The 127,302-nt window shown below is 44.6% G+C and overlaps 3 protein-coding genes across 13 annotated transcripts; 1 reads left to right on the top strand and 2 right to left on the bottom strand.

The window, feature by feature from the left end:
- Nucleotides 1-25,808: 25,808 nt before the first annotated feature.
- Nucleotides 25,809-39,921, top strand: LOC142081401 (solute carrier family 22 member 2-like). The gene is made up of 11 exons (XM_075148130.1): nt 25,809-26,219; nt 27,735-27,838; nt 31,136-31,290; nt 32,113-32,281; nt 33,133-33,247; nt 33,799-33,905; nt 34,072-34,286; nt 36,202-36,310; nt 37,166-37,278; nt 38,249-38,348; nt 39,729-39,921. Exons 1-11 carry the CDS (start codon nt 25,809-25,811, stop codon nt 39,793-39,795), a joined length of 1,665 nt encoding a protein of 554 aa, XP_075004231.1. The 3' UTR covers nt 39,796-39,921.
- Nucleotides 39,922-47,452: 7,531 nt separating this feature from the next.
- LOC142080586 (solute carrier family 22 member 2-like) lies at nt 47,453-61,340 on the bottom strand. 5 transcript variants are annotated; one of them, XM_075146275.1, is made up of 12 exons: nt 59,072-59,482; nt 56,748-56,851; nt 55,494-55,648; nt 53,163-53,331; nt 51,534-51,648; nt 51,321-51,427; nt 50,990-51,204; nt 50,463-50,571; nt 49,299-49,411; nt 48,114-48,213; nt 48,030-48,031; nt 47,453-47,606 (listed from the first exon to the last, which is right to left on the bottom strand). In XM_075146275.1, exons 1-12 carry the CDS (start codon nt 59,480-59,482, stop codon nt 47,542-47,544), a joined length of 1,665 nt encoding a protein of 554 aa, XP_075002376.1. In that variant the 3' UTR covers nt 47,453-47,541. The 5 variants fall into 5 exon arrangements, with proteins under 5 accessions (XP_075002376.1, XP_075002372.1, XP_075002374.1 ...); XM_075146271.1 differs by adding an exon at nt 60,216-61,340 and having other exon boundaries at nt 47,453-48,213; nt 59,072-59,435; XM_075146272.1 differs by lacking the exons at nt 47,453-47,606; nt 48,030-48,031; nt 48,114-48,213 and adding exons at nt 48,378-48,471; nt 60,216-61,340 and having other exon boundaries at nt 59,072-59,435.
- IGF2R (insulin like growth factor 2 receptor) lies at nt 60,267-125,591 on the bottom strand. Of its 7 annotated transcripts, none has more exons than XM_075146264.1 (50): nt 125,336-125,591; nt 114,764-114,897; nt 107,005-107,129; nt 105,228-105,326; nt 104,681-104,810; nt 103,472-103,592; nt 101,496-101,610; nt 99,793-99,955; nt 99,464-99,644; nt 98,085-98,188; nt 97,514-97,678; nt 97,065-97,205; nt 96,529-96,675; nt 95,481-95,612; nt 94,934-95,081; nt 93,595-93,772; nt 92,908-93,023; nt 92,341-92,503; nt 91,313-91,492; nt 90,171-90,272; nt 89,324-89,425; nt 88,481-88,655; nt 86,967-87,134; nt 86,258-86,401; nt 85,398-85,576; nt 84,948-85,035; nt 83,249-83,455; nt 82,740-82,870; nt 81,930-82,027; nt 80,939-81,075; nt 80,133-80,323; nt 79,345-79,471; nt 78,843-78,965; nt 77,548-77,810; nt 75,668-75,880; nt 74,589-74,738; nt 73,296-73,457; nt 72,568-72,775; nt 72,017-72,163; nt 71,302-71,536; nt 70,169-70,305; nt 69,427-69,541; nt 68,342-68,488; nt 66,726-66,910; nt 66,096-66,282; nt 64,832-64,996; nt 64,140-64,209; nt 63,377-63,701; nt 61,563-61,683; nt 60,267-60,354 (listed from the first exon to the last, which is right to left on the bottom strand). In XM_075146264.1, exons 1-49 carry the CDS (start codon nt 125,572-125,574, stop codon nt 61,595-61,597), a joined length of 7,551 nt encoding a protein of 2,516 aa, XP_075002365.1. In that variant the 5' UTR covers nt 125,575-125,591; the 3' UTR covers nt 60,267-60,354; nt 61,563-61,594. The 7 variants fall into 7 exon arrangements, 6 of the variants coding, with proteins under 6 accessions (XP_075002365.1, XP_075002367.1, XP_075002371.1 ...); XM_075146266.1 differs by having other exon boundaries at nt 61,563-61,668; XM_075146270.1 differs by lacking the exon at nt 125,336-125,591 and adding an exon at nt 125,007-125,041.
- Between the last annotated feature and the right edge of the window lie 1,711 nt (nt 125,592-127,302).

Raw genomic sequence — 127,302 nt, 5'->3', positions numbered from 1 at the left:
TCCATGGCCACTCTATTCTCTTGTGAGAAGGAGCACAGGGACAGCACCTATCAAAGATGTCTCCTGCAGTCCCTTGTCTCTGGTTACCTACAGCTTTGACCATGGTTGTCTGTGGTACAATTTCTAAAACAGTTAGATCCAGACCCAGGAAGGCTTTGATTACTCTACAGACTATCTGATATGGACTTTGTAACAGACATGAAGACTGGTCTTGTGGTGTAAGCTCGGCAAAGACGCGCGTTGCTAGGTAGATGTGCTGCTATGCTTGCATCAGAAGATGCTTTTGAGGGAATCTTGTTTGACTCTGGTTATGCTGTTTTGCAGTAATCAAGCTCAGAGGCCACAAACACATCACCTTTGGGTCCAGTTCTGTGTCTGAGGAGATGGGGCACTGTCCGATGGCTGGTTTCAAACAAGAGAAGCTCTTTTATCCCAACAGGGCTAATTGGGGGGTCAATCATGCGGAGATGTCAAAGGTGAGATCATTTATCCTGACAGCTTCCAGCGACTGGGGAGGAGACTGTCTCTGTAGGGACCACCACAAAGACAAACAAATGGGGACAGAGCCTGATACTCGGCCTGTGCGCTGCTCTCACAGCTCTGCTCGAGGCTGTATTACACCTCTACTGCTCCTCGAGCCTTACCCCAATAAAAAATGTTGGTTTTATCCCTGTTGGGTCTTAGCTCAATTCTGAATCACAAGGGTTAGTCCCCTGTAAGCCACATACCAGCACATACTGTGCTCAGCATTTTACCTGTTTCAGAAATCCATTGGTGCAACCACTGCCACCTCTTAACTAATCAGTGGAGCTAGACCTGATTTGCTTGAGTGAGAATTCAGTCCACTATTGCAACATTGCTTCTGGAGCTACTTCCTTTCCCAAAAGAAAGCATGGTCTAGTAGCTGGTTGTCAAAGTTTCACATATCTCATCCATTATGCTCTTGTCATGCACAGCATGTGTGTCGCAGTCTGCCAGACCCAAAGCCAGAAAACCTAGCAGCTGAGAGAGATCAGCGCTAAAGTCACAGCAGCAGACGTCTGGGAGTCTTCCTAACATTTCCTGCAGTTACACCGCTGGTCATACACACAAAGATTCATTCAGAAAAATCAGTTCAACTGCCTGGCATAGGTGATGTCAAAGTGACCTTTGTTCCTCAGTGTTCACCCGAGTTTTCATTTCTCTGACCAAAAATGGCTTATCAATATTTGCCACCACATCAGCATGCTGCAAGACTCCAGTTTATCAAAGAAATCTAAAATACCCCAGTGACAGACACATGAGAGTGTGCATTAGTGCATTTATTCTACAGCAAGCAACTCCCAGCTTCCCTGAGGTTTTCCTGGAACTTCAGCTCTGCGTACTGCCAGAGCTGAACATGTCTAAGGACAGGAAGATGGTGGGTTTGTATACAAAGCCTGCAACTGTAACCTCTTGAAAGAATGCCTTTAAATCTTTGAGGACAGATCTCAGGGTCAAACCAGCATTTTAAACATTTTATCCTATACATACAATAAAAAATTATGCTCTCTGATACTAGGAGAAAAGCAAGGGAAGAAAAAGACAGAGAAGATGTTGACTGATGAAGAAGACAGAAACAGTAAAAATAGATGCGGAGAAGAGAACAGAAAGAAGGAGGGGGAAGAATAGGAAGGCAGCAAGCCAAGGAAAAAGTAGAGGCAGAAGTGGTGATGAAAGGCAAGCAGAGGAGAAAGATGTAGAAGTACAACTAAATTACAATTATGAGCATCTTCGGTTGGAGCTCTGTTTAGAAGCCCAAATGTCACAGCTATTTTGGAAGCAGTATGAAAACTATGTAGTGTAGACGGGAAAGCATATACACTCCCTGTACACTCATGACACTAGACTACTGTTTATACATGTCTGGGTGACAGCATGAGACATTTGGATCAATAGTTGTTCTGACTGAATCCTGGAAAGTTACAACTTTACTGTAACACCCTGGATAACGTTTGCCAGTGCTTCACAGAAACACTTAAAAACCTCAAAGTCCTTCTGTGGGACACTATAAGCAGTGGGGCAATGACAGCCAGTCTGCAGACACCTGAGGGCACCACCCTACATAACAGCACCATTTCCACGATAAAGTTATGCAGAGAAGCATGATCTAGGTTTATGATCTCCTACAGACACATGCTTCTTGCTAAATAAAAGAGGGCCTGTGAACAAGCTTGGGCAGCAATCATCCACCCTGCCTGTTACCTCACTGCTTGATGCTGCTTCATATTGCACCAAATATTCATCCCCCAGACAAATCTGCTATAGACTAGATAGCCCTAAGCAGCAGGGGTGCAAACTAGTCAGCATCACACCATCCTAGGGCCAGGAGACTGCCTACACGAGTCTTTTCTTAGCTCTCCATGCCAGGAGAAGGGGCAGGGATCTCCACAGCCCTGCATTTGGAGGTTATCTGTTCCTCCGCTACCTGGGGACTCCACAGCAGAGACTGCCACAAGGAACCGGGCGGTAGTAGCTCAAAGTACATTGCATAGATCTTAATGGCAAAGCTTGGTTCACAGCAGAAGACGGCAGAGCCCTTCGTCATTCTTCACCGCTCACTTCACCTTTCATGCACCTTCCAGTGGCATCCAGCGGGTTTGGCTCTCCCGTGCAAAAGTCATTGCTCTTCCATGCTGCAGTGCGGAAGCCTGACGCCAGCCCCAGAAACACCACACGTTCATAGAGCTCATGTTGTTACAACATATCTCGTTAAGAAGCCAGTCTGGAAAGGACATAGGAGCTCAGTTTTGGAGATTAAATAAATAGTGGATTGTTTGAGGTCAGAGCGAGACGTCTTCATGGGGCAATTAGAGATGTTTACACTCCCGTCTCCCACACACAGTACAATCACATTCCACGTCAGGACACTAAATTACATGCAGCTTTTTCTCTGACAGTTCTTGTACTTTGGGTTTTGTTGCTGTTGTTGGTTTTTTCCCTTCACTTTATTAATCCTTCTTCTTCCTCCCACCGCCCGCTTTCATCTTCTTCTTTTATGTCCCTCTTCTTCTTCTTCCAGATTTCCTCTTTTTCTTTCTAAAAGGTGGCAACTCTACTCAGTGGAGCATGTCCTTTCCCAGGCCTTCAGATCAACGCAGTGAGCTGCAGGCTAACTTTGAGACATGGGAAAGTCAATTCCAATCAACAGGGTTTCCACCTTTTGGCAATCCATGAAAGCAATGCACAATGCATTATATTCCCCTCCTTCACTATTTCCGTGGCCTTTAGGCTATTTTTACCATCTTGGTTCCAAGAACAAATATAAATGAATGTAGTTCTAGGAACTGTAGAGTACAACAACCAGGGAGATCTGTGCTCATCACTAGGACAGCAGCTGAAACAGCAGAGGAAAATGGGGACACAGGAAGAGAAGGGAAAATCCAAACAAGGAACAAAAAAAGCAGAGAGTGAAAGGAAAAGCAAAACAGGATCAAAGAGGCTCCTCACAAGAGAGAAAAAGAAATAAGCCAAACCAGACCAGTAGTGACCACACCTGAGACAGCCCATAGCTCTGTCATTTTGAGCACATGCAGGTAAGAAATTTAGAGTAGGGGAGGAAGCCATCCTCCACCCGCAGCCCATGCTCATTCTCACACCCTTAGCTTTTCCTCCTGCTGCCCTGGTGCAGAGGGTGGGAGGCACACGGGGTTTAGGTGCTCGCAGCCCCTGGGGCTCCCGCAGGCTCACCCCCACTACAGCCAGCAGCAAGAGCTCCCTCCCCGCTGCCCTCTTCCCCACGCCTCTCCTAGCACGCGCTCTTTCTGGAGCAGAAGCATCCTCTGCCGCAAGGCAAATGGGATCCTGGTGGGTCTGCGTTTTCTTAACAGCAGTGCTGTTTCGCCACCATGGTGCTTCCATGCTGTTCCTCTTTGCCTGTTGGAGGTGATCAGGTGCCACACATTTGGGTGCCTGTGGATAGCCAGTGTCTGTTCCCCACTGACTTTAATCTACTTAGGGAAAGCAGCAGAAACCTGTGGCTCTCCAAGCACGACTGGGAACACCGGTTCATCAGGATTTCAGCTCAGTATGAGACAGATGGAGGAACCGAAAGAGCTCACCAGCTTCTCCAAGGCCAGCTGAAGGAAGGACAGCCAGAGGAAAAGGGGTTCCTCACACACATTTTTGTAGTCCATATGTGGCTTCCCTCATCCTTTTCTTCTTCACCCGGTCACTCTGGAGGCCAGTGGAGAGGCTGCACCGGGCTCTGCTTTCCTGTTCAGATAAATATGCCATAATCCCACAGCACGTTTGTCAGGTGCCTTGCTAATGACTTCGAATAACTGAGCATTTCGGCCACGAGATAAGACAAGCCAAGTTCGTCAAAGGCTATTTTACACAATGGAACGAACAAGGGATATTTCCAGAGATGGGTGTAAAGGCCTCATAAAACGAAAACATCCCCCCCATGTTATCAGGCAGCTGTGAATCACAAGCTTGCTTTCCCTCTCCACTGCACCTGCCTCAAGTCCTGCCTGGAAAGACGGGGGAAATCACATCAGTTTTGTTTGTGATTTCTCATGGTTGCACATCCCTCTCCCGTGACTCAGTTTCCATCAAGTTTGGAAGCAAACATTTCTAAATACTAAGAAAAGGGCTTTGCGTGAAATCTTCCAGCCCCATTTTGTGAGAATAAAGGTGAAACATTTTAACCATATCAAGGATGGTATCAGTGCAATGAAGACTTCAGAGGGTGCCACTCACTAGCTGCCTGCTTCCCTAGCTGTTTCTGAAGTGAGACTTTCATTAAAAAAAGAAAAAAATCCACAAAAACCCTTGCAGAGTTTCTAAAATTAGTCTTTTTTACCTAATTTCATACCATTTCTCAGTTTGCTGTTATATCAAATATTCCCAGCAAGCCTTTTTTGTTGCCTTTCTATTGCATCATTTCTATTCCTGAGAACTCTTAGGACCTTTGAAGACCACTAAGCTGGTCGGTGTAACAAAAATGCTAGCATTCATACATATGAGAAGAAGGTAATAGAGCGATTCTCCTAGACCACTACTGTCCACCTTATGGACAGCTTTGTGTACAAGCAGCATGATTCAGTATAGAAGACAATTCAGGTTCAAAATACCCCATCAGCCTGAATAGCTAGCTGATCAAACTCCACATGGGAGAATTAATATACAACTCATATTTATGTGAAAAATTATTTAGTTTCAACAAATTCCTGTTTCTGGCTTTCCAAGATAATAACAATTTTTTCTTTTTTTTTTACCACCACTGAAAAAGAACTGAGATACAGCTCTGCAGAAAATAAAAAAGGCTGCAGGAGCAGGATAAATTCAGAGCAGCAGCAGAGACCCAGCACACTCCAAATGCACCAGCAAAACTTTGAGTCATCCTGGAAGGATGGATGGGAACTTGTAATTCCTCAGCGCCTTTCTCTAATCCCCCTGTAGTTGTTTTTGGAAGCTCTTAGTGGTGACAATCTATTTATAGTTGACTCTGGTTTTGTAGGTTATCTCTGCTATAACATTGTGTCCTTTGTCCTAACTGCACAATACCAACCCAAAGGAATTTGTTACAGCTGGGTCCTCACCTCTTGCTTGATTAGCATGCTTTATTAATAGGAAAAGGGACCAGGCCACTTTCATCAGGCCACTTAGCTGGGTGTACATGCTCGCTGTTCACAATCCAGCACCTAGCACACTACTTAAAATGGGCATTTTTGGATATGTGGACCTACCACGGGGTACTTCAATTGCTCAGTACTTTCAGTTGTTTTAACGCTTACTTGCTTTTAAATGTCAGTATATTTATTACACAGGATTTGTTATATTTTCCCTTCCCTAGCAAATGTTCCTGAGTGTATTTAAGAAAAAAAAATACAAAGATGTACATATCTGATGTGGAGACGCAAAGCAAGAATAATTCAACAAACATTCGAAAATCAAGGAATTGTTTACATTGGTCTGAGATCCCGAAATCCTGAGCAACCAGATGAGCTGAAACAAAGCCCCGTTCAAGCTGAGTGTTTCTGAAAAGGTTGCATCATTCGTATACATTTTCCCACGAAACAATCCTGCAGTGACTGGATGGAAAGTCTAACACCTGCATCTTGGGAAGCTGGACCAGACAAAATAATGCAGATGGCAGAGGGAGTCCCTGAGATGGTTGCTGTATTTCTAGGCTGAGCTTTCAGTCATTAGGGTCTACAGACCAAACTCATACCTTAACAGAGGATCCTATGTAAGGGGAGTGCAGTGATCAGAAAACTCGGACAGGTGGACCCTGGCAGTGTCACCATGATGCAAAGGATGGCAGCAGGTGGAAAGCCCTGGACACCAGGAACTGGAAGGCATTGTCTGCAAAAGACAGTTCTTCCTACCGTGAGGTTGCTCCCCTGGCAGCCGGTCTCAGCAGAAGGTGTGCAACCCTTGTCTCAGCCCTTGTAGCCGTGCAGCAGCCAACAGCTGGGGCTACGGAATGATGAAGGGACATCATCAGCCACAGACAAGGGATGGGACCACAGCTCCCCCCGCAACTCCGTGCTGGCCAGCTGCAGTGGAATAGGGAATTGGAGAGGTCTTGGAAAGGCCGGAGCAGTGCCATCCACTGCCATGGTGGGTGGCCTTCCCCACCATCAGTCCTTCCAGTCCCACCTATCTGCTCCTCCGCACTGAGATGAGGAGTCGGGGAATCGACCAGTTTCAGTGAACAAGCAGTTACTGGACTAACTGCCAGCTCCTTGAACTTAGGCTTAGGAGACTAATCCAAAGATGAGCTTTATGAAAACGTTATTTAGAGTATTAGTTCATACGGTATTTTTAGCAAAATGATAGCTGAAGAAAAGCAAAAGGGATTTACTTTGGGGTTGTTTAATAAATGAAAACAGCAACGTTACCATATCATTGCCATATATGCATCAGCACAGCTGCTGGCACCATCCTGACCCCTCAAATAACTACCCCCCTCCAGCACTGTGTACAACAACAAACCACGCCTGGGCCAGCGGAGCCAAGGAGATGTTTATGCTCCTGCACAGTGAGAAGGCACGAGCATGGACCTCATCTCCTCATCTTCGGCAGGGCTGCGGGCCTCACCGCCTTCCCACAGGGGTGAGGGGGAGTGGAGCCCATCCCAGCCCCGCTGCCCCTCCATCACAGGCTGGCATAGCAGGGGTGCAAGGTGATTATCATTGTTTAACCCCGGCCGGCTTAGTTGCCGGCTGGGGTTAAACCACAACAGTGATGCACATGCGGAGTGGTTTGTACACTGGAGGAAGGCTGTCTGTCTCACACCTCATGTTTTGCAGGTCCTGGCTTTCACATTCCCGGCCCTCATCCCAGCTTGGTAGGGACTTAAAGGCATCTTCATCAACCTCCGTCTTCTCCACGATCATTTTCCAAAGCGATGGCTGACAATTTTGTACCAGATAGGGTACAACTATTACGGGAAAAACTCTCTTTCTCTCTCTTGTCCTTTCTTTCAGCAATATGATTAAAATGGTAATTTTTTCTGAAGTACCAGGAACACCTCATTCACATTTTTCCTGGTAACACCTTTTGGTCAGAGAGGTGGCACTAGCTAAGCAATATGTCAGCTTTCAGCAAGGAAGCCTCTTGTTTATCTTCTGGAAGTCCATGGTCTTCCCAGCTAATCCTTGGCTGATTTTTCTATATCCAGGGAAGTTTCTCCCTTGGTTCCCATCCCATTATGCTTTATTCTCATTTTATTCTGCTCCACCTCAATTTTCCCTCCTCTGGAGATGAACCTTTTAGGCAATTCCAGTCTTCTTCTGGACAAATCAATAAACTTGAAAAACACTGTGTACAATATGAAAAATCCCTCCTCCTGTTACTCTCCTGTTCCATAAAGCCATCAGTCCAGGAGGAAACATTGGCCTTGTGACCTACATAAGGAGGACCTTGCAACCACAGTCACAGCTGTGATCCCTGATAGTTCATACTGTGCCAAGATTTTTTTAGAGATTCATTGACTCACGCCCTGTCCAGCCTTCTGTGTACAAAGGCTGCACGTTTTTTGCCGGGAGGGGATTAAAGCATGTTCTTAAGAAGCATGTTTTAAGAGGCAATGGGCACAAACTGAAACACAGGAGGTTCCCTCTGAACATCAGGAAACACTTTTTTACTGTGAGGGTGACAGAGCACTGGCACAGGTTGCCCAGAGAGGTTATGGAGTCTCCATCCTTGGAGATATTCAAAAGCCATCTGGGCATGGTCCTGGGCAACCAGCTCCAGGTGGCCCTGCTTGAGTAGAGGGTTTGGACTAGATGACCTCCAGAGGTCCCTTCCAAACTCAACCATTCTGTGACGATTCTGTATTTCCTTTTCCCTGCAAAGCTCCAAGCAACCACAACCTACCTTGCCTGTGCTATGCCATTCCCCTCACTGCTGCTGTGAAACAAATTCAAGCTGAATTTGTGTAACTTCAGCTCTGCTTTCTTATACCTTTATCAGAAAATACCGTGTGTGTGTGTGTGCAAAAAAATACTAGTGCCAAATAACAAAATTATTCCTGTCAGTTGCATGTTGTGGTGGTATCAAGTCAGTTTTGTTCTCCAGGCCTTGGGTCTAATCCCCACACTGCCCTAGAGATGGTTACACTAGCAATACCTGAGCTAGGCGAACCCCCGCTCACCTCCAGGCTGTCACAGCTAGCTTGCTCTGCTCACCTCCAGGCATGCAGGCAGAAGGCCAACCCTGACCTGTACCTACACAAACAAAATAACTGCATGAGAAATTATTAGGTAAAAACATGAGAAATGGCAGAAAAGAGAAGCATTAAGTATACGATGAAAGGGAAGCAGTAGCTTAAAGGAATCGCTGACCCCAGTAGAAAGTATGGAGGCTGTCATACCACAGATACCAGATACCGCTGTAAAACCAGCAAAACTGGGGGCAGGGGGTTACAAGCAAACGGGGCAGTCTGTTTGGGAGGGGATGAGGATGGTAATGGGAAAGAGCTTGGGAGGAGAACGGCGTTGTCTGCTGCTGGTTTGCTCTGGTGTGGGCTGGCTGGCTGGCTCCGCGCACCCTCACCAGGTCTCCTCGGTTTCTTCTTGTCCCAGGCTGGTATTTGCTACTGCTTCTGCCTCTCTCCCTGCCTGCAGGCAGGTTTGGCCATCAGATGCCTTGCTGAGAGCAAAAGGCAGCTTGTGGAGCAAAGATTCGTTTGAAACACCATTAACCCATGTGAGCTGGGCAAACGGAAAGGTGTGCAAAGCAGGCACAGAGGGAAAGGAGAGGGAACAGGTTAGCTGGTGCAATGACCATGCAGGACCAGGTCCCCATAGGAGAGCTGCTGAGCTCCTCTGGTGGCCCCACAGCTCTGCTGGCCCCGAGGAGACATGGAAGAGCTGGGACCAGTCAGGGGGCAGGGGAGAAAGTGGTGGCCATTGCAGACAACTGGCCGTACCTGGCTCTGCATTCAGCATCGCTTCCACCACCTGCTGTGAGTCCGCACGAGTGAGCGAGGGCAGAGGCACCACTGTGACACCTACCCCAGAGCCACGGCAGCCACAGAGGGCTCCATCCTCACCAACACAGCTCAGGCTGGCATCCGGAGGTCCTTTTCCCTGCTGCTGCAGCCTTGAACTCCTCCCATGCTTTGCAGATGTAGAAAAGCCATAGAGAAGCTGAGTGAGGTTTGGAGCCACCTCTGAAGGCTCCCAGCAGAAGAAGGGCCTGGGTTAGATCCTGACCAAAGGGCTGGAGAGGAGAAGGGCTTCCTGGTTGGCTAAGGAGGCAGGAAACATCCTTGTCCCTCGATCCTCCCTGGGGACAGCTCAGCAGGCAGCTCTGACTGCCAGTGTTGTGGTGTCCAGCCATGACCACAGGGTAGCAAAAGTCTGTCTTCACCAAAGTCATGTGTGGAGAAGAATTAAGAGGTGGCCTAATGAGTACCAGTTGATTCAAGAGCAGAAACAGGTGAAGGGAATTGTGAGCAGACATGTGATCGTTGCCGGAAGGAAGATATAAGAGAGGCAATGGAGAGAGAGATGGGAGGGCTGACCTGTTATGATAAAGGCTGTGTGTGTATGCATGCTGCAACAAATGGTGCCTGAACGGGACTGAAAGAAGAAAACCTGAAGAAAGAAGGTCTTGGAGAAAGGAAATATCCAGTGGCAAGCCCCGCTGAACTGCAAAAGCTGTTGAAAAGAAACAGGAAAAAAGCCATTGAAAGGAAATGGGATAGAAGCTGTTGAAAGGAAACAGAAAAAAAGCCGTTGAGAGGAAATAGGATAAAAGAAAAAAGCCGTTGAAAGGAAATGGATACAGAGGTGAGCAGCTGTGGGGAAGTTATATGAACTTTATACATTAGTCATGGGGCAGTCGGCATCTCAGTAGAAGAACTGCAGAAGAGGAAGACTTTGCAATTAGAAGTTCTAGAAGGAATATTGTGTGTATGCAGCTCTGCAGAAGTTGTGTCCTGCAGAGCAGGTGTTGCAAAACATGACTGATTCAGCAATTCTGGAGGGAAAATCAAAAGATAAGAAAGATTCATTTGAACTTGTGCCAACGGCGGATGAAGCTTTACAGCGACAGAGGCTAAAGATGAACTTGTTCTAGTGAATGTAATGGAGCAATTCTGGAGGGAAAATCAAAAGATAAGAAAGGTTCATTTGAACTTGCGCGAACGGTGGATGCTAAAGCACCATTTGTTCCCGCCCTCCCCCCCCAAGAAGATCTGCTGCGGGGATTCGTACCCACACACACACATATCAGTGATGTTCTAGAGGAAAGTGAACTGTGTGATGGAGAATAGGAAAAAGAATTAGAAATGTTAATAGGAAAAAGAATTAGAAATGTTAAGTTTGTGTAAGGAGGTATGCAAATCAATAAAAGAATATGGGTTATGCAGAATAGGAAAAAGAATTAGATTAAGGAGGTACGCAAATCAATAAAAGAATATGGGTCACAGGTTTCATTTGAATATGAACTTGTTCTAGTGAACGTAATGGACAATTTGGCAATTGAGAACAAAAAAGGGGGAGATGTGGAGAAGAATTCTGGAATCGGGAGTTTCGGAGAGGACTTTGGTAATGCTACAAAATCATAAACAAAAAAGGGGGAGATGTGGAGAAGAATTAAGAGGTGGCCTAATGAGTACCAGCTGATTCAAGAACAGAAACAGGTGAAGGGAATTGTGAGCAGACATGTGATCGTTGCTGGAAGGAAGATATAAGAGAGGCAATGGAGAGAGAGATGGGAGGGCTGACCTGTTATGATAAAGGCTGTGCATGTGTGCCACAACAGCTGTGAGTGTCCATAGGGTCTCCCCAGCGCTGTCACTACAGCCAGTATTTTGGAAGAAGCTGGCCTCCCATGCAGGGAAAAATGACATCAGAGACGTGGCAGGGAAGCTGCTGTCCCAGATAGCACCCAACATCTTACTGCCTGCTGCTGCGGTGTCTGTGACATGGTGGCTGAGATCAGGCATGCAGCTGATGCTCTGTCGGTGGAAGTGGGTTTCCCTTTACCACTCAGTTTTCTCAGAGGAATAAACTAACATTCTGTGTGTATGTGTATACGTGTGTGTGCTCACGCGCCTTTGGCCGAGGCTGGGTGAGGTTCGGTGGTGCCACAGTGTTGGCTGGCGGTGGCCAGGCTGGGCCATGGCCAGGTGGCCCAGGCTGCTCCTGATGGGCAGCCGAGGTGATGGTTTGTGCACAGAGGCCTGATGCAAGGCGAGGTCTGAGGCAAAGGTCCCTGGCTAAAAAAACTCGATCATGAGGAGTGTTTGCAGAAGAAGCAGGAATGCAAGGCACCGAGCTTGAATGGGGACACGACACATGGGCAGCGTGACCCCAGGATCAAGGAGCAAAATGAGGACACGCAGTGATGGCCGGAAAGCCCTGCGGGGGGTCCTGCCCATCAGCCCAACTGGCACCAAGTCACGTCTTTTTAACAGCAAAACCTTCACCACATCACACTCTGAGCTCACAGGCAGCTGCGAGGGTGAGAGCAGGGGTTTGCATCACCGGGTGTTACCGCGGTGCTGTGGGTACCACCTGGGCACAGGCTCCTGCCGGCCACCATGCCGTGGGAGCAGGCAGGTCTCATCCCCAGGAGGGGACCAAAAGCGGTTGCAGGAGTGAGGGGAAGCACAACTGCTCATCCAGTGGCTGTCACTCTCAGGTACGGATTAGCAATGCTGAAAATCAGCACCATTGACTGTTAATGCAGAACTAATGCTGCCACCATCTCCATAGGGCGTCCATGGGGACGTGGCATTCCCACGCCCTCGCGCTCAGCCTGCGTCACCGATCACTCCCGGCGCCTGCTTAGAAAACCTTGGCTCGTTTCTTTGGAGCTTCTGAAATTTTTCAGATGTTTTTCAGCTTCTCACTTGCTATGCAGCAGTTTTATTTAGCAGACATAGAGGCTATTTTTTTAAGATTATTTTTCCATAGAGTTCACTGTGCCTGGAAACCCCAAGATAACCATAGCACAGACAGAAGTTTAAACAAAGTTCTTGCATGCTATCATCTGACTTACTTAACAGCTTTTCTCTTAACTGTTGCCACCTGTAATTATCTAAGAGCATATGCAAGTGTTACAGGATGTTCTTGATAAGATCAGAGTTTGGGAGTCTGCAGTGTATTTTTTCCCTGCTTAGTAACTGTCAGATTTGTTTTGCATTGGGCACGGCTTTGTGGTCTTTTGGCAGCACGGATCAGCCCAGCAGAGCACCTGTGTGTGAACCACCACAGAATACATCTGCTCCGGGACCAGCCTGGAAAGGAGTCTCTGCTGAGGTCTAACATACCCAGCCGGACCTACCCTGCCCAAACTCATTGAAGCAGATGCTCTCTCCTGCTTGGTATGGTCCTCAATAGCTGTATTTCTATCTGCTATCCCCCTTGTGCCTGTGGAGTTCAAGAAAACCATGTTTCTCAAGAAGTGAAGCCACACATATCCCAGACACCAGATGTACCTGATGCACAGGAGTGTCCATGCACTACCGGGAGCAATGGCAGGCGCAGAGGCTCCGGTCAGTGTGGCTGTAAGGCTCCTACTGCTGGATTAAAAATGATGCAAAACACTGAGCTGGCATAAAATTGCTCAGCTGATTATGGTTTGTCCAGAAAGTATCGAAGAGACCTTCTGGCAGTATCTGTGCTGGCTGAGGTCCCTCACTGTCTGCTGGCTTGGATATCACCTGTCATCCTGCGGCTGGCCTTGAAACCGATGTAAAAGCATAAAGTTGGCATAGACCCTATGTCATGTGCACTAATTCAACAGAAACATGTGTTTGCCTGCAGGCACTTCAGGTCAGCTCTGTGTGCTGTGTGACCTGGGAACCAGCACTGGTGTTACTGGTGTGGGACAATTCTGCTGCAGGTCACAGCGGAGACGTACCCTGAAATCAGGTGGAAAAGCTGAGACCTCATCTTCTGCTGTAACCAGGCAGATGCAGGTAAACATTAATGGTGCTGTGATAACACATACTTTATCGCACGTATGATTAAGAATAGTCACTCACCTGGATACTCCCCACAGGTATGACTAACCATCCTGCTCACCCACGTCCATTTTTAGTGCCTCATGGAGATATATTTAATGCTGATTTAGGCTCACAATTTCCTGGTACACTCATAGTCCACTTACTCCTGTATTTATGGGAGCAGCCCAATAATTTAGAAGTTATTGAATCATAGAATCATAGAATCATTAAGGTTGGAAAGGACCTTTAAGATCATCAAGTCCAACCGTCAACCAACACCACCACGCCTACTAAACCATGTCCCTAAGCGCCTCATCTACATGTCTTTTAAATACTTCCAGGGATGGTGACTCAACCATCAACTTCCCTGGGCAGCCTGTTCCAAGGCCTGACCACTCTTTCAGGTAAGAAATTTTTCCTAATGCCCAATCTAAACCTCCCTTGGCACAACTTGAGGCCATTTCCTCTCATCCTATCACCAGTTACTTGGCAGAAGAGACCGACCCCTACCTCACTACAACCTCCTTTCAGGTAGTTGTAGAGCACGATGAGGTCTCCCCTCAGCCTCCTCTTCTCCAGGCTAAACAACCCCAGTTCCCTCAGCCGCTCCTCATAAGACTTGTGCTCCAGGCCCTTCACCAGCTTTTGGGAACCTCTTGTACTGAATGGACAGCTTGCTCCATAGGAGAGTCAGGACATACATTTTACAAGGTCACTCAGTCCAAAATACCTCCCTGGAGAACAGCCTTTTACTGTAAAGGTAAAGCTGCCCGTGCTGCCGGCTCTGCCGCCTCAGTCTCGGGAAATCAGAGTGGGACCAGTGCTGTTTGCACGGCTGGCTATGCAGGTTGTGTGGGGCGGCTGTTTGTCCATCACCTGCTGAGTGACGCAAGACCCTCCTTGCACACACACAGCCCCCACGTGCACACACACGGGGACATGCTGCTGTTCCCGTACTTGAATTTGTGGCTCCTTCTGTGAATGCTTCCTGCACTTTGTCCTTGTTTTTATCTTTATTTGACTTAGAGGCTGAGCTTCCACAGTCACTTAATTAACATGCTGGACTCAATGCCTTACTTTCAGTCCAGTGAGAAGGGCTCTTCCACAGGGAGCTCCCCTGCCTTCACTTAGCCAATTCCTCCCAACTCGAGAGTGGACCTGCTCCAGCCCGACAGTGTCCCCGCGCTGGATTTATGGTTCATCCGTACAAAGTGCCAAGTCAAACGATTTCGTTCCATCCACTCCCTTAGCTGTAAAGTGGCTAGGCTTCCCCATGGCTATTTCACTTCAAAAACTGCTTGTTCAAGTGGTGACCAACCCTACGGATGCTCAAGGATAACACCATGATCTCACTGAAGCGTGTGGGCAACAACTTCTCACCTACCACTGCCCCAAACACGATATCTAATGGTAACCATCACTGTCTCGTTGCTTCTTCCACCACCAATATCCACCCACTGCCTCATTTCTTACACTGGAGGCAGTTATCAAGGCACCTACTGCAGCGGGGGGGAGCACTGAAGACTGCTGGGCAGCACAGCAGGACAATTAGCCACCGCAGGGGAAGGCTCAACCAGAAAACATTGGTCTCTATTTCCTAAGTCCTATTCCACATGGTATATGTTTGGCTTCAACCTTGCCTGCTAGGTAGTTTCCTTGCCCTTGAATCTAACTCCCCTTACTTCTGTGACCAGCCTTTTTTAGTCTAGTTAGTCCCGCTGAAATTTCAGCAGCCCTGGGGATGAAGTGAGGTAGGGCTCTCTGCATTCATGATGGGTCTCTAGTGTTCAGCCCCAATTCTCTACCAAAGGCCATCTGCTTGTCATGAATGTTGGGTCTTAACGTTGGGTCCATGAATGTTTGGACTTAAACTACTGATGCCTTCTTGCCATTGCTCCTTGGCAGCTTGCTTTATCCTTGCAGACCCTGAGAGATAGTGTTTCCATTATCTCATTTGTAGCTGCAACTGGATTTGTGCCATCAATATGTTCCGTTATCTCCCAGAATTGTAGACAGATGCCCCACTGTTCATAAAATCAAATTACAAGATATCAAAACCCCAAGTGAAGATATGGAAATAAAACTTAAGAGTGGGAGCTCTCAGCTTTTCCAGAAGGGAAGACTTAAGAGCACCTAGCACGGCAAGTACTGTTGGATACCTCCTCCTTTACCGGGGCAGCACCTCGCTTGCACCTGTATGGTGTCAGAGGCAGCAGAGGTGAACACGGAAGCTCACAGACAAATGTGCCATTTCTCAGCTACAGAAGGGCTGGTTTTACAATCATTTTGAACAGAAGCAATAGCTTCATCCCCCGCTGAGCAGAAAGGCCTTTTAGAAGCATAAATATCAGAGCTAATAACGGTTGCATAAACAAACACTGACAAACTGCATCACAGCTGTGTGCATTACTTAACTCCCCAAAGATTCAAGCTTGCAGAATATATTTGAACTCCTTTTGCATCTGGAAAAAATATACTCAAACTCAGAAGCAAAAAGTCTTTCACTAAATTTTTTGCACTGATCAATCCCCAATTACCATTTTTCTAGGTCAGTTTTAACTGCTTCACTGCTTTTTTTGATAAGTGCCATGTGTCTGATTCCAGGCCTTCCATCATGTGAAAAGCAATTTATAACCATGCCAGAAGAGATGGGTGTGTTTACTCATTTCACAGAAGTGCTAAAATGGTGCTTTAACTGAGGACCGTACAGAAAATCCAAGAATAATCTGCATAATGACACTGAAGCTGAAGTCTTCTGGCATAGTGTAGGTGGGGGATTCTGTAATTGCCTGTCTCTCGTTAGACTGCATTCACACCAGCGATCCGAACAGCTGCATGGTGATACACAAGGAGCAGGGCAGAAATTCAGAAAATCAGGTCTCATAATGTTATACCACTTTTTACTCTATTAGGGCTGGCTTGAGACAACCCAGTGCTCCAGATAACGGTATTTTACTGCCTCAAGGATCGAATGGGATTTCAGCAAGGGTTAGGCCAAGGACAGAGGCTGCAGGAGGAGCCAGGGGGATCTGCGGCAGGTTGAGGCAGGACACAGTTGAATGAGAGGTGAGTTTGGGGTCTTCCAAGAGGACCAATTGGTCTTGAAGGACAAGAGCAGTCTCTCCCCATGCCCTCCTGTTCCTCTCCATCTTCCTGGGGTCAGGACACTTTGCCCCAGCGCAGTCTTGTCTGAAGAGACAGAGGGTCACCCTCTCCTCCACGCAGCCACGCGTCCCTCAGAGAAGCACGCCCTTCTCCCCCTCTCAGTGGGACCCCGCTGGATAGGTGCTGTCCCCACTGTGTAGAGGTGGAGAAAGGCACAGGCCAGGGCAGAGCTCCAGAAAGCAGGGATTTGGGGCCCCCTGATGCTGGAAATAGTGATGGGATTTGCTGCTCCCTTGTCACCTTCGCTCTCCTCCCAGGCTGCCCAGGGCAGCAGCGCTGGGAGCAGAGCCCCACAGAGGTGGGAAGGGGGCATCCCCCTCTCTGATCCCTGCAGGCAGGGCAGCCTCACTCCCTGCCACCACTTTTGCCCCTGCTCTGAGCTGGGGTGAGGTGCCAGGGATGGCTGCATGCCTCACATCATGCTGTGCAGCTATGATACCCTGTCTCAGCACAGCATTAAGTACGTTATTAATATGTGCAATCTAGAATTAATTAAGCAATCACACCCCCAAGACCTTACTGCAAAATTAAATGATTGCAGTTAACTATGTATTAAAGTCTTGCTGAACAGGGCCAGTTCTCAGCCTTTGTAGAAACGTCAATGTCTCTTGGCTGTCCTGACAGCAAACCGGCTTGCTACTTGCCAGTTTGCTTTTTCCTATGTTTTTTCCTCTTCCCTTTCAAAATCACAGGCTTCCTTTAAGCTGTGCTTCACGTGAAGCCTACTTAACGCCCCTCTTCCCTCTTATTCAAGACAGCTCCCACTCCTGCAGGGCTGCCAGTTCAAAAGGAGCATATATACGTGGGAGCAAAGGAGTAAACGATGTGTTTAAACCACGCCAGAAGTGACTATGCCCAGGCTGAGAACGGTGAAATAGATATCGCCTCAGCCCTGGCCAGGTAACTATGGGTGCAGTTACCCAGTACGTTAGCGAAACCTGTCTTCGCCACCAGCAGAAACACATGTTATGCCGCAGCCTCAGTCCCCAGGTTCACTCCATCCTCACTTGTCTATCAAGTCCCTTGTGTAGGATCTAGCCTTGTAATACCTGTACTGTTTGCACTGCTCGTCTCATATCAAGTCCTGCTACCCTTACAGCAGGTATCAGCAGTTCACCTACGCAATAGAAATAACAAGCCTAGGACTTCGACTGCAGGTCCTGGGGATGGGGCTTGTTCTTTCCAGCCATACATGGCTGCTCACCAGGAAGCTGAAGCCCTGGGACCCGTGTGCTTCCCAGTCACATCGGTGGCTGTGGCGGCAGGCTGGGTTGAGACAGGAGGGTAACTGCGGGGGGCCTGTGCTGTGCCTGTGCTGTCCTGCCCCAGAGCTGGCAGGGCTGCTCTGGCCAGGTCCAGCCTCAGCTCTGCTGCTGGGTGTAGTCACCCCCTCCAGGCAGCTCTGGGAGGAGTGTTGTGAACTGGATGGGTGGGGTGGGCTCGGGGGAAAAACTCTGATCAGCATTTAACAAAACCCGTGTGTTCCTCCTGAAGTGCCTAGCACACCCTCCGGGCACCCTGCTGTGCCGGTAGTTACAGGGCTGCCTGGACTCCTTTGCTCTCCTTGGTAACCTGTTATCGCTGACCCCTTTGATAAGAGCGGCTATGCAAATATCAGGTGCATTGTGGGGTGACCTTGCCGTCTCCTTGGGAAGTCAGAGCAAAGCCGCAGGACCCTGGGGACCATGGCACAGGTTCACAACGAGCCAAGCTGCCCCAGGGCCAATTTCCTTTCCCTAGGCAGCTCGAGCATCCCTCGCCCTGCCTAAGCAGCTCCTCACACAGCACTCAGGCAGCTCATGGATCCAAGTACCAGCGGCTCAGCAGCGCTCCCAACCTTGGCAAAAGCCATGCCACCTCATGGCGGCAGAAATGAAACGTTCAGAGAACAAACTCCAGCAACGCATCATGCTCTGTGCACGGCAAAAGCCGGGGAGTGAGGACTGTGCACTGAATTGCCTTTGTCATCAAGGGAGATATTACTAGGTTGCACAATACTAAGTGGTAATTAGTGTTCAATGAGGAAATAAGCTCAAGCTGTGACTTTTGGATCTAGACGCAAATAATCAAAAACTAGAGGGTTTTGCCAAATATAGTGTGATTATCATCTAAGAAAAATGTGTTAGTAGTATGTGAGCCAACCATAAAGTACACTTTGTTTCTCTCAGTTATAAAATACATTCTCATGGTGCAAATAAATACCAAGTGCAAACACATGTTGTTTAAAATAACTTGAGCAGCCTAAAAACAAGGTGTGTAGGCTCCCTCTACAGTCAGCTCTTAAATATCTAGCCCTCAGTGCTGATCTGAAGAGCTGAGATCCCATGACGCAAAGCACTGGTGAATCACAGTGGACTCTTTGGCAGTCCAAATTTGCTTAAGCATTTTTTGACAGGCACCTTTCTCCCAGCAGGATTCATGCGAGATCGGGTGTTGTCTGGCCACTCGCAGCCAACCCCATCATGTGCTCAGCACTTTATGCCCTGGTTAGTTTGCAGAAATGTCCCCATGTGTCAACACCTCGTCCAGATTAGCTGTGTACTGCGTGATGCTCCAATTGCTATTAAAAGCTCTGGGTGCACAGATCTGCTACTAACCACCGCTGTAGGCTCCCGCTATACATCTGGATATATATCTGGAGACACCTGTCCTTCTCTGTTGACTGGACAGGCCTGGACAACAGGCATGGACAACTAGCTCAGTCTAGATGCTCAGCTTTTACATGGCTGACATTAGCTCAGGTGAAGCCATACCAAAAGCTACAAGGTCGCCCTGTCACTACAAGGAGGGCATCCTGCTTCTTCCCTCTCCTTTCCAGCTTCCCTCTCCCAGCAGCTCCCAGCCATGTGGTCCTGTCCCTTCCCTTGTGCTTCTTCCCCGTCCCTTCACCAAGCCCCCACAACTGACTACTGCAGCATAAATCTACCCAGATATTTGCTGGGATCAGCCTCTGCCTACTTAGCAAGTTGACTTAATTCATGGAGTATAGGACCAACAAGTGCCAGAATGGGCTGTAAGAAAGGGGTTGGGGAGCGGGACCTTCACACCAAGAAATCGGACTGGCTCATCCTGCACCCTAATACACAGGCAGTGAACCCCAGTGAGAGCACAACTCTGTTTGGATATTTCCAGTGATTCTCCACTGCATTCCTCTGAACGTAGTATGTCCTGCTCAGGTCCATGGTAGCACATGATTATGGCAGACAGCATCGTGCCCAAAGCTCCCTGTTAAACATCTATGCTCTTCTTATACTCACAGGAAACAGAGCTGTGATAAGGTCCATACGCATAGGTAAGCACCTAACCAAAATCATTACTAAATGGTGTGGATGAAAGAATGACTCACTAGAAGGAATTTGATGCAGAAATGTTTACTCATGCAGGCAGGCTTGTAGGAGAACAGCTCAGGAGGCACCTGAATGGAAATGTCTGTCTGAGGCACCTCTAATAAATCATTTTGTCTTAAACTCTCAAAGACCTGAAAACCAGTATCTCTGAAGAGTTAGCCTGTTAGATCTCTCTGCCTCAGTTTCTCAGTCTTCAGGAGTGTTTTCATTAAAAGATGCTTTCAGATCTTTGAATCAGGATTATTATTTGACAGCAAAGAGTTATCATTATCAATATGCATTGTTTTCATGGATGGATTAGACCTGTCTTGTATCTGTAATTTTTTTCAGCAGTGTTTTAGGCTTCGCTTTGTTCACATTTCACCCAACCCTGCGAGCATACATCTAAAGCTCAGGAAGGTCAGAGTACGGGAATGCTCACCCCAGCTTTTGAAAGGCTGACATATTTTAAAGCAGGCATGGTAATGCTTCACTACTGTAAACTGAAGGGATTACCGATTATATGCAGTAAATCTGTCACAGCTGACACTGTTTCATGAACTTGCCACTGCAGGGCAATATGGGTCTTCTGCCAGAGGCACAGATGCCCTCTGCTAACAGAGGAGCTCTGGCTTCATTTACTTTGCTCCTCTGGCTGCCTTACACATTATACGCTGATTGATGTCGTGCTGCATCTGTGCTAATAAATAAAATGGGCAGGTTCATTTTTTATTGCTGGAGGCATGGGGCATGGCATGGCTTACATCTGTATACACCACCCCCAGTCAGGGTGATCTTTTCCCTTCTGCCTACCAGAAACAGCCTGCCCGGCGTCACCACCCCAAACACGCCTGGGCATTGGGAGGACTGTGCTAACGGGAATCAGGCAAAACAGTACTAGGGAGGGTGGTAAAGATTAAGTAGGGTGGATATGGGACAGTGCTTGAGCCCATACACAGTCCCATTTAGTTTCTCAGTACAGATGTCACCCTGGCAAGCTGTCCTGCTGCCTCCCTTCACGTGCGCTCAGATCCACCAGCAGAACTGCATGCATGCTTACTCCCTGCTCTGTCCCCAGCGAAATGGAAAGACACCCTGCTACAAAACATCTTAAAGAGATCACACAAACACACGCAGGTGTGTCCAGGTGACAAGAGTCACACACCCTCATGTTGGTGGGACTTCACATGCCCTTACATTGGTTTTGCCCACAGAGTTCCCCTAAGATGTCGCCATACACAGGAGGGAGTCTTGTCAGGATATTCGAGGGCAGCTCAGATGTCAATAACAAAAACTTCTGGATGTCATGCAAGATCTAAAGCTACTCAGTGGTCACTTCCACTGTAGGACAGTACTTTGCTTACTGGCAATACAAGAGAATACCCAAGTGACACTGCAGGTTTTCCAAGAAAAAGAACATCAATTTACCTTAAAAGTGGAGCTACAACCTTCTGCAGCATAACTGCAATAACTGCATTGGTCTTCCTTCTTGCTCTCCCCAGCATGAAACTACACTAGGCAGAACCAGGAAAGGGAGTAAAGCACATTTCCAGGATGCTTTATGCACTTCTTGTTGCCTTTAATTTGGTTTTGGCTGACCCAGGTTTTAGCTGTTAACAAATGCATCAGATATGTGCACTGCTGAGCAGTCTGTGTGCAGGTGGCCGCAAGGTTTAAAAGCTGCTAGCGCAGTGAGGTCTAGAGCATTAAGGGGGGGAATAGCCCATTCTCTCCTGATGTAAAACCGACCTGAACAGAGATAGGTAAAGAGTTTAGTTGTAAACGGTCAAAGGCCTGGTCTTTTCTTAGCTGTGAAAGATATTTATTGCCAAGTAGCAGTCCCATTTGTGATTCACGACAGTTCCTAGGTATGCAGGTCATTGTGACTCAACAGGGCTTATTATTAACAGCCCTTTAAAATACCACATTACTTATCACCTCTGTTTTCCTCCCAAAAGTTCATCGTTTAGTTTTGTGCTTCATAAAACTCAGAGAGGTCACCGAGTGCTCCTCCGGGGGGAAATTAACTCAGTGAGAGCAGCCTGCTCAGGGATTCCCTTCAGAAGCACTAAACAAGCTACGTAGTCATTTCAGTCTGGCTTAGAAAGAGGGGTAATAAAACCTGTCTGCAGAAAATTTGCAGGCAGAGATCTTTGCCCATAGATGTTTTTTTGTCCAAATCCACACTTTTGATGTTCAGCTGCACTGAACCTCTTCCAGTCCTCCATCGTTGCTTACATTATTTGACACAAGCTAATTGTTTACAGGGCAGGCAAACGGGGACCTTGTGCAATCTAAGGGAACACGACATAACTCATCCCCCTCAGTAGAAAACGCTGAGGATATCTCCATTGCTTAAGCACACATTTACACATTAACATTGTCTGATAAATTCACATGAAATAGCTGTAAATTGTTCCTGATTCGGGTTTACGGCAGCCTCTGCCCGCCACCTCCCCAGGGTGCAGGGCAGGAGGCAGAAGGCAGGGTGGGCACACGAGGGCTGATGACGGGTCTCGGGGCCACTCTCAGCTCCTCGGGTGCAGGGCAGCTGCGTGTGAACCCCTACAAGTTCGGACTGGGCACCTCTGACTCAGAAGTGCCAACTCACACTGCGGCGGCTGGCCTGCTTCTTATTTGGGGCACAACATTATTCTTTAGCTATTAGGTGCCTAGAAGAAATCTGCCCTGTTGTGTCTTCTCTGCGTTGTCTTCTTCTACATCCCCAAAGCAGCATGCAAGTAGTCATCTATATCCAGTGTAATTTTGAGTATGAATTTCTTCAGTTGTATATACATGAAGGAGAGGACAACATTGCTGTCATAATATTTATGGCCTCTGAAAATACTGGACAAAGGAATTATCACCTACTGTGGTGGCGCATTCCCCCACCCCGCTCTCTCCTGGGCCGCTCCATGGTCTCAGAAACTCCCATTAAATCTTGGCCTTGGTGTAATGAGTCAGGCGGTGAGGTGTCCCTTGACCGTATCAGGAACTCTTGCATAGCTGAGGTTGGGGAACGTACTGACCCTACCAGGATCTCCTGCTGCCTGCCCAAGTGGGGGACGAGAGTGGGGATAATTCGTCATCCCCTGATACCCTTATCTGAGTCGTAGCTCAAGTGGAAGGATACCGTTGTTACTGAAACCTTGAGAATTTTCACGGATGATGAAAGCCAATCGTCTTGCAACCCTATAAACAGCGGTTCTAAGTGAGGCCCTTTGAGCCCTCCCGGACCGCAGCGGGCTGCGCCCAGTATCTCCCTCTCAGAGCTCGCAGAGTCTCGAGTTTGCAATATTCAGAGGACCGTCGCTGACAATGGGATTTGGGCTGAAACACTCCTCGAGGCTCAACCCCTCGCCCTTTGAGAAATGCCAAGACATTTGACATGAATATTTCACTGTACTCAAGGGGAATTTTTAACAGGTATATTTATCTATCTTTGTGTCTGTGTGCATGTGTGTGTGAATTGATGGAGGTACACCCTAACAAGTATAGTATAAATACTACCGTCTCAAATCTGTAATTAAGTCACTGTCGTGATTGTAGTAGACTCTACTAACTTACTTTGTAAATGTTAAATTAGTCAATGATTAAGTGCTGCTGAAATCTTATGATCTATCTTAAAACTGTGAATGAACCTTAGACTGCTGCTAAACACATATAATCCCTTCGACATAAACTGTTGACCAAGTCTGGGACTAGGAGTGGACCCAGCCGCACCTAGACTCCATCAGGAGTTTAGAAAGCAAGGGGGTCTTCTCTGAATCTCGTGACTCAACAGGAGGGTCTCCCTTATCCTTTTTCATCCTCGGTCTCTGTATAAATCATTCTAGCTCAATTCTAACTCGATTTTCCTTTGTATACTTCACCCATGTAGTAAGTGATAGAGAGAACCTTGCCATTGAACTCTGTTAAGTTGTGCTTTTATAAATTTCTGTTAAAATCACTTTCTGCTAATACCTTTGACAGTGATTCTTTAAGTGGCCTCTAAATCACTCATTTGCGACAAATTGGCGTAGTCGGCAGGATGGCAAGTAGTATCACTGATTACTTATGAAAGCATGGAATAAGTCCGAGTCCCAGATTCTCAGAAGAATGGGCTCGTGATAACTGGCATGAATGGAAAGCTAATGGTGGAAGAAGCTAAAGGTAGCCAGGGGCCATATAAAAGACGGAAAAGGAAAAGGAATTATTTGCAAAATGTTAGGCATCTGCCTCAAAGCCGTTCGTCAGTTTAGGAAGAATAGCAATAAAAGGGAACTGGACCAAAAGGAAGAGATAGAAGGCAGAAAGGCAGCTGAATTAATACTATCCTTGAAAATTGAGCAGCCGCAGAAACAGGAAGAAAAGGAGAAATCACAAAAGTTGGAAGAAAAGATCAAGATGATGCTCGTGCATGCCCCACACCCACCTAACCCCATGCAGATTAGGAAATTAATAGTGTCCCCAGAGGATTGGGATAGTAATATTTGGGGTGATCCTGATGACTATGATGAGGGAAATGATGGCCCCTTGTTCCCCTCAGATTCCTCTGAATATGAGGTTACACCCATCATTAAAGCAGAATACATTTTAACTCCAATTGGCCCTTGACAACAATTGGTAAAATTTCTAATAGATACAGGAGCACAAATTTCAATACTAACACAACAGGTTGCCAAGGAGCTGGGTGTACGACCTGGACGACAAGGAGTTAAAATCACTGGAGTGAACGGAGCAAGTGTTACGTGCCGAACTGCAAAATGTAAAACTGTACCAATATATAGATGATATTCTAATTGGAGGAGATTCCCCTGAAGAGGTAGGGGAAGCAGCAACAGCAGTATGGCAAGCGCTATATAAAACAGAAGTTGAAATCCCACCTGAGAAATGCCAGGGAAGAAGTAAATAAGTAAAATTTTTAGGTACTTGGTGGACTGCAGGTAGTGCAACAATTCCACCAGACACCCTAAGTATGCTTTGGTATGCACCATATTCCCAGTCATTGCGCTGGAATTCAATGGCAACGGAACTGTCCTCTATCCGTCAGAACAGAGCATGGGCCCAACAAAATGAGAACAAATGGCAAACTATTGATGTTGACACATGTGTTGTACAGGAACAAGAGGGATTTATTTGTGACAGTAATACTGTTAAAGCCCAAGACATTTGTCCTGACACTGAACAAAATGTTTGTCAATTTGAAATACAGCCTGATAAAACCCCTGAAACTGTACTTATATATGTTGGAAATGTGTTTGTATGAGAACTCCTTGTGATTCTGTACTTACAGACACCACCACTGTGGAAACATACAATCACTCAAATATCTGTATTTGTAATTTTACCAAAATTATGGAATGTGACTTTAATGTGACTTCAGCCTAAAAGAAATCTGCCCTGTTGTGTCTTCTCTGCGTTGTCTTCTTCTACACCCCCAAAGCAGCATGCAAGTGGTCATCTATATCCAGTGTAATTTTGAGTATGAATTTCTTCAGTTGTATTTACACGAGGGAGAGGACAACATTGCTTTCATAATATTTATGGCCTCTGAAAATACTGGGCAAAGGAATTATCGCCTACCCCATACTGTGCACTGACAGACTCTCAGTGACAGACCGAAAGGGCCACAACCTAAGACATCAGCTCTTGTATTTCAAGCGTGTCATATACGAAACAAAATAACAACAGAGGCCAAGACAAGAGAGCCAAAGTTTGCTTAGAAATGGCACTGAAGAAACAAAGGTTGTGATGCATGGCTTGACAATTGACAAAGTTAATTAATTATTTGTTTGTGAGTTTTGAGCAAACACTTCTGCTGTTACTTAAGCATGCAGTGAAGGGCAAAGCCCTGGAAAGCAGCTTGAGTTAGGTATCTTAATGAGTTGCAACATACAAAGATGCCAACCCTGGATGACATTTTAGAGCAGATCGGAGAATTTGACTTCTTTCAGAAACGAACCCTCTTCGTCTTATGCCTGCTTTCTGCTACCTTCGCTCCCATTTACGTGGGGATTTTTTTCCTGGGATTCACCCCCGAGCACCATTGCCGCAGCCCCGGGGCGGCTGAGCTGAGCCAGCGGTGTGGCTGGAGCCTGGAGGAGCAGCTGAATCACACGGTTCCCGAGTGGGGAGGCCATGGGGCCGGTTTCGGCAGCCGCTGCAGGAGGTACGAGGTGGACTGGAACGCGACGGGCGTCAGCTGCACCGACCCCCTCGGCAGCCTCGTGGGCAACCGGAGCGCCGTCCCCCTCGGTCCCTGCCGGGACGGCTGGGTCTACGACTTCCCGGGGACCTCTCTCGTGACTGAGGTAAGACACAGTTTGTCTAGCAAAATCACTCTTGCCTGCACACCTTGAAGCTAGAAGATGCTGGATTGGTAAAGTTTGCTTTTGGTACACAGCCTGAGCCTGATTGCTAAGAAATAGTGAATATCAGGACTTGCTAGAGACTTAGAGCAAAGATTTATATGGATAAATAATGGGAAATGATTGCTTTTCCTGGGAGGATAATACTGCAAGCTTGTAATCAATCAGACAATGGCTATTGTCATAATTCAGTATTTCAGTCACCAAATTGAGGGTAGCACCCTGTAGCCCAAACTGAGGAATTGCACATTTGGGTGATAATCCAAAGAGATACTCATGTACAATGAACAAGAAGTAGAAGATGGGGCTAAATTTGTCAGAGAATGAGTTAGCAACAAGTGTTCTTTTCTTCTAACTTACACTATCTAAAACAGATAGTTTAGAAACTGAAAAACTGTGCAAACCAGTACTAACAGTCTAAAAGCCATGTAGAGACCTGAAGCATGGGAAGGACCTCAAGAGAGATCTCTTCTACTTCTCCTCCAATCCCAAATCTGTATTAACTATACCTAAACCATGCCTAGCAGATGTTTCTGTAACCTGTTCTTAAAAAACTGCGATGCTGGATGCTTCACAGCTTCCTCAGGCAGGGTATTCATATTCCCTTGCTTCGCTATCATCACCGTTACAAAGCAACTCCACCTCTCTTTCCCTTGGGACAGATGGGTTGGGGCAGAGAAGAGCACTCCCAGCCGTCCCCCACGTCAGTCAAGCCAGGGAAACCGATCTGAGCTGTCTGGTACGGCCCCAGCAAGCTTGTCCGGGTTAGAAAGAGATTGAATAAGCAAAGACATTCATGCTTCTTTCTGGGCTGAAGTCTAGTTACACCTGAATGAATATTTCCAGCTGTGAAGAAGTTAACACCAGTTTGCCCTTCTCCCCTCGCCGGGTGCAGGTTGGTAACCTGTTAATTGTAAATCAAAAGCAAGTTACAGAGTGCCGGTTCACTGCAGAGAAAAGTCAACCAAATCCTGGGTATTTTGCCAGTACTAATGAGGAGCAGGACAGCCACCTCTGGGCTCCCCTCTGGCAGGGCTCATGGCAGCTCCGCCACCTCTCACGCCCGGCACCGCTTTCACGCAGCAAGATAATACACGGGTAGAGACAGGCCTTGGCATCTGGGAAGGAAAAGATGCTCCAAGTGTCCTCCAAATTTCAAGCAGATGGGTGGAGAGGAGAGGGTAAGATTTTTCTGAACTTTTTAGTTTGTTCGTTCAACGTTTCTCTCCTTTTCTCACTCTCCTTACATGTCATTCTGCAATCATTTTCCAGGGTGTAACTTTTCCACAAGGTTTGGGAAAATCCAGACAAGATGTATTGCAGATGTCAGTTTAAGAGATTAGAGGGTTTCTTTTCTGGAGCCTGTTTTCTAGTTGTGTGTCATTGGTTTCCTGCCTCCTCGAACAGCCGTGGTTTGTGTTGAATGTTCCCGTGCTTCTTCTGTGGTTGCCCTTGCAGTTTAACCTGGTGTGTGAGGACTCCTGGAAGCTGGACCTCTTCCAGTCATGTGTGAACGTTGGGTTTTTTATTGGCTCCATGAGCATTGGCTACCTAGCAGACAGGTATGTAGTGTGTAGACAGGTGTGAGATGAACTGTTTCCTTTGGCTATCTGCTTTCTGCATGTCGCTGAACAACATTCACGATTCAAAGAGGAAATGAGTGCAATTAAAACTTGATTCAAAAGGCCCATGTGTCACTTACAAAGGGGTGGATGGTGGTTCCTAAGCCCCTGCTTTCAAAGGCTGTTGTGACCCAGGAATCCATGGAAATGCCATGGTTTGCTTCACTTTTACAGTCTCTCAGTGGCTCTGTGGGGAATTTGAACATTCACAAGTGAAGAGACTTTGTTTTCTTCTACAGTGGCAAACTGCAATGCGAGCTCAGAGTTTGGGATGAAATTTTAACTCACGCACGAAGGACCATTTGCCTATCTTTGTGATAAATTTGTTTTGCATTAATTTTAACAGTATCCAGATGGCCATAAATCAGTTTCAAAATAGGAGAGTTTTTCTCAGATAAAGAAATAGAAGAAGTTGCTCCTTCCTAAATTTTCGTTGTCCCCCTTTTTCTCAGTTGGCTCTGTATGTAGGCAGATCTAGACCTTATTATCCCTTATCTCCTCTCCTCCATCACAAATGTCATTGTGTCATATATCTGCCCAGTGGATTTTTTTTTAAGTTAGACTCTGAACAAATTTAATGCTTTGTAGCTGACCTTCTGGTGCATGTTTACCAAATTTTTCAGTAAAATGGCAAGAGAGGCTGAGACTGGAATTTGAAGAAGTGAAGGTAACACGGGGTGAACAATCCTTATGTGGAGTCAGTCTGTCTTGGAGAAATGTTCTTTTCTTTGTATTCTCGGAACATAGGAGAGCACAGTGATCAATAGCCTTTTCCTCCCATGCTGATCAAGCTCCAGAATCATCTCTGTCAGACAGATATTGCCACCATTCCCTTCTTTCTCTTTTCCCCTCCTCCAAGGGGGAAGGTCTACGGGAAGGGGCACAGACATTCCCCATAGTACTTCTGCAGTGTCACAAAATAAGGATGGGACTGTGTTTGTCTCGCTGGTCCCTGCACTCATGTTTCATTGCAGGCAAACACACCATCAGTTAGGTTGTGCACACCACCTTTGTGGGGAAAGTCGCTACCACAGACCTAGCTAACCCCAGCTTGTCCCTCCACACGGACAAACCTGCTTGTGAAGAAGCTCACCTGTGCATGGATTAGACAGACTGGTTTCCAGTCCTCAGTAAACCATTATCTTACTGCCAGTGAACCAGACTATGGGTTTTTTAAGCTTTCTGCTTAAACGGATTTTTCACCAGAAGATAGTGATTTATCAAAGTAACTCTTTCTGGCCACATCTTCTGTGCAGCTGTACCTTTGGCAAAAAGTTCTCTCAGGCGAAAGACATCAAATGGCTACAAGAGTACCGCAAAGATCCCACATCCAGTCTTCAGTCCCGGACTGGAATCCCCTGTCTGATTTGAAGGACAAAGGTCGACACGCTTACGCCAATTTTTGCTTTTCTTCACATGCATTTTGAAAGATCTTGGTTTCTTTTTTGCATTGGAAACATATGTCAGCCCCCCATCCTCTCTTTCCCTTAAATCCAAATTCTTGTTTTCTGGCTAATCTTCTAGTGAATTTGAAAGTATTCCGTCCTTTTTCCCAAAACTGGCGCTCAGATAATGATGCACAGCTTATGGGATCAAAGGAGGGGATATGTAGCAGCCGCTCATCCAGGCATGACAGGACATGAAACAGCAGTGAGCAGATCCCATGACCATCAGAGGCACCACTCTTCAGATCACCTTTTCAGCACAGAGGTGGATTAAGCAATCATGTTCACTAGCAAAGGCATTCCTTGGCAGCATATGGCTGTGTGAGCCAATAGAAACCAGAGCTCCCAAACCCACAGCCATTTATCTGAAATGCTCTCTTTCTGTGTCAAAATACTGAAGGATCTTTTTACCAAGGCTTATTATCAAGCAAAAGTATGAAAAGACATGAGGGAGTAGGATATCATTGTTGCTAAGATAAAGCACATGCATGTCATAGCGTCGAGGGGTTTTCTACTGCCATCCTGCCCCAGTCCACTGCGGCCCCTGCACTGCAAGCACCCACCAGCAATACAAAATCCCATACCCTGAGAGCGTTGTGCTTAGGGCAAAAAGAAACCCAGAAGTCTCAAATTTAGTAGAGGGAATGTGAAAAAGGCCCATGAATTCTGTGTTTCCTGGATTTGAGATATCCATCCTCTTCTCGTCAGACAGCCTGAGTGCAGCCAGAGTTAGTTTTCCCCTGCATGAGATTGCTGCAACGCGCTGTACTGGGGACAACTCCTGCAAACGTTTCAGGCGCTTCAGGGGAGGTTTCATAAGCTCTTTCCAAATGTGCTTCTCTCTGACGGATTAGATCTACTCATTTACTTGATTGGTCTCTGGGCACACATCCAGGCAGTGACTTTGACATTCAAGGGTCATAGGTGTCTTGGAAATGGCACCCCTGTGTCCCAAGAGAGCTCCCGAGGTCAGCGCTAACACACAGCACTTGCACCTCTGCCACTCAGAGCTGAGGCACTGGGCACTGGCCTTCGCAGGAGAGGACTTCTCTCATGGTCTGATGAGGCTCTCTTGGGCTGGCCTTTAAGGCAAGTCAAAAATGTCTCTATGTCAGGCTCATGACAGGAGGAAAGTTTGAGCGATGGGATCTGCTGATGTTATTGTGGAGAACAGAAGACATTTATTTTGGCTGGCATTTATTATCATGTTATTTTTGTTAGTGGACATTGACTAATTTAACGGGTTTTATAAATCATACTTCTAACTGACTATATATCTCTGTCAGCTAGAAAACAAATGCCTTTCCAGTGTTCCAGTAAGCTTGTTTCTTTTGGAAACAATTTATTTCTAACCATCACTGAGTAATGGTGATACAGGGGATGACAAATAACAGGTACGTGCAAGACCCTCTTCAAGAAGCGTTCAATAGTCAGCCAAGGTTGATGAGAAAATAGGTAACGATCACAGTTATCGAACGAGATCCCCATTAAAAAGCTATTGCAGCTCTGAAAGATGGGCTGAAGAGCCACACTAGAGCGTTTCTTGAACTCATTAGGTAAGTCATTATTCAGAAGTGAACAATGACCTGAAAACACAGGACAGGGGAGTCCCCTGAGCTTCCACCAAGGTGAAAAATGCTGAGAAGGGAAGAGCAGATGCAGACTCCTACCCAAAATGAACAGAGAAGAGGGGGACAGGGATCATCTCCAGCCTCTTCAAACCCTTTGGCTTGCCACCCTACCCTGCTGGCAGCTGAACCTCTTTCTTCTCTTTTCTTCTTTCCCTCCGCAGGTTTGGTCGCAAACTCTGCCTCCTGGTCACAATCCTCGTCAATGCGGCCTCGGGGGTTCTCATGGCTTTTGCGCCAAGCTACACCTGGACAGCGATCTTCCGCCTGATACAGGGGCTGGTCAGCAAGGGGGGCTGGCTGACAGGCTACGTCCTCAGTTACGGCAGCTTGCAATTACACTTTCTGGGCAGAAATCCCCTGTTTAGCAGCTGACCCCCATTGGTGCCATCTGATTTTTAAGGAACTATGTGTAATAAGAGCAGACAGTGCTATTTACTGCCAAACTGCAGCTCTTTACTTGAATGCAGATGTTTATGACCCAAGCTTGCACCAGCTCGTAGACATAAATGGAATAACTAGGAGGCAGCTCTGAAAACTAGGGAGCGTTCATACCGGGAGAGGCACATTCCAAAACGAAGGATGAGGTCTAGAGACAAGAACTAATGGAAAACACTGTGAAGCTGTGACACTTTTCCAGGAAAGGCAGCAAGTGGTGCTGTGAGAGATAACACTTGTGTTTCACAGCCTTGGTGCCAAAACGATTTTTGCTGTGCTGTTTCACATGCTTGGCGGGGGGGGGTAGGCTCTGTTCCCAAGCCGTACGGGAAGAGGGAGATGGAGGCAAGAAAGTGCCAGCTGCCTATTTTATTTTCCCATTTAGTTCTTAGCTGGAAGGAGTGGGAGGAAGAAAGCAGCCTCTGCCCCGTGCTGATGGAAGAGGGCCTGACACCCTGGAAGGCAGGGGCAAAGTCCCCAGCTGACCGGCGGAGGAGGAAGAGTCAGGACTTGCCCTGTGCTCTACACCAGGGACCCAGACCTGCTCTGCTTTCCCATCCAAACCCACGCCCGCACACCACGCCGCAAGGGCATGGCTAGGCACAGGGGCACCGCGTGGTTTTAGCTGGCAGGAGCTTTGGAGTCCCCCCGGCTCTCCAAACCAATTTATTTTCTCTGTGCCTCATGCAACTTGTCCTTGCAGTTGCAGAATTTGTTGGCTCAAACTACCGGAGGGCAGTGGGCATCACTTACCAGATGGCCTTCACCGTGGGACTCCTCATCCTCACCGCCCTGGCTTACGCGCTTCCGCACTGGAGGTGGCTCCAGCTCGCGGTCACACTGCCCAATTTCTTCTTCCTGCTCTACTATTGGTAAGTGCCCGCTGTTACAGCTCCCAGCAACCCCGAGCCGAAAACAGGGGACTGTAACTGGGAGTGAGGCTTCTCTGTAGGGATCGGCCATAGCGCTACACGTAGGATTCCTAAGACAACATCGGATCAGATCTGGCATTTCTCTGTCGTTCTGTTCCCCCTGCCCAGGGCGTTAGCCTGAATCACCTAAGAGCAAGGGCCTACTTGCAACATGTCATAACGCTTCTGTGTTTGGAGTCCTTGCCGCCCATCACAAACTAATAAGTCGTTATTTCTTGAACAGTACTTGAGCTACTGTGAGAAGTGAGTTTTTCTAATAATTGGTTAAAATTGCTTTTTTTTTTTTAATGCAATCAACAGACTTTGTTGACTATTTGCGAAAAAATTAAGTGACTATTTGCGAAAAAATTAAGTGAAAATGCTCCTTAGAAAATTCCATAACTAGATCAGGGAACAGATTTGGGAGAGGTTTTTTGGTCTTTTGAGGTTTTTTTTTGAAAGTTTATTTTTAACACGGAGAAGCTGAAGGATCAGGTTTACAGCTGTTCTTTTTTATATCCACAGACTATTAGCCATGTCAACAGAATTTATCTCAGACTAATGTTTCCAAACTATAATAAACTGGTTTTAGCGTTAAAAAAAAAAAAAACAGGCTATGTTGCCATTCAAGTGGAGCACAAATCATAGTGCAATCACTGACAGACACAGCTACCACTGAGTTCAATACCGCACATGGATATTTAATACACTGTAGGATCTTAGCCTGAGAAACTCAGTTCCATTTTCTTTTTTTGTATACCAGTAATGTGCATTTTCCTTCCCTGTAGCTGTCACACTTATATGTGTTGCAGGTGTCTGCCTGAGTCTCCCAGGTGGCTCATAGCTCAAAAGCAAAATGACAAAGCTATGGAAGTTATTAAGCACATCGCCAAGGGAAATAAGAAGAAGCTACCTCTCTCTTTTCAGGTGACTGCACTGCATTTGCTGCATATATGCAAACCTCGAGGCAAATAATGTTATGAGTTTAGGATTGTTTTGGGTTTAGAGTAGGGAGCAGCTTGGCGACCAAAAGCACTGCAGTTCCCTAAAGCAAAGGTAAGTGAGTTTTCTTCTCTTTGACTGCCTAGAACCCTCACAGAGCATATTTGGGAAAAGAGGCTTGCAAAAATAGCCAGCAGACAAGAAAAATTCTTCCTTTAAGTAGTATCAATCAACAGTAAACTTGCCAAATCTCATGACTTAAAATTCCAGAACGTCCTTATTCATTACTTTTTTAAATGATGCTTCATGCCATGCAACAGCCTCATACACATGGCTACACAGATATGAAGACTGTCTATATAAATTTTCATATTTCTTTTCCCCAAAACACTCTGGAAAAGTTATTTTGCCCTCAGTTATTTAACTGGCAAATGGAAACCCACATCCTCCCATTAATCCAGAGGCAAATATTCATTGCAGTGCTCCACCCTCTCCCCTGCCCACTGTAATCTCTTGTCCTGTCCTTGTGCTCCCAGAATCTCAACTCCGAAGATGAAGATGGAGAAAAGCTGAAACCCTCATTTCTAGACCTGGTCAGGACACCTCAGATTAGAAAACACACGTTCATTTTGATGTACAGTTGGTAAGGGAAGGCTTTTGCAGCCCAAATGGAGGTGTGTGATTTGGTGCCCTAAATCATCATCATTGATTTAAGCCTGTTTTGCTCCCGACCAGCTGCAAATCTCAGCTCTTTGCGTAAACTCTCTCCCAAAGGGTTTGGCTTCATTTGCACCCTGTTCTCTGCCCAGGTTCACGAGCTCCGTCCTCTACCAGGGGCTCATCATGCACATGGGAGTAGCCGCTGGGAACATGTATCTGGATTTCCTCTATTCTGCTCTCGTCGAGTTCCCAGCCGCCTTCATCCTCATGCTAACACTGGATCGCATTGGCCGTCGCTACCCCTGGGCTGCTGCAAACGTGATGGCAGGTGGTGCTTGCCTCGTTACAGCATTAGTCCCAGACAGTGAGTCATGCAAACCTCCTCCGTCCATAAATTCTCTCCCTGTCTCTTGGTTATTGCCCTGGAAAATGGAAAACAATCCTTGCTAACCTGTCCCATGTCAGTATTGTGATCCAGTGAAGACCAATACCATAAAAGCTAATGTATGTCCCACCATCAGCATTTATACCAGCTAATGAGAGGCTGGAGAAATGGGGTGAATTAAATTTCCAAAATGGCATCAAATCAGTTGGCAAGTCTGCAGGTGCTAGATCATGAAGCATGCCCTGATAAGTTCATGATTTTTGTCTGACCTAAAATTTGGATTTGAATGCACAATTCAGGGTTTTCATCCAAAAATCCCCATGTTTTCTGTTTCTAAAAAGGGAAAATGTATGGGCACACGCACACAAACACCATCTGGATACAGTAAGTGCTTTCTGCCATCAACAGTGCTGCTGCCATGAATGTAGGATGTTGAGCAACCATGGTGACAGGCACTTGGCTTTTGTTTAGCTAAGTGTTCGCTCCCAGGCCATAGTCTCAAAGTAATGTGTCCCTTAAGGGCCACCGAATGAGACATCTTTCCTTTTTATTTATGGAGTACAACTAGACTGAAACCACAGACATAACAGTGCCAAACAACTATCAGTTCATGGGGGGACAAGGACAAAACCACAAAATGTTATGGAAAATTGTCATAGGCAAAAAACCCAAAGCGTCCAGACAATGGAAACTCATTTTAACAAGCAACTGGGGAGTGCAGGGGCTATGCGAGGGACCACTGGGCTTTGCTGGGGGAGCGCAGGGGTGGGAGTCCCATGGCCCCGCAGCTGCTGCCGGTGCCAGGGCATGGGGAGCAGCACTGCCCGGGTGAGCGCCTTGCACCGGGGACAGGTGAAGACGCTGCTGCCAGCCCAGCTCAGCCCATGGTTTAACGCCCTGCCGGGCTTGGCGGCAGCACCTGCCAGCAGAGACCCCCGCTTGCCTGTGTCGGCACCGCCAGCCTCGAGCGGAGCCACCTTCAAAGCCCGTAGCCCAAAGTCCGACCCTCCAGAAAAGGGTTGTTTTTCACCCAGGCCGGCTCTGTGGGGGCGGTGGGGTGGGCAGAGCCCCGGCCGGGAGGCAGGGATGGCCCCAGACTCCCACGGCTGCACTTGCTGCAAACCACATGCAGCGGTGACTGGTGTCTCAGGTCTGGAGAGGCTCTGCCAGCCGAGCTCACCGGCAGCTGTGGATCAGTAAAATACCGCCCTGAGCTTGACGAGTCCCTCAGCTGGCTAAATGAGGGAGAAACTCAATGCTCCAAGTGTGCTAATAGCTGAAACATCTGAAGCCATGATCCAAGGTCATTTTGGGATCTAAAAGCCCACATGGCACACAGAGCTGTCCTGGACTGACTCTATGCGCAGGGCTGGGATATTCATTTATTGGCAGCAGAGATCTGTAGCTCCAGGTATGAAAGCAATTGTAGAGCATACACTGAGAGACAGGGAGGCAACACAGACTTGTCCCAGCCTGAAAGCCATCAGAAGCCTCTGTGCAAAAGTACAGAGTATCTTGCTGATAAGCAGATTTCAACTACCACAGAATGCAGCTGCTCTCTGTTTAGTTTTATTGCAAGCAAGAAATGGTGTCTTGCATAAGCTTTCGTTAACGCACTGAATAACCCAAACTACTTTGTATCACTGATTTCTCCTCTCTGTGACAGCAACCTAGCAAAGTCTCAAGTCTTAGTTATTTGCTTGAATCACAAGAGAATTGCATTATAAATTCTTTATTGAGTGAAACAGAACACCATCACATGCTGTCCTCTTGATCTTTCATGACAGCAAACTTACTGTTTCGTTAAATTAAATCTTTAATGCTGTGTTATGTTAAGAGCAGAAAAAACCCGTGGTTTTGTATTCCAACCTTAATGTGCACAATGTCTTTCCAGCTCTTTATTGGCTTAAAATGACTGCAGCTTGCTTGGGCAGGATGGGAATTACCATGTGCTATGAAATTATTTGTGTGGTAAATCCTGAGCTGTATCCAACATTTCTCAGGTAAGTGCACCATCTTCTGTTATCTGGTAAAAGCACAGGGTGTCTCTCTAGGAGAGACTGCGAGAGGCCGACTCAAGGCTGTGGATGCAGCTGAGGAGCCTGTGGTTCATGCACTGCCCTGGAAAAGGAGTTTGCAAACCTGGCAAAGGTGGAGAAGAGCTGCTGGGTGGTGCAGCAGAAACCCACAGCCTTCCCTGGCCAAAGCCCCTTTCCCGCTTCTGAGCCCAGAACAGAGGCAGCAGGTTTCTGAGGGGATGTGAGCAACTGAGGGGCTCTGAGCCACCTGATCTAGTTGAAGATGTCGCTGCCCATGGCAGGGGGGTTGGACTAGATGACCTTTAAAGGTCCCTTCCAATCCAAACTATTCTATGATCCTGTGATTCTGTGTGTAAGAAACTTTCCCAGACACCCTCCAGGCTCCCCTTCCAGTGCAGTTCAGTGAACCAGGAGAAGTCAAGTGCTCATTAACATCTCTCCTCCACTATAGGGCTAATCTTAATGTCTTGCCTTGTCTAACTCTCTCCCTCCTCACCCATTTCGTCTTGTGGTATTTCTCCATGGGAGACTGCTCTGCCGGTGCTCTCTTTTGGTTATGTTCACCACGATAGGGGCCAGGCCTTTCTAAGTCCCTTCCAAAGCCCCGGGGTGTTAGCTGTCTTTTCCTCCCTGAGGCTCATGGCACATCCCTCCTCCCATCAGCTGCAAATCCCCCGGGCAGGGTGCTGACCCGGCAGCAGGGGATGGGTCCTGCCAGGGCGCTGGGGTGCAGAGCTGGACGAGGCACCCCCAGGCAGAGCCGGTGACATGTGTGTGCGCACGCGTGTGCACGCGTGTCTGCATGCGCGTGCTTTGCAGGAACCTGGGAGTCCTCGTCTGCTCGTCCATGTGCGACCTCGGCGGGATCATAACGCCCTTCCTTGTGTACAGACTAGCGGAGCTCTGGCACGAACTGCCCCTGGTCATCTTTGGTAAGAGAGCTGCGAGACGGGTCGGTTGGCCACAGCCTAGATTAATGAGTTTGGTGATCTATTTCCCGCCTTTAAAAAAAATGTGGAGAGATGTGTATACACGTGTGTACACATGTAAGATACAGCTTGGTAAGTCTGTTTCTTCTGGGTGTTTGGAAGTTGTCACCCCTTAGCCCTTTCTGCAGTGAAGGGGACCCCATGTTTTTGGGACAGCTTTGACTTCCTCCTCTGAGCCCTTCCCAAGGGAGGAAGGTCTTTGGGTTCTGCCTCTCTCACCTGCAGCGTGGTTACAGGACCGAGGTCTGAGCAGGATGGCCTTTTGTCTCCCCACACAAAAGTCACACTCCACCTCTTGCTGGTACCTCAGGGGGCCCAAACTGTCGAGGATCCCATGGCAATTTAGGATGGCAAAGCAACATGTCAGCCCTAATGTTAAGGCTGCTACCCTAAAAAAAGGGCAGCCTTGAATGTCTGCTGCTGCACGTATTCAAATTGGTGTGCCTGCATGCACAGGCACAAGACTGCCCTGAGTATGGTCATAGCAGGGTCTAAAACTAATCAGAAGGTGAAATTGGCCAGGTGGGCTGGTAGCAACCTTTCGTGTATGTCCTAATCTAGCCAAAAGTGGGGATGACAGCTACCTAGTGCCACCCCAATCCCATGCCAGCTGGACAACCAGAGCCAAAACCTGTTTCCTTTGCATTGTGTGCACAAAGCAAGGGAGCCAGGCCACCTCTGTGCCTATGGGCCAGGATAGCTTCCCAGGCCTCATATGAACCTCAGAAACGTCAGCAATTATTCTGAAAAATGAGAATCACGTAGAAAAAAAGACAAGTGCTATTATCAGTTTGAAGAGTCCTTATTCAATCTTTGGGGCAGCTGTGTCTCAATGAGAATTAATTAGTAACTTGGAATTAAACTCAGGCATGACCATTGCATTGCCTTTGTGATCCTTGTTCTATGTTTGCAGCTGTGATTGGTTTAATCGATGGCGGCTTGGTTTTGCTCCTACCTGAGATGAAGGGAAAGGCTCTGCCTGAGACCATTGAAGATGCTGAAAACCTGCACAGGTATGGCATTAAGCATCCTCTTCTTCACATCTGCAAAATCTGCTAAAAAAAAAACATTTATTGTACATCTCCAAGGATCTGTTGGGTTTTGCTGTAGACGTATAAATACAGTGGATGGCTGGTGGGTAACTCATCCGCAGTAGCAATATCAGGCTCTGGGCTCTCCTGTATGATCTGACCAGAATCTGCTAACACCTTACGCGGGAGGCAGACAGTAAGAGAAAGTGTGGAGGGCGGTTTCACGGGCCATCTGAAAAGCATCCATCTCGGCTTCGGTCGCTCCTTAGGCAGCGCGTACAGCCACTCTGCCTTGGGAGGCATCTGTCAGCACAGGGAAACGCGTCCTCCCTGCCACAGCTGACCGCTGCTGGCAGCCGAAGGTGGCTTTTGAGCAGGAGGGCACCTTGGCACGCAGCAGGAGCTTTCAGCAGCTCATTCAGCCATCCTACCTGTCCAGGGAAGGTGACACAGAGGGGCGAAGGCACGGCTCCTCGGGGTAAGGCGAACAGGTCGATGGCATGGAAACCCTACTTGAGCTGGCTGTTGTACCTGTGCTAAGTAAAGCCAGGGAACACAACACTTGATCACACCATCCTCCCAAAAACTTAGCAGTCCCATCTAAGTGCCTGTGGCTGCCAGCTGCACCCCACATGTGCCCAGGGGTGCTCGCCACCGCGGTCTCACCTCCCGTACGCAGCTGTGCCAGTGGGGGAACCGCTGATGTCCCCAGAGATGCTCACATCCGATGGGGACAAAGCTGGCTGAGGTGTGGTTTTAAATTTGGGGAGCAATGCAGGGAATGTCCTGTGGTTTCAATGCTTTCTCCTTCTGGAATGACTCAGAGTTGCTGGAGCAGCTCCCAGGGTGAGGGTAGAGCTCCACAGGCACTGAAGAAGCGGCTCGGATTTACTGAAGCTGATGTGGAGCCAAAAGACACTTGGCCTGGTAAAAAATTGGGCGTGGGAGGAGAAGGACCCAGCCTGGCCAGAAAGGAATGGCAACGTAGCACAGGGTAGAGCATGGGGAAGTTGCCTCTAGGAAAACTTAGGAAGTCCATACATGCAACCACACACATATTACTTTAGAAACCACCTAGAATAACAGTTTTTACAGTAGGAAATGCCACAGTTAAAGTTACTAATGCTACCATTGTGATAGAATTTCCAGACAGCAGCGCAGCTGCAACAAGGCCACAGAAAGTCTCCACTTTACTCCTTATTCTGCTGCTCTTCAAAATAATCTAACCTCATTTGAAAAATTGCCAGGGATGAGACATCCATTAAACCTAGTTTTCAATGAATGTAAGCATATGGATTATTTGGTGGATCATGCTGTTAGCCACCAGAAGCATCACCTGACTTTTCCCCTTTCCTTCCACAGGCAGGAGAGAAGCAAAGAAAAAACGATTTATCTCCACGTTCTGACTTCCGAAGCTGCCCCCAAGTAAGAATCATAGAATCGTTTAGGTTGGAAAAGACCTTTAAGATCATCGAGTCCAACCGTTAACCTAACACTGCCAAGTCCACCACTAAACCATGTCCCTAAGCACCACATCTATGCACCTTTTAAGTACCTCCAGGGATGGTGACTCCACCACTTCCCTGGGCAGCCTGTTCCAATGCTTGACAACCCTTTTGGTGAAGAAATTTTTCCTAATATCCAATCTAAACCTCCCCTGGTGCAACTTGAGGCCATTTCCCCTTGTCCTATTACTTCTTACCTGGGAGAAGAGATTGACACCCACCTCACTACAACCTCCTTTCAGGTAGTTGTAGAGCACGATAAGGTCTCCCCTGAGTCTCCTTTTCTCCAGGGTAAACAACCCCAGTTCCCTCAGCCACTCCTCATAAGACTTGTGCTCTAGACCCTTCACCAGCTTCGTTGCCCTTCTCTGGATGCACTCCAGCACCTCAAGGACCCGTTTTGCTCCGGATCTGCCTTTATTGGGGCAGCGAGGCAGAAGGGGGATGGCAGAGCAGCCAAAGCAAGCCCAGCCCTCAACCCCACGTGCAGGGGACGAGCCAGGCCAACACGGTGATCTTTCCCCATTGCACTCTCCCAGCTGCTCGCAGTCTGCGGCTTGGGGACTTCCCGAGCCAGAGGTCATCTGCCCACATTTCTGCTTCAGTCCCTCGTGGATGGTCTTTCCACAAATTTTTCTATTTGCCTTCTGAACACATTCATGTTTCTAGCATCCCAGGGCATCTGGCAGCAGCAACTCGTACGAGTGGGAAATTCATGAAGGAACACTTTCTTCTGCTTGTTATAAAACTAAAAATCTCTTCGGGCTGCACACTCACAGCTCATTTCTGCAGTGAGCAGGAGTGCATTCTTGAGCCAAACTCACCTCCTCCAAGCTACACCTGATTCTGCATGAAAGCAAGCATGTAGACAGTAACTGATTTACTGTCACAATTCCCCCTGCACCCGTTAAAAACTTGGTACAGGTCTATGGCTCCTGATACCCAGCAGGTTGGTTTTGGGAGTCAGCTCCTGCTGCCCATCCGCAAGTGCTGCCACTGCAGAGCCCACTTCAGGAGGTTGGGACATCCAGAAGCCCCCTTCCCTCCCAGTTTACTGCTCTTCTTCCAGAGAAATAAGTACAAAAATAAGTACTTCTAAGCCCAGACTGGCTTTTAAGCAATCCCAGAATTTGATTGGATATTAGGCAAGCTGGAAAATGAAAAGGAAGGTGAGGAGGAGTTGGAGGCAACGAAGCCTCATGACATGGGGGGCCGCGTGCAACTACAACATCGTTAGGGATCAGTGACGGGGCAGGGGGAGAAAGCCCCATCACGGACACCCACTGGGAGCAGCACGAACAATAACAGGACACTGCATATTAAAGCATATTCATGTTTGTGTTCACACATTTGTTTTCCTAATGCCATGAGTTTGGTTTTTTGCATGGCCAAATTCCAGAACAGCTCTAAGGATTGGGGGGGTGGGGGCAGTAAGAGGAGCCAAAAAAAGGATATGGCTTTCTAAGTAGATCTCCCTCAATAACATGCTGGAAAAATCACTGCTTTAGTGCTTTTGAAGGTTGAAGGGTCCTCTCCACAGCACCCAGGAAACACTTAAAATGTGATTCACATCATATTCATCAACTTGTGTGTATTCTCTGGATTTGGGTTTGTCTCCTGACCAGTCCCACTTCCGGGAAAAGGCCCAATTTTCTTCATATTTTAAAACATTTCCAGAATGTAAGATGACACAGTGCCATACAGTAGGGATGGGATTGGAGCAAGTTGCAAATAAAATCTAGCGCATGCATTGTTTTGATCACACAATAAACAGGGGAGCTAGAAACCACATGAGCTTTTTACTGGCCTGTAGGATGTGTTTTCTGCCAATGCATGAACACATGCACACAAGAACACCTTGACAAAACAACCATGTTAAGATTACAGCTTGCAGACAATAAGCCTTAATAAGTCTCTGATACACCACAGAGTCTGTGGCCACGTTTGATGCGATAAAATTAGTACTGGAGTCTCCAAATAGCAGCTATGCTGGCGTGGTGGTGTTTGGATGTCGGTGCTGACAGCACAGCAGAGGACAAGAACAGTGTATAGAAAGTGCCGCCCTGGACTACATCTACAGCCAGGCTGTCCATCAGATGATGCCAGGGAGAACACCAGAAACTTTGTAAAAGTAAACAGCAATTCTTTCCAAAACCCAGTTACTGAACGTTGGTGGGTACCCTGAAACATGGAGTTTTTACGTTCTCTTTAGGCACAGTCCTTATGCTGCGGTTTTAAGTAGTTGGCGGGGGACAGGATCTTCTTAAAAGGCCAGTCTCACTTTCATTAACCTGAACGCAGCCATGTTCAGGTGCCCCCTGGGTTGCCTGAGCCAGCCAATGGTTAAGCCCTGAAGTGCTCCTTCCCAAGCTCCAGGGACAGCCCTGCCACTGAGCAGGTTACACTTCAGCAACCCCAAGAACAGACAAGCGTCAGCTGCTATTAATGGAAAGGGAAACTGGCAAACTGTTGTTTTATCTAAGGCAGGATGTTAGACAGCTTGTCCCATACCCTGGAGGAGGTCCACTCTACCACGCACCCAGGACACAAAAGCTCTCTGAACTTAAAAGCAACCATGTGCATCTGGACCAGGTTTGACATGTTTCATTGACTTCCCAACTCCAGGAAGTAATACATGAATTGATAAGGTCACCAGCAAGGAAATCAATGAAGCACATTTGCCCCTGTGCTCATTAAAGTGCCACCAGAAGCAAATGCCGATATAACTTATAGAATCATAGAATGGGTTGGGTTGGAAGGGACCTTAAAGATAACCGAGTTCCAACCCCCCTGCCAGGCAGGGACACCTTCGACTAGACGAGGCTGCTCAAAGCCCAGTCCAACCTGGCCTTGAAGACTTCCAGGGATGGGGCATCCACAACTTTTCTCTGGGCAACCTGTTCCAGTGCCTCACCACCCTCATAGTGAAGAATTTCTTCCTTGTATCTAGTCTAAATCTACCCTCTTTCAGTTTAAAGCCATTACTCCTTGTCCTATCACTACATGCCCTTGTAAAAAGTCCCTCTCCAGCTTTCTTGTAGGCTCCTTTCAGGTACTGGAAGGCTGCTATAAGGTCTTCTCAAAGCCTTGTCTTCTCCAGGCTGAACAACCCCAACCCTCTCAGCCTGTCTTCAATAGGAGAGGTGCTCCAGCCCTCTGATCATCTTTGTGGCCCTCCTCTGGACTCGCTCCAACAGGTCCATGTCCTTCCTATGTTGGGGGCCCTAGAGCTGAACACAGTACTCCAGGTGGGGGCTCACGAGAGCAGAGCAGAGGGGGAGAATCACCTCCCTTGACCTGCTGGCCACACTTCTGATGCAGCCCACGATACAGTTGGCTTTCTGGTCTGCAAGCACACATTGCCGGCTCATGTTGCGCTTCTCCTCGGGGCTGCTTTCAATCCATTCTCTGCCCAGCCTGTATTTGTGCTTGCGATTGCCCCAACCCATGTGCAGGACCCTGCACTTGGCCTTGTTGAACTTCATGAGGTTGACACAGGCCCACCCCTCAAGTCTGTCAAGGTCCCTCTGGATGGCATCCCTTCCCTCCAGCATGTCGACCGCACCACACAGCTTGGTGTGGTCAGCCAACTGGCTGAGGGTGCACTCAATCCCACTGTCCACGTCGCCAACAAACATGTTAAACAGCGCCGGTCCCAACACCGACCCCTGAGGAATGCCACTCGTCACTGGTCTCCACTTGGACATCGAGCCATTGACCACAACTCTTTGAGTGACACCATCCAGCCAATTCCTTATCCACCAAGTGGTCCATTCGTCAAATCCATGTCTCCCCAATTTAGAGACAAGGATGTCGTGCGGGACAGTGTCAAATGTTTTGCACAAGTCCAGGTAGATGACATCAGTTGCTCCGCCCTTATCCACCAATGCTGTAACCCCATCATAGAAGGCCACCAAAATTGTCAGGCATGATTTGTCCTTAGTGAAGTCGTGTTGGCTGTCACCAATCACCTCCTTATTTTCCTTAGCATAGTTTCCAGGAGGATCTGCTCCATGATCTTCCCAGGCACAGAGGTGAGACTGACTGGCCTGTAGTTCCCCAGGTCTTCCTTTTTACCCTTTTTAAAAATGGGGGTTATGTTTTCTCTTTTCCAGTCAGTGGGAACTTCACCAGACTGCCACGACTTCTCAAACTCGATGGATAGTGACTTAGCAACATCATCCGCCAGTTCCCTCTGGACCTGCGGGTGCATTTCATCAGGTCCCATGGACTTGTGCACCTTCAGGTTCCTTAGATGGTCTCGAACCTGATCTTCTCCTACAGTGGGCGATTCTTCATCCTCCAGTCCCTGCCTTTGCCTTCTGCAACGTGGTTGGTGAGGCCTGAGCACTTGCCAGTGAAGACTGAGGCAAAAAAGTCATTGAGTACCTCAGCCTTCTCCATATCCCAGGTAACCAGCTCTCCCATTTCGTTCCGGAGAGGGCTCACATTTTCCCTAGTCTTCCTTTTATCACCGATGTACCTGTAGAAGCTTTTCTTGTTGCCCTTGATGTCCCTGGCCAGATTTAATTCTATCAGGGCTTTAGCTTTCCTAATGCGATCCCTGGCTGCTCGGACAATTTCTCTGTATTCCTCCCAGGCTACCTGTCCTTGCTTCCACCCTCTGGAGGCTTCCTTTTTGTGTTTGAGTGTGTCCAGGACCTCCTTGTTCATCCATGCAGGCCTCCTGGCATTTTTGCCTGACTTTCTCTTTGTTGGGATGCATCGCTCCTGAGCTTGGAGGAGGTGATCCTTGAATATTAACCAGCTTTCTTGGGGCCCTCTTTCCTCCAGGGCTTTGTCCCATGGCACTCTACCAAGCAGATCCCTGAAGAGGCCAAAGTCCGCTCTCCTGAAGTCCAGGGTAGTGAGCTTGCTTTGCACCCTCCTCAGTGTCCTAAGGACCTTGAACTCCACAATTTCATGGTCACTGCAGCCAAGGCTGCCCTTGAGCTTCACATTCCCCATCAGCCCCTCCTTGTTGGCGAGAACATGGTGCAGCATAGCATCTCTCCTCATTGGCTCCTCTACCACTGGGAGAAGGAAGTTATCATCGACGCATTCCAGGAATCTCCCGGGTTGCTTATGCCCTGCCATGTTGACCCTCCAACAGGTATCGGGGTGGTTGAAGACCCCCATGAGGACCAGGGCTTGTAAATGTGAGGCTGCTCCTATCTGTCTATAGAGGGCCTCATCCGCTCGGTCTTCCTGGTCGGGTGGCCTGCAGCAGACCCCCACTATAATGTCACCTGTCCCTGCCCTCTCTTTAATCCTGACCCATAAGCTTTCAGCCGGCTCCTCATCCATCCCCAGGCAGAGCTCCATGCACTCCAGCTGGTCATTGACACAGAGGGTGACATCCCCTCCTCCTCTCCCCTGCCTGTCCTTCCTAAAGAGCCTGTATCCTTCCATTCCAACACTCCAATCGTAGGAGCCATCCTACCACGTCTCTGTGATGCCAATAAGATCGCAGCCCCTCAGGCATGCGCACGTCTCTAACTCTTCTTGTTTATTCCCCATGCTACATGCGTTTGCGTAGAGGCGTTTAAGTTGGGCCCCCGATGAAGCTGTCTTACTGGCTGGAGTGGCTGGAATTCCTTTGTGCTGCTCTTCAGGTGGTCTCCTGCTGACCTGCGATCCTTCTTCAGGCTCTGGGCATCTATTGCTGGCATTGGCATCAAACTGGTAGGAGTGGGATGGATTGAGGTTCCCCTCCCCCCGCAACTTTAGTTTAAAGTCCTCTTCGCCAGCTTGGCAAGCCTAACTTGTAGGTGACCGCGAAGCAAAGGCAGGCCAGAGCCTGCCACCTCTGCAGCTCCGTGGCAGTAGCAGCGCTTATGGAAAAAATGCCAGTGTGATGGGTAAGGGTCTTGAGAGTCACCTTTTGTAGCTACTCATTTATTCATCCCAATATTTGCTTTGCTTGACTTCTTTGCCTCCTCCCCCATTTTCTTTCTGCACAGGGTTTTCAACAGGTTTCGAATCAATGAACTATAATAAAGACAGCTGTTCTGCCAGATTTCTTTTGTTGCAGAGCAGAGACATCTCTGCAATCACAGCAGGACACCAGCTCCACTGGTCACATAATTACATCCCCACTGTCCCTCTTGCCTGTCTCAGGACCAGATCGTTCCTCTCTGACCCTGAAGCAAATATTAGTTTTGCAACTGTTTGGGCCAAAGTCACGTCACTCCGGATTTGTCCTTGCCTTCTCAGAGCAACCTCGTCATAGCCCTGCTTCGCTGAGCAACATGCTTCCCTGCCCGTGAGGCCCTCAGCAACACTGAACATTAACTGGGGCTCAGGCCAGGCAAAAGCAAGGGCAAGATCACCGTACTGCCACACCGGGAAGCAATCCTGGAGGAATAGGATACTGCTTGCGAGAGTCCAGCAACACTTTGCTCAGCTGGAAGCTCTCTCCCTGCAGACGATCGTTAAATAGCAGCAGTATCTTGTGCCCTGCATACAGCATCCTTGTTGGAAACCAGTGTTCCCCAACAGTGCTAGGGAACAACGAGACAGAAACAGTGAAGGGGAGCCACAGTACCGTTGTGCCTGGTTTCCTCTGCAACCGGAAGACTGTTACAGTTGCTAAGTGGGAAGGACTAGGAAAATTGTGAAAGGGGCTGGATATTTCTTGGCAGACCCAGCATTGCCCCAATGGTCCCGAGGCACAGGACTCCTGGCCAAATCCCAGCTCAGAGTCCTGCAGGTCCCTAAGCCTGAGCCCAGCTCACTCCAAAGGGATGCCCCTGCAGGGCTGCCCCCTCCAAACACGTAGAGATACAGCTCTGTCCCGGCCCCGGCCCCATCCTAAGTCTCCAGTAGAGCAGGACTCTCATAGGCTTTCAGTCCCCTGGCAGCTGTAATGCTTTTCCCACCCTGACTGGAGTCTCAACAATTTTAATAAAATTCTGCATGTCTGTGCATGCACACATTTATAATGCTAGGGAGGCTTAGGAAAACAGTTTTGTACAAAAAAAAAGTATAGATTATCCACTATGAAGATGATACTAAGACAAGAAAGTTTAGTGGTTACACATTGAAAACTGAGCAAGGCTATTACTTTATGAAGGACTGTGAGTCTTTCTTCCATGCACCCCTTTTCATGCTCTGGAGTTGCCACATGCCCATCTTTGTGAGTTTGAGAATAGTCAATAAAATCCCCAATGAGGGCTGCTGTACAGGCACATGGACACACATGAACACTGTAACAGGTAAGGGCTAGCAAAAAAAAAAAAATCTGTGCAAATCTGTTGCAAGTTTTACCAAGACTGTATGAGGTTTGTAGTCATCTCAGCTCCATAACAGAAGTAAACCTCTGTTATATTATGCTGCCCCTTCATAAGGCAAAACAACAAAGTCAGACTTCATGGAAGCTTATAAAGTTTTGTTGGGTTGGACCCCACCATCCCCAAGTTAAGATCTGCCCCCATGTTGGGGTCCACAGGTATGAAAAGTTCCCAGCTCTGAAACATATTTATATTATAGCGTACAGAGAGGGAAGCAGCTATGCAGTAATAGGGACAATCCCATCAGCAACCCCCAAACATTGTAAATAAAGGATAGGCAGACAAAAAAAAGAGGCAAGACAGGAGAGAGTATTTATTCCAATTTGCCTTTCCATGCTAGTGCCTTAAGCAGGCTACCCAGAAAGTGTTATGCCTTCTTCAGTCATGTGCTACTTCTGACGTTTGGACGTGGAGATAGATCTTTTTGGCCTTTGGAACACTGCCTGCAAGAATAACAAGACATGAGCAGCAAACCAGGAATGAAGGTGTTCAGTGAGCACCTAACTTCAAGTTCCTCACTTGCCCTGCCTCTTCCCAGAGAAAATGAGCAGCTAGTCCTCAAATCCTCCAGATTTGCTCTGGCTCCTCAGTAGATACTGGTGCTTCACTCAGCGCATGAGTAGCTGCTATCAAGAATGCCCTGTTTCTGTTCCACAAGATCAGTTAGGTTTTTAAAGCACAAATAACATTTATAATAGTGTTGCAGCAGGTTTTAGAGACTAGCGCAGCTATTCACAGGCCAATAAAGACCTGTGCCGCTTGTTTTCAGATGCCTAGGTAGACAAGTGGTAAAAAGAAAATCTGTCCAGCTAGAGTCTGGGAATTAACTAGCAACTTCTTGGAAGCATAGGAGACAGCCAAGCAACGCCTGGGCTTCCCCAAGGAGCTGTGGGCAGGGATTTTGCACAATTTCAAGTGAAAGCTGCTAAGAGTTCATCATCCTGACTCACCCGTGAAAGTTTTCAACATCTTCAACAGTCTCAGGCAAAACCCTTCCTTTAGTTTCAGGCAGAAGCAACACCAATCCACCCGCAATCAAACCAAGAACAGCTTCAAATCGAACAGATTCACAAAGAGCTTGTTAGCATATACCAATTTCCAGCATATACACCACTTTCTACTGCCTAGCACAAAGGACTCATAAATGGCATTTTATTTTTTCTTCATACAAGATGTGCACGTCAAGGCTCTATATGCAAAACGGGCATGCTACCTCTGGAGTATGTGGCATCCACATGGAGACAGCAATAAGCCGAGTTCAGTTGTGATTTATGCACTGAACTATGGCATCTCAGGCTGGACAGACAACTGTAAAGAGGAAAGAACCCTTTCTAGTCTGAGTGTATGCCAGGAAATTGATTCAATTTTTCTGCTATTTACATAACAAGATTTAGAAAATACATACACAATGTGTTATCTCTTACAAAATGCGATTAACTTCTCCACTGATAATTTCTTTTATGCACTTTGTACATGTTTGGTGTCTATATTTTAAATCTACCAAGCACCCTCCTAAACGTACTGTCTGTTGAAAACTGCAATTTGCCATTCAAGACATTCTTCTGTAAATAGTGTGCTGATCTAAAGATTCAGAAAAGTTTTGCAGACCCTGATCTGAGAGTTCAGGTCACTAGTCTGCAAACACTCGTCTTGCATTTATTTACCAACCTCTTTCCAAATATCTGGAGAACAGCCAGTTAACAGACTGTCAGAAAAGCTGAAGTGTAACAGCCACGCTTGTACTCCATTAAATAGGCAATTATGTGAAATTCTAGGTTTTGGCTCCTGGACTGAGATAATATACCTCATACCAATATACAAGCAGTAATTGATCAGATTTGAATTCATCAAAATATTAATCTCATCAAAACATTAGAACATTTCTCAGCGCTCTGCCGTCTGTCGAACCTGCTTCCTTTAAATGCAAGGAACAATAATAAGGGGAAAGAAAACATGAATGCATAAACAGGCTCCAGGTTGTTATGAAGTGAGGGCTATGGCTTTTGTAGATGGGAAGGGGCTTCTGCTGAATTTGGGGCAACTGCCTTAGCTGCTTTTCTCTCCCTTTGAAACTTGGGCCCGCTTTGAAACTTGGGGCCCAGGAGCAGCTGGCAAGGAGGTAAGGGGGCACTTACTGAAGACTATCAGCGGCAGATCGTGCCAGACTTCCACCAGTCTGTAGACAATGAATGGGACGATGACTCCACCAATATCGCACAAGGAGGAGCAGACCATCACCCCGAGGTTCCTGGTTCAACAGCAAAGGGATCATGTTAGGGTGGAAGGGCACGGATCACGGTTGTGACCATTGCACGGGGCATGCAGCTCAGCAGACCACAAAATGACAAAATAGTTTGCAAAGCCCTAGTTTTCCACCGGTGGGCACATCCGGAAGTTATTTAGACCTAAGTATTGCAAGAATAAAAAGCTAGCAAATAGGAACAGGAGAGTATATCTGCATTTTCACAGGTGTAAGCGAATTCCCAAGGCTAAAGATATAAGAGAATCAGAGGGGAGTCTGAGGGGAGTCTCCGGATACAGGTAAAAATGTAAAACATCTTAGGTGACTTAGAGCAAGGGGTGGCAAACAATCCTTCTGTTTGCTATACACCATTAATAAAATTTAAAACTCCACTGCATTCATTATGGATAGAGAAATAAGATTAATAGAGTCTCATGATTTCATATGTTGTGTAGCTTCATATAATCACTGTGTCTCCAATGAAGAAAGGAGGAGTAAGATTCATCTGGTCAGTGCAGACACCTTCTCTGCAGGCAATGGCCTACAGTCAGTGGGTAGAAAGAGGAAATTTTGAAAAAGAATTAACTCCCAAGCTTTAGATTTCTGCAGGACGCATATCTACTACTGAGCTATTCATCCTGCAGCCCACTTACAAATAGGGCAAAAATCCGGTACTCAGGCGAAGGGCTTGAGTTAACACACATTCTCCAAAGCAAACTCCACTCTGCACAGATCCACTTAGATGTTATTTTGATTCAAACCAAGGTACAAACCCAAGCACCTTGTGGGACTTCAGAACCCTCATCAACCCTGGTTGTCTCCACTTTTCCCTATATTTCAGTCACATGAGTTTTCATCTGCCTTAAAGTACATTTGTTGTCTTCATGAATCTACTTTTTAAAGCATTTTACTTATGCTCCCCTTACTTTATGTTCAGTTACCTGTGTAGTTCTGAAGCATCTAAGGATAACTTAGTTTAGCATAAAACGTAACATACGCATTGGCCTCAACTATTTGTTTCCAGGCCAAATGCCAACAGGGAGGAGGATGCACCTACCTGATGTATGTTGGATACAGTTCAGTGTTTACAAAGCAAACCATTTCAAAAGCCATTGTGATTCCCATTCTCCCGATGCAAGCAGCAATCACTTTTAGCCAATGTATGTCTGCAGTGAAAATGCATTCAACACATTTAAAAGTATCCCAGCGATTTAGCAGGAGTCAGTTAATACACCAATGTTATTCTAGGGGGGACCTCTGATCCCATGTCACTTGATGTTTTTAAGGGGCCTTGTTTCACCTGTGTGAATGAGGGAACGGGAACAGCCAGCACCGCATGAGCTGCGGCACAGGGGACCCAGGTGGTTTGAGATTTATTATTAGCAGTCCTACAAATCAACCCCATTTCACTTCTGCAGCACGAGGAGTGCTACTAAAAGTCAGGGAGGCAGCACCCGATGGCAGGCGTGGGTTTGCGGACCTTGGGGGCTGGACCTTGGGAAAAGGGAGGGAGAGGTGGGTGCTGTTCCCTGGGGGCAACGCCAGGGTGGGAAGTCACCATGTAGCCTCAGGCGGGTGACTCACCCTCTGGGATCATGGCTGTGACAAGGCAGGCAGCCCCAGCCACCAGGTTTGCTGCAGCCCAGGGGTAGCGCCGCCCAACGCGGTCGATGGTGACGATGATGATGAAGGCGGCTGGGAACTCAACAAGTGCAGAATAGAGGAAATCCAGATACACGTTCCCAGCAGCTACTCCCATGTGCATGATGAGCCCCTGGTAGAGGACAGAGCTCGTGAACCTGAGCAGAGAAGAGCATCCCAGCTTCATTAGTCAGTTGGAGGACCGTGGTCTGTGTCCTGCTGGACCCTTTGTAACCAGAGCTTCAAAAACAGCTCTCCAACGTTATCTTCTTACCAGTTGTACATCAAAATGAATGTGTTTTTTCTCATCTGTGGTGTCCTGACAAGGTCAATAAGTGAAGGACTCTGCTTTCCGCCATCTTCCTCTTCAAATTTAATATCCTGCGGAAGCACCAGTACAAAGCACAGTAAGTTTCTACTGGGAGGAACTGATGGAAGGGACTGTCATGAATGCTTGCTTACATGCATAAGCAAACCCTGAGCTTACCTCAAAATGGGAAGGCATCTTTTTCCGGTTTTTTTTAGCCATATCACTGACAATTTTCATAGCTTTGTCATTTTTTCCTTGAGAGATCAGCCACCTGGGAGACTCTGGGAGGCACCTACAATGCGAGTGGATGCTATTATATACCAGAACATAAGGCTCACACAGTGCTCCCATGTATGGAGACTGTGGAAAGAGGGTTTTGGCTGAATGGAGGCAGGTGGTTTTTTTTCTTTGTTTGTTTAAGTTTTTTGGGAGGGGGGTTGTGGTTCCCCCCCCATCAGGAAAAGTAGTATATCCCGCTGCCAAAATGGGAAGAGGAGCAGTTGTGGTAGTGGCTTTAGTCAGAGATGAGTTTACTAAAGATAAATCAGGGAAGGGCTTTGAGCAAGAGTAGTGCTATCATTTTATTCAGCCTGTTCACCACAAACTGGCTCCTCTTAGGGAGTCATTTTCCAGTTGTGCCATCACAGGTTAAGAAGAAGTAAACAAGCTAGAATTGGCTTACCAATTCATAAATATGGAAAAAGGAAGACAACGAATCTATTTCTAACCTCTTGACCTATCCAGACAATTTCTCAAATCAAAGCACTCAAACTGAAAAACATCAATCAAAAAGAAAGTAAGGAATCCAAATTAAAGGTGAACCACGTGCCTTCTTTTGGTTGGACCACAAAAAGCTGCAACTTTTTTTCCTTAAAGGAACATGTAAATAACCTGTTACAGTTATGTTAGCATCCAACAATCTCTCAATAACCATCTTTTCAGTGCAGGCATTATTATTATATTATGTCAAGGCATTTCTTTTCCTTTGTAAAATTGTCCTGGCTTCGGCTGGGATAGAGTTAAATTTCTTCCCAGTGCTGTGTTTTGGATTTAGTATAAGAAGGATGTTGATAACACACTGATGTTGTAGTTGTTGCGAAGCAGTGCTTACACTAGTCAAGGACTTTTCAGCTTCCCATGCTCTGCCAGGTGCACAAGAAACTGAGAGGGAGCATAGCCAGGACAGCTGACCCAACTGGCCAACGGGGTATTCCATACCATATGATGCCATGCTCAGTATTTAAATAGGAGGCGTGGTCCGGGAAGTAGCAATCGCTGCTTGGTTATCGGTCAGCGGGTGGTGAGCAATTGCATTGTGCATCACTCATTCTGTATATTCTACCATTATTATTGTTACTATCCGTTCCTTTTCTGTTCTATGAAACTGTCTTTATCTCAATCCATGAATTTTACTTCTTTTTTTTTTTTATTCTCTCCCCCATCCCACTGCAGAGGGGTGGGGAGCGAGCGAGCAGCTGTGTGGTGTTTGGCTGCCTGCCAGGTTAAACCACAACAGAAATCCGTAATGAAGATAATATAGGGTATTAAATCACTCTCCCTCAGTGTTTTTCAAAGTAGTCTTTCTTTTAAAGAGAAGTCAGGTGCGGCGCACAGGCTAAGATGCAATGAAGTCTCAGTTGCCGAGGGGTCCTATTTCCCTCTCCTTTTTGCTGTGTACTTCCTCTTTGCACGAAGAGGCACACACAACTGAAAAGCAGTGCCAAATCTCCCTTAGTATCAAGCCCTGGGAGGCAGAAGCCACAGCCTTTTCAGTCGTAGGCAGAGGTACAAGGAAAGCCTGTTTACCAGTAGTAGAGCAGGAAGAAGCAGCTTGGCAGGGTGACAGTGAGCTGCAGCCACCGCCAGTGAGGGATGGCGTAAGCGATGGCATCAAAGACCAGGAGCCCAACGGAGAAGGCCGTCTGGTAGAGGATGCCCACTGTCCTCCGGTACTTCGGACTGACAACTTCCGTCACTGCAAACACGCACAGAGACAGGTGAATGACAGCTCAGCCATGACCGCTCGGCGCAGCAATAACTTGCTCTGTGGGGACGCTGGAAGACCAACGCTGCGTTAACGCCCTGAAGAAACCATCTTGGTAATCCTGGGCTTCCTGGCATAAAGCTTCCGGGCAAAAATCCCCTCACAGAGGGGAGGTTTGGTTTTCTGTCACCCAAAATCTCCACAGAGGAGAAAACACTGCTCCTGCTCTTACACTGGTCTAAGGCATCCAGTACTGTCCTCTGTCGTGGAAATCTCTGAGTAAATCAAACATTCCTCAAAGGGCACGGATGGATTTTGTTCTAAAATCTAACACCAACTACATAATGTCTCCAACCCAATAACAAAACCTCATATTTTGTTTTCTAAGTGCAGCCTTTCAGCCTGCATCTAACTCCAAGTATCTAAGAAATGCTTGTACCACAGGGCGGCATACAGCTCCCTGGTCAGGATGGCTTCATGACTCATCTGTACTTTGCAACTGCACATCACAGGATAGACCCGCAGGTTAAGTCTGGTTGATATAGAGCTAAAAGTAACTATTCCAGCAGGCAGGCACCAGCACACTCAAAATTTTGCATCTGGTTGTGTGATTCCAAGAAAGCAAACCGATTAGAAAAAGATCAGAAAGCGGTTATTTAGCAGCTGAAGGAAGTGCTGTGTTTTGGAGCCACGGATTAGCTAATACAGCTTGGCCAAATGATGCACAGAGCAAAGACATCTCCTCAGGCTCCGTGGGACTGAGCCAAAAGCAGCTGAAGGGGAGACAAGTGTCCCAGGAGAGCATGACAACAAGGTTGCTCTGTCCTTGTACCCTTCCCTGGGCATTCAGCATTGGCCACCCTTAAGGAAAGGATACAAGTTTAAAGGGGCTTTGGGGCTGATTCTAGGTGACTTCTCTCTCATGAGAGAGTTTCAAGGAGAATCCAGAAGAAACAAGGTGTAACTGAGGGAAAATATCAGGATAGGGCAAATCATTTTCCTGATAGGAATTTTATGCTCTAAAATGGCATAAAGTTCCCCAGAAGAGGTGATGAAGATTTCATTTGTGCCAGGAAAAGATTTAAAAGGCCAAGCAAGCATCTAGAACATGCACAGGAAGGAACAATCATGTCTTGGCAGAAGATGGTCTGGAATGTGGACTAGATGTTTTTATTTTATTTATATCAGACATCTGGATAACTGCATTAGCAAAATGTCCCCGCTAAAAGACAACAGAAGTTTAGGGTGTTGACATTTACATTTTTTCCACTATCACAGTGAACTGGATCACTCAGAGCTATTTGGTAGAGCCACCTGACATCCTAATCCAGATAAGGTTCTACTGGGCAGCCTTTAAAATATTTAATTTGCTGCTTTGGTGATTGCTTGGTGTTGGGTATTTTTGACAAGAGCCCGAACTCCACACCAGAGAAGTCAGAGAAGTCCCAGGCAGCTCTACCATGCACCAGAAAGTGGTCCTGAGCTGGCCCCAACCCTGCGGCCAGGCAGCCGTGCTTCCCCGCCGGACACGATCGGTGCGAGGCGCTGGGAGAGGCATCAGCACGGCCTGGCTCCTCGCATGGCTTTGCAATCCCCCGGGTTGGCCTCCACTCAGAGATACCCAAACAGCTTCTCTTTTTCTCAGCAAGCACATGCTGTTCTTCGGTTATTTTTAGGCTGTAAAGCCTCTGTTTGCCCGTTAATGCTCTTTGTGTCATAAAAATGCCTCCAATTTTCCCCACCCTCTGCCTGCTTCTTTAATGGCCTCCTCTGTCATCACCCCATCTGCGACTGGGCTGCAGCGGCTGCGGTCTGCCCCAGGGCCGTTGCCTTCCCCAGCCGGTGCCGGAGGGGAGGGAGAGGAGCCCGGCGGCTCAGATCTGCAAAGGGGAGCTGCGCCACAGGGGAAAGCCTATCCTGAGGCAACAGCCCTAACATACCACCGCTTGCTTGAGCTTTGAAGGCACTGTTGCTTCTCCCTAATGACAGGGCTTGAAAAAATCCTGAGAAGTCAAGGAAGGAGAAAACTCCTTGATAAAACACCATGGGAGGCATTTTTTTAAATGGCTTTTGTTTGGGGTGTTTTGGTTGTTATTTTTTTTTCCTTCATCTTCCACAGCCAGTGTTGCTCCTGGGAAAAGGTCTGAACTCACCCAGGATGTAGCCTGCGGTCCAGCAGCCCTTGCTGACCAGCCCTTGCAAGAACCGGAGGATGACTATCCACAGGTAGGTGGGCACGAAGACCAGAAGGATTCCACAGACAACGTTTGCAAGAATTGTATTTAAGAGGCAAAATTTACGGCCAAACCTGGATTGGAAGATAACATGTTCAAAGCAAAACACTAGTCATGAAAACAGAGGCTTTTTAAACTAGTGAGAGCTTTGTGCATTTTTGGGGAAAAAAGAAAAAAATCCAACTTTGCTGTACAAGGGATAGATACATGCTGACTTTTATTCTTAGCCCATTACTCACTGAAAAATGACTGTGCCAATCGCTCTGCAATTCCACAAAGGCTTTCAGGAAAAAGAAAAATTTCCCAAGTTAAAGAACAATAGTCCCGTATTTACATATATTTGGACTGTGACTGTTATCCCTGAATTTCAGAACAGGAAGCTTAGTAATCTTGTTTTTTATAATGGCGGTGAAAAATCAGTATGGGTTAATACTATCATTCTGATATGTCTGCGTGAACCAGATTTTTAACAGATTTATATACCACAATCTTAATCTCCAAAAATCTAATATGTATGGATCTTGTTGTGAGGGGGCTGCATTTCACAGCTGGAGCAACTCAGAGTCTGCTGTACTAACAGTCCTAGGCAGGAGGGGAACATGGGGGAAAAAGGGCCTTCAAATACTGGCATTTTTTTCTTTTTAACCCCAGCCGCCTGGCTAGGGCAGCTGTCTCTGCTGGCTCTGAACAGGGAGCTGAAGATGCCAGGACACAGGGATTTCTGCTTTTTCACAGTGACTGCTGCTGTACCTATCTGGCAATCTCTACTTCTACCATTTCAAAGTTTCTCCAAAGGAAGCAAGATGTTTCCAAGCTGCAGCCTCACAGAGTGTGAGGGATCAAGCGGGGGTTCCAAACCAGCGTTTCCTGGCTTCGATAACACCCCAGGGCTCTGGTGTGGCACGATAGGGAGTTTGAGGTGTACAGTCCTAAAATAGTCCTCGCGGGCTCTGCAGGACTCGCTGAGCAGGAGGTTCGTGCAAACCACCAGGTATGACCCGAGAGACAGAGTACGCGCTCCTCATACCACGACTGAGCATCCAGGTGGTTGACCTTGTTTTGAGAAGAGCAGAAATGATAGCAGTTGCACAATCTTTCTCTGCCTTTATCTAAGCTTAGCTGCTGAACACCGATACGGGAGGTCAGAGGGTTTTACTGTCAGCCCACACATACCTGTCTGCTATGTAGCCAATGTTTATGGAGCCAATAAAAAACCCAGCATTCACAGAAGACTGAAAGAGGTCCAGCTTCCAGGAGTCCTCACACACCAGGTTAAACTAAAGGAGCAACCACAGTTAGAAGCAAGAGAGTGAAACAAGGAGCTGGCTCACATCCACAAGTTTCCTTTGCTTCAGTTAAAGATTTACATTTTTTTCTGGGTCAACGACCATTTTATCAGCACCCAGAAACCCTACTGACTTAATTAAGTGTCCAACACTAAAAACAGGATCAAGCCCTTGAGCAGCTTCCTGTTTTTCCCATTCATGTCTCATCTCTCGATACTGGAAAGAACATGAGTGAGTTATTACCTGTCACGATCAGGACCCTAATTTATGTTAGGCCTTGTTAATCAAATCAGCATGGACCTGATGATCACCCTGGGCTTTTCAAACAGCTTTTTTTGTGGCTGATGGCGAACACTTCTAAGCAGTTCTGGTTGCCTCCAACCCTCTCATGCCACAGCAGTCCCTGCAGACCCCTCAGGACTAAGGGCAATGCCTTCACTAAAGGTATCCTAGATGTTTTCAGAAGCCTGCCTGTGGAGCACCAGCTCCTGAAGGAGGGTGGGAGGAGGTATCTGCATCTGCCCCCGAGGCCACACCATTTTCTCTCTGCTCTGGCCTTTTGCTCAACTAAATTGTCCTACAGCCTAACGTGTCTGGAGACCAGGTATTTTGTATCCAGGGCCAAGCTTTATACCACATGGGTACGCACATATATTTGCCATCTGGCCTTAGTTCTCTTATCTTACTTAAGTAGATATACATAAAAGCTACTGGAGAATAAGTTATTTCAAAAAGCTGTCCTAACACGACTGAGAATCCCTTCCCATCCTACTGGTAGCTGGGTTTATTTAAAGCTATGCATCTTTAATGAACATAAAACCAGATACTCCTTCTGATGCTCTGTGGGGCTTCCCATGAGAATATTCCTCCATGTGTAAATTTTTCCTTCGAGCAAAGTAACATGCTTTACTCTGCGCTATTCTTTCCCTTGCTTAGCTGCCAGAGCAAGGGACAACATAACAGAGCCGAGAGCGTTCCCAGAAACAGTCACATCCAGAAGCAAAACACGTTGCCAAAATGCAGAGGGAGGCGTGTGACGTTTCTGGTTATCCTGTGAGGGAATAACCAAGGCCCCGCGGGCCTGGCCTTGCACCCCCTTCAGAAGAAAAGGGAAGACGACTGATGTGAGAGCGTGACTGCACGAATCCACACAGACTGCAAGTTTTCAGCTTCCCACAATCTGAAGAGGTCACGGTGGGGGTGTCTGGACCACAGCATCTGCTCTCAAGCGTTTTGCAGCGAGGTGTGCCTGCTGCGCTGCGGCTTTGTAGAAGTCCCGGGTCAGCCTCCGTTTGAGGTGTCTCACTTCCTCACTTTAATATCCACAGTCCATACTTTGCTGAAAAAAGTACATTTACAGTACACCACCTAAAATCTAGCTCCAAACTATAAATGCTGAAGTTGCTGGAGCACAGAATTTACCTGCTCCTGTGTTTGTGTAAGGTACATGGGGGAAAGAATCCTGACTTCCACCATCTCTAAAAATGTGGTGGAACTTCCTATCACAAAATCAAGTTTGTCATCCCAGATACCGATTTGTTTTTAAAGTTAAAGCACCTAAAACCCTAAAGTACCTGAAGTAGCTTAAATACCATTTTCAGTTTATTCACACGTCTTCTGAGAACACAAAACAGCCGTCGGATTTTCTGCAATTTATTCCTGAATTAAGCTGTTTAATTGTAGCAGGTGATTACCTTTCCCCCACCCATAGTCATTCAATCATATTTGAAACAAACTTTAAAAGACTTTCTTTATTAAAAAAAGAAAAGAAATCAAGACCTTCACACCTGGGCACGGATCCCAGGAAGATCGGGAGGTCTGTGCACTTGGGGATCGGCTGGTTTTGTTTGTAGTGCTGCGAGCCGCTCATCCCTCGCAGGCACTGTTTACACACCTCCACCAATCGGACCCCTCATGTGACGGAGCTTCATTCAGAACCGGACTTTATCTACCTAGGGATTTATTTGCTGAAATACGCTTTGCTCCCCAGCTGGAGATATAAGCCTCCCGAGAAGCCAAGGCAACACTTCACAGCAAGGACAGAGGGAAGACAACTTGCAAAGCGCCCTGCGCAAGTTCGCGGCAGGACGATTCCCCTCGTCCAGGTAAACAGGCATCATTTTAACACAGCCTAGGCTACACCAACCCTCTCCCCTGTCCCTCAGCTTGCCTGTAACTGAGGGGGCAAGGGAAGGGAGTATGTGTTTTTACCTCGGTCACGAGAGAGGTCCCCGAGGAGTCGTAGACCCAGCCATCCCGGCAGGGACCGAGGGGGACGGCGCTCTGGTTGCCCACGAGGCTGCCGAGGGGGTCGGTGCAGCTGACGCCCGTCGCGTTCCAGTCCACCTCGTACCTCCTGCAGCGGCTGCCGAAACCAGCCCTGCGGCCGCCCCACTCGGGAACCGTGTGATTCAGCTGCTCCTCCAGGCTCCAGCCACACCGCTGGCTCAGCTCAGCCGCCCCGGGGCTGAAGCAGCGATGCTCGGGGATGAACCCGAAGAAGACGACACCCACATACACCGGGGTGAAGGCAGCAGAAAGCAAACACAGGACAAAGAAGGTTTGCTTCTGGAACCTGTCAAATTCTCCAACATTCTCCAAAATGTCATCTAGGGTTGGCATTTTGGCATCAAAACCACCCCAAAAACCTCATCTAGGTCGTCTCTGCAGCACTGATATATTTAGTTGGCAGCAAAGCTATTTAAGTAACAAAGACATTTGACCAAAAGTCAGGACTAACTCCATAAATTATTAAACTACATGTTGCAAGCTTTATTTTTTAGGTTTCATTTGAAATCAGACCTTAATTCACCCAGGGAGAATTTGCATTTAACCCCTAATCAGAGCACATATGTTCCTTTTCTCCAGAAAAGCTGGTAACAGCCACAGCACTTCAGTTTTTTTTTTTATTAGCCAAACCAGCTCCTCAAAGAAGAGGCATTTTAAGGAGCAAGCGCAGTTGGAAAATTCCACCAACATGCAAGCAAATGGCAAGTTTAGCAGTTGCTGGGCACCACATGTGAACAAGGCTTATCAACCAGGTTCTATAAGGAATAGGTAAGTACACTGTGAAACAGAATTGTCTCTACATTGAGCCATGTAACAGCAAAGGAACAGCTTTCCCCGCAAACTCCAGTATTGTGTATGATTCACCCCTGCAGCTACCCTCACTCTCCACACTCCTCCATTTCCAAGGAAAACCTCTCCCACCTACATCAGGAAACACAATTTTCACCTGACCATATTTTTGCAGCGATACAAAAGATAAAAAGCATTCACTAAGGAATTACGCACTGAGAATAGCTTTGGGAAGGCATAATATAAAATGCTTATGGCCAAAACAGCTATTTCTTACCATAGAAGACCTGTAAGACTTTTGGTAGAATTCATTGTGGGGCACCCCGAAAATAAATCCAGTTGTATCAGGCTCCAATGATACTTCATGCTGTCTACGGATAGACACTTGCTACTCCAATACCTTTTGCTGACAACAGCTGCTTCCATCGGAAAGAAAAGCATAAGTGAAGGTAATATTTTGAAGATGGAAAAAAGTGAAAAATGATCTGGAAAGTGACTTGCACAGTTTAGGCAACCAGGCAAAAAGGGGAAAAAAAAAAAAAAACCACCAAAGACCTCCTCTCAAAACTCTCCAAAAAATAAACCAGCTTAGAAGTCCATTCTGGCCCGGGGACAGAAACAGAACCAGTTCTTCATCTGGTCTCGCTGCCCGTCAGCCATCAGAGCAACAGTGGCCTAACCAGCTGTGTAAGCTGCTTTGTGGACCAGCACTCTAAGATCATTCCCTGCACCACACAGAAGTGCCCCCTCCTCTCCTCCGGCAGGAAAAGCAAGGTAACAAGAACTCCTCTCCCGCAGCCACTTGCAGCTGTGTTACCCCAAGCCCAGCACAGCACCACCCCACACCAGACTTTGGCCTCCGTGGTTGCAGGGGCTCCGTGTGGAGCTGGGGAGGGGGACGGGGACGCACAAGAGCACAGCAGCTGCCACGCTCGCAGCCTGCCCCCGCAGCCTCCCTCAGCAGGAGGATGTGCGCGGTCAGCTGAGGCCAAGGGAACTGAAATCAAAGCCTGCCTGGGAAGTGGGTGAAGTTTATCGCCATTAGGCTGCATCTTAAAAAACACACCCAAAAAACCTCACATTGCTTCTTTCCTAGCGGTTTCGTTTAACCAGGTGGTAATGGTGTGCGTAAGTTCCACGTGAACTAAAAAAGTTAGATTCAGACTGGGCCTTTTTTCCTGATTTCCCACCGCCCTCTCTGCGGTCCAGACAGGGGTTGGGTGGCTGTCTTAGAGGCTCACTTCCCAGGGAGTCGTGCTGTTGACTGGCAGGGTTTCTGCTCCTGGCCCAGCCATTTGTACATACTTGTCTGGTCCCCACTATTCTCATAACACCTCCCTCCCTATGGTTAAGCAGGGTATTCTACCGGAAATTTCGTCTGGTGAAGCAGGTCATGCATCCAGTTCTGAACAAGATAAGATTCAGTCAGCCTACCTACAAATGCGTAGAAAGCAGCAGGCAATAGTACCAAGATTAGGCACTGAAGTCACTCACTGCTGTCATATTAGAAATGTATCATTGATATTGTTCAGATAAGCACCCCCAGGCAGAGTACCTCTGTTCTACCTAAGCCTCGTTATGCACAGCCACAACAGAGAGACCATGCGGTGTTATGCCTTAATACCTGGAAAGTCATTTCACGCAGCAGTTCACGGATCAAACAACTCCAAGATGCCAGCCTTGAAGACTTGTGGAAAGGAAGCAGCATTCTTCAACATCCATTGAGAGAACTGCTGCAATGGTAACTGACAGTATTAAAAATACACTGTCAAGCCTCTCATTCCCCCAAATTAACCTAATGCTAAATACAAAAAATGCTGCTTTTGTTTTAAGTATGACAAGATGCAGCTTTAGCCGAACTGATTTACAGCTTCACTGGTAACAATACAAGAGGAAGAACATGTAAGTCTGATAAAAGAAAGAATACACCACTAGGGCTTACCTATATATTCTGATCTTTGTCATCAAACATCAGTTCTCGTTTTGAGTAATGTGATTAAGATATTAGCTATCACAGCAAAAAAGGATATCACCAGGTTGATGAGCAGCATTACAGACTAGTGCAAGAAAGATCCCAGACTTGAGATGTGGGATTTGGAATACCCACTTAATATCTTTTATTGAAATTGCTGAATACTTTATATTACACTATTTTGATTCAAAATGGATTTTTTATAAAAAGAAACCATTGTTGAAACTGAGTAAGCCAGCCAAAAGGAACAATGAAAAGTTTCAAAAAATTCTGTCTGATGCGTGTACTTGTATGATGCTTTGAAACCCTATCATTGCCCATAATTTAATTTAGGAAACACCTGGAGAAGAGCAAGACTGCTAGAGGAAATTTGACTTGCATTCATTGCCAGCAACATTTCAAATCAATGACCAGGGCCAGGACTGCAGCATAAGAGCTAGAACTTAGGCTATCAGAAAACATTGGCCCAATTTTTTTTTCTTGTAATTAATACCAGAGAGAGGTATTGTGCCGACTAGGGCTCCTCTAGTTGTTGGGCTTTTCTTGGTGATGACAAACTGGGCAGTGCAGATTGTATTATAGGAATTCTGCCTCTATGTCCTTGAAAACTCTGGTTCTCTGTGCAGTTGGCCTAGTCCAGCCATAATCTAGGAAAAAAAAAAATCTTTGGGTGCTTGTCAGCTGCTTAGGCAAATACTGATGAAGTCAGTCATATGACCAGTACGAAAAAAAAAAAATATCATGCAAAGAACAGCAACCATTTCAGGCTAAAGCTATGCAGAGTTGTACCTTTCAGTCAATACCTTTGAACCAATGATCTGTTTAAATTAGAATGGATATTCAAATTTACAGGATAAATTAGACCAGTTCCAAAATTTACATCAAATCATCCCAACACACAAGTTATATTTTTCCTTGTCTTACGATGGGTGAACCCATAGAATAATACCCTGCCGGCAGGAAGAACATGTTGCTATTAAGCAAACCTGAGTAGTGAGGATCAATAAATACAAGGAGTTAAAATGCTAGTAGTCAGATAACTTGAGTCTCAGGAGCCAGGGGCTTCATTGAGCCTTAATCCTTTCCTTTCAAAGGTTTCTCTTTTTTAAGCAAGCATTTAACATCTATGCTGAGGCTTTAAAAAAAAAAAGTGTCCTGGCTAGAGAGAGTCAACTAACTCAGCCAACTGGATGTTAGAAATCCAGTCATTACTGAACAGATCATTGTAAACAACCAAGAAATCTTTCTCTTCTTCCCTTTTCAATGGTTTCTTGTTAAAGGCAAAATTCAGAAAAATCTTTCAGGCTGAAGTCCTCATATTTGGTTGGAAATGTTGTCCCGTTATATATAATCTCTCTATATATATTTGATTAGGCACAAGAAGGGTTATTAAACATTCAACAAGTCCTCATCACTATCATCATGAAACGATACTGTATTTGTAGAGTTCTGTGCCTGCTGCTGACCTGGCTTGGCTTTTGCTTTACTTTCCCTTCCCCCATTCAGCAAATAAGCTTTGTCATCACTTCCAAGACTGGGTGGCTTCTTTTGTGGATGCTTGCTCTTGTCTAGTCCTCTTCCTGTTTGAATCTTTACATCTGGAATCGTTAACACTTCATCCTCACTGTCCAGGTCATCCACATGGAGAGAGGTAAAGGCTTCAGATGTAACAGACTTGGTAGTAACGTGACCATTCTCCTGCCCTCCTTTTGCTGTTCTTTGACTTGGTGCTGCAATTTCCTCCATAAGCCACTCTGTTTCATTCTCATTAGCTTCTTCTTCACTGTTTATCTGCAAGAAGAAAAATGCAAGAGGAGACTGCATATACCACTCTAGACTCTGCCACATGCTGATCTCCCCAGCCATGGGGAGACCCCACAGCACACATGGCCTTGGGTTTAACTCCATCATAAGATAGTAATACTGCAACAGCATGATGTTACTCTCGCTTTTCACTACGTCTGAAACAGACTTCTTTCTCTTCCTGTACATTTATGTGTTATTTGGCTATTTATGGACTGCTCTTCATTTTGTCAACTCTATCTTCCTTTCCCATTTCACAATATAAATGTAGATAGCTCAGCTATGTGGCTTTCCTGAAGCCATACAGTATGGTTTCCATGCACTGGATGAACTAGGAATTAAGGGGGTTTATTTATTTATTAATAAAAGCTTCATATTAAGAAAACTTGACAAGAAACAAAACCTTCGACTTTGCCACTGTATTACCTTTGTGTATTTGTAGGAAACACCAGATGTTCTTCTGCAGCAGTTCGTTATCTTGTTTATTACGATTTCCCTAAAGAAGGGGAAGAATACTGCATTAGAGAGACTGTATCCCCCTTATTAGTCCTCACTTTTCTTCACTGGCTTTTCACCATCAACATAAAGCAATTCACCAAGCAAGCTGCAAGCTATCGCATAGTGACACTTGACCCTGAACCACTCTAACTAACAAAATTCAGTCCATGATGACCTACATCTTCCCCCTTACCACAGCTTCAAGGTGACTGTTCTGAAACACCTCTGGCTTTATGTCTAAGGGGCAAAAACCCAAACTTTTCTGGAAAGCAGAGAGTCAGCAGGACTTGCACTTGTTCCTTGCTGCTGTTGTATGGTTCCAGCTTGACGCCATAAAAGGAGAGGGCTATCAAATACTAACAATATTGTCACACTGTTTTATCCTCCTTAACTAGCAGTTGTCCACAACAGAGACTGGCTCAATTCAGTTGTGTACTCCAGCCCTCTTTACATGGACCTTCAGCCAGTAATGGGGAATTCGGAAAAAAACCCAGCCGTTTGACAGTTGATGCTGCCAACACAAAAACAGAACTTAAATCTCTAGAGTTCACTACTTCCCTTTCACTGAGGAAACCAAGTCCTACCAAAGAAACTTCTAAAGCCTCCCAGTCATTTCTTACCTCCTCTCTTTTTTGTAGAACAGCAAGATTATTAGGCATGCAGTGAGAACAACCAGGAGGACACTCAGCACAGCACCAACAGCCTGACTTCTCCTTGAAAGTCCTTTATGTACTTGGGCCTCCTGATCAGTCTGGTGCTCATGGCTTCCTGGATCATTGGTTGATCTAATAACATAAATTGGGAAGAAAAGGGTGAGTAAGATCTATTGAGCAGTTGCAGCAAACTGGATTAGAAACAGCAGATTCAAAGAAATTAAACACACCACACCATCCTGTCAGTTCTACCTAACAGCTATAATGAACTGAATATAGGGGATTTCATTCTAAGAAAAAATTACTGAAAAAATAAAAATGTATAAACTGTGCCTACATCCTGGTATGCTTTCCAGCAGTGCATAAAACTGGTTACAGTCAAGTCTGAAGTGCATGATTAGGCACTCTAGAGTTTACAGAGCAACAGCTATCCACATAAAGCTGCTATTTTAGAACCAAACCTGCACCTGAGTAAGCTGCAAAAGCTACAGCAATTATTTACCTTCCAGCTGACTATGGCACTACACAGACCTCAATAGCTAACTGCCTGTTTAAATCAGAATAAACAGTTTCCTTGTGTTTTCAAGCTAGCAGCCAGAAAGTGAACAGTCCTAGAAGTAGTCACTCCATTCTTCGTAGTGAGGCTGCCTACATGTCAAGATGCTGGTAAGCACCTAGATACAGTCACTCTGCTTTTAACACTATCACCTCATTACTCCTTTTTGGATCTGTAGATAAGCTGATCATAATTGATTGCAGAAATACCTCATTATTCCTCTAAAACCTGTAATATTTTCACTCCAGCCTAAAGAAGTAGGCAGATAGAGGGGAAAACCAGTCTTTGCCATGGCTTTAAAGTTTCCCAGACAGTAAGGCAAGGAGGACAAAAAACCTTACCCAAATACTGGTTACTCCTCTCAGTAACATGAAACAGCATATTCTGTTAGCTACAGTAGGTTTTACTTAGTGAGAACAACAATATTAATTCCACCATGCCTCTCCATTTCCCGTGCAAACAAGCAGCTTTAGGTCCAGATCAACTTGGCAATCTTTTATTTAGTGGTCATGTGCCAAACATTATATACATGAACACCAATTCCATCTACCCATGAGTCTGCTGCTTTTTTAGCTTTTCATTTTTTCCAAAATCACTGCACTGAACAAATACAAAAATACCTTTAGTTGAGAAGTGCTGACAAGACCCGCTTTCAGAAAATGGTTAACTACTCACATTAATGGACACACAGCAGATGTGTACCAGGTAAATAAATACTGGCAATCTGCTGTCTCATGAAGGAATTCAGGGATGCCTTCCTTTACTTGTAGATTGCAGTGCAAGAAAATGGTTGAAGATACAAACTTTGATTTATCTTTACCGCATCTGGAGTCTGATGAAAATGTGACATCCAAGTCATCATCTACAACGACAAGAAAACCTTATAGTTTACTACTTCCCTGAGAACACTCTACTAACACCAGACCCTGGAAAGTTATGTATTTGTTCTGCAGTAACAGCTTATACTTTGCAGTACCTGCAGGTGAGGTTATACTACTTATACATAGCTGGTCCCACCAGTTGCTATGGAACAGTGGGCTAAGCTCTTCACAAGAAAAAGTAGCACAGAAGAAAACAGGAGACCAAGTCTTCTATCTTGCATTGTTCTACCAAAGTCTTTCAACAAGTGTCAAGCCCAAACCCTATTAAGGCCACATTTGCAACAATAAGAAAAATCCTGCTAGACAGGCTCTGGACACCTTTACAGAAATGGATTAGCACAGATGTTATGAAACAAGAACCATTTTCTGATGAAGCAATTCACACAGAGTATCAAGCAATTCTGGCAAGTGAGCAAGTACTTACCCTTAACATAGTATTTAGCTTTTCTGGCAGAACCAATTCTCCGAAAGCGACGTTCATTAGTTTTAACCTGGCAGATGTTTGCTCCAGAGCATTCTGGGAAACTTGAGTTTCTTATACCAGAAAGTTGAATTTCATATACATATTTATCACCATTTGTCCGTATGTCACCAGAAGCCGTGTACAGCCTGAGGAAACAGAGGGCAGGTCCATCCTTAAGTCTAAACTCACAGATTTCGATTATTCCCAAGACTTAAGACTGGCCACAGTGATAGCTGCTACCACTGGTTGATTCCAGAGCAAGCTGGAGTGACTGATTCAGCAACCAGAAAAGATGCAGGACTGAGGCATCCTCCCTGAACATTACAAATGAGGATTGTATTTAGCATAAATATAATCTTTCTAAGAAAGCACAAAAAGCAAACTTCTCTAGTTATATTGCCCTCAATGGGTGTATGAACATGTAAATACCTCCAAAAGATTAAGATAAACTGGAGACAAAAGCATGATTCAGCAGCTTATACACAGGCTAGCCTACTCACGATAAGAAACATATTGTGTGTTCTATAGCTACGATAAATAGCATAGCTTAGCTGTCTTCTCCAGAAGGGTAACTAGTTCTACCGTAAGTGTTACCTAAATACTATTTACAATTGTACCCTTTCACATTGCTGGTCAGAGTGAGAATGCTCTGAGATTCACTGCTATTTATGCTAGCCACCTGCTCAAAGGCTAAGCTTGCTCAAATATGACTTGCCTTTAATCTCACATTACACCAAGTTTTATTTTTGTCCCGACTTCCTCTCCTCCTTCAACCAGCCCTGTTTGATTTTTGTTTTATCTCTATCCTTATAATGCTATCACCATGTTTGCACAGCAGGTTTATTCACAACACTTCTGCTCAGCTACTCCAATCCTGCACACACTGATGGTTTGTGCCCTGCAAGCAGAGTTTATTCTTCCCGTAACACTAGTATGGGCAGATTTCCTTCCATAACGCTAGCATTGACGTTAAATATAGTAGTTTATAAGAGATTGTGGACCAGAGTTCTGTGCAATGTACCAGCAGTACAGTCAGTGTAACTGCTGGTCTTCCCCTCCGTCTCCTGAATTCAGTCATGCTTGACCATTCCTCTAGAGCTGTCCTTCCTCACTTCTACGGCTTCTAAAGCATGGGTTCCTACTTTCAGATGGATCATCTGAGCAGGAAAAAGAGGTGCTATGCAAAAAGCCAAGGAGTACTCTAGGTGAAAAAAATCAAGTTCTCTGGCACTGAACTAATGCCTACACAGTATGGAAGAGAGCAATAACCCACAATAAAGAGACCTAACATCAAGGTGAGTATTTGCAGGCTTTAGACTGGTCTTGAGTACACCTGCACATGCTCAAAGCTATAAGCCCAGCTGTGAGCTGCACTATTAACCAGTCAGTCATTGGTACAAGATGAATTCAGTGCTATTTCCCCTTGACAGCTGTTAAGGCAACATAGAATATTCACACCAAGTTCTCTTTTCTTGCAGTACAGTTCTACAGGACTAAGGTGTTGTGGGTTTTGGTTGTTGTTGGGGTTTTGTTGTTTTGGGTTTTTTGGGGGGGGGTGGTTTGGTTTTTTTACTTACTTGAAATAAACATCCCCTAAAGAGAAGTTTTTCCCTGTTGCAGGATTAATAACTGTTCCATTCACCACCTCCACCTCCTGCTGCTTCACAGCACAAGCTGCACGTGTGTCCCAAGTGATGTAGTAAGCACAGTTTTCTTCATCAATCCTACCAAATAACAGACACAAATCTCAATTCCAGGAAACAGTAACAAGTGCTTAGTATCTTGAGAAAGAGAAGACACACAGCTGCTAACCCATGCGTGGGAATGTCCTGCCTAAGCATCATGCCAAGAGTAAGCTAAAATAGTCAAGTAGCACTCAAAAAAAAGCTACTTGAAGAGTTGCACTACACTCTTCTGCAGTTCCAAGACCTAAAAAGACCTGGCTGCATTTGGAACTTCCTACTTCAAAAGTTCCAGAAGTCACACAGCATATCAGAGGGTTTTATCAAAATATTTAACTAACAAACATGTCAGGCTGCTCTTGGCAGATTTAATGTGCTGCACATTAATTAACTATGACAAGGAGTATAAGCTAGTCAGATTTTGCTACCTTGTTCTTCGACTCATATAGAGCATCTTGCTCAGTTTCCCAATTCTACAAACAATATACAGTTAACCAAAACAAGAGGGAGCAAAAAGCCATCAATCTTTCTTAGTATTTGTGATCATGCATATATACCTCACTTTGGACTGCTTTTAGTTAAACAATCTGTATTGAGGCAACAGTAAACATGTTTTATTAGCTCAATCACTTATCTACAGTAAGTGTTCTCTACTAAACAGAATTTGAGCAAAGTTAAGAGTGGTTGTACTACAATTAACATTGAAAACAACAGCATCCCCGCCATTGTCAGATCTAATTTCGAAGCAGAATGCTTAAATTTTTGCCCAGAAATTTTAAGATAAATACAGAATACAATTGTTTATGGAAGTGAACAGGTGCAGAAACTCCAGAAGATCCATGTCTTACAAGTACAGACCAAGGATTATTTTAGGGACTGTCCAACAGAATGGACAGTCACTGTCCTGAGACTTGCAGTTTACTAGAGAGGTACAAAGGAATAAACCATGAAGATCAGTGGTATGTTTATTTGTTACTCACCTCTGCAGCATGGGCATGCCAACTGTTTTTGCACACTTCAGTTCTATAATTGTTGTTACTTTCTTGTTTTTCCTACATTCCTGCCCACTGGAATAACTAATATACACTGTATCACCTAGAAAAGAAAAATGGTGACACTTAAGGTTTTTGTAAGCAGCTGTCAGAAATTCCCTTTGGTCATTCTACAGACTTCATTACTTTAGATTAACTTCCAGGTTTTTTTTTTTCCCACTGCATAGACCATGTATCAATTACAGCACTTCAGTAATTTGAGGCCTTTACACCCTTCCACAATCATAGAATCACAGACTGGTTGAGGTTGGGAGACACCTCTGGAGGTCATCTGGTCCAAACCCCTTGCTCAAGCAGGGTCACCTGGAGCCAGCGGCCCAAGACCATATCCAGACAGTTTCTGAATATCTCAAAGGTAGGAGACTCCACAACCTCTCTCAGCAACCTGTGCCTGTGCTCGATCACCCTCACTGTAGAAAAGTGTTTCTTGATGTTCAGATGGACAATTCACTTACAGTTCTAATGACAACGCTGTTTATTTGCGTCAATGTTTTCTCATGGCTTAAACATCACTTTTGAGTAGTAGCATTTACTGTTTTTGTTTTTAAACGGAAGACTCACTGGTAAAGATATTTCAAATTAAAAGCTTCACCATAATTTAAGAAGCACTATAGTTAGGTTGTAAGATTTAATCATCTCTAGCTCTCTACAGGAACAAATGTAACCTTACCTGTCACATTCAGCTTCTGTGTATGAACAAGTCCAAGAACTTGAACGTCTCCATTGTTGCTTTTCCTGCAAATACTGGCTCTTTCAGGGCAGCCTGTGGGTCCCTCATGTACCCTCTGACAGAGATTCACATAGTACCTACAAAGAACATGGTAGACAGAACTTCTTTAAAATTAATTTAGGCTAAACTGAAAAAGTGAGATATAAACTTTAGAATCCTCATGGGAAGCTAACCAGGTTGAAAGAAATTAAATACTCTAATTAGCTGACAGAATAAAGCGTATACTAAGGTTATCATTTTCAAGTAAATGACTATGTAAAAAAATTTATTATTTATCAGATTAGTTCACTAGTTAATTTTGACCTAGGTCAAAACTAGAAATTGGAACTGAGTCAAGAAATGTCCAAAAGTTTTTTCAGCTATAAAGGTTATACTGCTATCCTAAACGCAGCATCTCTTCGGAGCTGTACCAGTTAAGTTTTATTAGAACAGAGGAACTAGTAGCAAAGGCGGTGAGTGTAACAGTTTTGTTAGCCCACAGTTTATCATAAGCTTAGAATTAGATGCTCTCATCCTTGCCAGGATGAAGGATCTCGTCCTTCATTTCTATTTGCTAACTGGAGGGGGGAGGCTGGGGAGGTTGATGACTTCCTGCCGTTCATATTTTCCTCTAAGTTGATTCTTAGAGGAATGGGGTGAAAAAAGCCCTACTTAAACTTTAGACAAAAAGTTAACACACTTGAGTCAAAAGACAGCAATTAAGTCATTAAGATTTTTATTCAACATGATTAAGAATCCCCAAAATTGCATTTAAACTATAAAATGACTTTAAGATAGCAGTTTAAATAGAAAGCCTTTAAAAAGCTTTTAGTTTAGACTTACTCATCCTTTAAAAAAGGTTAGCAATAGAGGGAAAGGGTGCGGATGAAGGCAGTAATTATTCATCCTCTTCAGATAAAATGGGTTCCTTTCTGGTTTTTTGTCTATATGCAGTGTTAAGCATCGACAGTTTTAAGACACTGTCAGCAATTTAAACAGACTCTGAACAGGGACCAAACAGAAGTACTATGCCACATTACAACTTCAACTGTACTGATTAGCAAGCTGCTCCCTGGGAGTTGCTCATTACTCACGAGTTCCCATTGTTGTAAAAGATCCATGATCCCGTCAGGGAAGAGAGCATTCTCAAGTCATAAGTTCTGTGTTTTTGGACAAACTTGCACTCCATCATCTTGGGAGGACAAACAGCCTGAGTCTTCCATTCAAATGTCACAGCACAGCCAAGTGTCTCACTCAGAAGGTGTGGTCTCCCAACACCAGCATTTTCATCACATGTGAAGATAATGGTAGATTCCCGTCTTGCAGTTGCTGTAAGGTGGAAGGTTGGGGGGGAAAAAAAAAAAAAAAGGAAAAAAGTACTTTGCAAGAGGCTTTCAGGCATGTATGGATTTTAGTGTAGCAATTTCGCAGTATCAACAAAAAATTTAATCGGGTACTGTTTCAGATAGCAAAGAGGCACAACGGCTTTACCTAGCAATTTTATTCCCTAGGTTAGCTTTCATGCTTTTTAGAAACTAGTGTTCCTTCCAAAACAACTGATCTCCATCAAAGCAGAATCATCACTTACGACTTGAACATTCATGATCTAAAAGCATGAACTTTTTATTTCAGAAGTATTTTGCTCACTCAGTTGAGTAAAGTCAGGTTTGTCCCCTAGATTCCTTGTCTTGCCCACTCCTATCCCTTTACTTCCACTGTATTGCATCAGAGGTCTTTTGCCCAGCCTAGTAATGGCTAACTCCCTGTGTTAGCTCAGATCCTTGCACATGAAGTATAGGAAGTTCTTACCGTTACCACAAAATCCCCACTTTCCATCTCCCTGGTAGTTTTCAGTTGTAGCACACCATGGTCTATTCTTTTCTTCTGTAATACATTCCTCATAGGTCTTCCCTTTGTACTTGAAGGGGAACACACAAAGCTCTCCCTTTTCAGTCACTGAGAAGGAAAGGTATATCCTCTTAATAACATGCAGCAGAATAGCAGGCATATCTATATTCAGGATCATATCCAAAGCCTGTACTTCAATGCTAAAGAAAAGTCATGGGCAGAGACAGACAACAGAAATACTGAGACACTGAGTCTAAACCCAATTAGAAAACTAGGATGTAGCATACAATTAGCTACGACCATCCCTACAGAAAAGTTGCACTCTCTCTTCTAGGAGATATATGTTAATGTTGCAGATTAGTATGGTTCATGTGATTTAATGAAACTACATGTTTCTATTAACGTATGCAAAATCCATGTTGCTTCCCTCCTATTGCCACAAAACCTCATATTTTAAGGGTAAAAAAACCTGACAGGTTTTTACATAAAGAATGGGTCTGCTTCAATCTCACCTGGAGGGCACCGATCACCTCCTGTATACTGCAAGATGACTGTTTCATCCTGGTGGCTATAGTCCATTTTCATTTCCTTTATGTTTCCAAAAGATGACGCACCACTTTCAGATGTCAGACACACTGCTCCATCTTTGCATTTTCCCTGGGGCAAGTCTTCCGCCTTACTGCATACACCAACACGGTAACTGTTGGATCCAGAAAATACCTGTGTGGACATCCAGAAGCATCACAAACTGTAGGCTGCCTCAGAGCCTACAGTCAATACTTAAAGAACCACCCGAGTGCTTTATAAACCAAGACTCATGCAGTACTTGCATAATGCAGGAGGAAAATAAGATAACTAATTTTGCAAGTCTGGCCTTCCTTAACATGGCAAAACTGCAGATAAAGTACACCCACAGGACCAAGGATACAGTCTGTTCAGCAGACTTGTTTTCATGTTCAGGATTCTGCCACAGGTGGAGATTTCTCCTTCCTTTCCCCATCAGTATATCCATGAATTTCCCTCTCAAAATCATTAAAAACCTAATGTTATTCCCTCTAATATTATTCCCTCTGTAAGAGGCCAAACAAATATCAACACTGACCACAGCTGGAGCACATGCTTCAGTCTCCTCTCACACCCCAAGATGGTTAAAAGAAACCCCTGCTTCAGTTTGAAAATGTTGATAGCAATGGGCAATTAAAAAAAAAAAAAAAAAAATCACACCACCAGAAGGCATTACCTCAAATGATCTTCCAGAAAGCCTGGTCAGGTTAAAAGTATAGTGTAGCTGTTCATCAGTCACAGAGCAGCCTAAAGTTTTCACTTTATCAGGACACACAACTGGAGTTTCCCACTCAAACACAAAACTGCAGTCAAGTTTCCTTATCATCTTTGGCTTGCCCTATTACCAAAGAACACAGCAAGATATATTACATAAATTTTGAAGAGTTTGTTGTTCTTTTGGCATTTCCCCCCCCCTCCAACAGTTAACCTCAGTTATTACTGAGGCTAGACTTTACTGACTGTAGGACAAACACCATGTCTTCATATTACAACAGGTACCAAAAAAGCTACAAGTACATTCTACCTAGCTCTAGAAAACAACCAAAGCAGTAATTGAAGTACACAAGCTTTCTTATTAATAAAATAATAGGGTTTCTTATTAATAAAACAAAAATAGGGTTGAGATTTTGATGTTCAGATTAGTTGCAAGCAGCAACAAAAGTGTGAGAGCACTGTGTTTCTCCATGGTAGAGAAAGTTCACTGAGTTAAGGTTTAGAAAGAATGCTGTTTCCTTTGTCATATTTTATTTAAAATATGAGTATGGCCTGTGTAATATTCAAAGCTGCCTAGAGTTTCAGCTCATGCCCCATGTTGATGGAAAATGGTTCCACTGAGTATCTTCAACAAGCTCTGGTTTGTCAAACATCATACCTGAGTGCTTCTCTACAGTTTGTTAAAGCATTCAAAAAATTCAAGAAGTGTTAGATTCACACCATCATGCAACCTCAATTTAGTGTTCAGGTGTCAACACAAAATAAAAACATAAGTATTTAAATGCAAATTTTTAAAGCTGTGTATGATTATGGAAAGGGTTACAACATAGGGGAAACATTTCACAGTAATAGCTTTACAAACAGTTACACTGGTTCTTGTGTTAGCTTGTGGTACAAGTACAAGCTTTTGGACCCAGACAAGGTGCAATACAGCATTAAGTTTAATGCCAGCAGTAAGTTATCACTACATTACTTCAGTGGAATCTGATCCTTGAAACCATCAGAACCTGCTACTCTCAAGCCTAAAGTTCATGCACTCTGAAATTTTGCCTGGTTAAGAATACAAATACTAAGTATTTAAGTATTAAGTATTTAAGTAGTTAAGAATACAAATACTAAGTATATTCTTTGTTGAAACAAGTCCATCCCTACATGCTAGAAAAATCTTTGATTTAGTTTTAAACAAAGCTAACACCGGTTACTACCCACTTCCCATTGCACTCCAGTATCAACGTAAGTCTAATAGATGTCTTACCAGACTGGTTCCTTGGCTGCAGTGAAATACAATAAGAGAAGTATAGTTCAATTTGTTGTTTATCTGACAAGGAGTAGTGCTGTTGTAAGTGATGTAAACTTCATTTACTGCCTCATTTAACTTGGGAGGTTCAGTAACACGACCAATATCCTACACAAGCAAAAATATATATAAGAGACATATGGGACACAACTAGATTTCAGATCAGCCCAGAGATTCAGATCAATTCAGATTCATCTGTTTAGCTTACATGGGAGCACAAGTATTGCACTTTTGAAAACTGCATTCTATACTCAAAGAACAGTTGTTATATTTCAATCCTAACAAAACACAAGTTGAGCAGCTCAAAACACTCTGATTAAGCTTGACAAAAGCCAGGGAGGTTCTGCATCTTACAGGTAGATTTTTCTTTAAATCATTGTGCCAAAATACCAACATATCACTTAAAAATAGCATAGTATTAACAATGGAGTAAGGTCCCTAAATCAATGTGGAAATTAATGGAAAACAATCTCAACTTTTTACGTGCATCTTCTACAGCTCACAAACAAGACCTCAAAAGGTAAGAACCTCCATCTCTCAAGGTAATAACACAGACAAGTTAACCAATATTCTGTCAGAGGCTTGCTATTCATGCAGCTGTCAAGTTCTTACATGAAAGTACTAAATGCATTTTGGAGCACGCTAGGACATATCCTGCTCCATATTGCAACACGCTATCATGGGATCAAGCACGCCACTTCTGTGCCACAGAATGGCAGACTAAGAGGCATTCTGCTTCCCAGTCTCCGTATTTGCACACAGCACTACATAAAAAAATTCTCTGTAGTAATTTTTCGTATTTGTCACGGTATGGAATCTTCTGACACCCACAAAAATCACTGGGGTTCAAGATAGGAAAATACTTCTTCGCAGGGAAAAGCAATGGAAAGGGAATTTTGCAGGATAGATTTTAATTTTGTATTCCATTTCTTTAACCCATTGTCAAGCCCTTGGTTCAAATCAGGTCTCTAGGCAGGGATACTGTTTTAAACTATCGGGGAAATGCACGTTTCAGTGATTCCAGGCATAGTACTTACTATTGGCGATTCATTAACAGGAACCATGCAAACAGCCGCTCCAGGTGGACAATTGACATCTCTGATAGGATTGAGAGGCTCACAAATGTTGATGTAGAAGTCTGGAGAAACATCTGTTATATCTTCATCCACAAATGCCTCGTAATACCCAGTGCGATGGATCAGAGGAGACAAGTCAATAACGGAACTGCCATTCAATACTGAGCACTTCACCTACAAGAAAGTACATTTTATCGCTCTTATTCTTTTATTACTTTGATTTATTGACAAACATCCTGTCCTTCATAGGGCCAGAAGTGTGGCTGCATTTAAATGTTTCAAATTTGATTTAAGTAAAGCAGCATTTTTACAATTTTTGTTTGTCTATAGATACTAAGCACCTACAAGCTGCATATGAAAAGCCTCAATCATTTAAACATTCTTATGGAATAGAGTCCACATCAAAACAAAACCAAGACGTAAAGATCTAGCACGCATACTCCTGCATACCTAGTTACTATGTCTCCATAAGATCAGGAGATCCTACAGTTCCTTCCTCTCCCCATCTCTCACACATCATTGGACCGTCTCCAATAAACAACCTTGGTTATAACAATGTGAAGTTATTGTATTGCAAGTTGATGGTTTGAGCACTGCACTTTGTAAGAACTTATTTCATGCATTCTTAAAGCACATTAGCTTACTGACAGCCTACTGGAATTTGGGAAGTTTACTCTTGTTTAGATATTAAATAAAGAGCAACTAACAAAATTACCGTTTAATTTCAGGACAAATAATCATCATTGCTACCTAGCTATTACCATACTGAAATAGCTAGGGTCACTGTGGATACACTGTGAAAAGTGATCAGAAATGCACAAATGATCACTGGACAGAGTTAATAGGCTAGAAAACACACCGGTTTTAGGCACTGTTGATTTGTATTGCAGCATGGTATGTACTACTGAAGAGGAAACCAGAGCTATGTGTAGCAGAACTCTTAGAAAAGAAGGAGGGGACATGTGACACTTCCTGTCAGGGAAAGGAAAACTGGAAAATGTTTTTTCCTAAATGGAAGCAAGAACTACGGTAGTATTGAGAGAGTGATAAGGAGGAAAAACAACTTGTCACAGAGAATGATGGTCGCAGTAGAAGTAATCAAGGCAGCGAAAAAGAATGATTAGGCAGATTCACAAAAGGTAATGTTCAGGAGTTAAGAAAAGGTCTGAATTCACCTGATAGCTCATTTAGCTTTCTATACCTATTGCTGGCTTTTACTCTGTGCACCCACTACTGGTAACAAATTAGCTAGCTAAAATTAACTAAAGTAAGACTAGCTCAAAGTATTGTCTGGAACACCAGTTCATCTAGAGTTGACCAAATCACGTTATTACAGCATGTATTATACAGCAGAGGCAGATCCTAAATTCATACTATCAAGGTTTATCAGTTTTTGCACTGATCATACACTTGCCTGGCCTCTAGTCGCTTGCTTAGAAACAAAGACTATCCCCACGCAGAGATGCTGTCCATCCTCAACTCAACCTAAGCTCTGTTGGCCTGTTGCATTGGAGGATCTCAACCACCAATTTCCAAGAAGATGACCTATGGCTTCCATCTGAGCTCTACAGAAAAGCAGCTAAGTAGGTTCCACAGAAGGGTTCTTCTGAAGTGTTAAAGTTTTAACTTGGTTTACCATACGGACCAGAAATTTGCCAAGTATTGTTCATCCATGCTGAAAAAATCAGTAAGAAAAGTATTTGAAAACTTCCTTGAGAACTTGGGTTTTGTACTACAGAAAGACACCTTTCCCTCAAGAAATTTAAAACATACACTGCTGTTATGCCTAACCCGCCCAGAAACTTAGTCTCACAAGTGTTTTCCGTAGAAGTAATTCGTACCTCTTCCTCACAAGCCAAGGAAGTATGCCAAGAGAAGTAACTAGTGCATGTCTGCTCATCAAAAGACAGAAAAACAGGCCGGCTGTCATCTCCAACACCAGATTTGCATACAAAGCTAAAATGGCTTTTATGCTTCAGTTCAGGGTCTGCAGAGCAAGGATCTCCATCTTCATAGACAAGCTTTAACACTTGATCTTCATAAGTTAAAGTTTTACTCAGTATTCCAGCATTAATTGGTTTTGGACCACCAGTGATGCAGACAGCTAAAGTGAAAAAGAAAAATGAACAAACCAGATCAAGTCTGATGTAACGGCCCTTCAGAATTGCACCTTACAACATGAACAGCAGGAAACTTAAGATTTTAGTCTCACTTTAATTTTCCTACAAAAGATAGGCTTTTTCACACCATCCAGAGTTGCCATTACACTGAGCTGAACTGCACTGAAACAAAGACCAAATATTGTCTTTAATACTTCATTAACCAGCAGAATGTACTGCATCTATATGCGTTTAAGCAGAGAGCACAGTGTTTGGTTACCCCTTCTCTGAAAACCAACGCAAAATGTCAGCCAGATTACACATACAATTTTATTAAGATGCCTCTAAAAAACCAAATCAATCCAGTATTTTCTTTTAACTACACAAAAATAATTTTTAATTTACAAGCAATACTCCTATTTTAGCACTTAAGATGCTTAAATATTATCTCTTATTCAGTTTGACAGAATACCTAGAAATTCAACCTGTTAGTAAGCAGCTTAAAATACAAGTTAACTTCTGCTGATGTTTCAGAAGCATCCAAAACAGAACAGAAAGCTAGGAAGAGGGCTGGCAAGGGTTGGAAGTGCAGTTCTTGCTTAGTGCAGATGCATCTTGCTTAGTGCAGATGCATTACAGCAATACATCACTATAGGGCAATTTTTGTGCTCAGCTCACTCTAGCTGGAAGCTTGTAACTTCTTCCTTTTCACAACAGCCAGGAGGTGCAGTAGAAGTGTCTACACTCCTGCCCTCATGTCCAAAAGAATACCCACCCCTTCGGACCTAAAGGGATTGGACTGGAAGTGACCCCATGTAAGTTTAGGAATAGAATTTGATAGGAATACCTCAGTTCATTACCTAGAACAGTTTTAGGATCTTTTCCTAGCCAATTCAGCCACAGAGCTGTTCTCTTCACTCCTTCCACATTTGCAGTAAAACCTGTCCCTCGCATTTTACTGTAAACTTGAGCATAAGTATTTCCTTTAGGTACTCTATAGTCAGTGATTACTGTATCAGAGGAGATAGGATACTTACCAGCTCCATTAGCACATGAACTTTTAGCTTCAGCACAAACGTTCAACTCAATTTTTCGGTTGTGTGAATCATTGATGGTATAGCCAGACTCTCGCTTTAGCGATGTCAAATCAAAGAGGTGGCCTGTAGGCAGATCAGGGAATAATTTAATCTTTTTTTCAGATTCAAAATCAAGACATTTCTTTGTATTAGAAGCTTTCGGTAACTTAAATTAGTAGGAAGGTCAACCAGCCTCTACTTGCCTGCTAGCTTAGAAAGGCAGTTACTAATTCATATTAATAACTAGAGGTAAAACTAGTTTCAGAACTATAGACTATTTATGTTCCAAGGAACATTGCATACCTTACAGAATCGTTCTACCCACTAATAAGCTTGTTAGTCACTATCCAGAGGATGCGTCACACTGCTCTTTTCTAATGAAGTCCCTCAAGAACACAAATGCACAGTAGTGCCGCTTCCAGCGGCCTCTTCTACATACAAAACCCTGAGGCCTCCTCCTTACCTGTTGCAGGATTGGTTACCCGGCAGTCATTTTGCACATTGCTTTTAAGAGGACATGCAGCAGTGGTGAACCATAAGAAAGTATATTCACAATCTTCAATGGCCGTTATAAGTTCTGGCTTCGATTCCTAAACATGAAACAGTGGAGAGAGCGACATCTCTACAGAGTGATACTGTAAGATTTCAGGCCACGGGGTTATCCCTGAAGCCTGTAACTGAGCTCGATTCGAATGCCAGTCCTAGAACTTAACAGACCATGGTGGGCCAATGAATTAACCCAAGGACAAAGTATTTAACTGTGACTATTTCAAATGCACAACAGTACAGAATCATTGTCAGGAGCAATAAAATTGATGAGAGCAGAGCTAAAGGCAGCCTAGCTGGGCAACAGAAAATCCAAAAGGTGAGGGTAAGACATGTCACCAAATAGAAGAGTACTTAATGGCAAGGCATACAGATGTGCAAGAGTTAAGAACTACACAGTCAATAGCACTATTTACTACTTGAAACACTTCCCAACCTGCCATACATTCATCTTCAAGACACAGACAATTTGAAGCTATTACAGATGATAAAATCTGTGCTAGCACATAGTACAAAAAGACCTCTTAAAAACTGCTCAGCATCTAAAGTTCAAGTACTTATAAGCCAGTCCGCTTGCAAGACTGGCTGCCATCCAACTACAGATGATTAGGGAATGAATAAGAACTGCCCACCATTCTCCATACACATATAGCGATACAAACAGCTCATGAAAACATAAAACCCCGTCAGAAGGAGCCCACTTACAATTTTGCTTTCATCACACTTGAGGCGCAATATTGTTGTTTTCTTGCGAATTTTATCTGGACACTGCTCCCCGTTAATATATTTCAGAACAGATATACCATTTTCCCACCGGGGACCATCAGCCACTTCCCCGAGACTTGTACATTTTGCACCTTCCATGAGGGAGGCAGCAGCATCAGAAGGACAGGAACCTATACAGATGAATAAAACTCCAAATGTTATTAAGACTTACTTGCCTGGAATAAAACTCCACTTACTCTACTTTCATATATGTCATGGCTGATCTATCTCCAAGTCACTGTCCCAGCCACACTCATTGAGGTGTTTTTCCCCCAAAATCACAAGTAGCAGCAACTGCCTCACTTCACTCAAGGTCACACAGAATGTAGTGGCAGCTACTACTGGGGAAGTAGACTACTACACAGAGTAAAAGGCTAGAGTCTGTTACATGGTCTTCCACTGCACAAAATGTGGAGTCAGTCAGAAGATGCCATAGAGAAAATTCTGAAGTTAACATCTTGCGCCAAAAGATTATTTTAACCTTAAGAGCTATAGCAGACTTTGGATAAGGATGGAAGAGCTAGTGTACTGAAGTTATCAAGAGAAGATAAGAGCTGCTAGTGAATCTCATCTGCCAAGCAGATGGAAATCAGGCCCACAATCTACCCTTCCTTCTGGTGCTGAAATTACACCACTGTCTCCACATACTTTGCTTTGTGATTTTTTCACTCTGAACAATCAGCAGTACTGTCCTACCACTTGCATCCCCTAGGTACAGCGAGAATATATTTTTATTTTGCTCTTACGTGCAGCACCATATGGTACTAAGGGCTTGCAGACATTAATATAGTATTTCTGTGCAGAAGCAGACAGAGCAATTGCCTCCCAGTTCTCTCTATGCCGTGTCAGAGATGAAAAGTCATAGAAGTTTCCTTCATCATCCCTGTAAGACAGACAAAGGATTCAAATTAAGAGGCATTTAAAAAAAAAAATCAAGTAACTATAAGTTACAAGTCTTAAGTTACTACAATAACTTTTAACCTAACAACTCTATAAGCAGAGTGTCATGCTGGAAAACAAATCTGCAGCAGACTCCTTGCTCCCTACAAACCTCAAATTCACTACAGAGATGTATCACTGCACCAGCCATCCCCACAGTAACAGTCCACGCGCACACAGCCTTCAGCCAATGTAAGAGTAATTCTGACTTTTCATTGAAGTATGCAGGCTTTCAGTGTATGCAAAACACAAATGCACAGTTACAGCGGATTGTTTTACTTTAGGGTAGAATCCTATCAAAATACCAGATGTTAAAACTCTGGGCCAATTATTAGCCATATTTGACCCCACTTTTCAAACCTTAATGAGCTAATACTTGGTTGTGACAGACATAGGTGACATTTTTCCTGGAGCTTTGTTTGGTGGAAGTTCCAAACAGACAGGTGTTGTATTCTTGTTTAAATTAGCTCCAGTTAAATAGCTAGACACATTTAACGACCTAACATACTCAGAGTTCAACCATCAATAACTGCATACCCAACAGTTCACTTTGATACTAAGCTTATTTCCCAGAAGCAGCTCAAAGAAAGTATTCTTCTTCAGTTAAATCAGTCCTAGGAAGTACAAATCGCAAAAGTTACTTAAAACACATTGCATTGGCACTGAATGCCACAGTGGCTGGTTACTGACTAAGTCAAAACACAATAGCTAAAGTGGCAGTATTGCACTGAGTTGCAGCAAGGCTGTATTTGTTTCTGTCATCATACAGCTCCACTTAAGATTGTGGCAACAACTTACTTATAGGAGCACTCAGTAGATTTAACAGGTGGGCAAGCATACTGAGTATGCCATTCAAACATGTAGGTGCAATCTGGAGTTTCCTTCAAAAATACAGGCTGAAAGAACAAAATACAAAAAGGGATTTACTTTCTCATTTAGACACACTGAAGCTACAAATGTCTCAGTCTTGCTTCAAGAAGATCCAGGAACTTGTATTTACGTATTATCTTAGAGCCACACTGTGCCTCTGACCAGCTGAAAGCATGGCTTCTCCCAAACCTGAGTTTATCAGAAGTGTACATGTGGATAAAAGGGCAGCCACTAGGAGCTTCTGCCTCCTCGATGAAATAAGGGGAAGAGCAAAAGTAACTCTAGGCACCATTATTTAAGAACAGGAAGGAAAGCACAAGTAGAGAGAGAGATACTAAAAGCAAGTAACCAGCTTATTTTGGTCTGGCCATGTAATACCTGCTTTCTTGCAGATTCATCCTCCTACCTTTTACTTCTTACAAAGAAACAGCTGTTATTTCTGGGAGAACATCCCTTTCCAACATCTCCAAGAGCTTTGCTAATGGCAGGCATCCCTTAAAGGAACAACATGCCCTGACTCTCCTAGGGCATGACAAAGGTACCTTCCATAAATAGGAAATTAAGACCATTCCTCATTTTTTATTACCTCACAGGACCTTTCAATCTCCTGCCTAATCTGTAAATGATTAGGCAGTCCTTGAAGGAAGCTAGTTCATGTTCTTCACCTTACCCTTCCACTCATTAAGAGGGCAACTCTGGAAGACACTACGTGTGGGAAGCATATGTGTTGAAACTAACCTCAGATGTAGTCTTGGCACAATAGAATAATATGGCAGTTGATCGTTCGTATATTTTATGACATTTTTCTCCGTTGGTGTAATTAATCATTATTAAACCATTTTTGAAAGTCAGTTTTTCTGTAAGCAAGCCTAGAAGCAAAAAGTTGAGAAAAGTAAACAGCTAATCCAGTAAATACATGACTGCAGTAATGCCCTGGCAATAGGGTCACATAGACAGCAATAACATCCACAATAAAGTACTGACAGAAAGACCTCAACCTTCCTCTAAAACTTGTGACCTAGTTATTGAATGAGTACTACTCCAGCACAGTAGTGTTGAGCTCATTCCTAGTTGTGTGTCAAGATAATTATATACATGACATTTTATTTGCACATGAAGCAAAAGTGGTAGGGTGCTTTATCTCATACGATGTACAAGATTAGCAAGAACCCCTCTTGTATAATAGCTTCAGTTACACCCTGGTTAATTTTTCCATTCTCTAAGTTCCTTCCGATCAAGTGCTATACCTGCTACTTTTCTGAAAGTATTGTCCATCTTCTTTACTTGACACGATGACACAGTGCGAGCCTCTGGTTTACAAGGTTCTGTAATTTCTCCACAAACTCTGAAGTAGTAGTCATACTCATCTGTACTCACTTTTTTGTCTTTATTGGAAAGTGGCTTCAGGTTATAAACATGACCATACTTTGGATCTTTCACCTGGCAATCCTCTCCTTTAAAGAAAAGTTAAGAATTTACAATACAATCTTATATCTATGAGCCATGCCAAATACACTTAAGACAATTAAGGCTTACTGGCACAAATAAGGCCACAAAAATGAGTAGCTGGCACTTTAGGGCAGTGACACTGAAGAATCATTTTAGTCCAGCTACGCAGCTCGTTTCGGGAAGTCACCAATATCTAGAACTATGAGACTATGCTACAAATGGAACATTTCTTTTATAACTGCCACTAAAGCAAGATGCAAAAGTCACACTGTTGAACTACCTCAAAGTGGCCTCACAGGTTCTTTCTTCAGCCATGCTGAAGGTTAAGTACAGAACCAGAGACACTAAGTCCAGCCCTTGCTTAATTAGCTGGAAAGAACAAAGAGGTCACAAGGACGAAGCAAAAGTTGTCCTAGATGTCAGTCTTGTATCTTCTTTTAACAGCTATGAAGTTTGCCGAGTTAGGAAATAATTGATCATAGGAAAAGGTAGACCCATAAGCTGTAGCTAACAAGATGTAAACAGAAAAGGTTTGGGAAAATTCTAGTTTCGTGAGTCTAATTAGCTGTTATACATCAGTAACTTTGCTACTGATCAAGTCCTACGTTTTAAAGTGACCCTTTGCTCAATATTCTGAAGCTTTTAAAAAAACCATCAGATTGTATCACATGATTATTATGCTCTCCTCAATCATCCAACAAATTGGTACCAAGTTAAACACATCACATGAGTTTCCCTCCCTTCAAAACCACAACTCTTGTCACCAGTGTCCTGCACAATAATTGTGTGCTACTGAGCTGTAGCTTGTAAACATTCCTCTTACGCCATATGAGACCACTGGCAGTTTCAATAATGTCTAGGACTGTCGCAACAGATCCTTTACAGGAAGTCTGGATGTTTTATGAGGCATTATCTACAAGTTGCAAAACAAAGCCTGCAAGGGCAGAGAAGATACCTGCACACTCAACTTCACATCTAAGAGCCAACCGAGTATCAGAACTAAAACCTGTGATTCCTTCTTGCATGTCCTTGAGTCAACTGTAAACTCTGACACCCTCCCCACTGGTCTCTCCCCCATTGTCTAACAAGGGTCAAGTATACCGTATAGCTTCCAGTCTTCAGTGGGGGACAGGGAATGACTTGCCAGGCATAGGACCAAGTCCATTCTCATGAAACCTGATGCTTTTTTAAGATTTACAAGACGCTAGCAAGTCTGCCTGTGATTTAACAAGGTTGTATTATGATTTGTCAGAGACAGTGTTATTACTTTATCTTCTTTCCCTAGATAGGGAAGGACATTTGCCCGTCATCCTAAATTGTACTTTTAATGTTAGATGTGACTCTTAGTTGGCTTAAAGCTCAGAAGAGACATCCTCTCCGCAAGCCAGCACCTTTTACAGAAATATTCACAGGGCAAGAAACAAACGTAGCTTCACTAAGTATTTACTTCTTGTACAGATTTGTTTGATATTTTAAAGCTCAAATAACCACACTTACCTTCTGCTTTGTGAACAGGACATGCTGCCAAGGTTCTCCAAACAAATACAAATTCACAGTCATCCTCTTCCTCAAGCACCGGCGATCCCTAGAGAAAAAAGCCATATGAAGGAGGCTTACTAACAATTACATTGCAAGTCTCAAAATGTACATGCAGAATCCTTTTTTATTGCAGTTGCACAGTCTAAGATCACCATTATCAAATTTCAGTACTCATTTTCAGCAAAGAGCTGCTTTTGGTGGCTCACAGGATTCCACGATAGAGTTCACTGTTGTGATCTATGGGCTCAGGAAAGCAGTTGTAAGGAGAGACAAGGGAAAAGCCTGTATACAATATATTACTTTTTAGAACCAGCCTCTCCATTCCAAGAGGAATAAACACTGACTATTTTGTTATAGTAAGTCCAAGCTCTAAAATCCTCATTAGTAGCAATCGGCACAGAAAATTACCATTGTTTGATCGCACTGGAAGATTATATGTGTAGAATAACGCTGCTTATCTTTGCATATGTCACCATTCAAGTAGATAATGCTTAATGATCCATCAGTAGCAGCCTGTGGGTTTATCTGAATGACTCCAAGGTTCTTGCTTTTATCACCGTATTTCATGCAAGATCCTATGGCACCACCTACAGGAAAAAGACAAAGCCTGTATTTTAGTTCAAAGCTTTGACAACTAGAGTTAACTTTATTGTAAAATAACATGATGGAGTAGCTTTAAGAGACCTTTGAGCATTAAAGCAGAGTGTCTCAAACTCCTGAAGCAGAACACCACACAAGTGTTTTCATAAATACAGTTGGAGACACTGTGTGCCCAAAGCCTTTGAGGAATAGAACAAGTTACTGGCCTGCATTCACTGAAATCTTTAAAACTGCACTAACTTATCTGCTCCCACAGACTAATAGAAGACTACAGCAACAGGTTAAATAAATCAAACTGGCTAGAAATGCAGTAAGACGTGGCATAAGCTTCTTATTCCACCCTCGGGCTTCAACAACATTTAACTTTCCTTTCTTCTTTAAAAAATAAAATAAAATCAAGGATACTGGCAAATACTGCCTCAATGCATTGTTCCCAAATGCATTTCCACACATCTCAATGCAAGAGTCCTGATGAGCATTAAGACTGCTCTCAGTTTGAGAAAGTCTGTTTATTATACCCTTGACATACTTTACCCAGGTCTATGCAAGTTCAGTGATTGAACAGGCAGGATTCAAGAAATCCTACGAAAATAACCAGGGGTGTCATTCTGCATATAAGGTCTTGCATCAGAAGTCACAAGATAAGAAATGCTTGCCACTTGGCTTACCAGGGCACCCAGGCACATAGGGCAAAGGCTTGCAGACATTCAAGAAAAATGTTCGCTTCTTTGCTTCCTTTGAAGTGTCTATAGCAATCCATGATTCACCCTCTTTGCTCAAGTCACTTAAGTCATACTCATTGCCAGCAGCATCTGAAAGAGATGCGGTACATACAGTAAGCTGAAAGTCGACCTATTAGATAACTTGCAGAAGTATCGGGTTTGAAATGACACAAGTTTCACTGATGAATACACATAATTCAAAGTAATTTTCAGAATCACATTAGGTATCCACTGAGAGAAGGTACTGTTGCCATGTCAAGGGAACAGAGTTCCCTTGACAGTCACTTCCCACAAGTAACTACTCCACAATTCACAGGTGCATTTTTCCAGAGGCCAATACTAAACTAGCCCATTTTCTTCAGAGTTGGGCTGAAGCAGCACCCAGTCATGATAGGGATTAAAAGTTTTCAAATTAATTATCAGCTCTCTTATGTATACCACTATGTTCCACATTAGCTTCTTGCCTGTCTTCATAAGTTAAGCCTGCTTCAAACAACTTACCTCCTCTCCCTCTCTACAACTTCTATGAAGACTTCAAGTCTTACAAATGTCTTCACAACAGGTATTCTTAAGGCCCTCCTCCGCAGAAGTTTGCTGTTCAGTTAATCCTTTCAAGATTTGTTGGACAGAGCCCATCCAAATTCCAGGTACTTACCTGTAACCTGGCAGTCTACAGGAGCAGGAGCACAGGCCAGAGCTGTGTGAAACTCAAAAAAAGTATCATGGATGTTCAGCACACTGTTTATCTCCTCACGCACAAACTTAAGCTCTCCAGGATATGAGTCATTACAAATGAAAGTCACCGTGAACGTGTCTGATGTTCCTGTAAAAAAAACACTTATCTGCTGTTGGTTCACTTGGGAATATTCGAATTTAAGTTCATGCTAACACTTCACTTGAAAATTTTCTAACAGTTTCTTATTACTAACTGCTTCAAGGAAAACACTACCTTATTGTTTATGTTTTTTTAACTGTAAATAAACATTCTTTAGAGACCTGTGCTAAATTGCTAAATTGCCCAGCAGCCACAACTGTCTCTCCAAATGGGGGACCAGAATGCCTTAACACATTTCAAGAGCATAATTCCCTTCACTGAACTGTGCTTCTTAGGTCTTTGACATGACATATTTGAAGAAACAGAAAACCTACAAAACATCAAGTCAGCTGCACTAGCAACCTCTAAATTACATCACACAGAGCAAAATTTTGGGTTTGGGGGGTTTGTTTGTTTGCTTTTAAGAAGTTCAGTGTAATGACCGCAAAACAAGTAGTACTGATACTATTTAAGATACTATTTAGTCCTCCTTTCCACAGCCCACGAGAAATGGTAGAATTATGGTAGTATTTGTTATCAATGTATCCTAGTGGTATCAAAATGGCAGCAGCTCTCAAAGGAAAATACATGAGAGCTCAATCATTTGTTTCCCGTTGCATGTTAGGTACGAAAACGTCACAACTGGGAAAGTAAGAGATATAGCAATTTGTACAGAGGATGAACATGCAGGAGCATCTGAGGTTCCTGAATCCAAAATCCTGTTTTCCGAAAAACCTTTTGTTGTTAAGGTGTCATATGCCTTTCTATGAAAACTCAGCTTCAGTACAGTTGGAGAGCATGTAAAATCCAAAAGCTAGATACACATTTTTTGTTAGTCTTATCTGTGAAACAGACTTAAATTCATGAAGTAGGCGTACATGAAGTACTAGAGCACTTATTCCAGAAATTCCATATAAGAGAGTATAAGCTTACTGAAAATTGACCTTCCAGATATGAAACAACTTTAGAGAGCATTATTCATGAAACTGAAGCTTAAAGCAATGACTTCACCTAGAAAAAGAGCCAGAGTTCGTTTTGCTTGTTTTCCCGATTTGACTATCCATTTCTCCATATGAAGAGCAATATTTTTTATCTACTCAGTAAGGAAAAAATCCTGTACTGTGTTTGGTCTCTTTCCAGAGTTTTGAAATGCACATGTATCACTGAAAACTGAGCCATTACCATTCTTCATGATTTGATTTCTTCCTAAAATTTTCCTATGAACTAGCTCATTTAAGTGACTAACACCAAGCCCAGTAGGTTCTAGTACATGAACAAAAGAAGGAATGAAGACCATTCACAGAAAGTTTGTACAATATCAGCATCCACCTCCACTGCATATTTCCTGAACTCACCTGACTGCACACGAAGAGGACCTCTGTAGGTAAGAGTTAGAAACCCTTCACCAGACAGATACAAGGTTTTGTCCAATTCCACCAGCCTCACCGATGTCAGATTTTCTGCTTCACATCCAGCAGCTGTTTTGCCATTGATTTTACCACAGTCTGGCATGGGTCCACAAATGTTTACCTAAAAGTTTTGAAAACATGTGGGCGTAGACAGTTTTAACTGCATCAGAAAAATCAGGTCCACATAGCCATTTCTACATCAGAAAACTCACTTGTCAAGAACTATTTCAAACAGCATGAAATGTCTGTCATTTCTAGACTGCAAGACAACCAACTATAATACAGGAACAATATCGTCAATCTTCAGCTTACAGGGTCCACGAATTCTCCCCACTAGAATACAGGATGTGATTTAGCAAGTTTATTCTTAGACTAAAAAAAGAACCACTATGGTAGTATCTGTGGACAGGCTCGGACTACTGATACATGCAGATCGCATTAAGAACACTGATATGGACAGATTAAATCCCTTTCTAGGCTTCCACTGTTCATTTTTTCAGCATCAGTCAGATAAACTGGTATTACGCAACAATCCATAACTGGAAAACCATGCATAGCCTCAAAAGTGTGACTACCTTATGTTTGCTAAGAACCAGAAGTTTGATGCTTTTAAGACTATCTGAGATGAATCAAGTTATCTTCCATTCCTCCCCTCAAGCACAGTACTTTCCTGCCAACTCAAATTTCGTAACAGGACTGAGTCAAAGCTCTGCTTGCTCACTAAGCAAGACTGGGAAAACTGCAACAACAGCACCCATAAGCAACAGATGGTACAGTCAGTATCCTTACCAAGAACTTCTTCCCAATGCCAGTAGCCATATAGCCTTTTGCAGAAGCTAATGGCTGCAGATTGAACAGAAAGCCAGTGTTTGGATCTTGCACAGAGCAGGTCTAAAAAAAAAAATTACGACAGCATTATTTTCTCCTTCTCATTTCTTCCGTTTAAGTTTTACCTCTAACTTGTTTAAAGAGCCAAAGTAGTGATTTACACATATTCCTAGCCTGCGTACCAATCAGCAACTTAGTTTGGACAACCTGAATACAGCTCTAGCAGTAGCAACACTCCATTCAATTCTTTTGCACAGTTGTCCATTGACATCAGCCACATACCAACATATCAAAGTGCAATTTAACAGATGACATCTATCAGGTTAGCCAAGAGCAAGGAAATTTTAACCGAGGGTTGTTTTCACACTAATGTATTTATGTTGAGACCTGTAAAGTGGAAGCAACTGAGTAGCTCAGTGTTAAAAAAAAAAAAAAAACACCAAAAAAACCCCCAAAAACACAACAAAAAAAAGGCCTCATTTGATGATCTGTACCCAAACAAGGACAATATATATCCTTACATATAAACTCAGTTTTATTAGCAACCTTGTAAGGGAATGAAACATTCAGTGCCACAGCAAATAAGTTGTTCTCAAGAGAAAGCACTCAAATACTTTGGTCAGAAATGACGCATTTCAGGAACACTTCAAGAAGAAAGCAGTAAGATATCACAAGACTCCATCATGATCAACTTCAGACTTCACTGTAGTTAGTTTTCTCCAAGAGTCATTTAAACACAGCAACCAGGAGTGTTAGAAAAAAAATAGTACATTGAGACTATGAATACAATTATGTCCCCCTTTCTCACCTGAGAATCATCTTTTGTTTCCTTTATTGGACAAGCAGCTTCAGTTTCCCATAAGAACGTGGCCACACATTCCTGAATAGCTATAAACCGTGGGCTGCTACTCTGTAAACAGATTGCAGAGAGAAGACCAGAGTAAGTGTAACAGCCAACATCATTTCATGTTTGAGATTCCACTTCATGAGAAACTGTCAGGTTCTTCTAAAATTCTTCACTACAAATACACACAATTCCCATCCCGCTTCCCTCTCCCCTATTTATTTTGAAGGTCACCGCTGAAAACTGTGTCTGGCTAAACACTTAGCTTGTCATTAAGCTTTAGCAAAGAACTGAATCTGACATCCAAATATCCAGATTAAATTCAATACTGAATCTAGACATGCATAACCAGACCTTGCCTTAGTATAAGCTTTGAGGAGTTTTGGGGTGTAACGCATAGTTCACTATTTAAAAAAAAAAGTAAAAATCAAACAACACAAAACTCTGTTAGCTGAGGCAATAAAGTAACAGGAATATTAATTATACACACTTCATTTCAGTGTTTTCAGGCAAAAGCAAAGCAGTTCATAACTGCTCCAAGTCACAGATTTTCACCATACCTCTTGGGCTGAAGATCATGTGAGTGAGGGGAGTAAGACCTGCAGATTCCAAACCAGCAAGAACAAGTCTAGGCAAGCTTCAGTCTAACAATCCACTCAGTCTAAACTTCGGTATGTGGAGTTGTATCAACAAAAGCTTTATAGATTTAAGAATCAACAAGCTACAGAGGATGCAGAACCTAAGCCTAAAGATACACTTTACAATACTCTTCCTCTTAAGAGGGTCTGCAGTGTTTGCATGTTTAACTCGTCAGTCTTAAGTCCCCATGTATTTTTCATGCTAATTAGACTAGTCTGAAATTATCACTGACCACTGAGGCTGTTGTTCGTCTTTAACTAGTTCTTGCTTATGATAAAATACTCAGACTGAGACACACGCTTCTCTAGCATCTAAGTCAGCTTTGTTGTTACATCTCTGTTTTAAGTCCTCAAGAAGTCTCCCTTGTCATGAATCTGCTATACACTACACATCTTCATGTAGCTTCATGTTATATGATGGAAAACCTACTACGATGAAGCAACGACTGAAAGATCATTTGTCCTTACAAGAGTGCCCTTGGAACAGATGAAGTGGATGGTGGTGGTATAAGTAGTTTTCTTTCCATCAGCATCAATGCACACAGAGCCATTTGCATAGGTTAGAAAAATGTGTCCAGGTCTTTCAACTACTAGTTCTTTGCTGGCAACACCAAGATTACTAATAGAGGTGACTTCAAAGTAAGAAGCCTAGAAATAAAGAAAACCACGTCAGCAATTCTAAACTCAAGTGAGGTGTTATAGATACAGTCAAAAAGAAGAAAATACCTACCACAATAATCTTGTATACAGAAGGTTATCTTGAGAGTTTTGAGGACAACAAAGGTGTAGAGATCCCCCTACATTCCTCCCCCATTCTGTACTTAAGTTCCACATATTTAACAGACAAACTCCAAAAGCAGGCATGGTTGGTTTTTTGCTGTTTTTATTCTCAGTACAGTAAGGTGCCTGTAGTGCCTCTCAACAGCCGTCCTCATTTCACCAGCTACACAGCTTAGGAATTTAGGGAGGCCTACGCCTCATGCGCAGTAAGTACGATTTAATTTGTACAGCTCTTTAAAACACAGTATGTGGAAGCCTCCACGCTTTCTTAGCATTGACCTTAGGGATCTGCCATGCTTAGCAAAGCCTAAAAAGCACTAGCAGAAACTAAGCATTAGAACAACAGTAGGTGCTACTACCAAGGTCCAAATTAATCTTCACTTCTGCAAGATAACTGGTGTTTCCTATTTTTAAGAAACTATTTTACGTTAGTGACAGCAACAAACAGAATAATACACCTCCAAAGCAGCTCTGTCCGCAAAGACTTCAGCTTTTTTTCTTGTCAAACATGGCATTGGTACACTTGTAAAAATTAAAGCTTTGGTCTTTGAAGAGGTGGACAGGAGGTCTACCATTCTGCAATGATTATGTCAACATTATGGATACACAGAATACTGTAATTTGCACAAAGAAGCCAGAATTCATGTGCCTATCTTGCATACCCCTTAATCTCACTCGGCAAACCAGCTCTGAGCTGGGATGGAAAGGTTACTCACATGATCATGCCGATATTCCATCTGACAGACAGATGCTCGCCGGTCACATCCTGGGATAGCAATCAGTGGTCGACAAATGTTTATGTAGTACTTCTTGCGCTCACTTGGTCTTGAATTATCCATGGCATACCAGTTTTCACCTCTCTTTTCAGATTTTGCTAAGCTGAGCAGGAAGAAAAAGTTCTATGCTAAGAACACACATTCTTCATAGATTCTCTCTAGCTTTCTCTGTCAGTCTCAGGAAACAGAGCAACCGTAAGGCATTTCAGAATAACTTTTTCCCCTCATTTTTAAGTGTTACAATTAAAAAGAATACTCCTAGGAAGTAGAGCGCAGTTGACAAAGTAGTAAGTTTATTAAGCAAAACCATCCCAAAAAGTCAACTTACATCTTAGGAGGCAAGTCAATATACTAGAGGGAAATACTATCTTCATTTTAAGATACTTGCAGTTAAGATGAAGTTTCTGGTGCTGTCTACACAGGAAACCAACTTCATCCAGTGCTAAGCTATCAGCCAGAACACTAAACTAGAATAGCCAAGTTATGTTGCATATGTTACTTTCCTACCTTGACAAGTCATACTGGTCCATGGTGTTAGGATCAGTCACAACACATTCCAGCGGCATTTCAGGACAAGCATATTCAGTGTACCACCTGAAGTTGTAGGTATAGTTATCTTCTACCTAAAAAACAGCAGAATAGGTCAGTGAGGCTTTCCACACAGAATACTTTGCGACTCACAGCTACGCCTTTGTATGTTAAGCTTGTTATTTCCCCTTGGCTTTAGGATATACCTTCTCAGACTGATTTGTGTAGGTCTGTTTTGTTGTAGATCTTGTCATTTGCTGTGTCACCAAAAATACTCACCAAAAATAATAGAACCAGAGCAACTAGAGCAATGTAATTGCTGTCTGCTGTGTTACAGGACACACAGTCCTGTAACTTTTTACTTCTCAGCCAGTTTGGTATTTTTTTCCCAGCTAGAAATATAAGATGATCAAAAGCACTAGTAATTACATGGCCCAGAGAAGAGTGAAGTCAGAACCTGGATCCAGCTTACTGTTTAGTGGTCAAGACAAGCTTTATGGCTGCAACGAGAGGCAGATATACCAAGAGAAATAGCTATCTCTCTTAGTCTGCTTTATAGATATTGGATATTTCCATCCATGAATCTCTGCTTGCACTGGCCTGGCACCAATCATTGTCAGGGTTTTGGGATGGATATCCTTCCCTTCTTCATATAGAACTTCTTACCTGATATTCAGGCTGACCTATTCCAGCCTGACGGTCACACAGGAAAGTTATAAGGGTAGATCGCTGTGTTTTCTTCTCGTCGTTGTATGCTGTACCATTTTTATAGGTCAACTGAATCAGACCATCATAATATGAAAGTTTGGAACTGGGCAGTCCAAGACTCCAAAACTGATCCTTACTAGAAAAGAAAAAGCAGGCTTTGAGATTGAACAGAATGCAAAGTTAATTCTCTCTTTAGGAGAAGTCTTACAAGTAGTAAGCACACAGGTAAGTTTATATAAGACATCATAATAAGACAAAATAATTAAGTAAGGTTGACTAGATATAAGTGAGCTAGGATGAACAGAATGCTGCCAAAAGGAAACTTAAAACATGAACAGGTGTTCTTTTTTGGAAAGGAAAGGAAGTTGTACCTTGCTTAGATATCTAGAAAACTTTAACACTCCCTTCTCTAGAGGAGTAACAGAAATATCAAGTTCCCATTCTCCAGAGTAATGCTGGGCTCAAACTGGTTCCATTTAAATACACGTGGACAGTGAAGACCTAGCACTGCACAACGGCAAGTCTTCTCACTAAGGGAAGAAACCTGCCTTCATATGCTCTTAGCTCGGGACCAGCTTTGGTTCAGGGGGGTTTCTTTATTCTGACTTAACACTGGGTCTATCAGACCTAGCCTGAAGAACGTTTTTAGTGTCTGCAGTGAACTCTCTTTGGCTGGAGAGTAACTCAGATAGAGCCAACTCAACCACAGCTGCATGTGCTTGCACTGTACCACATCTCTGGCAACAGTATCTGTACACTTCAGGTTCCAGGTCAGCCTCAGACATAGCTTGTAGAAGATAACAGCAATGATGCCGTTAGAGTACACACTGGGACTGTGCCTGCATCTTACTTACTACATCTAGTAATGGAAATACAGTGCAACACCCAAGCTCTGGGCTCCACCTCTGCATAAGGCAGCCACTACTTATCCCGAGCGCAGCAGTGCTTCTTTAGGCCAGCTCTTGGAATCCAGCTGACCCTGAATCCCAATTGTGGGCTGGCTTAATACAGCTGCAGCAGTTAATCTACAGCTTACAGTCCCTATGGGAAACATAAGGGGGAGCAATGGACACACTCATTCAATCTCAAAAGCAGGATTACATGTGCGTGCACTTTGCTTGAAACAGCTGGCAGCATAATTACTGCACTACCAAATAGTATTTTACATGCAAATTACCTGAATCTATTACAGGCAGCACAGTAATTATTTTACATGCAAATCGTTCACTGTTATACACAGACAACACATCATGCAACAAGAGATCTTTTATTACAGACAACAGAACTAGTTACTCACCTTTGTGTTACTTGGCATGCTGCTGATTTTGTGTGACACAACTCATCTAGCACACTGCCACAGATGTTTATGTAAAACAAGTATTCAGTAGTATTAACTATATAGTGCCCATTTTTCTTGGCCAGAGGTGATAAATCAAAAGAGAAGCCTAATTGGGAAGGAATAAACTTTATCGGTTTAATGTCTCACAGGTTTTGATTCTACCAGTCACACAGCTAGTTCACTCCCTCCCGAGTAAGTCTCCTTCCATGTAATTATTGTTGCAGAAACAATCTGGACATACTAGAAGCATGTTTTCTTATACAGAAATATTTACTACAGTAAAATGCACATTACACCTATTTTCCTCCACACACATTAGGGGAACATTAAGCTTGTGCTTTTCTGAACTTCCACACAGATGTGTCTGAAACTGCTGTGCTCAAATGTTGTGGGTGCTTAGACTTAGGCTGAATTTGCTTTGTTCTCGCACATCAAAAGGAACTCAGTGTTGTGACACAAGTTCTATCCCTCATGACCTTTCAATATGCTGAACATAAATACATACCTGCCTGAGGATCAGAGACTTGACAGTTATCTCCTTCAGTTTTAGACAGGACACACGCAGCAGCAGTATACCAATCAAATGCATATGAACATGCACCCTCAGACATCAAGATTGGAGCACTTTCTAGATCACCTGGTATCACAAGAGCAATGTGTTACACATGTAACAGTCAGGCTGCCAAAAGAAACTATGAATTTAAGCCTAGGAACGCTAAATCCTCCCCAACAGCAGACCAAGATTAACTGGTAAAGTACCTCTCCTCTGAAAATGAGGACTAAATAGAACCAAAAATTCCTTGCACAAATTCTTTGCATCCTCCTCCCCAGAATAAAAGTTTAGCCCAAAGGTGAAGATGAACTGCTCGGTCTGTTCCTGAGTACTATCACACTCTTGGAAAAAAATATTTGCTTTGAAACACAAAGCTGGTGTTTTGCTACAAAGCAACAGCTTTATTAGGAAGTAGTGCATAACCTGATCCTAACAGCCAGCACACTTGGAGGATTCAGCTTCCACAGGCTGAGATAGAGGAATACAGGTTTTCTATTTCCCTGGGAGATGGTTAACCTAGCGGGCTACTATGTGGAGATGAACAACATTAACAACTTCTACAAATGCTTCTGCTTTTCGTAAACTGCAAGCAGTTTAGATACAAAACATACTTATTGGAAAAGAAGGTTAAAGTATCTGATCTCAGTTCAGAACCAGTCTCTCCCATCAAGACAATCTAGGGATAGAAAGTGTTTTGTATAGCTTCCAGGTATTTGTGGAGCTTTAAACACTCAAACATACTTTCATCATGTTTGGGAGAATCTTAGTTCGAGAGACTTATCCAAGGGTCTTTAAAAAGTACTTGTATAAAAGGTGAACGGAGCTAAACACCTGCAATTACATTGCTATCATCCTAGTAAACAAACCACAATGCTTCAGCTTTTGCATAGAAGGAAATAAAGGACAAAGGCACATGCTAATATTTAGCACTCATGCCTGGGCATATTAAATGACCTCCAGTTTTTAACTGGATCAGAGAACAGGATGTGGATATTCTCACCTGGCCTGCACACTAGAGTGATGACAGTTTTGATTTTTTTGTTACCACCACAGCTGTCTCCATTTGAATAGGTAAGTTGAATATTTTCTCCAACCTTTTTAGGAGAAGAAACAAATGTTCCAAGATTCTTACTCTTGTTTTGTTTATCTGTAAAGACAGTAAACACATTGCTTTTATTTCCCTGCAAAGAAGTGAAGTTTACACTATTAAGAGAATATTAACTAGCCAAATGGAAAGTGTTAAGAAAGCATATGATTAGGAGTTTGTTTTTAACCTCACCAAAACCATGTTACAAAGCCTGGAGGAGAGTGTAACACCATTCTTTAGTTAGAAAAGGCTACTTGCATCATTTCTTCTAGGGTCTTTGGGAGCACAAGAGAAACGTACTCCTAACTTCTTTCCTCAAATAACTGAAGGCTCTCAGGGCAGCCAATTCCATTTGCAGAGGAAGTGCCAAGCCTTCAGAGCCTTAAAAAAAAAAAAAACAAAACCAAAAAGCCACACACACACAAAAACACCAAACCAAAAAGACTCACCTACAGAGCAAATAGCAGCAGCATCCGGGCAGCTGGAAGCTCCTCCTCTCTTTAGCACTTTATGGCAGACATTGATGTAATAATGCTTCCTCCCTACCTCCGAAAAGCTACTGTCCACAGCTTCCCAGTTCTGGGCTAACTCTGAAATACAAGTGGTTGTTAACAACAAGTCATCTGGTTTAATTGTTCTAGCATCTCCATGCCAAAATGCCTTTTATCACAAAGGACACACATTTAAAACCACTTAAGATGACTGCAACCAAGGCAGTCATGGATATGAGTACTTTCATAAGGCACCCACTCCTTTGGGATGAGGGAAGTGAACACCAGCACCTCAGAAATTCACTAAGAAATGCAAAAGCTGATTAATGTTCAGCTGAAGATTTGCACTAGAGATGACACATAAACTCGGGACAAAAGTAATCAAAAGCTAGTTTTCATTGCCGTACCTGAACTGCGGATCAGAGGTGACAAGTCGTAGTGTTTTCTCTTATCAGTAACTCTGCAAAGGAGATCTTCTTTCTCTTTAACACATGCATATTTTGTACCCCAAGTAAAAAAATATGTGCAGTCCACTTCACCAGTAAACACTGGAGTTCCTCTACCATCATTACCTTAAAATGAAGATGAATAAACAGATGTTAGGTTTCCAGTGGGGGAAGGGGAGAAAAGCAAGGAGGACTAGCAATGAGCAAGGAAGATAAAAATCCTTTTACTGCACAGGACTTGCGTTTGTGGTTTGGGTTTTGTTTTTGTTTGTTTGGGTTTGTTTTTTTTTTACTAAGAAATGAGGTTCTTTTACACCTCAATATTATTGATCATCAGTGTAAATTTAGAATAGCAGTGCTACTACACAGCACAAATCAATCCTGCCAGCCATAGAAATTTTTACTTACTCTTAACAATATTTATTCCTTGTGTTAGCTGTGGCTCAAAGCATGCATTCCTTTGAACATAAATTATATTAGCAAGCACAGATGTCAAACCTTGAGCACAGTCATCACAGCTTGTTAAACTCACCTGCTGTTTCATTGCATTCAAAGTTTATGACAGTCATTCTCTGAAAGCCGGAACTACATGCATCCCCATTCGGATAAATTAAAGTGAGATCCCCATCAGAATATCTGAGTAAAAAGTCAGTTTTAGATAGAAACATGGGATCAGACACAATCACACAGTATTCTTCACATAATAGAAGCCACACTCTTGTTTATTTAATAATTGTCTCACTCAAAGGGAAAACAAATGCTTGTTCAACATTAATACTGACATTTCTACTGCAACAAAGGCTTGCATCAGCTGATTTTTCTGGTTACTTCTCATGAATTTGTATATCGTTTAAAGAATGCTCTAAAGCTATTCCAGCTTTGAATAGAATAGAATATCTGTGCTTTCAGTTAGAATAGACTACTTCAGTTGGAAGGGACCTACAACGATCATCTAGTCCAACTGCCTGACCAATTCGGGGCTGACCAAGTTGAAAGATGTTGTTAAGGGCATTGTCCAAATGCCTCTTAAACACTGACAGGCTTGGGGCATTGACCACCTCTCTAGGAAGTCTGTTCCAGTGTTTGACCACCCTCTCGGTAAAGAAATGTTTCCTAATGTCCAGTCTAAACCTCTCCTGGCGCAGCTTTGAACCATTCCCACGCGTCCTATCACTGGATCCCAGGGAGAAGAGACCAGCACCTCCCTCTCCACTTCCCCTCCTCAGGAAGCTGCAGAGAGCAATGAGGTCACCCCTCAGCCTCCTTTTCTCCAAAGGTGGAATATCTCCACCTTCCCATTAGTTTATTGTATGGCTATTTTTGCAGGTGGAAGAAGCCATACTTCCTGGAAGATCGCTCCGACAAGTCTGTCACGTGCTTACAGACAGAATGAAGACAATACCTGGTGAATAATCTCTGCTTTGCAATCTCATGCAAATTATTGTCCCAGTATGCCACTTGGGAATCCTGAAGTTCTTAAAATAAAAAATAAAAAATAACCCACATACACAAAATCCTGGACTTCAGCAGTCTTGGATATGATTAATGCATGCCCTTGCAAAGGAAGCAGACATGCCCTCTTGTTGAGGACAGCTTCTAAAACATCCAATCCTGATGCCACTTTACATGCAAAACTCAAGGAGGGCAAGAGGCAACACAGCACAATCTGCAATTCTGACACCGAAGTCGATGAAAGTTTCTTCCCTGTCTAGGCAACGGCCCCCACCAATCCCATCTGCTTCTTCAGTTGCTAATGCTATCCTGGTACACTGTTGTTTTTCTATACAAAACTGAGCAAAAATACTTGCACTTTGTATCAAATATTGCTTACATGACAAATAAGGGCATCAAATTAGGAAACAAAGATCAGTCATTCGGACAAGTTAACAGGGCTGAAGAGCCTTTACACACCTTAGGGTTTGGTTCTCAAATCTTCCTGCCACTTTCTGCTGGTTACTTGAAGATTTTACTTGGCAAGATGAAATGTATTCTATGTCGTCCTTGCAATTACCTGCGGTGGTTTTCCCACATACATTCAAGTAATAGTAATACTCCTCTTTGTCATCTTTGGCTAAATATGGTGTGACATAATCTGAATGAGTAAGAAAAAGAAAAGTGTTCTAAAACACAGCAGAACAGATGTAAAAAACCAAGTATCTATAGAGGACATTTTTCCTGTCTCCAAACACAGAACTGGAAAACTGGCTAGTCACACCACAAAAGAAAAATAGTGAGCTTACCTGGAAATTGAGCAAGTGGTCTTAAATCAATAGAGATATCATGTTGCTCATTAGTCAGAAGACAGTTCCTACTCTCCAGGTAATCCCTGTGACAGGCATACTCAGTAACCCACTCAATTTCATACCGGCAATTTGTTTTTGCTGTGAGTTTGGGACCTGCACTCTGATACAGAAGTGAACAGAATTTAAATTACAACTACAGAGACTTATTTGAAATATAATCTTTAAAGCAACAGTAACACATTCATTTAGGGTCAGTAATGACTAACTTCACCTGTAAATTGCTTAACAGCTGCAAACATTGTCTCTGGCCTCTCAGAAATAGGTGTTGAGAAGAAAGTAAAACAGCTCTTATTAATGATGTGGCAAACGAGAAGTCTAAACAGAGGTAAAGTATCAGGCATTAGCAGAAGGTCAGCAGCAGTAACAGTACATTAAAAAGCATTTTTCCTTAACATGTTGGCAAAAGCAGAGATACGTGAGCCCAAATTGCTAAGCACAGCTTGGATTGTGTTTGCCTCAGAGGAGTCCTCAAAGAAGAGAGCAGAGATCAGGTGTTCTCTGAAAGCAAAGCAGCCTCTTAGACACTGATGTTTTAGCAACTTTGATTCCCTCAGTCCAAATCAAGACTAAAAGACATTTGAGAATTCTTTAGCCAACACTTTCGTCGGATGCATTTTCTGTAGTGAAATATTTTTGCACCTCTGGGAGAAGAGGTAGTCTTGTTTTTCCTCACTTTAAAGTGAAACATTTAGAAGCTCACCTTGTTTCGTAAATCTGTATTTGTGCCACCCACTAAAACAACAGGCAGATACACAGGTAAAGTATCAGATAAGTTACAGGCACAAGTAACATTAGCATTCATACTACATGTGTGCATAGCTGTAGTGAGGTATTACAAAGTGACAGTAGAGAAAGGTCTATGGTTTGTTTCTGCAGCGATGAGGATGCAGTATGGTACCTATCTAGGTCAGATGAGAGACAAAACATTAAACCAAAAGTTAGCCAGACGAGAGTTCTTCCTTCACTAACCTTTTGCAACCAAAAGCATCATGATATGAAATGGCAGAACATTAGCAATAGCCACTCTGGCCCAATTTAAGGAGTGTGGGTGGCTGAGATTACCTGGCATCACATCAAAGTGATCATCATACTGCATTGAAGCTAGGCTAAAACTTTGTCCTGCAAAAATTGCTTAACACTACAGATTTTACTTTAAGGTAACAGGAATTCATGAGCCTGCTTAGTAAATGACAGACTTTTGCCATGCCATGACATTTGCTAGCCATTTTTTTTCCCTGAGGAAGGCCAGATTAATAAAGAAACAAGTAACAGACAACAGTTGTAGGCATGCCCAGCCTGACTGATGATGGAAGAGCGCTCATCAGCAAGCAGAGCTCTGGGCCAAGAATTAACACTGTACTAGTTCTGTCCTATTCTCAGAGGAAAGCTTTGAATCCAGAAAAGGACAACCAAATTCACCAAAACAAGAAAGGACACACCCCTGGGAAAACTCTATTCAAGTTCTTGTTTATCTCTTTTATTCTTCACAAAGTCGTCTAGAATTTATTTAGATTCCTACGCTCTTCACAAGCTGCAAACCAGGAGGATTTCTGTTCCCTTCAGCCTTCAATAACAATGAAAGATACTGCACGCAAAAGTTAAAGAACAACATTTAACACAAACTAAAACAGCAAAGTTACCTCTTCTCCCCTCTTTGATGGGCACACAAAAGTGATCGTCACTGCTGGGTTATGGCTTAGGCAGAAGTCTGGCTTTTCTTCATCACCGTATATTCTCTCATAACTCAGTACCAGTCTAGAAACAGAAAATGGAAAACCAAAAATACAATTAAGACACTATGCACTGTACAGAAGGACATTTTTGAAAGAACATCTGCCCTTTGCTAGATACCCAGGCAGGGTATACCAAACTAGCCCTGCTCCTGAAAGATATTTTTATGGAGGTCTTTAACCTTACAGTAAACCAAAATAGAGATTAAGATAGTGCCAGCAAAATTACTTAATACAGCATCCTCTTGCACTCCAGTTCAGACTATGCTCAATGCCTTGTAACCTGTATTGTAGCGGTAATTTGGCTGATAGTCACAAGAACGCTCTAGCTGTGCTCTCAGACTGCTGGAGAGCAGATGGATAAACACTCTTGCAGCTTTTGGAAGTAATAACCACTCATGTTTTACCACATTCCTATACTTTACCACCTTCGTATGTATAATCTCTTTCCATTCTGTCCCTAGAATTAAAAGCAAGATGAACTCATTAGCAAATTGACAGAAGCAAGGCAACTGGGACAGATCAGACAAGGCAGGAATAGGAGAATGAAACATGGTATCTATCTGACAGGGAGAGACAAATGGCAAGATGACTTGGACGAGAAAACAAGCAGACCAACACAACTTCCCAACTAAGCATTACTGTTCTATACAATCTAACAGGCAGAAGACAACAGCTCGCAGAGGGGTGACAGCCTGGCTTCAGGTTAGCCACAGCTCTAACTAGTCTCTCTATACCTTAGGACACAGATATACAATCATCTTACTCTCTTCCCAGGCCACCCTAGTCTGATTGAGGACATACAACGAATTTTCTACATAAGCTCTTCAATCCTAGCAGGGATAAGATAAAGCTTTCTCACCAAGCACTTTTAGAGAGTACTAGTTGCACTTTAATGTGAGAAAAGCTTGCACTTCCTCAGATGTAACCTTCTGCCTTGGTACAGAACACTTCAGCCACTTGTTTCATGCTGCGGGAAAAGCCCTGCAACGAAGGACTAAACTTCCTTTGTAAACCAAAAGAAAACCCACAACCCTGTCACTGAAATAACCCTGTTATTAACCTGGTTTATTCTGCTTGTTTTCTTCAGCTTGCATCCGAGATAATGAGTACTGCAGAAGTCAACAGGGTACTATTGACCCTACAGACAAGGTAAGCAGGCTCAGATGACCTGAAGCTCAGAAAGATCAGCATGTTCAGTCCCATGAGCCACGTTGGGTTGTGTGGGTGGTTTTTTGGTGTGTTTTTTGTTGGTGGTGGTTTTGGGTTTGGGGGGTTTTTTTGGTTGTGTTTTTTTCTTTCAAGCTACACTTCCAGCACAAAAGGCAGCAAACAGAACAGAGGCAGCATCAAGGAAACAGTTTCTCCTAGTCCCAGCTCTGCCATCACCTGGAACAATAAGCCTTGCATTGCTTATCTATTTCTTCTATTAAGAACTCATTAATGCAAAAATACAGAAGAGCAACATCCATCAACTTTTAAAGTACTCCCAGGCAGTGGAATGAGCCAAATACAGTGCGTAAACCCACAGAGAGCCAAGTGCATTTATCCTGTGGGCCCTCAGACAGTAGGCAGATGGGGTCAAATCTCCCTCTTCTGCTTGTGGGCAGACAGCAGCAATCATCCCTCGCTTATGGGAGTTTTGCAATTCTGTAAAAGGGAGTCTCTCACAATGAAGAAGAAAATTTGATCTGTTATGGCAGTACAACAGGATGCCTGAAAGACTCTGCCCTGCCAGTATTTGAAGAAATCTTTTCTGCCAACGCTTCAAAATCAAAGTGGTATTGATGTTAAGTTTTAGAAGATTCATCTGTTACCAAGACTGCTTTTTCCAGCCCAGATGACTGAGAAGCATTCATAGAAGTATCACCACAAAAATTACATACCTGTCTTTGTCATGAAGTTTCAGTTGTTCCTGTGGACGGCCAACATCATATGCCTGACCTTCGTGTAACAAGCAAGCAGCACTGCCAGCAGGGCAGTTTCTGGTCTCTCCACTTGAACTTCCTGTTATAGAATACAGAAAACAGAATATAGGACTCAGTTTCTAAGCCTTGCTCTACCTGAAGTATCTTGCCATTTTACCTGTGGGCTCACTTACCATTCATTGCTTTATCCTTTTCTAAAAATAACTTTAAAACTGATTACATTAAAATGTGAAGTGCTTGTGATATACACGGGGAAGTTCATGCTGCCCTGTTTTTGGAGAGCAAATTCATCCTTCCTGCTGAAATAGCTGCAGCTAGTTTCCAGTTGCTAGTACGGCTGCTGGATGCGTAGGGCTTTGAGAACTTCTAGAAATGTGCCTAGTTTTTTTTTTTTTTCCACAACACCAAAATGATACCAAGTAATGGATAACCCCTCCTCACAAGGAAGGTTTTTTCCCCCTTTGTTTCTTATGAACCAACTTATTCAAAGCTGTCAGCAAAAAGTTTCAGACTAATGGGATTTTTAAAAGAACAGACCTGCCACTAAAACTAGAAGTATTAAATCCTTAACAGGGGCACAAAATACATATTTAACTGCAGAGTAAAAAACACAGTGGGAGTATACAGCTAAACGAGCCTTTTCAGCAAGTATCAAATGAGTGATTTTGCTGGTTTAATTCCTTACATATGTAGCTCCCAACTGACACAGAAGTGCTAGCCATGCACCATTACTTACCCAAGCACCTAAACACCATTTTAGAGGCATCTCAGGATGTTCACTTGGAACTAAGCGACAGCCTGAATTGGAGCCCAAAGTAATAAATTTAGAGCACATGAAGTGCTATGAACCATCTCGGTCCTATTTGGCAGCAAACAGAAGCAGCTACAAGACAAGCTGAGCTCTTCCACTCGGTCCAGTTTAAGTCAACTTTTCTAACAGTACTTGCCCATCCAGAAGGGGCATATCTCTGAACACCACAACAGTTGAAGAGTAAGACTTGGCTTCACAGAAAGCAGTCTTCAAATCATCAAAAGTAGCTTGAAACAATAGTGCAAGTCCTAAAATACTGATCTTTGGTCATAGGACAACCTCAACTGAGGCACTGGGAAAGAACCACACTACTAGAAATTTATACACCGACGGGTGACACAAGCCAGTGTTCACACCTAAGTCCCTGCAGATGTTTATGAACAAGGAATCATCATCAGAATCATCCACCAAGTAGTGTCCTGAAACTTGGATGAGGGGATTCAAGTCATGTTTCTTCAAATCTTCATCAAACACATAGCAAGGGACCTGGAACAACAACAAAAAATTACGTGCAATCCATGCTACACAAGCAGGGAGAAGTTATGAACAGGTATATATAAAGCCAAGTTAATATGCGGAAAAGGTTTTTACTTCTGGAAGCTCAAATACTTAAAACTAGACTTAAAGCTAAACATGCTGACTAAAACGAGGCATCCAAAGTTAGACTGTTCTGCTCCAGCCTTTGGAAGAGTTTTACCATAAACAACCATGCAGATGACAAAAAAGGTTGAAGAGTTATTTAAAATTCTCAGCTCCACCCACTTCCAACAGATGCTTTATATGTCTATGAAAAAGTTAGGTCTATGGAGGTTTTTGGGATTCGTTTAGGGTGGGGGCAGGTGGTTAGAGTAAAATTGCCAGATGTGTGAAGAGTAACTTCTGCGTGGATAGTATATAGATTACCTCTTTCACAGGTTTAAACAAGTCTTTCTTGCAAGCCACAAAGGTTCTCCATTCAAAATAGTGCACACACTCTGTTGCTGTTACAAATTCAGGGGTACCCTATTTAAAGGAGAAAAAATAATTCTTTCAAAAACAGACTTCAGTTTTATTTTACATCTGCAGACAGCAAGAAGTTCATTCAAGAGATTAAGAAAAACAGAATACAGCATGTCACAGAGCAAGGGCATACACTTTCTTAACAGCACTTGTTAACAGCAAGTTTGTTATTTAATAGCTTTGTTGGTAAACTCAGGAAGATGCAGGGTGCCAAATCCTTCTCAGTCTGCATATGCACCAATTCTCAAATTAACGTGTGCCAGTCCTAATACGAGTAATTGTACTACATCTTTTAGAAGCGCTCACGATGCCAATTGATATTGGCAGAAGCACCAGTCACATCTAGTTACTAGAAAGGAAAACACCAATACAAATGTGTATAAATAGAGCAATGCATGGTATACCAGTTTCCTGTCTTTTATCCTACAAAGAAGACTGAGTAGCAATCTCTTCTGCTACACAGAAAGAATACCTCTGATCTCAGCTACTTATTTTTATAGGCTCATGTTATACACATTTGTACCTATCTCAAGATGGGGGTTCTACCACAATTCAAGGCTGGATGCTCAAATGAATGTCTCTACTTCGAGAAAGACGACAATCAGATTTTTCCAGTCTCTTCCCATCACCTCAGCTAGAAGCACTTTAGCATATTTAAACTGATTCCCTCTCCATTTAAGCCTGCCATAGAAGTGTTGGAAACAAGTTGTTCCAGACACTATTGCAAAACCCTTTTACTAGGTTACATGAAGAATAGGTGTTAGAACTACGCTAACTAGAAGTTTGAAGACCGTTACGATCTGGCGTTACAGCTGGAATTGAGCAATAATTTTGAGTTTAGTTTAGAGAGTCATCTGCTGAAACAGAACAGGAAGCATTTAAATCTCTGCTGCACCGGCACTTTGTTTGAATTGGCTAGATTTCCAAGAGGGGGTGTGCAACAGCATCATCAGTGCCAAGAGCGGCACTAGTAAGTACTTATACTGATACACAAATATGTAAACTGATCACAGCCTGTACAGAATACCAAGCTGTGGTACCAGTTAAGTGTGTGGAAGGTGTAACTCCAAAAGCACGTGGAGGTGAACTGCATACACACACGCCCCTAGAAACTTTTTGGGGATCTCCATTCGCGCTTTAAACAGATTCCCACAGGCAACTACTCCCCCAGAAGCCCAGCCGGATGAGTAAGCACTCTTAGTTCAACTATGTGCAGACAAAACCTAACGCTTACTGTTGTCAGCTACGCTGACCCATTACAGAGGTCAGTCATTCTCTTCAATGCTGTTCTATTAAACAGCCATGCTAGGTCCACAGCTTGGGCACAGCCAGCATTTAAACAATAGCTCTCATTGTTACAGCACCCTGTACACTGTTGACTCATTCCTCCATATTATGCTATTGAAATACTAGAGTGCAATTTCTGTAAAAACATTAAAGACCCAGAAGAGCCTGTGATCAGAGCTAAGCTGCAGATCTGCAATTATTTTTCTATGGGGACTGAATTTTGAAAGCCACAGTAGATAATGACCTTAATTTGGTACTAAAACATAACTGGCTCTTCCTTAAGCTATGAAGCTCAGTAATTAGTACATCCACGAGTACAGCAAGTCTTGTTAAAAAGCAAGTTAGAAGTACTTGCCATTTCCATTGAAGATAAGAACACGTGATTTAGACTTACCAGTGTTTTCCCACACAGGAAGTTAATGTTGCTTTGAATTTGGTGCTGACTGCCTTGCTGCAAGCAGTTATGTGTAGTGTTGAGTTCCAGAAGAGTTTCAGAAACACTTTGCAAGCCTAAGTCACCTAGGGTTTAAAAACAAAACAAAAAAACCCAGAAAACAGGTTATCATAATACAGCGCCTTCACAGAAGCTTGACAGACAGGCTCTAATTTCAAGCACTGAGCAGGACAAGACATACCAGTCCACTTGAAGACAGTCTTTGAACAGAGTACAGCTGAAGACCTTCCTTCTGGTTCTTGTGATTTGGAAGACTAGATCCAAGTTAAGATAGCGTTTGATATCTCTAATCACACTTCTACTTTCTCAAAGGTTTTTAGCAAACACTTTGAATACTAAGAAGCCCAACAGCAGGTGCCACTACAAACTAGCCTTTGGAACAAGGGACTCCATCAGAAAACTGTTACCAACTAGTTTCAAGTACCACAATTCAATCCTTCCTCCCACCAGCTTCTATTTATCAGCTTTTTAGCCTTTAAGCCATTTATAGAAATAGCATCAGCACAGTATAATAGAGAGTCTATCATAGAATAGTTTGGGTTGGAAGGGACCTTTAAAGGTCACCTAGTCCAACGCCCCTGCAATAAGCAGGGACATCTTCAACTAGATCAGGTTGCTCAGAGCCCCGTCCAGCCTGACCTTGAATGTTTCCAGGGATGGGGCATCTACCACCTCCCTGGGCAATCTGTTCCAGTGTTTCAACACCCTCATTGTAAAAAATTTCTTCCTTATATCTAGTCTAAATCTACCCTCTTTTAGTTTAAAACCATTACCCCTTGCCCTATCGCAGCAGGCCCTGCTAAAAAGTCTGTCCCCATCTTTCTTATAAGCCCCCTTTAAGTACTGAAAGGCTGCAATAAGGTTTCCCCAAAGCCTTCTCTTCTCCAGGCTGAACAACCCCAACTCTCTCAGCCTGTCCTCACAGGAGAGGTGTTTCAGCCCCCTGATCATCTTCATGACCCTCCTCTGGACCCGCTCCAACAGGTCCATGTCCTTCTTGTTCTGGGAACCCCAGAGCTGAAGGCAGTACTCCAGGAGGGGTCTGATTAGAGTGGAGTAGAAGGGCAGAATCACCTCTCTCGACCTGCTGGCCACACTTCTTTTTATGCAGCCCAGGATACGGTTGACTTTCTGGGCTGCATGCACACGTTGCCGGCTCTGCTTACATCTAATCTTAAGTCTACTCAATGAAGAACCCATTGGTGCCCTGGGCACAGCCACTGTACTGGCGTTGCCTGCAGACAAACCGAACACAGATCCACTGCCTCAGTGCATGTCCCCCTGCAGGTCCCATCCCCTTTAGCACAGTCTGCATGCTGCACGAAGGCGGGGGTCTGTGCTGCGTCACTGCGCATCCCGCTCCTCCTCAGCACCTGACACGAAGAGGAAAGGTGGAGCACATTTCAAGTCATGACAAGCATCAGCTCTGGCCACTGAAATGTTCCTGCTCAAACCTATTTTGGTTAGCATTAAGCACCAAGCCCTTTTAGATCTAGCATGCCAACTCCACCCTGTCCATTTTCAATAGGTAGCTTTTAATTCTGCAAAGAGTTTGGGTTGAACTATTGAGAACGCTATAAAATGCGAGTATTGACCAGCTTCCCCCTTTCCATTTTTGTTGATGTCTACACTAGGGAGAAAGGAAGTCAAATCTGTAATTGCTGCAGACAGCAGCTTTGCACCTAGGCCAGACGTTGTTTCATCTTAAAAACACACTCGTTGGAACTTTGCCCAGCTTGTTATCTTCTCACTCAAGGCAAGCAAAACTACACTACACCCAAGTATTACTCAAGTAATATAGCCTTGAGAGCAAAAGGAGCAGAAGTAAGCAAACTGGGCAGGAAGAGGGTACAAGAACCTCAAAAATACAGTCAAGGCAATATTCTGCAGAAACACCACTCCAGGCACCCATACTCAAGGCTGTTAAAAGCTGCCAGTGATTCTCCCACTGATGGGCACTGTTTGGCATCTGTCCAAAAAGCTCCCGAGCACTATTTTTCAATGCAGTCCTGCAAAGGAACTGGGAAGAGATCCATTTGTGACTGTTTCTGATGATCATCAGTTGCATTGAACTGTAGCAGAGAGAAAGCGACTATAGCCACCAAACTTGCAGATAAAGCTGAAACAGTGGCAGTCTGAATGGAAACTCGATGCTAACCCACACGGCATCCCCTCAGTAGCTCAGGGCTCTTCTATTCACACTGCATATGCTTACGCTAACTGCGTTACAGGAAGGCACATTAAGATGCTCATACCTAAGCAGCCATTCACAGCACTCCCTGTATAACCAGGGTGACAAGTAGTACCAATAACCCTCCACCTTCTCAAGGGAAGGTAAGAGTGGAGATGTGCCAGCCCAGAAGAATGGCAATGCAGACTAAACCTGTACATGCATCCATGCGCACAGGCTCAGAACCTGAAACACTGGAGCATGTTACCATCACTGCAGTTCAGTACCACCTTCCTGGAGGCTGTCAGTGGTTCATGCCTTTTATATTTCCTGGCACTCTTGTTATCAAAAGGCTATCTTCAGGTTTTAAGAATTCCAGCACTGGTGCTCACAAAGGTGCCATGCAGCCCTTTTAAACCTAAAAGCTACATTTGAGAGCAAGATTTCTATTTATCACATCATTGCTTACAAGATGTTGGCAAAGTGTCCTCTTTTCTTCCCTAGATTAGCAGAAGGAAGCCAACACAACTTTCTAGTCAAAAGAGCTGCGTATAGTAACAATATGCACACGCGATTAAAAACTCTCTGGTTATAAATGTACACAATGTTAAGCCCCAACTTAGCAGAGAACTTGTGGCAGCTCCATCTGAGGACTTACCTCAATGCTCTGTAAGCATTAGTATGATATTCAAGAAAAATCAAGTCAAGTCAGTACATCTTTTTTACTACAGGTCAATATGCATGCTCTCCTCCTCCCTGCATGCTTAAAACTAGTTTGGGAACTTGCTAGAAGTTTTAGCAAGAATGTCTTCAGTGGCACATGACTCCTCCCATCCCTGCTCAGAGCAAGTGGTCTCATGAACCATCCCCTCACACCATCAGCTTCCCGTGAGCTTCCTTCCAGAGCACCAGTTCTGCAACTACCTTTTCCATAACATCAAGCTCTCTCTTCAATGATCACACGTTTCTTCACGACTTTAGAGATGCATTCCTTCCACAAAGTAACATACTAAAATCAGCTAGTACAGCTCACAAAAATTAGCACCAGATACTTCATATTACACAGTTGTGCTAAATCAGTATCTGCACTGCCCACAACACCTTTTACTCATTGACTTCTTTATCTGTTCAGCTGTTTGGAAGGAGAAAGGCAATCATGGAAGACATCCAATCAATTGTCCAGAAGAAGGGGGCATTTAGGTGGCAGCTATCATTTCACATTCAGTCCTTCTACTACAGCTGGACAAAGCGCACTTTTCACCACTCAGGTTAACAAACAGTTATGGTAATATTTCCACTTTTCATTTTAGTAGTAGTTCAACTAAATGTCACACGAGTCACTAGGTGTCACACTAAGTTAAACAAGTACCACGTCATTTCCATCCTCACTGACGTTCAAGAACTAAGCATTTGCCTACACCTTGAAAACTTCTAAGGTCCATCAATGAAGCTGAAGAGCTTTTTCTAGGAGAGGCCTTTGGGGTCTCAACACCCCACGTCAGTACATCACGCTGACACACAGTTAACGTCAGCCATAAGGCTTCCCTTGGACACAGACTGATCACAGTCACAGAGCATAGGGGGTATGATAGCATACCCCCTATCAAAGCTGGGATCAACAAACAGAACCAGCTCTATAGCTGTTACCTCTTGCATAGCTGATATTTAAAAGCAAAACTATTGTTTGCAGTGAAAGCTTCTTTCTGAAAGAATGAAGAAGAGATCTGATTAAGCCCATATTTGAAGAAATCTTACAACTTAGCGAAGTTTATCAGCTGGCAAATTGCCCTTCTTCCCCAGATCAAAGCCCTTCAGCTACACTCAGCTTTGGCATACAATTAATCTCGTATCAGCTGGATTGTTTGAAGACTTGTATGCAGCTTAGCTTCCAGGTAACTGGAATCTACAGTAAGATTCTACACCTGCCTAGACATGGATTAAGGAGATTCTTCTTTTCTCCTTAACAGTGACTATTTTTTCTTTTTTTTTTTTTTTTTGACAAACAAGAGGCTTGATAATCCATTAGCATGATCTCAACTCAGTGTGATGGTGTTGAAGCTCCAATGCAACTAGAGGCAGTACGATGAAGCATGGCAGGCATCACTAATAAGCCTCAGACTTACCATGAACAAGACAAAAACTTAGACAATTTGATCAACAAAACAATGCAAGATTCAATGTCACAGAATCATAGAATCATTAAGGTTGGAAAAGACCTCTAAGATCGAGTCCAACCATCAACCCAACACCACCATACCCACTACACCATGTCCCTAAGCGCCTCATCTACACGTCTTTTAAATACTTCCAGGGATGGTGACTCAACCACTTCCCTGGGCAGCCTGTTCCAAGGCCTGACCACTCTTTCAGTAAAGAAATTTCTCCTAATGTCCAGTCTAAACCTCCCTTGGCATAACTTGAGGCCATTTCCTCTTGTCCTATCGCCAGTTACTTGGCAGAAGAGACCAACACCCATCTTGCTACAACCTCCCTTCAGGTAGTTGTAGAGCGCGATGAGGTCTCCCCTCAGCCTCCTCTTCTCCAGGCTAAACAGTCCCAGTTCCCTCAGCCGCTCCTCATAAGACTTGTGCTCCAGGCCCTTCACCAGCTTCGTTGCCCTTCTCTGGACACGCTCCAGCACCTCCATGTCCTTCTTGTAGTGAGGGGCCCAAAACTGAACACAGGATTCGAGGTGCGGCCTCACCAGTGCCGAGTACAGGGGCACGATCACCTCCCTGCTCCTGCTGGCCACACTATTTCTGACACAGGCCAGGATGCCATTGGCCTTCTTGGCCACCTGGGCACATTGCCGGCTCATGTTCAGCCGGCTGTCAGCCAGCACCCCCAGGTCCTTTTCCTCCGGGCAGCTTTCCAGCCACTCTTCCCCAAGCCTGTAGCGTTGCCTGGGGTTGTTGTGGCCGAAGTGCAGGACCCGGCACTTGGCCTTGTTGAACCTCATACAGTTGGCCTCAGCCCATGGATCCAGCCTGCCCAGGTCCCTCTGCAGAGCCTTCCTACCCTCCAGCAGATCAACACTCCCGCCCAGCTTGGTGTCATCTGCAAACTTACTGAGGGAGCACTCGATCCCCTCGTCCAGATCATTGATAAAAATATTGAACAGGACCGGCCCCAGTACTGAGCCTTGGGGAACACCGCTCGTGACCGGCCGCCAACTGGATTTAACTCCGTTCATCACAACTCTCTGGGCTCGGCCGTCCAGCCAGTTTTTTACCCAGCGAAGAGTGTACCTGTCTAGGCCGTGAGCCACCAGCTTCTCTAGGAGAATGCCGTGGGAGACAGTGTCAAAGGCTTTACTGAAGTCCAGGCAGACCACATCCACTGCCTTTCCCTCATCCACCAGGCAGGTCACCTGGTCATAGAAGGAGATCAGGTCAAGCAGGACCTGCCTTCCATGAACCTGTGCTGGCTGGGCCTGATCCCCTGGTTCTCCCGGACATGGCTTGTGAGCGCCCTCAAAACAAACCGCTCCATAATCTTCCCCGGCACCGAGGTCAGGCTGACCAGCCTGTAGTTCCCCGGATCCTTCTTCCAGCCCTTCTTGTAGATGGGTGTCATATTGGCAAGCCTCCAATCATTCGGGACCTCCCCAGTTAACCAGGACTGCTGGTAAATGATGGAGAGCGGCTCAGCAAGCTCCTCCGCCAGCTCCCTCAGTACCCTCGGGTGGATCCCATCCACATGTCGATGTTAACCGCACTGCCTTGATTTCTTAATTTATTGCAGGGTGGTTAAAAACATATCTTACTTGAACAGGATTTGTGGCTTAACCCTCGAGAATCAGTTCAAACAGCCTCTGCAAGACCAAGTTATGATTGTTGCCAAATCCTCTTCCACCCAGTAGCAGTCAGGCAGTAAGACACTCAAGGTTTGCATACAGTGGAATATTTGATGCTGCTCATGGTCATCACCCAGCTCTATTCTCTCTTCCTCTTTCCACAAGAGGCGTGGAACAAAACCTACACAAGCCTCTCTAGGTCTCACACTTCCCTGGGGAGAACAGGCTTCCTCAACCTGCCACATTCCAGGCTCACTCAAAAAAGCATGTGAAAACAGATGCCCGGATGCTGCTTCCTTTTGTAATCCACAGGCAACTGAAGCCTCAATCGCATATGAGTTGAGACCCACATCAGCAGGAAACAAAATTCTTGCTGTACATTTTAGGAATTAAACACATTAACAGTGTCCACATTAACAGTGGTCTACTCAGATGCCACACTCCTCAGAGTAGAAAATGCTACTATATGCAACTGCAGTTTGAACTCAGATGCATTTAACCAGTCATCCCAGAAAACTCTGGAGCTTGGATATACTGCCCTACATAAAAAAAACACATGCAGCCATGAACGGAGATATACTTTTATTCATGCACCCAATGATTTTATAAGCCTGGGTCGCAACACTAGTAGTTTGTTTGAAAAGCGCTGATTGATCACAGCCTGAAACCAAAGTATCTCTATAGTAAATGGAGAGAGGTGGGGAGAATGGAGGTTAACTAGCTGCTGTACATCTGCATACAGGCGAGAATCATCTTCCTTCTGACCATCTTCCAGCAGTTCAAGCTCAAACACTCTTACTGAAGACTCATAGCTTCTCATAAGAGCTGTCTGCCAATGGAAAGCAAGACTGGCAAGCATGTTAGATTCAGACTTCAGATCTGCAGGACTAAGAGTCTGAAGAGATACTACTCTTCAGAAAGCTATTGCTTTATTCTATTAGAAGTAACAGTCAACTATCAGAAAACCTCTTCATCAGTATTCATATATTATCATTTCATTAGCTGAAGCACAGAAGCAACCTTGAAAGTGACATGCATCAATGAAAATAAGCACACAAATACTGTTCAGAGCACAGGCTGCTTGTGATTGATGAAACCATGTGCAAGCGTGTATATAGGAATATGCCAGTTTCATATTTAGATCAGCATGCAGAAGTCCACCACTCCTCAGAATACCAAGGACATTTGCGAACTACCGAAGCAGCCACCAGATTTGACAAGTGTAACCGAAAACAGAGGACTGCATGTAATTGACTTCCTTTCTGTGAGTAACAACTTAAAGACAACAGCCCAGAAGCTTAGCAATACTCCAAGATTGCATTACGGAGAATAACCTGACTCTGAAGAAAGAGCTGATGTAACATCAGGCTAGGCTGTGGTATAGTTTAGAGCTAGAACTCAAGCTTTATCCTGTGTTCAGTATCAAGCTGTGAACAGTGCATGTTCTGCCACAGGTAGATACACTTACTTCTGCTTGAGATAGCCTTGCACAGTTTCACACTAGAGTACAGTTAGCTAGACCATAAGATAAGTTTCACTGTCCTGTGAAGTGATTATCTGCAATCAGATCATGTTTTCCCAAATCTCCCCAGTAACTCTACAACAGAATGAAGTTTTACACTGTTCTGAGAAGAAAAAAACCTTCGCTAACATGTCAAAGTTTGCAGTAGTTATAAGACCATCCATTAACATGACTCTGAACTACTTATGAGGAAGGACACTGGTTTACTTACCTACAGACAGATAGGTCTTCTTATTGATGTCATACGCACAGACTGCACTTGATCTTCCACACTCCTCAACACCAAAACATAAGTTTATTTTATAAAGCACATGTTTGTCTGCATCAATTGCTTCCCATGTGTAACTGAAAAGAAAAAAAAGCCTGTCAGTTGGTATTCATATTGTCTGCACTGCCATCCTCTAGACACCAGTCCCTGAAATAACCAAGTTATAAAGCTAAGAGCATCACTAACTCAAGTTTCATATTGGTGTTCTATATCAGTAAATACCAGAAATAATTGTTGCTGTGTCAGGGCCAAGAACAAACCAGATTTAACCACTTGAGGAACATGTATCAGGTCCATTTTCCCCTTTCTTGAACACCCAAGTGCCCATTCTTCCCCCTCAAATCTCTGTGAAGGCCACTCTGACTAGGTATATCACAGGTGGTGAACCTTTTGCCTTGAGAGCCTGATAAACTTCTCAAACATCTCTGGCAGGCTGCACACTACTGTACTTTATCAATACCCAATAACAGTGGCAGAAGTGCTAAGTCTAAGTGGAATAGAACAGCCAGCCACACCCTGCCTGCCAGCAGTGGAGCCACCTACCTTCAGGATCAAAATTGGGGTTGAGATTCTCGCAGCGTTCAGACTGAAGGATGCTAATAATGCTTATTAGGGTCTAGCTGCACCTTTATGCATTTTTTTTTTCATATATATATCTATCTCAATAATGAAAGGACAATTTCTGAAGGGCAATGTCAGAAGCTGGAAAGCAAGCAGAGCTAGCCACGAGAGACTCGATGAAAGATCACACTAGCTACCTACAGCCATATCAGAAAGTCAGCTGCCTAAAAACTGATAAAGGAACATGAAGCTCTGGTTAAACACAATGGGGAATAAATCAGAGTAACAGAAGAAAAAAATTAAATGCAGTGTAGTTCAGAGGTACAGCAAGGATTCGTTTCCCTCGTAGCAAGCGCTAAGACTGCAGTGAGATGTGCTCAGCCGCATGACGCAGCACCACCCAGTTTCGAGGCAGGCCCAGGTCAGCTAGTTTGCAATCAGGACAGCCTGGCTTACTAGCACGGTGCTGTGGCCAAGCTCTGTTAAAAAGGCACAGCTCAGTAAACATTTGCCGTCCACTTGGCTCAGCTACACCTCTTCTGGCACTGGCAGCAGCCTGCATCCTCTGGACAGTATTGATTTTTGCAGCATAAGAGATTCCCCAGCTTCCCTTCTATCCCAAGTGGAAACTTCAGTAGGATTTAATACAGAGTCATCACATCAGAAAACTGAGGACAGCACAGTGACTTATTAGGTATTCCCATCATTTACAACTCACACAGGGTTTAATGCATCTATCTGACCCATAGAAGCATTTGTCTTAATCTACAGATTAGAATCATAAAATCGTTTAGGTTGGAAAAGACCTTTAAGATCATCGAGTCCAACCGTTAACCTAACACTGCCAAGTCCACCACTAAACCATGCCCCGAAGCATCACATCTACACGTCTTTTAAATACTTCCAGGGATGGTGACTCTGCCATCAACTTCCCTGGGCAGCCTGTTCCAATGCTTGACAATCCCTTTGGTGACGAAATTTCTCCTAATGTCCAATCTAAACCTCCCTTGGCACAACTTGAGGCCATTTCCTCTCGTCCTATCGCCAGTTACTTGGCAGAAGAGACCAACACCCACCTCACTACAACCTCCTTTCAGGTAGTTGTAGAGCGCGATGAGGTCTCCCCTCAGCCTCCTCTTCTCCACACTAAACAGTCCCAGTTCCCTCAGCCGCTCCTCATAAGACTTGTGCTCCAGGCCCTTCACCAGCTTCGTTGCCCTTCTCTGGACACGCTCCAGCACCTCCATGTCCTTCTTGTAGTGAGGGGCCCAAAACTGAACACAGGATTCGAGGTGCGGCCTCACCAGTGCCGAGTACAGGGGCACGATCACCTCCCTGCTCCTGCTGGCCACACTATTTCTGATACAGGCCAGGATGCCGTTGGCCTTCTTGGCCACCTGGGCACATTGCCGGCTCATGTTCAGCCGGCTGTCAGCCAGCACCCCCAGGTCCTTTTCCTCTGGGCAGCTTTCCAGCCACTCTTCCCCAAGCCTGTAGCGTTGCCTGGGGTTGTTGTGGCCGAAGTGCAGGACCCGGCACTTGGCCTTGTTGAACCTCATACAGTTGGCCTCAGCCCATGGATCCAGCCTGCCCAGGTCCCTCTGCAGAGCCTTCCTACTCTCCAGCAGATCAACACTCCCGCCCAGCTTGGTGTCGTCTGCAAACTTACTGAGGGAGCACTCGATCCCCTCGTCCAGATCATTGATAAAGATATTGAACAGGACCGGCCCCAGTACTGAGCCCTGGGGAACACCGCTCCTGACCGGCCGCCAACTGGATTTAACTCCGTTCACCACAACTCTCTGGGCCCAGCCATCCAGCCAGTTTTTTTACCCAGTGAAGAGTACGCCCATCCAAGCCATGAGCAGCCAGTTTCTCCAGGAGAATGCTGTGGAAAACAGTGTCAAAGGCTTTACTGAAGTCCAGGTAGACCACATCCACAGCCTTTCCCTCAGCCACTAAGCGGGTCACCTGGTCATAGAAGGAGATCAGGTTGGTCAAGCAGGACCTGCCTTTCATAAACCCATGCTGACTGGGCCTGATCACCTGGTTGTCCTGTACGTGCCTTGTGATGGCACTAAAGATGATCTGCTCCATGACCTTTCCCGGCACTTGTCAGACTGATAGGCCTGTAGTCCCCCAGATCCTCCTTCTGGCCTTTCGTACAGATGGGCATCACATTCACCAACTTCCAGTCAACTGGGACCTCCCCGGTTAGCCAGGACTGCTGATAAAGGATTGAAAGTGGCTTGGTGAGCCCTTCCACCAGCTCCCTCAGTACCCTTGGGTGGATCCCATCCAGCCCCATAGACTTGTGTGTGTCTAAGTGGTGTAGCAGGTCGTTAACAATTTCCCCTTGGATTATGGGGGCTTCATTCTGCTCCCCTTCCCTGTCTTCCAGCTCAGGGGGCTGAGTACCCAGAGAACAACTGGCCTTACTATTAAAGACTGAGGCAAAAAAGGCATTAAGTACCTCAGCCTTTTCCTCATCCTTTGTCACTATGTTTCCCCCCGCATCCAATAAAGGATGGAGATTCTCCTTAGCCCTCCTGATGTTGCTAATGTATTTATAGAAACATTTTTTATTATCTTTTACAGCAGTAGCCAGATTAAGTTCTAGTTGGGCTTTGGCCCTTCTAATTTTCTCCCTGCATAACCTCATGACATCCTTGTAGTCCTCCTGAGTTGCCTGCCCCTTCTTCCAAAGGTCATAAACTCTCCTCTTTTTCCTGAGTTCCAGCCAAAGCTCTCTGTTCAGCCAGGCCGGTCTTCTTCCCCGCCGGCTCATCTTTCGGAACATGGGCACGGCCTGCTCCCTTCTTGGAGTCCCCCTTTGCCCTTCAGGACTGCCTCCCAAGGGACTCTGTCAACCAGTCACCTAAAAAGGCCAAAGTCTGCCCTCCAGAAGTCAAGGTAGCAGTTCTGCTGACCCCGCTCTTTACTTCTCCAAGAATTGAAAACTATCATTTTGTGGTCGCTATGCCCAAGACAGCCTCCAACCATCATGTCACCCGCAAGTCCTTCTCTGTTCACAGATAACAGGTTCAGCGGGGCGCCTTTCCTAGTTGGCTCACTCACCCACCGTGTCAGGAAGTTATCTTCCACACACTACAGCAACCTCCTTGACTGTCTCCTCTCTGCTTAGAGAGGTATTGTATTTCCAGTAGACATCTGGTACCAGTAGTAACAAATGTACCAATAGTACCAAACCAGCGAGAAAGCTCAACTCTCCCCTCTCAGCTATCAAGAAATTAGAAGTTGACCAGAAGCTTCACCCATAAGGTTTGTTTGCCTTAATCTCTTGCTCATAGGTGTTGCACCACTTGATGTTATCATACCCCAGATCTCCCCAGGAGGAGAGCCCATTCTTGTTCCACTCTGAAGCCCAGTCTGTGGGTGAGGAAGGGGCAACAGCAGTTCCGCTACTTTACTCTAAATTTTGAATCCTCCGAGAACTCCTCTCAAATCCAGTGCATCCCATCTCTAATCAAAGAGCCAGCAGTAAGATACTATGTACTCTTCCATTTAATTACGGACTACAGAGTTCTTGGCTTCCCTGTACTACAGCAGCCTTATTAATTTCAGTCTGCTAACGGCTGGAACAAATCAGGGACAACTACAAGAGAGTTCTCTCTGCAAACTGAAAAAAAAAAAGAAAATCTTTAAATCCTAATTATATTGGCATATAAAGGCTCAAATATAATAATATAAGGCTCAAAAAATAACCTACCAGGTACTGAGTCATACCCAAAACACCAACAAAATTACTTTTTAATCAGATATAAGGATGGTGTCTCAATCCCAGACAAATACTTGCCACTGTTTTTTCCTCATAAGCAGGCAGAGCTGACATTTTACAGTCATACAGATTAGTTCTCTGAGCTAGTTTCTTGCATTTCTGAAGTGGATAAAGACAACCCCGATGCAGGATGATGATGAGAATTAAGCTACAGTACAGAATAACCAAAGTTCAGCAATGGAAGAAAGCTTGACAACACACACAAAAAAAGTTTGAATAACCTGACTTTACCTTCAAGGGCTCTGAAAACAGCAAGAGATTAAGAGTTTTACCTCCAGGAGAAAATGCATTTCAATCAAAATACAATTTCTTCACAATGAAGCCCCAGAAAGTTAGGATTTCACTGAAGAACTCCCAAGGGCTCCAGTACTCTTTTTTAACTGATTTTGGAAGATGACAAAAAGGTAACATATAATACTAAGGCACAATGGTTTTGATCAAGCTAGAGTGCTCTTCTAGTGTGGGTTGGTTTTTTTTTTTTAGAGAATTTGCAAGTTAAAATCTGTTTGTGAACGGAACAAGAATCTAAGTGCTTCACACAACAGAATTCTCTATGAGAGATTAAGGGTTTTGCTTTCCCAGTTCCATGTTATGAAACAGAGGAAATCAACAGCTTCAAGTCAGTTCATCCACATGCCAGGAACAAAAGAGAAACAAGATGAGCAGCTTACAGATCAGAAGCAAAGCAGTCACTGAAGCCAGCCCTTCCCTCCGCCCTTTCACAGGCCCCTGGACAGGGAAGGCTGAGGAATCCTTCAAAACAGTCCACAGAAAGGAAATAAGAGATACCAGATTTAATCACACCTTCAGTGCCACACAAAAATGAAAATCTAATGCAGTTTCAGAGTAGTAGTACTTTCAAGGACATTCAAGGGATTTTTTTTTTTTTTTTTTTTTTTTTAACATGAGTGGGAGGAAGAGGGCAGGATTTATTCACTGGGAATAACAGCAGGCTGGATGTATCCTAAGCAGCTGTTCTCATCAGAGAGTTGCAAAATACACTTCCACAGTAAAAGCAAGAATTATTTCTCTCTCTTTCTCTCACAAGTAAGACTCCTGGCATTAAATCAGTGCCTAGGAATAGTTTCAAGTTGTGTGTGCTCTACTTTCCAATAAGATACAAGCTGACCTCTCCACTGCATCCCATAATGGAAACAATCTGTTGGCAATCACATTGCCCATCCTGACCATGGCTGAGCCACACAGACCGGCTTCCTCCAGCTGCTCAACACTCAGCTCCGCCAGCGGTGATGCCTCGTCTAATTACCCCCTCTCCAGGGTCAGCCGAAGTTATCTTGTTTGAAGGGCTTAAGCTATCCTATTCAATGCAGTTGAGCCAGTTTAGGGAGATGTTATACCAACAGCTTTAAAAAGCAACAGCCTTGGTCATGGAGTGGGGTGTGATGCACCCTCTACCCAGGGGGCTCAATAAGCTGCCGCCTCGCAGATGACACCATTCAAGCAGCCATTACTGCTGCAGCTCAAGATCTGGGCTCAAAGACGGCATCTGCCTTGATTAAAACTGTCAAACAGTTATTTTTGCTGAAATCACAACATGACACCTGTTTCCAGATAAACCCCACCATGGACTATATCCGACAATTAGAGGCGTGAAACACACACCCACAACAACCCCCCAGGTCAGGCTCTCCTCCTCTCCCCCTCCCTGGCGTGTTGCTGGCCCCAGTACCCAACACAAGCTGGACCCAGGGACTGACCTCTCTCAAAATTAACTCGTCAAAAACAACAGGTGCGTGCGCATGTGCGTGGAGAGGGGACTGAGCCTGGCCAGTTCCTGGTCTGGCTCGCAGTGGTTTCTGGTCGTGCACCAGAGGCAGCGGGCAGGCAGCAGGCAGGCAGGCAGGGAGGATCCCCTGCTGGAGGCAGTGCCAACCCAGGCCGCTGTCAAAAGCAGTTGTGCAAGCAAGGTCCAAACGAGTTACTGGGAATAACCTTGCCTGCAGGTCAGCCTTTCCTGCTACCTAGCTTTGTTTTTAAGACACTGAAGCGACAGCATGAAAAAGAAAATTAAACTACTTTTCAGCAAGTAGTAAGATCAAAAGAGAGCTCTGCATTTTTTTGACAAAGCAAAGAAGCAACTCATGGAAAAAATAACATGAGAAAGGGAAAAGGGATATGAGCATTAGCAAGTCTAGTTTACCCTGCGAATCAATAGCTCAGGCACTGAAGTCAGACAAGGTGTAGATGGCTAACGGCTGTCACAGCACGTGCATCCCCACGCCTGAGCCACTTTGAGGTTTGAGCACTAGTGAACTACTTCAAATGCAACAGAGCGCCAGAAAGACTATTGCTACCATACTCATAACCACACTCAAGTTTTTGGTTCTCAAACTCTTATCCAAGGGATGACTGCTAGGAAGAAGAATACACCCTGCTCCAAACAGCTGTAAAGCGTAGTTACAAAGAAACACGCGTTTGTTCTCTGGGGAACGCACTGAAGTGGCTCATTTTGCTGAAGGGGTGTGACACAGACCACCTGGCACCGAGACAAGGCAACCTACAACCACAGAGTTGGAAAGCGGATCTGTGTGTGATTATGCATCCACACAATTTTGTACCCAGTAGCTCCTCAGCTATCAGAACACTGCAGAGATGAAACTAATACCAGAAAGGTCTGTATGAGCAGGTTCAATCAGCATGATCACAGGTAGACAAGCTCAGGAACAATTTCCAGGATGACCACTTCAAATTTGAAGCTGGCAGCTCAGATCCACTAGTTGCCACAAAAATCACTATTAGATGTGGCTAACATTTTAGCACAAATATGTATGGTAAAGAAACTTCTATGTCAAAGCAAGATCTCCTTACAGAAAATGAGAGTTTGAATGGCACAAGGTACAAAGCTATCACTATGCTTCAAGAGCTTTTTAATGCTCTACTCATGCTTAGCTCTGCTCTAGCTTACCTGTCACTTTTTCCAACCATCACGCACAGTGCATGTCTTCAGGCAAGTCGTCTTACATATCCATCATGCGTAATAGCCTTACAGTTACACCACAAGCTGTTCAGCCTTCTCCATCCAAAAGACCTTTGGTCTTTCATGCTACACTGTAAACCACATCTACTACATCATCTTACAGAAAGTGTAAGAAAAGGGACAGCAATTTGAAGTTCAAGTACGCAAGAGCTATAGGAAGCTCACGTGCTGAGAAATCACGTTTAAGCCATTATAATGGCAGCTTCCCAGGCATGTGAAGCAACCACGCACATATGCAATTAAGTCCAGTAATGACTTATTTATGACTTCTCCCACTTAAATATGTCAAAGCACTTAATAGAGCTGAGCAAGTTCACTTAAAGGTCACCTCTGTGTACTCAGCACAGGCTAAGCTGAATGCTAAACCCAGGGTTTCCAGCAGCACACAAGAGCACAGTTGTTGTTTCATGACAAAGGCTGAAAAGACAGTATTTGAATGAACGAAATTGTACGTACAGTCAACTGTAGGACTTGTGTTATTAAAAACTACAACATTAAATGTAAAGTTAACTTGACTTACAAGCCCAAAATTGGAAATTCTGCGTAATAGCAATCCTGTGACGTGCAGCAGTTTAAGGAGTTTTCCTTTGACTCAGGAGTCTAAAAGTTATAGAAGTTATGCACCAACTCCTACCCTTGCACAGTAGACAAAAACATTACCTGTCATCAAATCATCTCCCATCCAGCGTAGATTATCAGGCAAAACAGCAGGCAGAGGAGGCAGTTTGTATTTGCTGCTCTGCCATCACACTTGAAACATTTCCTGCAATTTTTTTAGAGGGGAAGGGAAGTTTTACAGTAAATTCCCCCATGTTACATGGAAGGTGAACCCAAACTGTCAAGCTTTCTTTTGTTTTTAAAGTCGATGGATTTAAAGAACAGTTCACAAAATTAACTCTAACTCCAGAATTTGTTTCTCCTGTGTTGTCACATGAAAGATACAAGGGGAAGAAGGAAAAACAGGGAAAGAGACCAAACTGGCTAGTAACTTCCTATATCCAACCAGTTCCCTGTATTCTTTCCCAGGTGCAGCAATCCTGGAGACACCTCTACAGAGAGGATAAAAAGAGAATTCCAACTGCAAGTCACACGACAGCACAGTCAGCTGTCGGAACACACAAAAACAAAGAAGAAAGCATGATGAAACCAGTCACTACAAGCCATGACATTTGACAAAGTTTCAGAGAATGAAAGCTTTTCTTCTTTCCCCAGACTGTCCAAGCATACCAGCAGTAAGGCTACACGAAACAAGCAATGAAAACCACTAACTCAAGTTTAAGTAGCCCCGTGCCACAGTTTTTGCACAAAACAGCTTTTTCTCCTCCCTGCAAGACAGCTTTCCTAACCTGGGTATCACTCTACTCTTCTTTAAAGGAGAGTCAGTGCCTCTTCTAATCCTCAACATTTTCCTTCCTTGCCCACCTTTTGACATTCACACACCCGACACAGAGGCTGCTGCAGCTTCACCAGCCCTATTGTGCCACACAAAAGTCAGGACACTGTTTTCTTAACACTTGTAAAACAAGTGCCTTAAGGAGTGCAAAAATAGGTTGGTCAGGGACTTGTCCTGCACACCCATGTTGTGTCTTTTGCGTGAGACATCAGTCAGTAGCGTACGTGTTTGCGTTGCCTAACTGCATCATCCCTCACTTGGCAGCTTTTCTGCAACTGTGCCCAAGATGAGACTTCACCACCGATCTCCATGGGGTCTTCCCACCAGTCAGACCGCAAGTTCTTGTTTTTTCCTTTACCAATTCTAGATTACCAGGGATAAGTCCTTCAAAGCAGTTTTTCCCACCATGGCACAACAAACAGCAAGCGCGTGTTTTTGAAGCAGTCCATCTTAAAAGGAAAACTGCCAATTATGCTACCTATTCACAATTTATTTTTCACTTGCCAGTAGCAAAAGGAAACTAACTTAAGTAATTTGTATCCAAAAAGAGACTGCATGTCTCCCAATGGCACTCCCAAACATTCCTCTAGTCACAGACATGCAAAAAACCAAGACAGACATTCATAGGACTTAGCACTATTCTAAAAATAGGAACTGCTTGAGAATCAAGTCATTTAGGATAGGTTTTCTCAAAAAATCATTAGAGTCAGAGGAGTTAAATTCCCTCCAGAAGCCACACAATAGTTTCTCATTTCTGTCTCAGTTCTACAATTAGGGTGGTCATCTCACAAAACCATTTTTTGCCACCTTCATGGGCTAATCTTACACGCAAACCTGCTTTTTCCCTTTTCCATCATTTAACAGTATCATACCCCAGATCCTACCAGGAGGGGAGCCCATTCCCCCCAGTGACCCAACCCCTGCCCTCAGTGGTACATTCACTGTGTTACATTGGTGCCTGCCCAGTGCCCTTGATTGAGATAATGTATTCCTGTAAGCACCACTGCATATTCTGACTAAATAACGAGGAAATGAAGACTAGCAAGATATTGTTGCCAGACTAAATTCATGGCTGAATTCAGAGTAGAAACATGCCAAAACATGAAGAATAGTGCCATTTCCACATAGCAGTTCTCATTTCTCAAAGATTTCTTAACTCCCCTGTAAGTAACTCAATGGAACCTGGCAATACCCTTAGTAAAAAGAAGACTATCAGGTGATGCCCCTTCCAAACCACTTTGGGTTTTTTCATGCTAGAACGGATACAGTGACATAAAGCTGACCACAGGCGACTTGAGCAGAGCAAGTCTCCCCATCTTCTCACCTGCAAACCTCCCGTATCTGCAGAGTCACACGATGAGGTCCCGCTGGGGACGGCCCCACACCGCCAGCCAGCGGACACCTCGCAGCCCACCCTCTGAAGAGCTTCACTAACCTCCCAGCGCCGCGGCGCATTCGCTGCAGACCACGCTTGGTCTTCTGCCGGGGAACACCTGCGCGCCCACCCGCAGCCGGCGCTTCCTCAACGCTCCCCGGCCTGACCCTCACCGGAACGGGTGACCGAAAGCCCTGCTCGGGCCCCCCCGGGGACGGGGCCTGCCCCGCCGAGCCCCCAGGCCGAGCTCCCGCTCGTTCACAGGCGGCCCCGCGGAAGGCACAGGCACTGGGAGACCCCCCTCGCCCCGCACTCCGCCAGCTGCAGCCCTTCCCCGCGGGAAGGCCGCCTCCAGCCGCCGCGTGTTGCGGCCGCCCCCCGTTGCCCACCTGCACAGGTCCCGGTAGGCGTCGCTCAGGGCCGCGGCGGCCCCGCCGCCTCCCTCCGGCCCGAGGGGCAGCGACACGAGGACGAGGAGGAGCGGGGCGAGCGCGGTGGCGCGGGGCCGGGGCGGCGCCATGCGGGGGGCCGTGGGCGCGGGCCGGGCCGGGCCGGGCGGACGCGGCTGCCCCAGGACGTCAGGCGGCGCCGGCGACCAGCAGCACGTCATGTGATCCCCTCCGCCCATTCCCCGGTCATGTGACCACCCTCATGTGCGGGCGCGGCGCTCACATGACGCGCCCCTTCCCCTCCCGCGGAGTGGGTGGAGCCTCCCGCTGCCCGCCACCTCTCGGCCTTGCACGTGCTGGGCGCGCCCACTCACCGCGTGCCGCCGCCCCGCGAGGGCGCGCGCGGGGGGTGTGGGGGTGGCGGTTGCGCGGCCTCAGGGCTGGGGCGCGGCCCGGCCAGTCAGTCGGTCACTCGCTCAGGCCGGGGCGGGCCCGGCCGCCGCCAGGCCGTGCGGCGTCCCTGCTACTCGCTCACGGGAAACAGGCGGCCCGGGATGCCGCCCCTCGGCAGCCCCCGGGGTGGTGTGTGGGTGCGCGGGGCGGACCTGCTGCCTGCCTCAGGTGCCGCACGGGCAGCTCCGGGGACGGGTCAGCCCTCTTCTGGAGGGGCGGCCTCGGGAGGGGCGGGCTGCCTGCCCTGCTGCGTGCTGGCGGGAGGGAGACTCGAGGCCTTGTGCGGTGCCGGCTGCTGGCTGGCCTTTGGGTGGGGTTGGGTGTGCGGAGGCTCACCCTGTGAAATGCAGTGTGAGTGGCACGGTGGCCGAATCAGGGAGACTCTGTTTGGAAAAAGTTAAATGCGGTTTTAAATAAGTTACTCAAAAGAGAGACCAGAAAACTAAACCCGTAGGGATGGAGACTGAGGCGGCGATCACAGCAATGTGTGGTTAGTTGTATTGTAAGAATTACTACTGCAGCAGGGGAGCTGGCGTGGTGTGGAAATTATCCCCCGTTTCAAACGGCAGGCAGGAGGGGAGGCTTGCGCAAGGCAACAGCCTCGTCAGAGGGAAGTGGAAGAGATGCTGTCCTACCGCCTCTGCCTCCTAGTCTACTGAGAAGAGCCAGCCGGCCCAGAGCTTGTACAGTAGATTATTTCCAGGAGTTGGCAAATTTTAACTGGGGTGCTTAAGATTCAAAGCATTTGAATTTAGCAATTGGACTTAGCATTGGACTTAGCATTTAATTTTTATGAAACTGCAGTTAAGAAGCAAAGCACCTTTGAGAGTGGGAAGAGGCATAAAGGTGGGTGGAGTGAAAGAAAAATAAAAATTACACTCATTAAACAGACAGCTGTCTTAATTTGTGTGAAGAAATTCTGTTCGCTAATTATGAATGCTTTCCAAAAGTCATTTGCACAAAGAAATGCAAAAGGCCTACAACTGAAATAGTTTCTGTTTTTCTTGCCCCATTCCCTGACATATAAAGGAATAAAACAGCACTGAAGATCTGCCTCTATGGCAGTTTAACCAGATTCCAGGCTGCTGTGATCTACTCCTTTCTTCCTGCTCTCTCTCGGTTACATGTTCCACTTCCCTCCTTTTAAGTAGCATTAGTTCTTCTGCAACAGGGCAGTCAGCTGGTTATAGGTGCTGATCTGGCTGAAAACTAACATGCTATTTTGATTGTTCTAGATAAGTTTTCAGCGGTATCAGTTGCCTGACTTGGCTCACTGCATATCAGCACAAACACCGACACTAGCTCAAGAAGGCATAGCTGGTGCTGCGGCGGCAGGAGACCCCGAGTAAGATCAGCTTTAGCTGCTGTGAAATTTCACCCAACCAGAGAAACCAGAAGTTACAGCTCGAGTCTGCTGGCACACGATGTGCTGGTACTTGTGTAAAGCCACTCAACTGAATTCAACTCATTAGTCCAACAGAAAAAAAAACACCTGCTGAAAAAAAAGGAAGAGT

The sequence above is a fragment of the Calonectris borealis genome, chromosome 3 (genome assembly GCF_964195595.1).
Source record: "Calonectris borealis chromosome 3, bCalBor7.hap1.2, whole genome shotgun sequence".
NCBI classification, from domain to species: Eukaryota; Metazoa; Chordata; class Aves; order Procellariiformes; family Procellariidae; genus Calonectris; species Calonectris borealis.
Note: the sequence above shows the minus strand (reverse complement) of the source record. Positions and strands in the feature narration are given on the sequence as shown.

Bases quoted from the DNA above. Each gene is read 5' to 3' on its own strand.
- LOC142080586 (XM_075146271.1), bottom strand. From the start codon at position 60,379: ATGCTTTTCTTTCCGATGGAAGCAGCTGTTGTCAGCAAAAGGTATTGG. The intron at 55,649-56,747 runs GTATGTGTGGGC...CTTCCAATCCAG, and splicing joins ATTGGCTACATAGCAGACAG to GTTTGGCCGTAAATTTTGCC. The intron at 51,428-51,533 runs GTAAGCTCAGGG...GTGCTTCCGCAG, and splicing joins AGATGCCTTCCCATTTTGAG to GATATTAAATTTGAAGAGGA.
- LOC142081401 (XM_075148130.1), top strand. From the start codon at position 25,809: ATGCCAACCCTGGATGACATTTTAGAGCAGATCGGAGAATTTGACTTC. The intron at 27,839-31,135 runs GTATGTAGTGTG...TTCCCTCCGCAG, and splicing joins ATTGGCTACCTAGCAGACAG to GTTTGGTCGCAAACTCTGCC. The intron at 37,279-38,248 runs GTAAGAGAGCTG...CTATGTTTGCAG, and splicing joins ACTGCCCCTGGTCATCTTTG to CTGTGATTGGTTTAATCGAT.
- IGF2R (XM_075146264.1), bottom strand. From the start codon at position 125,574: ATGGGCGGAGGGGATCACATGACGTGCTGCTGGTCGCCGGCGCCGCCT. The intron at 98,189-99,463 runs GTGTGTAAAGGC...CTTTTTACTCAG, and splicing joins TTTGAGAACCAAACCCTAAG to ATATTCTGATGGGGATCTCA. The intron at 87,135-88,480 runs GTGAGTTCAGGA...TTTTTTTTACAG, and splicing joins TCCTCTTCGTGTGCAGTCAG to GAACATCAGACACGTTCACG.